The sequence below is a fragment of the Salarias fasciatus genome, chromosome 16 (assembly GCF_902148845.1).
Source record: "Salarias fasciatus chromosome 16, fSalaFa1.1, whole genome shotgun sequence".
Classification (NCBI taxonomy): domain Eukaryota; kingdom Metazoa; phylum Chordata; class Actinopteri; order Blenniiformes; family Blenniidae; genus Salarias; species Salarias fasciatus.
Genome location: NC_043760.1, coordinates 31,364,754 through 31,508,932, shown reverse-complemented (window position 1 = coordinate 31,508,932; position 144,179 = coordinate 31,364,754). Strand labels below are relative to the sequence as shown.

At 44.5% G+C, this 144,179-nt stretch overlaps 5 protein-coding genes across 7 annotated transcripts; 3 read left to right on the top strand and 2 right to left on the bottom strand.

The window, feature by feature from the left end:
* Positions 1-29,438: 29,438 nt before the first annotated feature.
* zic2a (zic family member 2 (odd-paired homolog, Drosophila), a) lies at positions 29,439-32,928 on the bottom strand. Its single transcript, XM_030111329.1, has 3 exons — positions 31,885-32,928; positions 30,577-30,740; positions 29,439-30,451 (listed from the first exon to the last, which is right to left on the bottom strand). Exons 1-3 carry the CDS (start codon positions 32,855-32,857, stop codon positions 30,257-30,259), a joined length of 1,332 nt encoding a protein of 443 aa, XP_029967189.1. The 5' UTR covers positions 32,858-32,928; the 3' UTR covers positions 29,439-30,256.
* A 4,548-nt stretch (positions 32,929-37,476) lies between these two features.
* zic5 (zic family member 5 (odd-paired homolog, Drosophila)) lies at positions 37,477-40,573 on the top strand. The gene is made up of 2 exons (XM_030112645.1): positions 37,477-38,651; positions 39,983-40,573. The coding sequence occupies exons 1-2, from the start codon at positions 37,610-37,612 to the stop codon at positions 40,420-40,422; spliced, it is 1,482 nt and encodes a 493-aa protein (XP_029968505.1). The 5' UTR covers positions 37,477-37,609; the 3' UTR covers positions 40,423-40,573.
* A 12,713-nt stretch (positions 40,574-53,286) lies between these two features.
* Positions 53,287-111,471, bottom strand: clybl (citrate lyase beta like). 3 transcript variants are annotated; one of them, XR_003933189.1, is made up of 9 exons: positions 111,429-111,471; positions 80,011-80,218; positions 67,338-67,526; positions 62,282-62,383; positions 60,814-60,907; positions 60,175-60,342; positions 56,410-56,534; positions 53,915-55,112; positions 53,287-53,364 (listed from the first exon to the last, which is right to left on the bottom strand). XR_003933189.1 is itself a non-coding variant. In XM_030112086.1 (8 exons), exons 1-8 carry the CDS (start codon positions 111,458-111,460, stop codon positions 55,017-55,019), a joined length of 1,014 nt encoding a protein of 337 aa, XP_029967946.1. In that variant the 5' UTR covers positions 111,461-111,471; the 3' UTR covers positions 53,565-55,016. The 3 variants fall into 3 exon arrangements, 2 of the variants coding, with proteins under 2 accessions (XP_029967946.1, XP_029967947.1); XM_030112086.1 differs by lacking the exon at positions 53,287-53,364 and having other exon boundaries at positions 53,565-55,112; XM_030112087.1 differs by lacking the exons at positions 53,287-53,364; positions 53,915-55,112; positions 56,410-56,534 and adding an exon at positions 59,194-59,323.
* Positions 111,472-125,399: 13,928 nt separating this feature from the next.
* On the top strand, positions 125,400-127,074 carry LOC115403527 (G-protein coupled receptor 183). Its single transcript, XM_030112455.1, has 3 exons — positions 125,400-125,750; positions 126,233-126,747; positions 126,829-127,074. Exons 1-3 carry the CDS (start codon positions 125,402-125,404, stop codon positions 126,991-126,993), a joined length of 1,029 nt encoding a protein of 342 aa, XP_029968315.1. The 5' UTR covers positions 125,400-125,401; the 3' UTR covers positions 126,994-127,074.
* A 1,512-nt stretch (positions 127,075-128,586) lies between these two features.
* LOC115403829 (uncharacterized) lies at positions 128,587-135,753 on the top strand. The gene has a single exon (XM_030112842.1). It carries the CDS (start codon positions 128,637-128,639, stop codon positions 134,490-134,492), a length of 5,856 nt encoding a protein of 1,951 aa, XP_029968702.1. The 5' UTR covers positions 128,587-128,636; the 3' UTR covers positions 134,493-135,753.
* The last annotated feature ends 8,426 nt before the right edge of the window (positions 135,754-144,179 follow it).

Sequence of the window (144,179 nt, the reverse complement as noted above, 5' to 3'; positions counted from 1 at the left end):
GGGTGAAATAAAACTTCTGGAGTCACATTAGACTGGTATAATAATGGCTTTATGATGTGGATGTAGGGGATTTTACCAGAGGTGGCCAAAATCATGGCCTGGGTAAAAAAACTAAAAACTAACTAAAACATCTGGGTCAGAAATAAAAGAGCATGAAGTTTTCAATAAATGATCCACCAAGAAAAGAAAAATCCACGGCATATGCTCCATTTCTGCTCCCGTTACTCCTACTAACCGACCATATCTGTCAACAGCAGAAGGTTTTCTAAATTCTCACGACGAGGCGCAAATCCAAACATGTCCATGAGTTCAAACCACCTCCGGAGTAAAATAAAAAGCTGTGGGCTTTCACTTCACCCAAAATGTGAATGCATTCTGTTATCCTGCACAAATTTCTCCCGGGACTGAGGATGTTTTCCTCTAAACAGCAGCGTTGTCTTAATCCGGGGCTGAGATGGTCCTGCAGGCAGCGGAGCTTCATATTCATATGGATGAGCGCCGCTAACAGGTGATGGATGTCAAAGCCGCTGGTGGCCTTTTGTCACCGGGGACAAGGACAATATGAGGGGGAGATGAAGAGGTCAGCCCCGAGATGGCTGCTGCTAAAGTTTAAGCTGACTTGTGTCATCTGTCATTACAGACATGAAACAGGGCAACAGCATCACTGCGACTTTATTCACATGTGTGTTAAAGGTGACTGAAGTCACACTGCCAACAATGAACACGGTGGGGATATTTTAAGAGGAATTTTGATTCTGAAAGTCAGATTAATGATTAGTTTTGTTTGGTGAATCTTTCCGACACAAAGACTGAGGGGCAGAGTGTGTCGCTGCACCGGGGAATCTAATAACAATGCCTGGTCCCAGGGAGCCACAGAGCTGCGAGAGCTGTCAGACCTTTTGTTTCAAGGGGCCACTCATTACATTACAATCCCAAAGATAAGGATCCTTCGGTGGGGGGGGGGGGGGGGGGGGGGGGGGGGGGGGCATGGAGGAGGACGTATTGTTCCTCACTCCATGTGCACCTCTGTGCTTTTGCAAACCTACAGGAAATGCAGTCTTCTGAGCTGAACGCAGTTATAAAAGGACGAATGCTTACAATAAGATGTGGGCAACGTATGCAGCTCACCTGGTGTGGGGAGGCATGGAGGAGGGGACTGGGGAGGAGAGAAGGGAGAGAAAAAAACTTACTTGGGTTTAAATTAACCTGCCATTTTCATAAAGGTAATCATTATGCTGCCAGTAGGAAACTGGTGGGATGGGAGCTGAAAGCAGAACACCGAGCTCTCATTTGATTTTGTTTGTTCTCCGCAGAATGGCTATCAGTTTGAGGGGTGTGTGAAATGCACGTGGCGGCGGTGGAGGTGGGTGTTTACGGCGGCTTTGGGAGGGGGTAGACGGGGGTGGGGGCCATGTTTGGTGTTCAGGTTTGACTGCATCTCACACATCAAATTGAAGGAAAAGTGTAACATGTGAATGTTGTGACAAATGAGACACACATGACAGAAAGCAGAAGTAGGTGAGAATTGGGAAGCGAAGGGAAGGCTTCCCAGGGGAGTGTGTGTGTGTGTGTGCGTGTGTGTGTGTGTGTGTGTGTGTTTATCTATATAACTTGCTTGTACAGACCCTGCATGTATGTGACTTGGGTAACAGCTGGTGAACAAAAAAAAAAGAAGAAATGATACTTCAAGAGAACTTTCAGTGTTGCTCCTCTCTTTTTCATTTTGATGAATACTTTAGCATAACTTGAGTTTTTAGTTATCAGTCATTCAATTTGGACATATGCATTACATGCAGTGCCTGCCATGCAGTAAGTACAGTTTTGCAAAGCATAGTGCATGAAAACCATCGTGGCCACTGTTACGCGGTGTTTTTTAATTCGGAATTAGTTAATTTGGTATTAAAAGGTCCTGCTTTGTGTTTACATGGGAAACATGTTTATTCACCTTCATTTATTCCGTTTTAACTCACTGGGTTGTGAGTGGTTCTGACTGGACAGCGGGAGAAAGGAACCGAAAGCAAACAACCTCCGGTTCCCGTGTTTCCTTTCTTTCTTTCTGTTTTGATTAACTTTGATGCTCCAGCTTTAAAACGGTCCACATTTTTTGCGTCTGTAGATCCTCTCGTTTTGTTACATCCACTTCTTCTGAGGCTCCGTTAAATAAGTCATCTCATCTCATGTGAGCCTCCTGAAACAGGCATGTGCAGAATGACTGGAATTCACTTACAGCGGAATAAAAGCTTTACATGAATTATCTTCTGCTTCAAAATTAGAATAAAGCAGTCACTTTATTGAGAATTAAGTTTAATTCATAACAAACATTTGATTCAGAATTAGGTGTTTACATGGTCAATTAAAGCATAATTAAATTTAATGTTAAGACGGCCATTTTTTAGGTAATTCTGATACTGCATCAACCTATTATTATTACTATTTTTTCAGATAACGGTTTCTCATGAAATACAGCAAAGTTATTATTTTGAATTTTTACTTCTGCATAAAAATGCATTCCTGGAACATATTTTATGCTGAAGAAGCTTTTTTCTTTTTTTCTGTACTTTTATTTAAGTAAAGAAAGTCAGTACTTTGGGCTGTTCACGGTTTTTTTTAAGTAAATTCTAATGTTAATGTAGAAGACAATTCTTTTGCTAATGCTTCTTGTTTAAGTAGGAAGCATGGTTGACCTTTAATTACAGGAAATATGCACATATGTGAAGATGATCCGACACGTCTTTACAAGGATTTAGCATGGGAGGAAACAGAATGAGCTTCAGCTGGTTCAAGTATTTGAACCTCAGTGAAGACGTCTGATTATTTTGTAAATTTTGTCCGGGAACACATTATCAGAGTTTAGTTCAAGTCGCTGGTTATTCCAATGTGTTGATTTGGTCTGGTGAATAAATTTATTAACTTTGATAAATAAGTAATTCCAGTCTTTTTTTTCCCTGTAATTACTCGTCTGTTCTGCTGAGTTTTTTGTCGGATCTGTTTGACCTGCCTGCAGAAAACAAACAGCACTGAACTCCCCAGATACCTGGACTGCCACACACAAAATTAGCCGTTACATGTTTCAGCAGATGTGTTACACCCTAAAACTATATTTACTTGTTCAACTTTTCCTAAAAACTTTGATAAATAAAATAATTTCACATCACATTAGTGAACGTGTCAGATGTATTTGTTCATTTGAGTGAAATCAAAACGCCATGAAAAATAAACCAAACTGACAACAGAGCAGTGTTTAAAACACGGCGGTCATTAAGGTCCAGAAGACCGGTTCATAATGAAAGAGTGTGAAGGCAATGGCGCAGAGATCCCCCTCGCTCTGAAAAACCTGGCTCCACTTTCATCACCTCGCGCTCTCTTTCTGTCTGTGCTCCTTTTATGTTCCACGAATGCCACCAAGACCATCTTTTAAGCAAAGATTAAAAGATGACCATGAATCTAAAAAAAAAAAAAAAAATGTTTGATACTTGCTCCATTTATTGTGAATCTGTTTAGAAGGCTCGGTGTTTGAGCTCTCTCCATCGCTCTGCTCTGCAATGAAAAATCTCATTAATACACTGTTTAAAAAACAAGCTATTTTATGGAATCTGGGCTAAATGTGTTTTTTCATGACTGACTGGTAGGTGTTTACTTGTTTCTTCAAGCAAGTTCAGTGGTGGATAAATCATTCTGTCCATTCACAGGTTCCCGTTGCCCCGTCAGAGTGCGGTGGGACTGAATCGTCCTCTCACTGTCTCCTTTTCCTTGATAAACGCCACTGGCATGAAGTGGAGATTCTGTCCGGCAGTTCGCTGCACGTCATAAAACCTACAGATGCTCAGCATTAAACAATATGACTGGCTCTTAATAAATTTGAGCACTGCCAACTAAACTGAGGTGTCTGTTTGATTTGAGCGCTAACTACTGACTCGGCAGAACTGAAAAGATCCTCGAGTCTGAAATACCTTGGCTGACTAGGTACAGGTTCGCTGAAGTTACTGGTTCAAGTTAATGTATGTCATGTAAACAAGGTATATCAGAGTGAGCTTAGACACATGCGAAAGGTAATGGACTTCACTTATATAGCACTATTTTACCCAAAGGACTCTGTTGTACATTTCTCTTCTCACTGTCTTCTTCTGGAACTACACAGAAACAAAACCCTTGTTTACAACGTTTTGAAAAGAGAACATTTTGGTGGTTTTTTTTGTTTTCTATTCACATGATGGTGGTCAGAGTCACAGAAAACACAAGTTTTTGAAAACAGCTTCCAAGGAAGAATTGGACAAGCAGCCACTTAGTACTATTTATTCCTATACTGCTATAGTGACAATTTATACTAATTCTAAGACTGATAGCTGCACAGCGATCACATTAAGTGTTGAACTTAAAAATGTTTCCTGGTGCACTTGTTGATAATCACATTTTACCGTCATACTTGAATAATTAATAGATATGATAGAGCACCAAAAAATGGACATCAAATTCAAAAATGTGGTAAAATGGTGCCGTGGTAGCAGCTAAATGAGCATCAGGACATTATTCCTGGAGCATGTGACACTGGGCATGTCAACATTACAGTGTTTGTGTGATTTGTCTCTGAGATTGAAACCACCCTGTCAGGAATCATCCACCGGGCTCAGATTTGTCTCTTCAGAAGGAGCTGGGCCAGCCAAACGCTGATCCACCGTGACTGTGGCAGTGGAGGGGACGGGGGGAAAAAGTTCCAGTTCTTGACACATGTGGGTTAAGGTTCCATCTTCACCCTCGAGGGGACTGGAAAGAAGAATGTTGATCCAAGCTCAGCCTCAAGGCACCCTCTCCTCTGACTGGGAGAGAAAGCCTCAGGGTGCCCACCTCAGGAAAGGGTTTTATTCCATGGTTTAAAATATCCATGAAAACAATGCTTCAAAAAAATATATATATATGCTTTTCCAATGTAGTGTCATGTCCATGTCCAAACTTTGCATCGATCTCTTGATTCAGGGATTCTTCACTGTCATTCCAGTACACAGAACATGTAATGGTGCAAAACGACATACTGGAGGCCTGGTCAAGGCCAAAACATAAATAAATAAAGAATGAAGTAGAATATGTCTGGTACTTAGTGATAAAAACAAATTGTCTTAATCTTTCAACATCAAAAATAATTCCTGTTCTCTGACAATAAAACGAGATCAGACTCAATACGTGAAATTGTTTTAACTCCGAAACAACTTGATACTTTAAATCCGACAAGGTCTTCTGTCCACAGGAATGTCCGTGTACTGTACATGCCACTGTTTCGTGTCTGGTTTCATTACAAAACAACCAACAGCACCCACTAGTGGCCTGGCATGCTAACGACGTTGTTTTAGGCCTTGGTACCGCTGCTGTGTAAATGGACATTGACTTCAAGAATGCAAAAATGATGTGTTTTTTTTCTTGAAATGTCGTGTTAACAAGTCCTCAGATATCCTGTCAGTACAACAAATATTTCTGATCATAAAATGTCGGCGGTTCAATCATGGCCACAGCTGTATTAATGGTACACAATTTCCCTACTCAAGTGCCTCAGGTCGTTCGTTTTGATCTAGTTTAAAACAAAGGAGAGAAGGTGAATGTCGCGCTCACAAAGTATACCAAGAAAGCAGGAAAATCCGCTCCTGCAGGAAAGTAGGAGTAGACGAACCGATTCGCTTCACTTCTAACACTTTTGCGATACTACTTGCTAATAGACACAGTAATATGACTCAATGGTAAATGTGCTTTGTGCCACTTTTCCAAATGCTTTCTCCGCTCTGCTTGAATGACCATTTAAGTTGTCTAATTATCCATACAGAAATAATTGGTCCTCCTCCATGTACCATGACCCTTGTGTTTTGCACAAAGGCGTAGACAAGCATGTGAATGCATGTATGTGTGCAAATCAAGTTTTCACCTTGACAATCACAGCTTTAATTAAATTAAAGCAAAGGTGTTAAAGCTGTTGATTGTCACTGCAAACTGGCGAGGAGTGCATAATACAATGAATATCAATGCAGCCATGAGTGACTGCAGTCCCCCAGGTGCCAGCCAAATGAGTGTGAATATTCAGCTTTTTCCCCTCCACTTAACTCTCATTTCACTCTGATGACATTTTATTAGGTTTCCCTTGGCAGTGCTGGCAGGTAGACTAGCCGTTCTGCAGAAAACAGCCCCCTTGTATTGTTCACTGTATCAATATACAAATAAGACAAAAGTCTTGCCTGTTGCTGAAACGGGCTCAGTTGGGTTTGCCATTTTGCTTTGAAAGTTGAAGGCAAATACAATTCATTTCAGATTGGCTTCGCTTTAATTTCCTTTCTAAACAATGAAAATAAAATCCACAGGGTGGTATTTGTTCCTAATTGAGAGTAATTTAGCTTTTAAGTCAGAACACACATGAATTCAGAAGATGCATTTGAATCTTATCCAGGTGTTTATTGGTATGTTCTTCATGCCAAGTCAGATTGGCTCACTTTCCTGACGGCCACTCCCCGCCCAGTCAATCTCTAGGTTTTTTTTTCTCCTCTGTGCTCCATATTGATTCGAATGAAAACAAGTTGCCAGTCCAAATAAACACCATGTCAAGGAGCCATCCAAGCAGACAGAAATATCTGCCCAGCATGATACCATGGGGCAGAAATCCACAGGGGCACTGGTGCTCTTGACCTCATGGGGGGCCCACAGAAGCGAATGAGGTGTATGTGTGTGTGGACACATGCATATACTCATATGTGCATGGGTGCACATATGAGTGGTTAATCATGTGTAAGCTTGTGACTCTATTCTAGACATTTATCTGGTCAATAAGTGCTATCACTGTGATTGCAGGTCCAGCACTGTACGCAGCGCTGAAAGGGCTCTAATATAGATTTGCTCATGTAGGAAGAACCTCCGATCAACTACTGCTGCCGACATAATGCGACCAGAATCCACTCCTGAATTATTCTGCCTGCTCACATTCGAACACACAGATGGAGTGACATTGTGGCTTGTTCGCCACAAAATTCATACAAGTTATTTTAGCTAACACAGGCGCATAAAATGACTCTAAAATGGACAACAATATTTTTTGGGAATGAGAAAATGTTTTTGTGGAATTCTTGCAAGAAACTAGTTTGAATATATGAGAAATGTTATAATATAGAGTCAATGTTATAACATAGAGTCTTTTTTTACTGAGTGAAAGTCCGAAAACATAATCGTAATTCAAATACAATGACAAGAATGCTCATTTATTCATGTTACTTCATGCATTAGGTTTTACTAATAGAAGTCCCAGATATATTCTTGTGCGCAAACTTTGTGGATCGTTGATCAAATTCACAGCGTTGTTGTTCAGTCCTTTCAGAAGAGGAGTGATGGTGATAATGCAAATAACCCAATACTCCTCCGTATCTACAAAAGCCTGCAGAGCATCACCGTTTGAAGGCGACCTATTTAAACAATGAAAAGACCATTTTCTTTTTTCTGTTTTAACAAAATTGGGAGTCATTTATGTAGGTAATGTAAGCCTAAAGTTACAGAAATTAAGAAAACACATTAAAGTCTTGTGTAGCTGTTTATAAGACAGATTGTCACTCTTTCCTGATGGCCACTCCAGCTGAGGCAATCTATTTTATTTTTTCTGGCCTCTCCCTATTGGTTCGAACGAAAACAAGTTGCCAATCCAAATAAACACCATATCAAGGAGGTGAGCACAGAGAACCAGCGGACCGCGATCATCCTCAGAGTCCGACAGGCCGCACAGTCTTAAAATGATCATAATTTCCTCCACTGTTTGACGTGTACTTCATAAACTTCGGTAGGATCCGTTCAACGGCACAATGAGTCCCGCAGCGAGTTGGGAGCTCTGCAGTGTACTTCATCATGTGGTAAAGACAACATTAACCCGTCCATCATACACAAATGCTGCTGCTGCACTCAGGTAATGACCGAGCTGAGAATCAAGCCGTAGCTCCGGTGAGTTTAAATCTCATAGATACTTCATACGTAAAGGATACGCAAAGGTTGTACGTTGCTGCGAACCACCTTATGGTGGAGAACTACTTTGTGGCACAAACATATTTGACGCAGAACTTCCAGGGTGAAGGTAGAGCACACAGCCTCTGCAACGTCCTATTCCTCCAGTAGATGTGCCTTTAGTTGCAGCAAGTGTTTGGTCTGGAAACTTACCATGTATTTGTGGTCCAACATCTCATCCTTTTTGTTAATCTGCAAACTATTGTTGAGCTGCAGCTCTGGTGTTGCTTTGAATCTCATGTCATTTGGTTTGTAGCAGCAGCCGCATCGTGTTTCACACTGAGACGTCAGTTACTTCCAGGCTCTGTCTGTCTGTCACTGAATGATCACGGCATTGGCTGTCTGTGAACCTGTCCCATTTCTCAACGGAAAACCACAGATTCTGAGCTACAAAGACCTCATCACAATTGCTTTTTGTACATAGGAGACAAAAAAAGCCACATATCACATCCCTGTCTTTAAACTATCTGGTTGCAACCGGAAGAACTCAATCAATAACCACAACCCGCTACTTTGAGCAAGTCTTGACAGAGCACTTTTGATATATTGATAGAGGCCTGCTCTCACCTACATCAGCTTCAAGAACATGTATCAGTCTGCTGATAGGGAAGCCCTGCGGAGAATCCTCAAGCTGAGCCGGGCCTTCTATAGATAATCCATCTTATCTGAAGAAAGAAAGGTACTGTGAGCTACAGTTCTACAATCTCAGACTTCATGCTATTTGGCACAGGGTTGTGTTACCTCTTTACACAATTGTGCAGATTATTTCATGGAAAGGTAATTGGAGGATCTTGCTGACTGCTGATGACTGACTGCTGTCTTCCATGCTCAAAACACAGAGAGGGAAATAAAACTGAGCTGTTGGGACATCATTCATGTGTTAAACCAAAAGATGGTTGACTGTATGTAGAGGTTCACTCGCATAATCCGTGAGGAACTGCTTCACGCTCATGATCACATGATGCATTTCTCCCTTGGTGATCTGGTCTGCCGGATCTTGAATGCCAAGAACCCCAAGGGTTTGAATCACTAATGTACCCAGCCATGTACGTATGTTTGCAGCAGCTGCAGAACGATTAGGACGGACGGACGGTCGATGGGCTCTATGCTCCCCCAGCCGTCTGCTATTTGGGAACTGCTGGGATGCAGTGGAAGGGTGGACCAACCCATACCTGACCCGACAGACGGCGTCCACTTCTTTACAAATATCCGCATATTACTATCAACTAGTGGAATAGCAGTAAATTCGGTAACACTTTACTTTAAGCACCTGGTATAACACATTATAAGTAGTTATAAACACTCATACATGTTCACAATGCTTTATAACTCACTATACAGCACTATACAGCATAGGATTAGGGTTAGGGTTAGGTCCTGGCATTGTGATCATCTATGAATTTTCTAACTATAGCAACACGTGTTATAATGGCATTATAATGCTTTACAAATGTACTTATAATGTGTTATGCAGGGGGGCTTCAAATAAAGTGTTACCATAAATTCATAAAAACGAACACAGTAATAAAGGTTCTGAAGTTGAAACTTTCATGTAAATATGTTTTCTTTGCTTCACGCTAAAGGTAATATCCAGCATCTGAGTATTAACACTCAATTCAATGAAGTCATTAAAAGGACACTGAAAACAGCTCTATGAAATCCTTTACTAACAGGAAATTAACTTCACAATGTCTTAGCAGGCCTCGCAGTTGAGATATCCTGGAGGGAAACCATTTAAATTCAATACCAGTCATTTCCTGCTCTCCTCATTTATGTAATGATGATTTGAGGTAAGGACACATGGAAGACCCCTCAAAGAACCTGAGACCTGTGACCTATACTTGTGTCCTGATGTGTTCCCCAGGGCCCGACGGTGCAGAGGAGCCACAATAATCAGTTGGACCCCACTGAGTATGAGCATAGCCACAGCACACCAGGGTCAAAAAGAAGGAGAGGCAGAGCCAGTGGTCTGCAGTGCAGAGGGGGGCTGGGTGGCGGGTGAGTGGCGAGGCCCTCGTGATGTTTTTAAGGTCATGCTGATTGCCATTGAAGTACAGCACGCTTCCAGTTAGCCATGCTTCTGTTGAGGAGAAGGTGGTGGCAAAAGATGGGGGTTGAGGAGGTGGTGTTGCAGGTGTGGACCTTTAATTAAATACCACTGCAAAGGTTAATGCATAGAACCAAGAACCACATTCACTGTGAAGTGGAGGACATTTAAATGCAGACAAGAATACGCCTCACACTGTGACTCTGAGTTTGTGTGTGTGCGTGCGCGTGTGCATGCGCATGTGGTGTGAGGAGAGAAGGGGTGGGAGGAAGAAGAGAATGAAGAGGTGAAAAATTCAATAAGGACTAAATTCATTTTCCTTGGGAGGTGCAGGATTCTGCGGCTCTGCTATCGCAATCTAATAGAACATGACAGAAGAAGTCCTGAACTCTATTAGGGGTCAGTCGTCGACGAATATATCCAATGCAGTTAATGCAATTTAGTCTTTAATTTGCATGCTCTCCACAGCGTCATCAAGTAATTTCATCCTCCGATAAGTGTGAACTCTTGCATCTGCAAGGTTTTCACAAAATGTAGTGGAAGCTATGCTAGAAAGTATTGACGCTCCATAAATAACCTTAAACACTGTGTGTGTGTGTATAGATGGAGGGTGCATGTGTGTGTGACCCTTGATAATTAGTACCATCTGCCATATGAGAACACCTCTGGAGAGACAGGTGATCTTCACAAATGAAGGATGGAAAATTTGACACAGATTTAACAAAGACAACAGTAACTCCGCTTTATGTGACGTGGAAAATTGATCAAAACAAATACGACTCCGTTTCAATGGGAAATGATTAATTCTATATCATAAATATACACTTAAGGCAGTATTTCATATACTCTCAAAGATCGTTTAAACTGGCTGAATGATTAAAAAGGCTTATTACACAGAAATGTAACAGCTGTACCTCAATGTTCCTCAGTAAAAGATGGAGTCTGACCCCAGTTAGAATGTTGGCATCAATTCCACAGCAAAGTTAAGAGCCCTCACTCCCACACAGACATAGCTGCACAGGTAACCTGTTCCACAGAGTCACCACCAGGGAAATCCAGGCTGTAAAAAGAGCTCAGGGACCATTACAGCACAACAAAGATTCCCACAAAGCTGAAGAATACACAGCCCAAATCCACCCATTCAAATATGTCCTCCAGAGCGGGAGACTCCCCGTTCACTCTTTCATCTCCCATCCCAAATTAGGCTGAACACACATTTCATTGTCGGAGCACAATACCAATATAGGAAAAAAAAAGCTTTTTTAAAACTTGCATCGGACTTGCTCACCATGATAACAAAACAGTGTTGACTCTCTGTGGTGCAAGTCCCACTACGCCTGATGAACTGCGAGATCCCCACGTCGAGTGGCCACACAATGGTCCAGCTTCCCCTAAACCTACACTGGCACTGCTTTTCGGCCTGCATACGACGCTTTAATTGGGTATTCATGTGGTGTTTTGTTTGTTTATCACCATGCTACCACTGCAAGTCTTGGTTCAACACATCTTATTTTCATCCTCAACATGAAAGCTGAAGACGGTGCAGTTTCTGCACTGTATTAATGCTGCGGAGCGTAATCTCAGTTAACACAAGCTGGTCCCGGTCCTCTTTTGCTCTGAATTACCACCCGCAGTGGTTTTGTTGTCCCCTCACCACCATCCCCCCAATGTTTTGTTAAATAATTCATTCTGCCTTCAAAATTCACCTCATAATGTATACCCCCCTTTTTTTTTTTTTTTTTCTGCAAGCAGAAAACTGAGGTGAAAGACAGAAAACTTGCTCATGGGTCTTATGTAATGAGTTGTGGTTGGTTTGAAGTTGGTGTGTGTCTTAAAAAAAATATCTTTTAGAATGGCTAACACAACGGCTAACCATACTGTCACCGCAAAATGTTTTAACACTCCTTATTCTCGTTTAACATTTCTTTTTTCTGGTGTGTAAAGACTTCTTCACGTACTGCACCACACACTACAAAACTGTAAATGTGCACCCTTGCTTAAAAAACTCCTATTTTTATCCTATAATTTCTTTAATGACAGAGTATCTCACGCTGCACATGCTTTTTCTCTGACTTCTATCACTGCCTCGTCCCCTTCCTCTCCCCACTGTTCCCTTTTCAACGCTGCCATGTTTCTTGACTGTTTCCAGGGTTTTAAGTTCGGGGTATGTCTAAGTCGCTGCCTGGCTGAGAGCTGAATCTGGCCTCTTTCAGGCTCACAGCTGGTGCTAGCCTCCATACTCCTCCTCCTCCTCCACCACCTCCACCAGCTCCTCCTTTGGCTACTCCGCCTCCTATACTCCTCCTCAGCTTCCATGTTGTGGCGGCCACAAGAGCCTGTTGGGAGCGAGCCAATCCCAGCAGCCATTGCCGCCATTTTCCCATCTACTGAATGGAATGTTCATCTAGTATTACCTTCTTTTTGAAACAAAACTTTAAAAATTTAGATTAATTTGGAATAATTTCAACTGCTAAAGTTCCTGCTGTCTGAGCTTCCAGACTGCATGGCCGCTACTTAAAAACTCTTGTCAATAAAACTGCTTGATTTGGCTGATATGATGTGTTTTTTACTGAAGGGATAAAACAATGATGAGCGAGTACTTAGCTGGGCTAAAAAGTAGAAGAAACATCCCTTGTTCTGTTCAAGTGAAGCACAGGACGCCTGTCTTTGCTCTCGCATCGCTGTCTTGTGTCGTTGTTGGGGTGACGGTGGAGCATCCTAGCAGATTCATGTTAGCATGCAGCCACAGTTTTAATAAAGGGAAAGTAGTTGTTGAACGTTTGACAGTGACGTGTTTCATGCGCAGCTGAATCAGCTTAAGTGTGTGTGTGCATGAAGATTTTTGAGCCCTTTTTAAATGCCTGTTTTTTTTAATACGATGAGGCATATGAATTCATGTTGTGGATTTAAATAAAAGCACAGAAGTCTCAGCGACCGTCTCTCGTATAACGGCTGGCTAACAAATAAATAAACAGATCAGTTCAGCAAATGCCTGAAAAGACGTTCACTGCCGTCATCGGCGGCAAGAACTTTGTTTCACCACCATCATTTCTCTTGGCAGAGAAAGAGCAGCTTTTAGGTGAAGAGCAAAAGATCCCCTGAACTCACTCATTTTCACTTACTTAGCCACATTGTTCACATTAAACATTTTCAGTTGTGGCAATCTGTCTGAAAATTAGTCGTGACGTATTACCGTCGGGCTTTTTCTCCTCTAGAATTTAATTTAGTGTAGGCGTGCGTGCGCACTTGTGAAATGAACTGAACAGCAGGACCACGCAGATGTGCGACACAGTCTGGGGAAGAGGAAGTAGACTCCATGATCTCACATATGTCACAAAAGATGCTAACACAAGAAGAAGAAAAAAAAAATCTTCTCCTTGATAAGTGTGAAACCAATGTGTTTTACTACACCTAAGAAGAAGTAGGGGAGCCTTTTAATGGTTACACAATCATCTCATCTCCACACTCATCTCAAGTGCCGTTTCCTTCCAATTAGCAGAGTGTGTGAGTCGTCTCCGTCAGTCCCTCCCCTGACAGATCAACTTAGTTCTCCAAGTAACTTGAATGCTTTTTCCGCCGAGTCTCATAAACAACCATGCAAGCATATCTAATGCAGCTGAACGTGTTCGCCGGTCATCTCGGCTCCTCCTGACTGCGACATTGCTTATACATGCAGATTGATGAAGCAACATTCAAATGCTGCTCTGCACTGGCACCCTGGGCAGAATGGCATAATTAAATGAATTGACTAAAAGGGATGCAATGAATATCCCAACACAGTGTCGGGTCAGGCTTGCTCACAAATTAAAGCCAGGGGCCAAAGAGGGTAAACACCGATTTATCTGAAGTGGGAGAGCAGAACAACACATTCAGAGGAGTTCTGTCGTTTTATCTTCTGTACTGAAGAAACCTTCCATATCCTCAAAAACACTGCGAATAACTTCAAACTTATAATAATATATTAACACATCTATAATTCATCTATGAAGCCATAGACAGTCTCTTCTTTGGAAATATCAAAGTATCACATTACAATTTGCAGAATTCAAGTATGAAATGCGTCTCCTCTCACATAAACGGGACGTGTGAGACAGGTTTTGAAATAACCTTTACGTATGAAATTTCCTTGTATTTCAGTGAGTGCTCTGCAAAAGGTTAAGCATTTACAAAAATAAAGATATCCCTTCAAATCACTGAACAAGACAGAAAAGAAGGCACACAAGAACAATTATATCTTACTCACAAAGGGCGGGCTCCTTTTCAGTCCGGAGGCAGCATAATGACAGGAGCGGGGAAGGAAAATTAATGAACCTCCTCCTAAAGGTCTGAGGAGAGCAAAAGGTTGCAGCATCTATAAGGTGACAATAAGAAAAGTAAATACAAGAATATACATGTACATCTATAATTACATGCATGTCCCTATACTTTTTCTTGATATTTTTTTATTCCTTTGTATGTTCCATGCTCTTTCGTGCTTTCTTGCAAAAAAACTAAATATTTCTTTAATGATACTCAAATGAGAACATGGATAAATGCAAATTTAAAATGTATCTAAAAAGACAGAAACAACATTTTGTCTCAGCCTAAGTTGCGCTGCAACCCATCTCGTTCCTCGTCATGTCTTTAAGTGTGTTCCGGTGCACTAATACGTTCCCTTCCATGGGGAGCGATGCATAAACAACCATAAACACGACAATTTTAATTTACAAAACACCTGCATGCTCCCCTCACAGCTGCATGTGCACGGAAACACAGGCAAATACACCTGAGGTGCATGTGGTGCTAAAACTGGAGGCTAATTAAGTGACAGCCAAAAGCATGCAGGGAGGCATATTCTGAGAAAGCATCAGCAGCTGCATCAAAACAGCAGCAGCAGCATACAGCGGGCTACTGAAGCTTTATGAGCCACTTGTTGTTAGTCAGCGTGTCCTTTCAAGATGCCAATGCATATGTAGTCGCTGCAGAAATAGACATGGAGGGAGGGAACACAATCAGGAGTTATGTGTTTTTGCCTGCAAGCTTTTTTTTTCATGTTTGTGAATATCTTTGAGTTTCTGGGAAGTAGGAGATTTTTCTCTCCGAGACTTAAAGCCTTCAACTGTGCAGGAGTTCTGTGTGGTTTCTCCGTAAATGCATTCACTGTTGTTGCAAACCTGTTGTGGCCGATCCATCAACAACGAATCACGCATCATCAACAACTATTGCATTATTGTTGGTGAGTTTTTACATTGATGCAGGTGAAGAGTAGAAAGCAGACAAGACTACTCACTGATCTCCGCTTCTATATGCAGCTTAGAGTCAACAATTAACCCCAAAGACATGCTTTGCCACTGTGCAATTAAACTGCAGTAGTCATGAAAAAAACCCCTGCACAGGGAGAACATGCAAACTCCAAACAGGAAGGCGCCCAAGCTGACCAAGGCCTTGTTTATATGGGAACATTTTGAAAACAGTGAGTGTAGTTCCATAGCTGTTTTTAAATTTGGAATTGGTTTATTCTGAACTAAGTCCTTAAATAATATAATCTTGGGTTTGGTGTTTACATGGCAAAAACGACGGATTAAATCCTCTCTCACGAAGGGGTCTGCAAAGCATTCTGATTGGACAGGTGGCGGCCGTGACGTACTTACGTCTCCCGGAAGTAAACAGTGTTTTTCTCTTCTTTGTTTCTCGATTAACTTTGACGCCACAGCTTTAAAAATGTCCGCGTTGTTAAGCGTCCGTCGACCCGCTCGTTTCATTGTATCCAATTCTTCTTAAACTGCCGTTAAATAAATCGTTTCCTTACGAGTGGAAAAGCGGGCCGCCATCTTGGAAAATTACGTCATCACGACGGAGCATGCGCAGAACGACCAGAATGAAGTCGCGCCTAATTTACATATGCTCTCAAAGGAGAATAAACTGTTTCGAACTGAATTCTTTACAAAAATTTCAGGCGTTTACATGGTTATTTTAAAACGGAATTGGGATTTATTTGGATTTATAGAGGAATAAAAAGTCCCATGTAAACGCATGCATGGAACGTCCATTTTCACAGAAACAGCAGTAAAGCATAAGCTGGTGCTGTTGGTTGTTTTTGCAATTACATTGTCAGTTAAAAGGATCCTTAAACTTATATGCCTTATTTGGCTCTCCTGTCACTTCCATGGAACTGTGTTTCCATTTGCATGGTTTCAGGTTTTTTTTTTTTTTTTTGTAATTGAGGCTTTAAAATGACATACTGTACACTTGCATGTGTTTCCAGCATAATTATCACATCATGAGAAATAAGCTCCTCATTGACGCTAAAAATGCCATCCTGGCCATTAATTGAGCGTAGAAAGTTGGGCTGTGGTGGAAGGGAGCGGCGACAGAAACAAGAAGCAGAGCAGAGTGTTGTACATCACGACCGGGCTGCCTGACTAATTCTCCTGCAAGTCTGAAGAGTTCCAAAATTCAATTCAGTCTAATTAATTCACTTCATTAAATCAAATATGGTCAAGTCAATACGAAGGAGTGTGCATGAAAAATGTGATTAGCTTGCAAATGACATCCCGATTCTTGACACCATGCCAACTGCACATTTCAGCCTGACTGTAGCTGTGGCCGGGTGCGCCGACCCAGCGCTGCACACCGTTAATGACCCCTTCTGCGGGTAAACAGCACATCCATCTGCAGCAAGGCAGCGCCATGTGCAGAAAGCACTGCTCTTCTAAACACCCTGGCCTAAATAAGCTTCTATTGTGGGCTCAGAGGTGCTCCAGTGGCACCAAGTTTAACCTAAATTCAACAAGTAAATGATTGTTTCTGTTGCATGTTTGTGATTCAGAAAATATCTTTTTTTTTTTTGACTTCAGGATCAAGGATCACTGCAATCTTATCTGGATCGCGGTCTATTGTAAAGTTTTGCATGCCCTCATACTCATCATAGCTCTATAGTTTGGAAGAGAGGTGTAGGATTAGGACTTGATATTGCACATTTCCATTCTCGACTTGTGAACCCCCATACTGTACGTGTCTTATTAACAGCTCCTCCAGGAGATTGGTGAGATTGACTCTGGAAGGGTTTCCTCCACGTGTCTAATGTATGGCACGATTGTCATCTTAGCTAGACGATCACAGGACAATAAAAACAACTGAGCAAACACTTATAATTAATAAGAAAGTGAAAAAAATATGAATGCAATCAAATTTCCCCATGGGGATGAATAAAGTGTCCATATATCGATCTGTCTAACAAGAAATTTATTCAGAAACGAGAAGAAAATTGTTTCAGCCGTGTACCGTTCAGACCAAAAGGTCCTTGTTTATAATGTTAAGCTGAAGAGGCTAGTAACAACTCTATTGTGTGCCGGGCATGCCTCTTATTGGTGAGCAGAACCCCTGCATGTCAAACAGAGGTGGGGCACTGTCCCTGGAGTCCACTATCACAGCAGGTTAACCTGACACTGCTTTTCTAAGGACTGATTGCCAGGCCCCATGCAGCTCGAGGTAAACCGACAATTTTCCATCAGCAGGGAACGTGGCTTTATTAGTAAAAGTAGAGGGGGGTGGTGGGAGACAAGAAAGAAAAGTGAAATCAAGTTCACATAGTAGCTGCAGTTGTTATGTCGGAGGGCAATAAAGTGCTTCAGCGAAGCCTACATCTGAAATTCATTGTTATATCAGTGTTTAATGGTTTGACGTTGTTTCCCAAAAACTCAGATTTACTGAAATTTAAAACAGGGGGGAAAGAAGGAAGCTGGCATGGCAAGTTGATTTCACTTTTCTTTCTTGTCTCCCACTTCCTGATTCTACTTTTACTGATCAAGCCTTAAAAACAGGTTTTAATGAGGCTTTTACAGGAAATTTGCTGAATTATTCACCTATAAGCTACAGGTAAAAGTAGAAGTTCATGGGCAATGGAAGTATTAACATTGGAGTTTATTTGTTTATTTACTGATTTATTTATTGATTCATTCATTCATTGATTGATTTGTCTATTTCAGCATTTTAAAGTAAAATGCTTTTTAACACCATTCATATATATCATAATTAGTGCAGCTTTAAAGTGTAAGAGTGACTGAACTCAACATGAATTCATAATTCCCTAAATAAAAACCTGTGCAGGTTCAGAGAGAACATCCAAATTCCTCACGGAAAGGAAAGCAACCAAACCTGGACCAGTAATGTTCTCTATTCTGCACCATTGTTTTTTCAGGAAAAAGAAATTAAAGCAGGAGTTTTATTGGCTGCAAACATGCAAATCACAAAGAGTGGACATTCGTAAAGCAGCATAAGAAGTCAAAAGTAGGGATTTACACTCAAGTATGAGCAAAATTAATCATGAATGAATGTGGAATTAGTGCGAAATGCTGCCAATTCACATGAGTATTTGAGATTAGTTACTTCCATCCTGACTACTGGAAAGTTTCAAGAAAGACTCTTTCTTCCTCTTTCAAAATAGTGGTGCTAACTGCAACAGAGAAGCTTATATCCAAAGTCAAACAAGGTTTCATCTTGCAGCGGCTTTCTGACAGGTGGGAGAACATCCACCTGAATAAAAACCGCCGGCCTTGTATCACATGAGACAGACTCTACCCAGCAAATCAATATCATCCCCAGGCTGCATGAGAATGAAGGGCCCAAATACAAACAAATTTACCTACAGACTGAGGACACCGGGCTGGGTGGGTGCAAAAAGCACAACTTAGAGGACAAACAAGCAGTGCCTTATGGTTTTCAAGGTCTCCATTTGTTTTTCCATGTTCCACTGTCAGGTGTGGAGAGGGGAGAGAGCAGTGCAGGGAACGGTGAGCCGGAGAGGGTTAAAAGGCCATGGCTGGGATTATAGAACGAGTAGGGACCCCATACTGCGGCCTGACATGCCTACCAGCTTACAGTGCATTTTCCTCTGACAATGTGGGGTCATATACTGTCAGAAAGCATGAAATGTTTTCACACACATGTTGAAAGACGAGTGAAAGCCTCAACATTTCCCCTCTCAAAGGTTATTTGCCAACATTATGTTTTTTTAATAGTAAAGTCGTCCTCCAAAGTCAAAATCAAATTGTGTAAGGGTTTTTTTTCTCTTTCTTTCTTGTTGTAATTCACCGCACGCTGGTGATAATTTGACCTTAAAGCACAGTTTCGCTTGTTCGTCGGCCTAGTGGTCAGTTTATAGGTCAGTAACAATAAATTCACAAACGACACACTCAATAGTTCTGAAATGAGCCGCTCAGAAAGCCCATTTGTATTCTGTCTTTTCTGCCGCTGCGAGGCTGCAGAGTGAACGGGCATCGCCGGGGTTTGGTGGTAGTTACTTAATCAGCATGGGAGACGGCTAATCCTGCCACCAATGAACTCATCTGTGTGTCCACTCCACCCTCAGACATGTACTAACATGTCATAATAGTCATAATTCTACTCTTGCCCTGGGCCCCGACTCCTCAGCCACACCTGATTAAGGCCCAGGTCCCAGAGGTGTCAGAGCTAAAGCTGCAGTAATCCCGCCCTCAGCCTCACGCCAGCCTGTCTACAGCGTTTCCATTAAATGCGGCATCTCTCAGGCATGTGGCGGCGGAGCTGGAGTGTAATTGAGGAGCTTTCTGCGCATCTGACAAAACAGGAACGCTTCTCAGTGTGCCATCCTCATCGCTCCCTGAAGCAGCATAAGATTGTCTTTCATCAAAAGCCAGCGATGACACTTTCCAAATATCCAGTGCATGGGGGAATTTCTCATTCAATCTGAGTGTGTTTAAGCTGAAAAGTGTTTTCCTTTCAAGAAAAACAAAACAAAACAGCCCCTCCTCAAAATCTCATTTTTTCTTCTCCAGCCATGAAGATATCGTGTCGTGAATACCGGTCTTTTCATGTCGCTCCCTGTCCTCCTGCTTCACTGCGAGCGGCTGTCAGCTCCGTGTCTGATTCATGTTTCAACCGTTGGTGGGACGGGGGCTCCGGAGGAGGGGGGCCAGGTGTGAAGGGCGGGGGTCCAGAGGGGGCACGCAGAGCCCCGCTCACCCCGGCTCGGGAGACTCTTGGTGGGACGTGAAGTTGGCCACGGCGCCCGAAGCTCTCATCAACGCCTCCTTTGCAGGTGGGAGACGGGAGGGACTGTCAGTCTGCAGCCTGCCAGCCGCGTTTTGGAGTCATGTTTATATTCATGTTTGGCAAAAACAAATATGGATCTTTCAAAACTATATGCATCAACCTGACACCGAGGAGCGTGAAAGAGCCCCGGAAATCATGTGCCACCCTGACACTTTGTTTCACTGCTCTACAAACATCCAGGCAACGGCGGGGCTATCCATCAGCGAGGTGCCACTCACAGGCAGTCACTGCTGCGCTTCCGCAAGAAAGACGATGACCCAGCAGTTCAAACTTTCACAGAATGAATCACTCATTCTGCTGCCAAGGAACGGGAAAATTTCCAGATAAAGCCAAGGATTTTTGTTTTTTAAGAAACCACTTGGGGCTGCTGGGAAAGCAGGTTATCTTCCAGTCCCGAGGCTGGTGGTCCGACTCTACATCTCTATCTGTGAACAACCCAAAGTGTCGTTGGGAAAGACAGAGAACCCAGACTGGCTCCGGGTGGAGCCTGAGCACCGTGCACGGCAGCTGTCACCTCTAAATGTGTGTGAAGTGTTTACTGCTAAGGCAGTCAAAATGCAAAGTCCATCCACCAATAAAACAGCAGAACAGAAAAAGTCAGACCCTTGCTCTGCAAACTCCAGACAACTAAAAAAAAAAAGCATGCAGTGTGTCAAACTTAAGGCCCGTGGGCCAAAAAGCGTCCCACACCAGAGGCTGCAGTCCGGCCTGCGAAACCACCGAGTACTAAACATTTCAGAGAAATCTCAGATTTTTTAAAAAACAAATTTCTTAAGAGTAGTGGACACAACACAACAGTGAGACTCAAGCTGAGATATTGGCGCTGACGCCAGCTACCTCACTGCGAGCAGAGTAGCACAAGTCTCAAAGCCATGCTGTCAGAGTGAGTTTGTAAAAACACGCATAATGTAACAGCCACAGGAGAAGTTTTTTGGACACTTCATTGTACTTTGCAACAGACGTTTTCATTAAAATTGGCTTTATGTTGAGACTGCAGTCATTCTGGCTTGTAGCTGTTTGGTTTTGTTGAAACATTTTACATTTAAAGGTTGTTATACTGGTTGTTTTACTGGTCCGGCCCACTTAAGATGAAACTGATCCATGTTTGTCCATATATGAAGTAAACTGTGTTTGACACGCCTTAACTAGAGAAACAAGAGGCCATAGAAATATGGGTCATTCCTCTCAAACTGCCAACTATAGAAACCTGATTTCCAAGAATGCAAAGAGCTTGACCCTAAAGCACTGCTCGATCTGTTGATGGGGAACATGCAGAAACACTCAGGCTCTCATCGGACATTGACATGTCAAGTGCTAACTGACTGCTTGTCAATACACTCACTGACCAGAAAAGTCTCTGGCCGTCGGGGGACTCCGAGGTACGGCGGAGCGCAGAGTCAATCAAATTAGCTCCTTCCGGCTCGCTAACCTCCGGGAGTCCAGGTGAGCGGGCGCAGCCTCGTTGGAGGGAACCGACAGCGTCTACGGGGGGCAATCAGGGCGGCACCCTGCTGTGAACAGGTAGCACTGATGAACCTGGAGGAACCACGTCCTCAAACTCCTCCCCCCACCAGAAAGACATTTTAAAAACACCCATCTTGGCATATATCAACAAATAGAATCAATACAGTAACGGAATGGTTGAGTTTTTTCTTTTTTTCTTTAATTGAAATGCTAAGAAAAAAAGATGTGGAGGACAGCTGATTTGCATGTGACAAAGCTGCACCGGTGTGTTATTTGTTTGTCTCCTCTGGTGAATGGAACCCTCTGGAGAGACGCAGACAGTGAAAACGCTGTTAAGATCAGAGTGATAATGACTTACTGAATCAGAGTCTGCATCGCGGGGACCGCTACTGGTTTGATCCCTGTCCTCTTTCATTTCTGTCTCATTAGATAAACCTGTGGAAGTCAGACAGCCTTTTACCACCGATGTGTTTTAAGACATTAAGCATTCAACACAGTCATGTCACAACACATCACGAATTAAATAATCTCAAAGTGAAGGGAAATTTGCCGGAGAGGATAAAAAAAAAGTCTCCTCGCAGCTCTCCTTTAGATTAGGCTCATGTCAAGGGCTGTCTTCTAAGATTTGAGGAGGGGGAAAAATCAATAAACAAAATGTGAAAAGATGAGAAAACATACCAGGCGACAGAGGGTTGGGAGGCCAGTGTGTGTGTGTGTGTGTGTGAGTGTGTGTGAGGAGTAGTAGGGGGCATATTCAATTCATTCCTCGTGTCATGTCATATAAATCTATTTGAATATGAGCAGTGACTTTTGTTTTCTGATCGCTCTTGAATTGGAAGTGAGTGACAGCAGAGGGGGGGTCTGAACACCGAGCCCGGGCCTCGCATTGTTTGAAAAAAAGAAAAGGAAAAAAAAACCCTGAAACTTTTCTAATGTGTCACAGAGAATGTTCAAATGGAGAGATCAACCAGGAGAGCTGATTTGCAGATTAGGTTTTCCACTAAAGACCTTCGGGTTCCCGGCTGTCACTGTCAGAGGAGGGGAATCAAATGTCGGCGTTCGCTACGAGCAACTTGAGAAACCAAACTTGTGATTCGACCCATTTAAGAGCGATCAGCGCTGTCTGTTTAAATAAAGCCTCCAGGTAACAGTTCATTAATGATCAAGTCTTGTCTGATGTGGCGGTGAAGCGTTCCCTCTCCCTCTGTCTTCTTCTTCTACTCTGTATTGTTTTAAGAGACGTGAGTCTGGCGTCCGTGGAGCTGCAACCGTGGCTAAATGAGCAAAGTCAAGTTCAGCCATCAGTTCGGGGGCCACACACAGCCCGGACCATCAAATTAGAGTGCAATAATGATAAGCAAACAACTTTGAATGTTTTCCTTTGTGTTAGTGTGAAGACGTGCGAGGGAGCGGGGCACATGGCGGCCGAGTCGTTAGCGGTTCGAGTCCAGTCGGAGGCCTGGATGATCTCCCAGTGTGTGTGTGGGTTTCTCCCACAGTCCAAAAAATGCTTTTGAGGTTAACTGGTCTCTTTAAATTGCTGCCGGTGTTTGAAATGTGGCTTCAGCCACAGCTCACTGGGATCGCCTCCAGCTCAGAGTGAGATAACACCGGAGATGGATGGATGAGTATAGATTATCAAAACGTTCCGCAAGTTCAACAGAAGTGCTGTTTTCAGTCTTCTCACTTCCATTTGCAGTTCTGACTTTCTCTTTGTGTTTTGTTGAAATCCTCTCTGTTTCCCTTTGCGTTATTAAGGAAAAGTCTTTCTGGAAGCTTTCTTAAACTCAGCCTCACACTCAGGTCGTAGTTGGAGAGATGCCTCAGCTCTGGTCTCATGTTGGACACCCATGTATTTCACCTGGTATGGCTTTCAAATCTTTCTCTTTAGATTTCAAAAACTTAATATAGGCAGCAGGATTTACAGTTTTATGCCTCTCCTAGATGTAAGATAGTGGAAAACAGCACAAATTATACTACTTTAGTGATTCATAACCTCAAAATGTCTCAAAAAGCTTCGACTTTTACTGGATGTCTTCTGGGTTATAAAATTCTGTGCTGGAAGTAGTTCAGAAGTTAATATAATGTGCAATAAATACCAAAGTAAATAGAACATTCTACACAAAACATGATCAGACATGGTGCCACCATGTTAAAGTTTCCTTATATGATCACTTCCCTGACAAAGGGTCAAACCTGAGCTGTTCGTAATCTGGCTTTCACCTGAGGTGGTCTGGAATTGACACAATTCTCATGTCAGTCTTTTCCAGAACATTATATCAAATGCAAAGTGGCCATGAGGTCAGGCGTGCTGCGATCCGGCATCGCTCCTCCACCCAGAATGCCACAGCCCAGCCAGTCACCTGTCTGTCTGCAGAGCCCCCCTCAGGCTGCAGGGCTGCTGTGTTTGAAGATCAAAGCAGCTGAGCTAAAACACCATGTTTACAGGTGTGGGGAAATTGAAAATTTCCGTGGCTGAGAGTGGTTTCAATAGAGGAGGAAGTCTAATTTTTATGTGTGTTGGGGTGGGGGGGTGGGGGGTGGGGGGGGGGACATGCAGATTTTTTTAAATCACTCACCCTCAATGTGCAGTGCGTGTGTGTTTTCTGCGTTGCTTGCAGATAATGAGTCTTTGATGGTACACCTGTTCCTGTCCCGAAGAGCTCTGGCTGCAACAGAAAGGCGTTCCCAAAAAATAATGAAAAGCCCTCATATTACAGCACATTACCTATGGAGCTGAGCAGAGAGCTGGCAAGGTGCGGTATAGAAGACATATCGAGCGCCTCGGTGCAAAAGCAGCAGCAGGGGAGGATGCCGAGTTTGTGGGGGATTAGTGGGATTCTAACACTTTTTTTGGGGGGGAGGAAGAAGACAATAATAAGCACACCTCATGAAGCTGGAGCATGTCATTTACTCTGCACCTCTCCACTTTGTGCATGAGAGGACGGCCATGCCAAGCTTCCCTCATGAAAGGGAGAGTGTTTAGCTTTTTGAGGCTATTTGTGCTTCTGACTCTGTAGTGTTTGTGTCCGATGGGAGGCGCCTGCGCCAGCTTCCTTAAAGGAGCAGAGGGGGGGGGGGGGGGGGGGGGGGGGGGGGGGGGGGGTCGGGGGTTTGTTTGTTTCTCCGCCGTGCCAGGAGAAGTGACAGCCATTCCGGCTCTTTTCACAGAAACACATTCATCTGTGTGAGAAAAGGCGGCCGCTGAACTCACATGAAAGGCCGCGGGAGGAAGGCAGACTGTACGTCCACTGCAGGACAAACACAACACGAGCCAGGACACAGACAGACAGGGAGACGGGACCGAGGTCCAGAGGGAGGACAAGAGACGGGACAGAGGTCCAGAGGGAGGACAAGAGACGGGTCAGAGGTCCAGAGGGAGGACAAGAGACAGACCAGCAGTCCAAAACCAGAGGACGGAGGGATAATCTCTCCATTGTCTTGAATATTTTTTAAGAATCTCAAATATATGATGATATTCCACTGTAGTGTTGGGAGCTGATATGAATAAAGCCCTCAGTGTGAAGTGAAACTACCAAAAAAAAAAACAAAAAAAAAACCAACAACTTGAATGCAGGTCATTATTTCTTTACTTCTGAGGTCAGTGGTGTCAAACATATGACCCGTGGACTAAAACCGGCCCACCAGAGTGTCCATCACAAAGTACACAAATTCACAAGGAGACATTAAAATGAACATTTTCCATCAAGTGAATGTTGTGTCTGATTTACTTCCTTGAGATCGCTGCTGAGACAATCTGAACAGCTGCTGCTATGAGTCACATTAACACTATAAATACACATGCATGAAAAAAGCTGAAAAATTCTGCAAAAGTTGTTAAATGACCCATAATGTTGATGTAGCGCTTATATTTCTGCTTTAAAAATGTTTAAAAAAGGTTGCATTTGATAATGTGTTTGTCCATCTTTGCACTGAATCAAAGGGAAAACGTTTGGATTTGCTCAGAATAGTTGTATTAAAGGTCGATCTGCTCACTCAAGGTCAAACTGGCTGTATGTGACCTCTGGAAGGAGCCCTGCTTTAATGGCCCCGCCGTTCATTTGCATGCAGCAATTTAAAAAAGTATTTTTTTTTTAATTACATGAATAAATGAAGATGCATCAGAGCATTTAGTCTTTTCTTGCTTCCCTCTTATTTCAGACAGTGTGTTTTATTGAGAGGCTATAGGAGGCTGACTTTCCGTGTTGGAAGTGTGTGAGCAGGAACGCCCACAGTCTGAAGTGGCTCTATAAATAACAGCGTTTCATTAGAGGCGCTCCAAATTCTATCAAAGGATATGGCATTTGTGTAAAAAGTTTTCTTTCAAAACACACTCACCGACGAGCTGCTAGAGTCTGCGTTTGGTTTCTTTTAAGGAGAAGGCCCATTCCGGGAGAATCACAGCGAAATGAATTTCTTTTAAAGAGAATGATTCAAAGAGAGCAACATGCGCGAGTATATTTTTTTATTTTTTATTTTTTAAACATTAAAATCTTGGATTTTTATGTCTCAGCAGGATTTGAGGAGGGGAAGGGCCTGTGACGAGAAAGACGCACTTCCATTCATTCTATGTAACTTTTAAATCAGTTGCAATTTAACTTGTTTTGTTATTGCAACACAATTACACCAGAAAATATGAAAAAATTAATGTACAACGTTTATTTTCTGATTGTCATTTTTTTTTGTTTGTTTGCTGGTGACTTCAGCCCTTAATAAAAATGTACGTTTTCTTTAAAAAAAAATAATAATGAGGTTATTACAATAATTTTAGTGCCTCCGTGTTGTACTCAAGGTCGTTTAATATTTATTTATTCATTTGTTTATTTATTTATTGTAATTTCCAGGTGAATTGTATAATTACACCCACACAACACTTTTACTGAACACCGGTTCTTTTCATTAGGAAGGTGTTCGCTGCTTTAAAAGGCCACAGAAGCAGCCTGCTGCTGCTGTTCGCCACTCATCGTCATGTCGCATTGTGATGTTTCACATCCCAAAGTGAAACCAGGTCAATTTTTATTTCGCTCCACACGCATGTCTAATGAGGGAACAGTCAAACAGGCGGAGCTCCATCTGCAGGCTTCATTAAAACATTAAAAACCCACCAAAACTTTGACACCGATGCTATTAACAAACGTATTAAAAATACAAAACAAATAAACAAACGCTGTTGCGGATTATGGAGAGCAACACGCGGTGCGCTGCGCACCAAGAGGCCCACTGCTGCTCCACTGCGTTGCTGCCACTGCTCACCGCTAGGATTCAGGAGAAAAAAATATATACTTTTTACTAAAAAAGGTATAATTCTATATTTTCTTGGCATATTAAAAAAAATGTGAATGTAAATGTACATATATTTAGGGGATATTGTTTGTGTGTACGCGTGAGTATATGGGAGGGAGAGGGGGAGGGAGGGGGGCGCAAAGTGCAGAAAAGTTCACCTGAAATGGGAAATGACAGTCTCCTCTAATATGCTGCTGCAGTCACGAACCGAACAGGATGGGTTGGAAAAGACGCGGACGCGCAGAGACTCTCCGCGGAGCGTGACTTGTGCGCACTGGCTCCATTCCTCTCCCAGGAGGCCCGCGGTGCAGTCCGCGCAGCCTCCAGCCTCCAGCCTCTCGCTGCAAGTTCAGCCTTCCTCCAATTAACACGCCAAACGACGGAGCATCGCCGTGAGCACAAACTGCACAAACTGCACAAACTGCACTGAAGCTCTTCTCAGACGAGAACGTCCCAAATATCAAACGAGTGGCTCTTATCAACATGTTATTAAAATCCCTCGGGCTCCGATTTCGCTCACAAACAGGATGAAAAAAAAAAGCCACAATCACTGTTGTGGGAAGAAAAGAAATGTTGCGCAATGAAAAACTATGAGTTAAACGTTCTACACTCCACCCAAATCCAACGAATGGAAGGAAACTGCTCAAGAAGTTGAGCGCGCTCCGTGCGTCCATGTGAAAACCTGTTGTTTCCTTATTGAGCAGCTCCTATTGAATCAAGCGGCCTTACAGGCAGTCAGAAGGTAAAGAAAGGAAACCATCTGGCTTCTCAGGTGCTTCTTGTGCTTCAGTATTACAATAATAATAAATGCGCAATTTTAAATCGTGTAGATCAACAACAAAACCACCCGGAAAACCGGTTTTAAGGGTAAATACGATCTTAATTCAAGTTATATAAATGTGAAAGTTGGAAGCTGTGGTTCCTTGTATCTTAAATGCAGGATAGAGAAGAGTGACTTCTTGGGGGAAAGAAAAAAGAAAAGAAAAAAAACTTCAAAGAAGTTAACTTTAACCCGGGTCCAAATGAAAGCAAAGCCTACAGGCTGCGGTGGAGTGGTGCAGGCTGGGTTCTTACAGTATATTATCCTTACAGTGCACACACACACAAACACACACACACACACACACACCGATGTACAAAGAGCAGTGAGGAGAAAGAAATCCTCCTTCTTCTCTGCGGATCAATATCAGCGCAGCAGGAGCCGAACAGGAACCGACATCGACGCACTGTGTGCGGCTGACCTTTCCCACTCCCCACAGGTCACCCCTTCCTCTGCCGAGGAGGTCAGCGGGCCAGCCGCTAAAGAGGCCATTAGGAGGTGACTTCAAGTGCTAAATACTCTGCATAATAAATCTACATCTTGCCTCAGCCATGTCCGGGATGGGGAGTGTTTCCACCTCTTGTTGTCCAGCCAAAAACTCTTTATCCCCATTTGATTGTTTAAACGTGAGATCTGCTGTAAGAACGAAGAAAGCCTTCCAAACTGCATCTTACATGTTGAGAGAAAGGCTTTTTTATTAGGTTCTAATAGATTTGACTTGAAATCATTACCTAGCTGTAATCAACTTGATCCCACCAGCCTCTCTGTTTACAGCATGCTCTGCCAGCCAAGCGGCTTGTATGATAGGAGGCGATGTTTGCCTGCAGCCTCTGGTGTTGTCCAGGAGGGCCACAAAGGCTGCGACAAATCGGCCTGTGATTGACAACAAGTTCCACAACACATCAACAACATCCTCCTGAAGCAATATCGACAGCGAAGCATGCAGTTCCACCAGAGCTGAGCACCAGCAGCACCAGCACACTGCCGTGGTGCACGCCGCCTGCTCCTGCTGGGGAATTCAGCCTCACATAAACGACGTGCCACACAGCTTTCCTGCCACGATCTATAATCACTACACCACAGATCCCAGCATTCTGAAAGTCATCTGATTCCACAGAAACAGCTCAGGTCACAGCGGAGCGGGAAGCTGCCCTCCTGCAGACAAGTGGACCGAGTCAAGTTCAAGTTCACGGCTGCTTCTGCACCAGACTCCTGAGCTCTGGAGGGTCCAGCATAAAGGGGGGGGGGGGGGTTGTGAGTTCTGGATCCAGACACACTCAGTAACCGACAGGAGGGAAATAAAAAGAGACAAAAGTAGCATGCCTAAAATGAACTGAGGGTGAATCACTGTTTTAGTTGTAATGCATTGTAAAACACCTACAAAGTGACTGCACTCAGTTGATTTATTTCTTATTATTTGTTTTCTTCGCTTCGTCTCATTTGGATTCTCAACCTCCGGATCATTCCAGCATCACCACAGCCACACTGTCTGAGGCCTTTCAGCATGTTGCTGCAAAGCCAGAGTCAAAACGCCAGCATGTTATTTAGTTAAGGGTTGAAACCAAAAAGCGTGGAGCTTTTTTTTGAGCGAGGAGCTGCAGACGAGGTTAAACATCTGAGACGTGATGAACTTCCCAGAGAATCTTTGATTAACGCCAAAAGATTAGATGCCAGGCAAGATGCAACACGCTAAACTGCACCAGCACACAACAGGATGAAGAAGGAGGAAAAAGCAAAAAGATATTTAGCACTTGCAACACCTTTTATTATATTTGTATGCAGTAAAATTTTTTATCACAATAAGGAAGAAAACACCTCTTAAAACTTCGAACAAAAGCACATAACGAAACAACTGCCCCATGTTTAGCTCGTAAATTGTACATATTTATAGTAAAGAAACATTCTTTATAAATACTGTTTCATCTGTAGCAAGTAAATACCATAATTTAATTACAAATGGATAAATATGGCAGTTGATATTTACAAAAGGAAGGGCGTAGTTACAGAAAATCGAACGGCACAACGTTTATTTTCCTCACAATCTTCCAGATAGTATTTCACAATTCAAACTTGCAAAGCACAAAACATCACAAGTTAAGCCCAGCAAACTAAAATATACATTCACAAGCATAATATTGTGGTCTGTTTGAGTTAAATGTTAACTTTGGCACTCTTTCCAGTTTATAGATGTTTTAGTATAGTACAATCAATTTGCCTTAGGATCACAATATTCAACATTATTGTACAATTTTATTGTAATATGTGCACTAAAAGTCCAGTTAGAGAAATAGCTACCATTGAAGGAACACCTATACACCAAAGACTGACAAACTATCACAACCAATGGGAAAGTGGGCTTTTTAGTCGTTATTTACAATATGAAATACACCTCGAATATTGTACATATTTTCCTCTGTTGGTAATCACCGTCTTCCCTGGTGCATCAAAAATAATAAAATAAACAAGTGTTTGTGTGCCTCTTGTGTGCACGTGTCCCATTCTGCTGCAGGAATGGCCCAGTGCTGTGAGATGAGTGTGTGTGGCTTCACTTCAGCTCAGTCCTACACATACCATTCACTGAAATTGGAGGACAGGCCACTGTGGCTGGTGGTGTTGTGCACTGCTGAGGCTGGGGACAGGGTTGTGTTGCTTTGGGTCTCGGTGGTGGGAGACACCAGGCCCGGAGGTGTGGAGGATTCATAACCGGAACTGGCTGCTGGTGACGAGTCTGATGCTGGTGGGGAGGATTCGTGGACCTGGAATAAATTTTAATAAAAAGAGGAAAGAGTGTTTATAATCTGCATGAGTCCCAATTGAAGATGCAAAAAAATAAATAAATAAAATAAAAAAAATTTCAAACACACACACATTTTCTATTTACCTTCATGTGTTTTCGTAGGGAGCTGGGGTGTGTGTAGGACTTGTCACACATTTTACACAGATAGGGCTTGTCGGACGTGTGGACGTGCATGTGTTTCTTTCGGTCGCTGCTGTTTGCAAACCTTCTGTCGCAGCCCTCAAACTCACACTGGAATGGTTTCTCCCCTGCAGGAAATAAAACAGAATAAACAGGAACAAAATGGTTAGACATCTCTTTATTTTTCCACTGGGAACACAGCGGGCTGCGTGAGGAACGAGGAGCTGTGCGGATAGTTTGAGCGCAAAACGAGCAATTCAAATGCAAAAGTTGAGTGCAGAGCAATGCGATTGTGTTGCTTGAAAATCACAGCCAGGCCGACATGCGTATTCAAAGTTTAAAGTTAAAATGAGTGGGGGGATGCTTTAGCCTGAATAATGCAAATAGCGGCGTGGAGAGGGGGGGCGGCTGGGAGAAGGCGACAAGGCCGTCCTCAGTGGGCCTACAGAAGGCATACCATTTGCCGGGAGACAATAAAAATCTAATTAGCACCTGAGCAATTTCATGGCACGGCACCATAATGCATTTCCCAAGAAAATAAGTCCAAATGTGTGCGGCTGGTAATGGCCCTGTCTGGCACCTCGGTGCAAATCAAAAGGGGCGCATGAGAAAACAAAAGGCACTGCTCGCAGTGCGGCTGAGGACCGGCTCGCATTTCCCCCAAAAAACACTGAAACGGGATAGAAGATCCCATTTATCCACAAGTTAATTCAATAATAAAAGCGTCCAAACTGTGGTGAAAATCGATGGGGACAGAGCGCGTAAAGCAGGAGCGGAGCGCTGGAAAAGCGCAGCATCGTTTATGATTTACTACGAGCTGCTCCACGACACGCAGCGCGCTCCCACGTCCCCTTTGACCCATTTTTAAAGTTTACTCCCAACAATAAAACACGAACAGCGTCAGGAAAATTCTCCTCCGAACGCTGGAATAATCATTTGCACCACTTGAATTGTTTAAATGTGTAAAGCGCCGCAATGTAACGTAGAAATTAATTATCCCTGATTCTAAGCGCGTCCCCGCCTCGCTCTCTCTCCTCTCTCTCTCTCCTGGATGTGATCCTAAATCGACTTGAACTGCTTCTACAAATACTATCTACTTTAGCAGCCTAAAATACCCGCGACTAATTAGATCGTAATGTGTGTTTGTCTTGGCAAGAAACACATGTTTACAGCGACGAAATAGGCCTAAAAGCTCATGTGCGCTTTGGTGGCGACAATTACGCGAAACTCAATATTTAAGCGAGGAGGAAAGGACCGTGTTCGTGGAATTACCTGTGTGCGTTCTCTTGTGTATCTTCAAGTTTTCCGACCGCGCGAAGACTTTCCCGCAGCCGGGGAACGGGCAGGGGAAGGGCTTCTCCCCCGTGTGCACGCGGATGTGGTTGACCAGTTTGTATTTCGCCTTGAACGGCTTGCTCTCCCGGGCGCAGTCCTCCCAGAAGCAGATGTGGTTGGTCTGCTCCGGCCCGCCGACGTGCTCCACGGAGACGTGCGTGACCAGCTCGTGCATGGTGCTAAAAGTTTTGTTGCAGCACTTCTTGGGGTTGCTGAGCTGCTCGGGGTCGATCCACTTGCAGATGAGCTCCTGCTTGATGCACTGCTGCCTCATGTAGCGGAAAAAGGCACCGGGGTGGTGGTGGGCTGCCATGTTCATCCCCATGTTCATATTCATGGAGCCGTACTGGTTGTGGAGCTGCGCGGCCGAGTACGGGTCCGTCCTCGGACTGGAGACCTGGTGGTACTGGTCTGAGCGTCCGAAAACTTCCCCCGGTAGTCCGAGTCTCATCTGGCCGTTCAGGACGTTCGGGGACCCGTGGGAGCCGTGCTGGTCGTGGATGCCGGGGAACAGAATGTGGCCTTGAGTGTCTGTGTGGGAGTGATGCAGGGATCCCGCCGTGGGGCCAAAAATAGTGTGCTGGCCGCTGGCCGGAGAGGATTCTCCGAAGCCGCGGCTGCGAAAGAGAAAGTCCCTGGTGGAGTTGAAAGGGGAGCTCGCGTACGACGTGACATGGGCGGCGTGCGCCCCCAAAGCCGCCGCGGGGTAGCCCGGCGCCTGGGTGGTGAAGGCAGAGCTCTGTCCCGGGGAGAGGTCGTGGTTCAGCTTGAACGCGCCCATGTGCGCCGAGTCGACGAAGCTATTCTGAGCCAAACTCAAGTCTCTGTCCTGCATGTCGCTCGCGGAGTGATGCCTGGCGAACGAGCCCACTCCCAGCCCGGGGAACTGGTGGCCAGCATCCAGTAACATTATCTCAGGCGGAGGCTATTTATCTCAACCGGCGCAGGGCTCACGGCGAAGGAATAACTTTTAAAAAAGAGAGGAGAAAAAAAAAGGATCAAATGTTGATGCTGACACGCACAGATTCAACTTCCAGCCGGGGAAACACCATCAGGCGTGAGTGAAAGCGCCGCTCCGTTCATGAATTAAAAAAGAAAAAGAAAAAAGAAAGAAGAGAAAAGAAAAGAAAAAAAAACTCAGCTTCTCGAAACAGAATCTACTTCTAATTTACTTGCAGCTAATGAAAAAAAATCCAAATGCAACGAAGTGAAGAGTTTCCTCGTGTCCTTTTTCCTCCTGACTAGGAACAGTTGGAGGCGTTAAAATGCACGCAAAGAATTAAATAATTGTCTTACTGGGTGTCTTCTGCGCGCACCGGCCGCGAGTGGGAGCATCTCAAAACGCGCCGCTCCAAATGGGCATGCATTTATTTCTGCGGCTCGCCTGTGTTTATCGCGGAGGGTCCCTGTTTCTCCGTGGACTGGCTCTACCTCCTCTTCCGCCCCCTTTAACTGGAGCCCGTTCATTCGCTCCTCGCGGCCTGATTGGCTCGCGCGCCTCATCAATCCCAGGTGTCTGTCCAATGGCAGGTAGCGCTGCGAAGACTTAATAGCGCAACGCCATTTTCCACTCATAATTACCGCCTACTTTTAGGAGAAGATTTGGAGGCGTGAGCAGGAGAAAAGATCACGACAAGAGAAAGACGAGCCAGGCTTTCTGTTGTTTATATTCCGTACGCGCTTTGTTAGAATATTAGAAAAAAAATACAAGAGAATAGCTTTAAATTATATAGTAATAACTATGGAGAACATGTATATTATGTAACAGCCTTCCTGGTTTTTTCATTTACAAATCAATAAATAATTAATATTGATTGACAGTATAGCCTTAGAAATGTGGTGATCGTTACTGAGGATTTCACACACACACACACACACACACACACACACACACACACACACATATATATATATATATATATATATATATATATATATATATATATATATATATATATATATATATATATATATATATATATATATATATATATATATATATACTTAATTTCAGTACTGATGCAAAACAAAACAAAAAAAATAAGGAGATGATTTGTTTTGTTAATTCACCACAGCTGAAAAAGCATGTGCGCCTCCCTCCCTCCATATGGAGTCCAGTGGTTTTTCATTGCTCCTACAACCACAACCGGGCCTGTAGTGGTGCTCCAGTTCTCACACTGCAAACCGCCGGTGGTTCTTTAATGGTTCTGTACGTCGCAGGCTCCGTTTCCTCGGCGGTTCTCACATTCACCACACCAATTAAGTTACATGCTATGGTGGTGAAGTGTGCTAAGATCCAAGTTAACCCTTAGTGACCTGCCGGGTCGAAGCTGCAACTGGTTTTCACTTCAGCTGGGAGCGCTGCTCTGCGCAGCGCCTGCGAGAGCGATACATGTTCGTCAGTAAGGATAGAACCCTTGATTCTGCCTCTAACGGCACTGCTGTGTGGGTTTCCCATGCTGGCATTAACATAAAGCTGGACATATGGGTGTGTTTTTTTTATATATAAAATGATTTATAACATGATTTCATTTCATCAGTATTTCATTGTGCGTCAATGTTCCTCCACAAACATGCTCTGAAAGTCCTCAATCAGTCAACACAGCACAAATAACTTATTCACGTACAAGTCAAAAGAAGCTTACTTACATTATTTCACCAAATCACCATCCCACAACCTGACTCCGTCCGTTACACTACTTATTTCTCAGTCTGCCTAACTCTCCGGTGCTCTCCAGCCGACAAACGGTGCTGACGACTGAGGAAACGTTTTAAAAAACTTTTTTTTTTTTTTTTTTTTTGAAATTGTGTGTGTCTCCCAGCTCAGAGTGGGACAGGCTGCGCGTTGTGTGCCATTCTTCCAAGTCTATTTCAACCCGCGCCACAGGAAACGCAGGAGCTGATCCAAGTTCAAAGTCACGTCTGCCGACCCCTATAAGAAGTTCTTTATTTCTCTGGAAAACCACAAAACCTTCCCCAAGATAGGGAAAGAAGCAATGGAAAATTAAAAAGAAGAGGAAGGAAGAAAAAAAATCAATCGTGGAAAGGCGCAGGGCTGTGGCTCTCCCTGCTGCCTGGGAGAGAAAGGGGGTCGAGCTCATTGAAAAACCCCACAAAGACCCGCGTTTCAACAGGTTTTCGGAGCAGCAGAGCGCTCTGAAATATGGCTCACACATGCAACAAATAAGTCACTTCATGCCTCAAAAAAATAAGATTCGAAGCAATAAGTGAAAAAAGTGGGACTTTTTTTCTGACACGTAGAAATGTTTGAATAAATCCAGCGTTCCTGACCGGAGCACAGCTCTGCCTTATAGATTCTAATTTATGCCAAAGGCATATTTCTCCTCTCTGTTATCTGACAGTATCAATATGTTGACACACTGGAAGGTTACTTGTGTGGCTTGCTTGACCTTGTGTTTCATGGATGTTTGACCTCTGACCCGTTAAGACCACATATGTTGCCCTCTTGACTCCTTTTGGTAAAATAACCCTGTTTATGACAAAGCGTCTTTGTTTTAGACAGAGAGGGAGAGAGAGGGCGAGGAAGGGGTGAAGACGCCCCCCTCTTCCAGTCTGAGGCATCGACAGCTTTCCGTAATTTGGAAGCAATAAGTCAATAAAAACGCACTTCTTATATGTTTTGATATTTTAAATTGATTTGAATGTGGTGCTTAAACTCTATGATCAGCACGTGCACGTCAATGATATTTATGATTTGACATGTCAATAACAAATTGACAATAACAGGAGAGGACCTAAACGAGCCTTTATGTTGATTTGCTTCAGCAGGATCAGATCAGTTTGTTATTGCGGTGCTTTAAATAAAGACAGGCCCTCAAACAAATCCTAAACGATGCACCTACTGGCTTCCTCTGCTTTATGGGCTTCAAGGAGCCTTCTGGAGATCATTTCATTATTCAGCAGCATGCACGTGGCTATTGGTCATTTCTAAAGAGAATTTAAGCTTCTATTAGAAAATCAATTAAAACGGATTCACTGTGCAAGTAAATTCATTCGGTTTCAGATGATGAATGTTATTACCAATTAATAACGCAGCATTTTGCGTGTAATGCTACATCACGCTGTATGTCCAGTAAAAGAAATATATGAGTGAGGTGTTCTTTGAAATCGCAGATCGTCAAGTTCATAAATCAGTTTCAGCTGGAGAACAAGTGCAACAGGCCCATCATGTGTGGAGTCTCCTCTCTAACGACGAGAATCCATCATTAAACTTGCAGCTTTATGTGCAGAGGAGTGCTGTGCTGCAGGTCCAGTATTTCAAATTTAATATAATTTACAGGGATGTGTGTGGGGTTTTTTAAGGCTACAAAAACCTTGCATGACTCGCTGACATGCTGATCTGCAGCTCGAGACCAGTGGTAATAATTCGACTGGGAAGGGGAATGAAGACATGTCATCCATAGATAAACGCACTGCTGTCAACACAGGCGATGCTGTCAGGTCCTAATCTGTCATCTGAAATTAATCTGAATGTAGTCCACCCGTCTGCCAGCCGCAGACACAAATATCACGCAAATATCAATTACATTTTACAATTAATTACTTAAAAAAACATAAAGATGAAATGAAAAAGATGCACTAAAATAAAAGTAATAAATCAAGTTTCACTACTGTTGTCCAAGTTAACTGCTGAGCGTTTAAAACTCACGCACAAATATACAATAATTAAACTACAACACTATTTGTTTAATCAAACATTGTTTAAAGCTTGGAGACTAAAAAAAGAAGTCAAAGGAAAATATTATAAGGAATGTATTTTCTTTTCAACTTTATGTTAAAGGCTCAGTTCATGAAAAGCAAAAGTCGGTTAAAAGCTTATTTAAGTCTAAGTGCAGCAATTTATGTTAATCAATGCACAGAAAAAATCATTAAAGTTCAAGAAACACATATTGTAAAAGTACCTCGGTCATCTGCTTTGTTTTTTTTAATTTAATTTAAAATGAAGATTTTTTTTCCTCATAAAAATATTTAAAAAAAATATTGAAAAATATTTTACTTGAAAATACCAATCAATAAAATCAACCGATCCTCACACAGCTGTTTTCTATTTCACACATGCAGTGATTAATTAATTGCACTATTTCGAATCAGCGTTCCTGCCTTTTCTCCATCTATTTTCCCTCTCTCTCCCTCTCTCCGCGTCTCGTGGCGATTATCCACAGAGAAACATGTGGACAAAGCGAAGCAGGCATAAACTGGGCTACACTTGTCGCATAAACTGATATTTCGGTCATCCACATGCACCGGCACCAGTAAACACAGAGCCGCGCAAACAGATCTGCTGGTAACTTTGTGAGTACAACTTTTTGGAGTCAACAGCGATAAAGAGAGTGAGGGGGCGGAACCCTGCTGAGCCCCTGCGCTGAACGACAGCCAATCGCTTCGTTCTCCTAACTGCCAGTCACCGAAATCCGTCCAATACCCGCAGTGCCATTTCTAAACTGTATTCCCCACTGTGTCCTCCAACTGTTGTATGTTCTGCCAATCGCTTGAGGACAGAGTGGGAAAAGGAGCAAGCAGAGTTAGAAGCCGGACAAAAGAACTTATAGAGCCCTTATATACATATTTTCCTAATGTTTTAGAGCGCGCGGTGCGGTGAAAAGCAGTTGCGGTGCGCGCGGATGGACTTGTCAGTGTAGTTATGGAACCCCCTTTAAGCAAGAGGAACCCGGCGATAAGATTAGCGGATTTGGCAGCGACTCAACCCCTTCCTCATCAGAATATGACAGGCTTCCCGGGGCTAGGGGGGCATCACCCTCTCTCCCACCATGCCCACCTCCACCCTGGGGAGCTGGGCAACGACCCCGGAGTGGCACTCACTCCATTTGGACCAGAGCACATGGCACAGACAAATGCTCTCAAACTTAGCCCATCTCAGCACATTCAGAGCCATCCCGAAGCCCAGACCGCGGCGTCCTTCACTTCTGCTCAGACCACAGTTGGTTTCCCCGTGGCTCACCCCCACTCAGGCTACTCAAGCAGCAGGGACTTCATCCTCAGGAGAGAACTCTCAGCCTCTGCTATGCATGCACTTGGCGACCAGCATAGTTCCGCCTCCTCCCCTCATCACCATGGCATGTTCATCTCCCCAACAGGTGCTTATGGGCACGCGGAAAGTGGGGCCCATTCACTTTTCACTGGACTTCACGACCAGGCGTCCCCAGGTGCCCACCACCATGCCCTCAACGGGCAGATGCGCCTGGGTATACCGGGGGACATCTACGGCAGGCCGGAGCACTTCGGGCACAGGCCGGAGCACTATGGACCGTCTTCCCTCCACAGCTACAACTCCATGAACCTCAATGTGAACATCGCTTCTGCTCCTCACGGAGCCGCGGGGGCGTTTTTGAGATACATGCGGCAGCCCATCAAGCAGGAGCTCATCTGCAAGTGGATCGACCAGGAGCAGAGTCAGAAGAAGCCCTGCTCGAAGACGTACAGCACCATGCACGAGCTGGTCAACCACGTCACGGTGGAGCACGTCGGGGGACCGGAGCAGAGCACCCACGTCTGCTTCTGGGAGGAATGTCCGCGGGAAGGAAAGGCTTTCAAGGCGAAGTACAAACTGATCAATCACATCCGAGTTCACACGGGGGAGAAGCCCTTTCCGTGCCCCTTTCCCGGCTGCGGAAAAGTGTTCGCGCGATCGGAAAATCTCAAGATTCACAAGAGAACTCACACAGGTCAGTAACTCACACCGTCGGAAACTTGCACGGCGCAGCCTGCTCCAGAATCGCCAGATCGCTGATCACGATCAGGCTCTCGAGGCGATCTTGTTTTATTATTCGCGTCCTAACGGCAAAGCCACTGTGCGTAATTACGCGCAGAAGCGAGGAAAAGCAGTTTTATTCACGAAGCGTCCGCACAGCCAGTAGAAGCGCTTCATTTCCGTTCTTAAACGTTAACTTCTTCTTCTTTCCTTTTTCTTTTTTTTTTTTTTTACTTATTCGCCGAGACGCCTGCAGTTGGCGTCAAAGGATTAAGGCTTATGATTTGTAAAACGTGCTTACGTACGTACAGAACACGCGTAAAAGTAATTGTCTTCATGCGTGGGACGTTCGCGCAAAAGCAGTTTATATGACGGTGAATCCAAGCGAAGGGTGGCTGTTATTTCAGCATAAAGAGGCTGAATCTTCTGGTTCAGACGCTGAAATTCCTGCCAGTTATTTTAACGGGCTGTTTACCTTAACTTCTGCGTAACCGTAGAGCTTAATCTGCCATAATTTCACTAAGTCGACCAGAGCAACTGCATTATGACGTGAGTTCAAAAAGTTCAAAACAAGTCACACTTTTCAGGGCGCAAAATATCACAACTCTTTCTTGAATGGCTATTTGATCTCATAATTTGACTCAGAAAAAGTTTTGGTTTTGGCTTATCGCCATCTTTATAGACAGGCCTCTCCTCTCTAATCAGTCCTATAAAATCTGCACGTGATTAAGTTACGAATACGGACAAAGTTCACGTGACACTCTCGTTTTTTTAAATCACAGTATCATTTTGCAGCCCATATTTCTTTCATATCTCAGTAGGACACTTTGGGGTGGGAGTGTGTTTTCACGTGAACGTGTGGACGTGTGTGAGTGCGAACAACTGCAACCAGACACAAGCATGGCACATAAATGGCTCGTGGTGGTCTCCAGAGCGGCCCCCTCTCCAGCCACATGTAAAGCAGAAGGCCTGCAGGCATGTCACACGGGTTCACGCTGGAAGACGCTCTGGGCGAGTGGGAGTGGAGCTGCGGCCCAGTGCTGAGCGGAGGAGTGCAGGCTGTGTTCAGGCTCAGCAGCTCAGATGAGTGTGTGTGTGTGTGTGTGTGTGTGTGTGTGTGTGTGTGTGTGTGTGTGTGTGTGTGTGTGTGTTATTCTAAAAAGCTGCTGTTTCACTGCTTTCTGGAGTGATGAGCATCCATCTCCTGCTTTCTCTCCTCATTTGAAAATGCATGTTTCTATTAAGGTGCATGTGCACGTGCACGATCACGACACTGACTGCTTTCTGTTTCTCGTTGAACTGAAGGGGAGAAACCTTTCAAGTGCGAGTTTGACGGCTGCGATCGAAAATTCGCCAACAGCAGCGACCGGAAGAAGCACTCTCACGTCCACACCAGCGACAAGCCTTACTACTGCAAAGTGCGCGGCTGCGACAAGTCCTACACGCACCCGAGCTCTCTGCGGAAACACATGAAAGTGCACTGCAAGTCCCCGCCGCCCCCTTCCACCAACGTCAACTACATCTCTTCCAGCAACCCCCTCGGGGACCCCCTGTCCCCCGGCTCCGACGCGCACAGGAGCCGCTCGGCGAACCTCTCCCCTCAGGTCACCAACCTCAACGAGTGGTACGTGTGCCAGGGGAGCGGGGGGCCCAACCACCTCCACACCCCCTCCAGCGACGTGCCAACGTCGGACTCAGACGACGAGGACTCTTTCAGAAGCTCAGACCCGAGGACAATGCTCTGATGCCCCTGTTTACGACCACGTGACTGTCAAAGTTGTCATGGAGTTGACCCATTAAAGGGCGCAGAGCCATGCGTGGGACAGCTCGTTTCTTTTACTGTAGTCATACTAAAACGACTGTGCTAAAAATAAAAAAACAGACATGCATTGATGCAGTGTAAAGGTAACATCGAGATTAAAATCCCTTAAAATGACCCTTAACTTTGATCTGAATTATAAATAGAAACTGGCAGATTTTAAGATTTGAAAAGACAGTGAAAAACATTTTTCTTCATAATTGAAACAATCAAAAATCCAGATTTGGTCCAGATTGAAGCAGGACTTTACAAAATGAATGTATTTGCAATAACATGCAGATTTGATGAGCTGCACTGGTTGATCCTCAACTGGTGTGTTGAAATGAAACCTTTCAGATGACCTCCCATCATCCTCCAGCAGACTGCAATCAATCACTGTCATATTACAAACATTCTGTGGGAAAGGGTTACAGCCTGTAGCCCTAGCAGTGGCAACACACAGTTAAAGGAAAAACACAGACGAGGCTTTTTTTTTTAATTATTTCACAACATTTCTACAAGATATGGTACACACTTTGAAATACCAATAATGAAAAACAAAGAAGCAAATATCTGAGTGTCCTGAGGGTTCTCATTTACTTTTCAGATTTATACAATACATGTGTTTGGATGGAATTTTGTAATATTTAAGATTTATTTAAGACTATATTTTATGCAAAAAAATACGCAAGTGTATTACTTGTTTAAAAGTCCAGTAAGTCCCATGAGACCCTAAATGTCTACACTGACAGGCTTTGACCCTGTACGATTTGTATATATGTAACTGTACTGATGCTTGTGAATGTTGTGTAGTTTTAATTACAAAAAAATGTTGTTTTGTACATTGTAATTTATTTGTTGGTATCAATGTTGTACTGGAATTACAGAAACACCAAAGAATAATAATATCAGTTTTGGTGATGCGTAGTACCCTGCTGATGTTTATTTTTCTCATTTCTTTATTATTATTATTATTATTATTTTTTTTTTTACAATTTACATTTTAACATATTTTTGGTTCATTTTTTAAAAGACATTGTGCTCTGTAAAGGAAGAAAACATTTACTTGAATAGGCTGTGTAATGTGAAAAGTCCCTTTCTCGCATGCCTTTTTGTAGTGACCTGTCTTTCATATTGAGGTGCATGGTGCCATTGGACATAAAAGATGAAAAAAAAGAGAGATGAATCAGCCATGACTGTGCAGATCTTTGATGTTCAAGATTTAATTTACAATATAAAACTCACCCTAAAATGAATTAAAAAAAAATTCAAGACTCAAACATTAAATAACCCTCATATGTCATTTTTATGATTTATGAGTGAAAAAGAATTAATAAGATTATTGGACATGCTGTAAGGGATAAATCGACTGTTTGGCGGGACTCTGGGGATTGTGGGATATTCCCTTTTTATCCCAGTCTTTCAGAAAGACGCACACATTATCCTGATAATAATATTTCTGAGGTGAATTGTGAATAAGAGTCAACAGAACAGTGTCAGCCTCACCTTGACTGCAGCAGCTCTTCACTCGCTGACATTTCTATAAACCATCCGCTGCTCTCAGAAACGGGCCCATCGGGCCAAGGAGGCTGGTATAAACTAATCACCGAGCTAATGGGAAAACTTATAGCCCCCTGATGGCGCTACCTCTGAAAGGCGCGACAGCACAAAGCGCCCGGCGCATGAATCATTCATGGGAAAAATAAAAGATAAAAAGATATTTGACAATGCGCAAAGCCTTGTATAGAGTGTATAAAACAAGTTCCCCCTCTTATTTCCTCCATTAAAACGCACAATCTCACTTTCAAAGAGTTGCCTGTCCAGTCTATAGAATTAAAATTGACCAACGCCGGTCGTGCACCACTTCAAAGCCTCGCAGCTTCTGAGAGGAAGGCTGGCTGCTTTGACAGTCTTCATGGTGCGTTAGGATTTCTATGGCAATTGGGGAGTGAGACGCTCACATTTGAATATGTCCGGTGGAGAAAAGAGGAAAGAAAAAAGGAAAAAAAAAAACACTAACTTGCGCAAAAATAGGTGAAATCAAAGCAGGGGATCCACCCGCTCCAAAAAAACAAAAAACAAAAAACAAAAAAGAAACAAAAGTGCCTCATTGGCAGGTAAGATGACGCACGCGCTCCAGGCACATGCATGTGTAACTTTACAGACGGGACCAGGGTCAAAACAAACACAAACTTCCAGCCAGCTGACAAGTTGCATTAAAAAAGGACAAAGTTGGGAACAATTGCGCGCCGCCACGCCGCATCGACTCACGCACAACACACTTGACTTAAGGTCGAGCTGCAGGATTTCTGTGAAAACACCTGAAACATGAAGCCATGAAGCGCGTTCTCTTCACGTTCTCTTCAGTCCAGAAGGAGAACTACTGCAGCAGCACCTGCAGGTCAGGCCGCTCGTTCTCATTTTTCACAGTTTCTCCCCAAAACACAAAACACTTCATCCTCTGCTTCATTCAAACACTGGTGGGCCTCCTCTTGTTTTTTTTTTTTCCTGATCGTGGACTTTTATGGCGCGAGGGCCAAAAGGAGAACACTCCTCTTGTATGTCCCGTTTGGATACAAACGCTCAGTGAATGTTGCAAAATAAACACGATGAAAAATAACCAGAGACAGTCCTTTCGGGGCATAAAAAGGAGGGAGACTTAATAAAAGGAGTGAAGCAGTCACCCTTCAGTGAGAAGCGCTTTGAAGTAGAACTTATTATCTGAGAAATACTTTTTGGTTGTCCTAACGACGCCGCTGAATGGGAAAGGCGCTCCTTTGTCAGCGATTTGTTCTCCTTTAGTGGGATGTCCGTGGAAATCACTTACATGGGCCACCTTAACATACTGCCTGCAAATCAGTAACCGGCGGAGTCAGACATGCAGACGCCACTTCGGGGAGGACAAAGCCAGGAGTCGCAGTGAGAACGCCGCTGCTTCTCAATTGCGCCGTTTAAAGGGGTTGAACGATAATTTCTCAGACGAGCGTAGGACCAAAACAAACGCTGTCGTGTCAGACTTTACAAGCATTATCCATCTCCTGAATGCTGCGGGCACAATGCGCAGGAAAATTGCTTGTGAAGTGATCATTTTGGGCACAAAAGTTAAGAGTCTCTCTGTTAAGAAACGCGGGTCATTCGATCCGAGCACCTGCGCCACAAGTGCCGGGATTCTTGGCTCACCTTGAACGCAACACAACGTCCCCCAACACCCCCCCCCTTTCTTTTTTTTTTTTCTTTTTTTTTACATTGTCACAGAGAATAAAAGCTGAAATGAAAAACAAGAAGAAAGCGAATGCACCCCTCCAAGTTAACTTTGCTTTTAATTTTGGGGTGAAAAAGAAAGCAGGTGTGGAGGCAAGCTGAGCCTCACACACACACACACACACACACACACACACACACACACACACACACACACACACACACACACACACACACACACACACACACACACACACACACACACACACTCCCCTTTCACCTCCACCCAGAAATCTCCTATAGCAGAACAGCAGCACCTTGTGACAGCTTTCCTCCCAAACCTTTTATTTTTTTTATTTTGCCCAAAAGAAAAAGAAAGAAACCACACTTCTCTGCTTCACAGACGTGACGAGAGAAAACTAAAAACCGGGTGATAAACGGAAGCGGAGACCCCTGCAAACAAGAGCCAGGGTGTGTTGATAAATCGATTTTACAGGTATAATTATTTCATTTATGAGAACACATTTTTGCCCGTTTAAAAAAAAGTTGACTCAATTTGGTATTCGACTCAGATGAGGGCCTCAGTCTGCAGGGATTTTAATTAATAGTATAATTGAAAAAGAAATTAATTAACAGCTTCATTTACTACAGAGATTATTTTTTTATTTTCAGTGGAAGTCACCAGATATGAGTGACTGAGTGAATCGATCTTTTTACGCACAAGTCTAAAAACGCACTAAAATACACCTGTTTGTCAAACTCCATAAAAGCACTGACTCTGTGTCAGAAATACAATTTTACTACAAAAAAACATTCCGTCTTGAAGCTTTGCAGTCCTTTCAGGACGCCAACTGTTCACTCTTCGTCTCATTTTTGAGGCAGAACCAAAAGAAAGTTTTGGTTCTCGTTTCGTCTCCGGAGGTTTTTGATGCGCTCCAAACCTGAGCGTGTTAAGAGGAAGGAGAGCCTCCACCCTCCCTCTGATCCACGGAGGGGAGGGAGCAGAGCAGAGCTCTCTGTCCGGTCGCGCACCGGCCCTCTCCGGACGTCTGCAGGGGGAAACGCGGCTCCTCTGCTGCGGTTCCACCTATTGGCCCCCATCCCACTCCCCCAGGAGAGCTGCAGTTAAACATCTGACAGGGCTCCCTCCGGGGGGGCCGTTCCACTGACCTGTACGTGGTTTTAGTTTAACAGGAACTTCATTAAATCAATTACCCAGTGAGCACATCATCATTTTTAGATTTATTCCTCTTTTAATAGTAATAATGATAATATAAACGCTGTTTGCCTTTGAGTGTTACTGAGCTTCCTAAAAAGGCATGATGGCATCTTGCAGGTTTGAAAGCTTTACTATTAAATATAATCAGCAGCTGAATGCTACTCTGTGTGCTGAGAGGAAAACTGTTTTATTCCAGTTCTGACATTTAGACCGTGTCCTTTCCGACGCTCTCAATAAGTGGCGAAGATTTCCTGCTGCAGCTCATCACTGCTCCTCATTCAAACTGTCACATTCTTCCTCATCCAAGCGCATTAAGTCAAAGTCAAAGACGAAATATTTTCTACAAAAAAAATGCCCAAACACTGATAATTTCTTCGATTATGTTTGAGTGTCAAACAGGAAAAAAATGATAGTTTAAAATAAAAACAGGAAGGGCCTCATTGATCATAATAAACTGGCATATGTTCAAAATGGTTGTATAAAATATTACATTAAAGTTTATAATATATAAATTTCTGTATTTCTTAGCTATCTGAATAAATGTAAAACATTAAAAAGTATATTTTAATGTAAATATCTTGATCTTTAATGTTAAAATAACTATAAAAATAAGATCAATTTATGCCTTTTGATGTATTACACTGGTTTTCAGTGTTGCTGTATTTTTTTTACATCTCTCACCAGCAGAGGAAGAATCTATTGTTATTATTTTTACCTAAACATTCCAGATATGCAGTAACTTGACAGATTTTCCGTGTTGTCACATGCATCACGGCTGCTTTGGGTGTTTTTCCGAAGAGCGTGATGCATCACTCAGAAGCTGACATAATATCTAGTGGCTCGGTAACATCTGTGGGGGTAGAGACTTGGTGCCGGTCCAAAGCCCCATCCCAGGACTGGGAGCCACTCCAAGGCAGTAGGTGAGGAGAGCAAGGTCGTCCACGGACAACCGCATGAGCCGGGCCCCGCTACCTGGCCCTCGCATCGCCCACCGGCCAGAAAGTAGCAGCTAAAGTGCAGATAAGCGTGAGCATGCTGCCCCAGTAGTCTCTTATTGAATGACAGGGCTTTCCTAAAAGCCTCTAAATGCAGGATGTAGGCTTCAGCGTACTTGGAGCGTGGAGGGGAAGAGTGAACTCTAAACTCAATCAGAGAGAGAGGCAGATGGACTTCTGAGTGGAAGACACTTTGATTTGTGCCCGGGGACGACAAACGGTCTCATCTCTGGCACACGGACAGTGTCATGTATGACTTTCATTTGTTATATTTAATGACTTACAAGTGCATTTCATTGTTTACATATGGTTATATAAAAGGAAAGGAAAATTAGATCAATATTGGCACCAACCCCCCCCCCCCCCCCCCCCCCCCAGCAGATTCTCAACTCTGAACAGCTGAACTCACATGTGGCTGCTCTCTGTGTCCCTATAAACCCACCAGGAGGCAAATATACATCCAGGCTTCTTTATAAGGATTTATTTTATGGCCACAATCTCTGCTAATCTAATTTAAATCTGGATTCTCCTCCCTTTCTGACTTAGCACATATTAACAGTTATCTATGATTGATCGCGATGGTTCCACCAGCCTGCTGCCAGTCCAGCACTTTATTTAACCCCATTTGTTGTCTTCCTCTTCCTCACCATCACCCTCTCCGTTGTTGGCAAAGATTGGTATCAGAACCAGATTTGTGCAGAACTATCATGCCCGCAACATCAGAGGTCTTGTCCTGAAGGTGTCTGGTTTTACTGCAGAAAAGGTCAGCATTTCGAGAGGGGGGGGGGGGACGACTCTGTCGCAGCTGGGGAGGGGGGAGAAGGGGCGTCTTCGGAGCCAAGTGTGGAGAAAAGGGAATGGGTTATGTCCAGATAAGAGGAAGGGGGGACACGAGGAAAGTGGACTCGAGAAACCGTCCCGCTAATAAAAGAAAAGACAAGGGGGTTTTGGTGACAGCGGCAGATAAGGGCGCGACTCCTCCTGTCCCCACAAACACACCACTGCCTCCAGTCGCTGCTCACAACGAGCAAACTGGTGAAGCTGGTTACCAATCTTCCAGCGTCCAGGCTCGCCGCCGGAGCTGTGATCCATCGTGATAAGCCAGTGCCGCGGCAATAAAGCGTCCAGTGCGGACGCACCACTGCCCGGACCTCCCTCTGGCTTCATGGAGACGTCTGCATGAAGCCCACACATCACAAGCTTCACACTCCTTCTCTTCAGCAGACCCGGGCTTGGCGGGGACAGATAGGCTCTGAATGGGCAGGAGAAAATGTGGCGTCTTGATGTTTTCCAACTGACCAGGGATAAGCCAGAAAGGAAATATGGCTGGATAGGCAATGAGATTGAGATATGGGGGTCTCCATCTGACCCGGGGCTTCAAAGAGACGTGGTTTCGGTCTGCTGAGGCCCCACATGAGGCTTAAGACATAAAAGATAGAATACCAAGATGACCTATCGCATTAATGGTGTCCAGGAAACAGACTCGGCGGCTCCTCGTCTTCTCCACCAAGTCCCGGCTCTGCTTTGTACTCAAGAGGAGATGCTCAGTTCAGGAAACACAATAAAGAGACCGAGAGCCAGAGCCTGGTCCGAGGACACAAACAGCTCTCGCCTCGCTCGCTGTGAAGATGCTGATGACAGCCATAATGTGTCTGGTCGTCCCACAGGACACTTAGCTCTGGACTGTCCCAATCACAAGACTAATTGTATAATTAGGCCGGCTCCACTGGGGACTGGGACCTCTTGGCCCCTCACAGACACCAGCCATGGTAAATGACAGTATATCTCACAAACCATCACAGCTTATCCATCTTAGTGACACAAACCTTGAGAGATGGCGATATTCTCATAACATGACTGATCGCTCTCCAACATCTCTAAAAACATCACCTGCAATTTGCAAAGGTGGAGTATCCATCACACACACAAGTCCTACTTCTGAACACACTCACATACATGTGGCAGATGCAGTGGACTGACCAGCATTAAGATTACGCACGCGCCTCATGCTCCAGCGGGAGTGTGCAGAGTGATGCTTGGCGCTGAGGAGGAATGCAGAACCCGCTCATCTCCGAGCAGAGCTGATCTCCCTACAGCAGCCCCTCCTCCTGATTTTCGGCATGGCCGTGCACATCATTATCGTTGTCAAAAAGTTGCACGAGCAACGTGAACTCTGGGCGATGCGGGCCGCGGCTGGCACAGCCCGGGGGGAGGCGCAGGGGGAGGAGGGGGGGAATTCTGACCGGCCACTGCGAGGTTAGGACACTTCTCCATCCAGGAGGGCCCCATAGGTGCCCTCATTAAGCGGGGCCCCCGTAGCACGGAGCCGCGCGCTCGTGCAGGCGGAGAGGCGCGCCTCACCTGGCCCCTGTCTGTCTGTCACAGCTCCTATTGAGCAATCCCTCCGTATGAATCATAATAAGCATAATAACGACCCCGCGGCTGAGGGGAGACCGGGAGGGTATTGTAACGGGGCGTTATTGGACTCAGTTAGGCGCGCGTCAATCCGACTGCACCTCCGAGATGTCACATTAACAGGCGCAATAAACTGAGTCATCACTTAGAAAGTAATCTCACTGTTTCTCCTTCCTGTAAATACAACAGCACCCCCCCCCCCCCCCCCCCCCCATTAAGCATTCATAGAGGGAAAAAAAGTGATTTTCCTTGCATGCGCTGCAGCGCAATCATTCAGCGATCACCTCATTATATGTGCTGACGCATGGCGGGAAAGTGTGTTAAACGGATGGAGTTTCTTCAAACTTCCCGGCTGCACACTGTGACCGAGATTCAAAGGGCAAGTGGTGCTTCATTAACCGTATCCACATTTACTTTAGATCCCCCCTGAGTCTCAGAGAGAGCGGATTAATGTCAATTACCTGTCATTTCCCAACACCTACAATATGTTACTCCTGCGCGGGCTTATTAAAACCATGTCACGGGTTTCTCTCTCTCTCTCTCCTCTGAAATGCTGAACAAGCAACAACGTTGGAAAAAATAAAAATTTGTGTTTTAACGATCCGTATTACTCCGTTTAAACAATATCCCAAAACTTGTGACGCACGTGCGTAAAAACATTATCTGACAACAAGCGCGGGCCTAATCAGAGAAAACTTGGCACACATTCAATTTGTTTAAATGTTTCCAGGCATTTTGATGACAGCGAGTTTTAACCCCGCATCTGAATGTAAAGTACAAACTAATAAGTGCCACCGGCTCGAGTCGCAGAGCTTTTCCCTCTAAAGACCCAGACTGAGGAGCCGCTATGCATGATGACCGCACCGAACAAAAAGCAACAATGCTGCACAAAGAGAACGCCATCCAGCTCGAGGACCAATGAGGGCTTTCTTTCACTTTTCAATCACTTCTAGTCGTGCCCGGGATTAAGAGAGGGCTCTTGACTCTCTCTTTCACACAAAACCAAGAGTGCTTGTCAGCAACTCGAAGGAGAAAAGGAAGAGAATAATACGTGAGTCCAGGGTTATCGTGTTTAATTGGATTAAATGGTGTCATGTTGGAGTCGGGAGCATGACAAACAAGAGATACTCGGCAACAGGACCGGGATAAATACAGCACTGCACAATTTATTTGACTGGCGAGAGAAAAAACACCAGCAATAAATTGAACTTTAAAATCCTTTATTTTAATTTGGATAAAAAGTGCGTAAAGAAAGAGATCATCTCGTTCCTTTTTTTTCTTTTCTTCTCTAAAGTGCATGTTTTAGTGTCTCTCCATAATGTGGAGTGAAACATGCTGAGGTCTAAGCACCGGAGAGGCTCGTGCTGTCGGGATTGTGTTGTCGGCTGCGCTCTGCGCTCATCTGTGCGTCAAGCAGCGGCGGCAATAACAAGGTGCGCGCAGCTGTGCGTGCAGGTGCGCGGCCTCCACCTGCTCGACTGAGCAGGGAGGGAGGGAGAGGGGAAGGAGGGGGGAGGCCGCTGCACATCAGAAAACCTTGATTTCTGTTTGCATAGAATGAAAAGTGGGAAATTTGCCCCATGTAATCGCGGAACTTTAATTGCGTTAACCGAATTAAAAATCTAAATGGAATCAGTCAAAAGGTAAAAAGTTCAGTTTTCAAACATTAATGTAGTTTTTACATTTTAAAAATAAAAACAACTTCAAGGTCTTTATTCATAAGTGTCCCTCCTGACATTTTGGTGCTCCAACAATGATCTGGTATTTTGCGCTAAATCAATAATAATCATTATTTAAAGGCGTATAACTCATAAGCTGATATGATCTAGGTAGAATTAACAGGACACATTTACATCTGAGATATTAATCGGAAAAGTTTTAAATTATTCAGAAAAAATACTTTCGTTTCAGGTTTTTTCCCCTTAAATATGCTTAAAACAATTTAACCAAGTTAAGAAGCAGTTTTTGCGTCGTTTATTTTCGGATGAAGAGCCTAATTGTCAGCCAGCGGCAGGTGTGAGACCTGATCCGTGTTCTCGGTGCGCAGTGACCACCAGCCTCGGCAGACCTGCTCCTTTTATGAGGTGCTGTTGCCTTTTTCCTCCCTGAAACTGTCTGCGTCGGCCGCGTAAACTTTCTATTGGTCTGCTGCGTTCAGGGACAACAAAGAAAAACAAACAACGATCAGGACGTTCTCAGCCTGGGCACTTTCAGTTCCACTCTTTACGAGGGTCTCCCCAGATCTTGTCGACATTATTGCACGTGTCTGAGGTTGTCCACTGCCAAAATGTGCCACTATAATAAAATGTGCAAGTCAAGTTTTTATTCAGTCACTCAAAAAATGCAAAAAGTTAATGGCCACAGATTTAAAATCAGGGTGGAATTTAAAATTCACAATACATTTCACGAAGTTAATGGCAACGCATCCAAAGAAAACTTCAAACAGTCAGATGTGATGGCAGATGGACAGTGGAGGTGGCGACAGAGAAGAAGGAAGAAAGCCCAGGAAAAAGTTGCAGAGAGTTTTTGTGCCTCTGTAACGAGTCTCATTACCATGCCACCCTTCCTCCTCCTCCTCCTCCTCCTCCTCCTCCCACGACACCCTTCCTCACTCCTGGCAACAGCAGACAAAGCGGGCGGGTTTTAGTGGTCTCAGTTCAGCCTTTGATGTGGGCCTGTTAGGAAGAAGTGAGTCTGAGGGGGGAGTCAGGCTGTGCGACAAGGTAAAGTCACCTACAAATTATTTTACGCGCTATTAAAAACACCAAGAAGAAGGAAAAAAAGAAGAAGACGAAGTCCATATGGAATTTAAATACCACGCATTTTGGGTTGAAGTTAATTTAAAACTTAACAACCGTGAGTGCAATTTATCCCCAACAACATCCTCTAATATCACTGTCAATAAACTATATTATTCTCTGCTGAGCAGATCATAGCAGGACGGGTTAAAACAAATCAAGCCCACAGCGGAGGACCAGGACCTGCAGGACCACGCCGGGCCCTCAGAGGCCTGCAAAACCCTCAACCAAATAAATATCGACACGCATCCCCCCCCCACCCTGCTCCCCACCTCCAGGAGAGGTCTGGACAAAAGCAGGTGCACTGCAGATTCTGCACCTTAACCCACCAGTGTGTTGACAATGAATTACCTGAAAATGAACAGAAAAACCAAAAATAAACAAAAATAATCAGAATTAAAATGTAATATAAAATGTGATATTTTTAATGTTCGTGCAGCAGCGTTGATACAGGTTCAGATCTGGCTTCCGGTGTGTGTGACACATCAGGACATTTCCATTAAATGAAAATGAGGGGAAAGTTGGGATTCCGTCCTCTCCGACTCTCATTTGCTGACAGGGACGCTCAGACAAAAGGTTTTCTGGGGCCTCAAATGAAGTTAGTGATGGTCCACATGTGCCAGATGACTCAGGCGGGCCGGTGGGGTTTGACGCAAACACGCAGGAAAAAGGAGGATGAAATTAAAGAATCAGAAAAAAAACCCGACTCCTATAAACTCAGATTTATGCGCAGAATAAAGAGGCTGGCCGTTTCAGAAATGCAATATTTTTACAGACTCGTCACATTTTTAAAAGTATCCTTAACAAAATAATAATAATAATAATAATAATTAAAAGTCAGATAAACAGATCATCCTCCATCAGCATTGTGATCTGTTTATTTAAGAAATTACATTTTACTCTCAAATTAAAAATTAAGAAAATTAAATTTCATAAAGCTGATTTTTTTTTTAAATTTCCAAATTGTAAAATGCGTAAAAAGGTAAAATATTAAGAAAAGGAAACGGCTTATTTCGTTGGAATTGACACATCTTTAATGTGTCATTTATTTAATGACAGTTATTGATAAAAAAATTAAAAAATAAAAACAATATTTAGCTGTTCCCTGAGGGCTTTAAATGCTGGAAATGAAGGATTATTCTAATAGTTGTGTTGTATCCGGAGAAGCTGGCCTGTTAAAGTCACTCTGAACACGCTGTAATTTATTTGAACATTATTCCTAAATATTGAAACAGAGTTAATTATCTTCAACTAAACGTGTTCTGCTGATCAGCTGTGTATGTTGTATTTTAAGCCTGTTATTTTGCGAGATAATGGCTTTACACTTCTCTAACTGTGCAGCAGCCACAATAACGAGGTGTTTTATTGCTTTAGAATAATCTTTTGCCGCAATTAGTTTGTCATATATTGTCATTAGAAGTCTATTAAAACATCAAGTCATTATTTGGGCATCCCCGGGCGGGGAATTAGAATAAAACTATCTTTGCCACACGGGTCCCATTTAGATTAATGGAAAAATATGTAAAACATTTCGTTTTAATTTTCCTCTGACAGTGTTTTGCATACATGCATTTTCCGCGCCTGCGCTGTCCCTCATTATTTATGAAAGCAATCTCGACCAACACATTACCGGGCTATGAAATAGTGCTCGCAGCCTAATTGATTCCCGTCACAATTTTGTGAGGTTATAATCGTGTTAATTGTAATTTAATCTCTCAGGGAATACCGGCGAGATGTATTTAAATAAAAGTGCCGTGCAGAAGTGAGAGGATTTTATCAGTTCCACGCATAATAGAAATGTCATGTAGAATTACACAGCCGCGGCAGACAGGGATGCATTCCTCTAATCTACAGAGATGTCACCCACACGTTTTCTACCCTCCAGTTGCAAATGTTAGAGAGTTGTTAAGCCGTGGAGGTGCAAAGAAAGCTGGGAAAAAGAAAAAAAAAAGGAGCTCCGTGCAGGATCAGACATAGTTTCCTTCACCTTTCATCAAAAGAAAGAGGGAGGGGGGTGAAAACGTGTGGCAGTAGGTGGAAATACCTCATAAGAACAGGATTACTGGGTGGAATGAAAACATATGTATAAATATAAGTGGTGCAGAGACCTTGGCAGGATGTTTGGCTTTGCTATAACACAAACCGTCCAAATAAAATCCCAGTCCTGCTCACAAGAGCTGCTTTTTCTGGCCGCCTCTCGGCAGGGTGCGGAGTGCCGCTTCCTCTGCTCTGAGATCCTCCTTCCTGTGTGTGTGGGACACCTGTTGGCGCAGAGAAGAGCCAAGGCGTCCCGTCAGACTCATCTCGCCGTCGCCTGCCTCCTCCCCTCTCCGGGCGGCTGCACACAGTGGCTTTATTCATGGAAAATCTTCACAAGTAAAGCAAAGAAATATCAGTTCATTCATATATAAGTGTGATGCAGCTCGGACAGCTTCAAAGGAAAATGGGGCAACCATTTAAATTGTGTTCAAAGAAGATTCAGAGTTTTATTCCTGAAGGTTAGAAGCTAAAAAGTCACAATTCAATAAGACACACAAGTTTAACATGACATATTTAAATTGCGATCACATTTTATATTCTAACACACAGCAATGTGGATCTGCAATTATTTAGAAAATACACCTCTACCCGGACGATGTTCAGAATTTATTTAATGGATGTCAGACATAATAGCAGTTTTGTCCGCCGACCTCGGCGTATAATAGCAGATCGGGTGAAAACAAACAAACAAGCTGAATGTGTATTCAGGACAGAAAGAAGCGAACCAGGGGTGGGAGAAATATGTGGCCGAATGCCAGAGAGACGGCTTACTGTTGGTCTGCGGCTGGACGCAGGAGTGGCTTCGATCTTTTTGTCTGGCCTGGCCCTGGCACAGACACCAGCCCTGCCCCAGACACAATAGATCATACAGTAAGAGAGAGAGAGGGAGAGAGAGAGGGAGAGATGAGTGGATGAGGTGGGGTAGAGGAGGTATGGCGCCTTTCATTACCATGGTCACCAATGGCACTATTAACCATTCAACACCCCCCCAATTATCCTCCCATCCACAGTCACAGAGACAAAGCCCCGGTCCTGGTCTGCTGGAGCAACATGGCCACTAATCTGTCTCATTCCAGCATCACACCCACTTCACTGTCTCTGCGAGTCAGACGTGGACAAGTGCTCCACAAAGCCCCTTTGTGCCGCCGTTTGTGACGAGACAACAAACTTCTTTACTGGACTCATTAAGGAGTTCATTTTTAAAGTTTTATCGCCGGGCAGATTAATTAGTTTGAGATGAGGTTGATGTAAAAGCGGCGTTTCCTGTTTTTTCACGCAGGTCGTGGCGTTGGCGACGCCACGTGCCTGCTCCATCGCCGCGCCGTCGGCCGCAGGTCAAACACGGCCGCATGCCTTTACTAAATTGTGAGTTTACGCATTTCCATCTGTAAGGTTTTCCTTTTTTTTTCCCCCTTCTTTATGAGCGAGCAGGACTTTGATGTGAAGGAGTCAGGACCCGGGCAGGGGGCTGAGGCCTGCTGAATGGATCCTCAACAGTGGCTTGTTGTGTTTGTTTACCCTTTCGCTCAGTTGCCCCGGACCGTGGAGACGGGGGAGCATTCATCACGACCCCGGAGAGACTGGAGGCATGGGCACGGACCGCGGGGCTCGCCAAGAAAGGCCCACGGGGGAACAGCGAGCACAAGAGGCAAACGTGCTGCCTGGATCCAGAGCTTACAATCAACTCAAATTCATCAAATCATCCCAAAATAAACCCGGCGTGTGAATCGTATCTGTACATCAGGCAGAGTGACACTGACTGAGAAGTTTTCTATTTTCGTCACGGGACCTGCGAACATTTGCAGTGCTTCCTTTGGCCTGTGCTGTCAGGGCGCGGTGGCGGGGTTCCCGCCCCGTCTTCAGAGCAGCTGTGTCACTTCCCCGGCACGGCGGCGGCGAGCGTCACGATGTTCTGAGCCTGCTTCAGCGAGGGCATGTCAATCATGCTGCCGCGGAAGGTGAACGCGCCCTGAGCAGGGGGAGAGGCATGAGACGGAGACAAACAACGTTAGAGACAAGAAGAGGAAGAAGGAAAAAAAAGTCGGGTTCACGTCACACAGTGTGAATTTCATCCTTCTGGTAAACCGGTCTGCTCTAGTGTCAACAGCTTGTGTTAAAAAAAAAAAAAAAAGGGAAATTCTGCCAATAATTTGAGGCAAGAATTATGAAAAACAAGCACCTGGCACACTGGAAGACAAAGGGACTAACCCTGCTCTCACACACACACACACACACACACACACACACACACAGATGCAGGGAGATGGGCAGAGTCTGAATCCCTCGGGCGGCGCCGAGCGGAGCGGCCTGGCAGCGGAGAGGTGTGGGCAGATTGTGTGTTACCTCAGCAGATAGCCCATCGAGCCGCACACACAGGATCCAACCATGCACTAAATTAGGAACAATAATATTGTACACTTAATTGGCCCCGCTCCCCCTCCACACACACACACACACACACACACACACACACACACACACACACACACACACACACACACACACACACACACACACACACACACACACACACACTCCCATGTTGCCTCTGAGAGTCACCCAGGGGTGTACAGTATGTATTCTCTGGAACCACGGAGGTGTGTGACGAGACACACACAAAGGATCGGTCAGAGCTGAGAGGGACCCCCGTCACCTCCACACACACACACTCTGACACACTGGACCCCCGTCACCTCCACACACACACACACACTCTGACACACTGGACCCCCGTCACCTCCACACACACACACTCTGACACACTGGACCCCCGTCACCTCCACACACACACACACACTCTGACACACTGGACCCCCGTCACCTCCACACACACACACTCTGACACACTGGACCCCCGTCACCTCCACACACACACACACACTCTGACACACTGGACCCCCGTCACCTCCACACACACACACTCTGACACACTGGAGACAAGTTTGGCTTCAAAACAATCCTTGAAAGGACTGATTGGTTTGTACACACACTCCTGAAGCTGGATTGCAGAAACATTTATTTGGGAATTTTTTTTTTTCCAGAATATTGAAATTGAATGTGAAGATGCAGACGGAAGCTTTGTGAACATGTTTTTAATTAATTGTACGTTTCTGGTGGGTGAAATAATATTTATTTAAATGTAGGAATGAGACCACGGCGAGCGGTTTCAGACTGAACCGCCCACATTACCCAGTAATTTAGATCGTGTTCAAAGCTTTGGAGAAAAAAAAAAAAAAAAAAAAAAGACAGAGAAGCGGTGCTTTTACCTTTCCCTCTTTTTGATGTTGTTCAAAGGCGGCGATGAGCTCTGTGGCCCACTGGACCCGCTCCGGGCTGGGGGAGAACTCCTCCTGCACAGCCTGGATCTGGCCTGGGTGGATGACCTGCTTACCTGTCACACACACACATACGCACACACACACACGCGCACACGCGCACACACACACACACACACACACACACACACACACACACACACAATTCACAGTGTGAATCCATAAAGCGGAGGCTGCAAATTAAAAAAACTCAAATAAATCTTTCTTAAAAAAAAAACAAAAAAAAACCACGGAACGGCGCTGCACGGCGGCGGTCTGCAGCGGGGCGGAAACACGGGGGAGAGAGGAGAGAGAGAGAGAGAGACTGGCAGGGCTGCAGCTGGCACCGAGGGGGCAAGGAGGAGGACATTCAGACAACTGGACGGATCGGCGTGTCCCCGGGCTTCCCGGTGGGTCAGGAGGTCAGCGGAGGACCAGGCGATGCTGCGAATCATGACAGAAATGAAGAGCCTGACCTAATATGTCGCAAAGAACCATTTATGAGCCTCAGCAGACCAACAGCGAGGGAAACTGTTTCAAATGGACAATTTAACCCGGTGTAATAAGACACCAGGGCAGGATGGTGTGTATTTATTATTCATATTAAAGCAGAGAAACGTAAATATTTCCAGGCCTCTTGACTGAACTGTATTCTGAGGAGTTGAGACGCCGTCTGCCACACTCCCAGATCAACCTTCCTCCCAGTCCGATGTGGCTGAATGCCACAGACGTAATCCCGTGTACATTTGCAGATCAAACTTGTAGCGATAAGTTAAGGTTATGAATCGTCTGGTAAGAACGGGCGGCTCAGCAGCAGCCAGCAGGACCTCGACACTTTAGGGCTTAGCTCTGTCGCCAACAACAAATCCTTCAAGGTGGCCGAGCAGGCGGGCTGCACCAGCAGGAAGAGGAGAGAGAGAGAGAGAGAGAGAGGAAGAAAAAAAGAAGTAGCCCAGGAGAGGAGGAGAGGAGACGGCAAGGAGGCAAAGGGAGGAGAGGCTGAGGGCGAGAGAGGAAAAGGGGAGGAGAGAGAGCAGAGGCCGGCTCACCCTGGTTAACCTCCGAAAAGACCGGCGCACACACACACACACACACACACACACGCACGAGCAACTTATAACACAAACTATTCACACACCTCCAGGGACATGCACACACTCCAAGAATAAATGCACGAGACGGTGCACGGGTGTGTGTTTGCATGTGGCTGACCGAGTATCTACAAGGCTATTTGTTTGCCCGAACTGTCCAAAATATAAACGTGGGCTTAAATACCGAGTGAATGTGAATGAAGCGAGTAAGTCCAGGCGTGTCGCCCTCCATTAGCAGTACAGTTATCTGCTTATCGTCTGCACGGAACACAGCAGCACGTTTCACCCTGAAACTGACAGGATTTCATACTGTGTGAGGGTGTGTGTGTGTGCAGTTGTTTAGGACGACAGAAGAATGACAGGGAAGAAACGGACTGGGTGACTCAGGTGCCCTCAGCTCCAACCCATTGGTCCTCCGAAAACACATCATTCAGGCCCTGCAGCCAATCGCGGCCTGCCATGTGGTGCCGGCGTTTCATTGGACGATTGCTATTTAGCAAAGTGCTCTCAGGCGAATGATGGGCAGGGTCCTGGGGATGGAAGTGGAACGTGCTCCCCTAAAAGGGGGGATTTTCGTGGCGCCGTTTTCCACCTCTGGGAGTCATACTTCTATCTCTGTGTTTTAACAGCGACGTCCAATTTACAGAACACGGATTCAGGAGCCAGTGGAGTTAAAACATCAAATCGGTTCTCTGCCATCGTATTTCATATTTGTCAGAGTGTGGGTTTCATTTCCTCAAACTGTTGCGTTTCCCGGTGAAGAGCCCAGGCTGTCTGCCTCCGTGCTAATGGGTGCTGTACGGCTTAGGCAGTGCCAAGGTCAATTACTGCACAGGTAGAGGCTTTTGGCTGCACCCTATTATTGCTTAAGCACACTCGGGCCAGTAATAGCTACTAACCAAGATTATACAGAGTGCCCGTGGCTCGTGAGCCACTAATCCACTGCTTTGAATTGTTCTGTTCCATATCAAATCAAACCCTTTCTTTCATCAACCAGCTGTTTCTGTTCATTAACTTTTACCCCTCTTGCTGCATGTAAATCACAGTTTGAGCCACCTTGATGGATTTCTATTTTCAAAGAGAGATAAGTTGCAAATCGGCCCGATTCAAACAACTACCAACAATTAAAAAGGGGATATTAAGTCGGTAATATTTGCATAAATCCGAGGAACCCTTGTGCGAGACATAGTGTTCAGTCTGGGGGTGACGGGGAGCGATGGGGATGCGAGCACAAAGGCAGCGGGCTCACACAAACATCAGCACGCAGCAGAGGCGGCAAATGAGGTCAGCCGGAAGGGTTTGTGCACGACGCAGACGGAAACCCGGCCTGCAAATTGAATTGAAGACGTGAAGTGAAGGTAACATGTGAGGCCGATGCAGCAGGATGAAGGTGATGAAGGTGGCGTCAGGCTCGCTGCACGGCCAAAACAGATGACGAGCAACAACAAAGACACCCTGGTTACCTCCATCTCCTAAATATGTACAAGCACACAGAAAAAAATATGTTTCTGTATTTCATATGACAATATCTGAAAGTATTTGCAGCACTGTGGAAAGCAGAGCCGGTGTCTCGGGTTGGATCCGCTCTGCAGAAACATGAGCACCAAAAGAAACCAGAAAGTGTCCAGACACGCCAAGAGAAGCAGCGTTTTCTCAAATCCGCCGCTGGACACTCGTGCGCAGCGCGGCTCGTTCGCTTCGTCCAGAACTCCAGAAAAGACCGTCGATCAATTACCAGGCGAGATCTTCAATAGCGAGAGGAGCGTGAACACCAGCTGCAAACCAGGAGGATTCCTGTCATCTCACACAGCATTTCCACAAACATGTTTCAGTATTTATCAGCGAATTCATTCTCCATTCAGCTCTGAAATGACTCTGAAGCAAAAAGATGATAAAATAAAGAGAAGTGAAACCCTCTACTGATGATAATTGGTAACAGTTCCCCTTAAAACTACTGGACACTTGGAATAGCTGTGCTAAATGCTGAAATCCTTATGCTTGAAGTATCTCTTATATTCATGTAAACACCACACTTGCTTTTATTTTAAAAATGTGAAAAACACGAGGCTGTGCACAGAAACCACCTGTGAAGGACAGGATGTGTTTTGAACACGCTCCCAGAATCACACAGAAGTCCTGCAGCAGAGTATGAAATAAAAATCCCTTCAGTCAGCTTTGACAGGATCTGCTTATAGTAACTGATTGAGTGTAATGAAGTCTTCAGGTTAGAAAATACCTTTTGATGACAACATGAGATTAAAAACTTCCCTTCTTTATATTTTAGTGCATGCCCTCTGTAAACTGTTCAAGCCAAACAAGTCAGAACAACACTGCAAAAATAACTTTAGTTCCTGATCATTGTGTCTCATAAAAAAAAAAAAAACTTTACAAAATAAAATAAAATGTTTGTAATATGTGTTAAAAAAGCATGTCAATAGTTCAAGGGAGCCTCAAAATATAAAAAAGTTAATATTTCTCAGTTTATAGATGAGATGAGATCTGTTACAAGAAAAAATGCAAAAAAACAAAAAAAAACTTGATTGGGACTTCAGTTAAAGTAGAGAAAGCAGAGGTTCTTCGTGAAGACAACAATGGGAAGTTTGAGCAGCAGGAGCGTGAAGCTCACCTGTGAAGCCCATGAGCGCGCCCTCTCTGGCCTGCCGCCGCAGCCCCTCCACGTCTTTGTAGTCGATGTAGACCAGGTCGATCGCCTGCAGCCCGAAGGCTTTGGTGGTCACCACGACCTTCTGCCTGGCGTAAAGCAGCTCCCTGGCATCCTTGGTCCTGGTGGCACCTAGAAAAGGAATACGGGAACACACACACTCAGTGTGTACAGCAGGCCAGATGTCAGTCAAGACCTCAAAGAGAGGCGAGCTGATGAACCAGGAAGACAAAAAAAAACAGAGGTTTCGATAAGGAGCAGTGAACTGCAGGTCAATTCTTTCATTTCTTTGTTGGTCGAATGTTCAGAACTCAATAACTGCAACATAATGTGACATTTACATAAAAGTGGACGCATCAAACCACAGTTTAACCTCTGTTTAATGTTCTGGTGCACAGAAACCACTTGTAGCATCCATTCTGATGCATGAAATCTGAAGCTCTGAAGCTTCATCTTCCATTCGCCATATAAATATTCAACAGATTAGACTATATTTGCATGTGTGTCGTCTAAACTTTGGAATATTTTCATACTAACACTCACAAGCCTGTAAGGTAAAGACAGAAAAGAGCTGATTTCTGGGAGGACTAAGCAGAAAGTTACCGATGCTGGCGCAGAAGTCATCAGAGCCAAACACGACGCCGTCATGCTGCAGACCTGCCTTCGGCGCAAGACGGTGAATTTCCTCACACACGGCCTGCAAAACAATATACAGAATGAAGAGAATCAGGTACCAGGAAGAAATGTGGAACACAGAACACGAACTGCCGTTTTAACAAAACCACCATGAGGAAACTCTGATAAAAAGAAAAAAACACGCCTGTGAGGACAGATCAGCTTTTTTGGAGAGGAACACTAACTTTCAGACATGCAGGGAGTTTTAAGATGAACTTTATTGTTCATTACTTTCACATGACTGGAGACTTGGCTTTGATTTCTGGCTCAGACAAATAACATTAAACTCATCTAAAAGTACATAAAAACCTAAAAACAGTGTCAAAAACAAGCCAGCATCTTAAACACACAACAGCATATGCACATAAAAGCCTTGCTAAAAGGTCACGGAAACTGGATGTGGAAACAGAGCAGGTTCCTATTTATGATTTGACGAGTTTCCTTCATCCAGATGTTCATTTATCAGTCCGTCTAGTTCGGTTTTTAATACGTCCAGGTCGATTTTTGAGAAAATTCCACAGAGATTAATGACGCTTGGTGAATTCTGTTAATTCTGTCAAATTCGGGAAAAAAAGGGATTTGAAGGCAAACGAGTTGATGTGTCTGAAACGCCGGCGCTGGAGTGTAAACATGGAAAAGCACTCCTCCTGCCAAAAAGTGTCAAAGAAGACGACTGGTGGCAATTATAACAAAGGCCAGCAGAACAGCAGAAAAGAAAGAATGTGGCGAAGAGCGTAAAAACAATAAGACTGTGTTTGGCGCTTTTGTTGGCCTCCAAATTAATTTCACCACTAGCTGCGCCGCAGCCAGTTTTTTTTTCATGCTTGTAACCTGGGGTTCAGTCTGGGCAAAAAAAAATACAGGGTGTTCTCAAGAAAGCAGACAGAAGCGCCCCCCGCCATCGCCACACACAGGCACACACTCACCGCCGCTCGCAGAGCTACGAGTGAGCAGCTAAAAGATGAATCAAAAGGAGGAGTGACAGCTGGTTTCTCCCCAAACGCCCCAACCCGTGGCCTTTTCCCCACGCAGCCGAAGGTCGCGCTGTAAAATCACTCGACGCGCTTTGATGCTCGCCAAAATATCATTAGGAACTTCTCCACTGTGATGATATTGAAACACTTCTAATTAAAAAATGTCAGCGTGTCTGAAGAGGGATGGAGGAAGAGGCGTGCAGACAGAGAGAAAAGAAACAAAAAGAGAGGAAAAAATTAAAAAAATAAATAAAAGGCTCATTTTGAGAGACAGTCCGAGAGCTTTGAGTCCCTTTTATTCTGGACGTGTGGCGTTCTCTGCTCGTCGACGCAGCCTTTAATCTAAAGTGAACAATGGACCAACAGCAAAACGTCTTACGCGTGCAGTTTTTCGTGTGTGTGTGCGTTTGTTTGTAATTTACCTTAAAATTGAGCAGGCCCACAGCGGTTTCCACAAAGGTGACCAGGCGGACGGGTTCTGTCAGTGGCCGTCCTTTCAAGTTGTGCTGAAACCTGTCAACAAACTAAGCACACAGGGACGGTCTCATTAACAAAACCCACCGCTTCTGGAAAGAGGCAGGAAAAAAAGAAGAAGAAGAACACAGCTAAAGAGCTTCACTTTGTAAATCCTTGTCACACAATCACACTAATCAGACGTCGGCGCTGTAGCTGGACCACCTGAATTCATCCAGCAGTCGTTGTTTAAGTGATAAAGTCTGTGACAAAGACCTCCAGGAAGACGCCATGTTCTGCTTTAACTGGATTTCTGCTCCACTTCCTGTTCTCCTGTAAAATGTGTTGCAAATTGCTGCTTTCACCCTGATCGAACTCATCAATTATGACTCGAACCGACGTTCAAAAAGGCGCACAATCTCAACAATGAGATGCTGAGTTACTGTGTCGGATTGAATTTAAAACTAAATATATATTCGGCACTAACAGTTGTAAATGACTTGACACGTCCTTCAGAAGCCACTGTGGGGTGGGACAGACCGAGAGCCGAAAAATAGGAAAACCTAATGTGTAAAAAAAACTCAGTCTTGATACAAGTCTTGACACCTTTATTACCTGCGCCGTTCCCATTTCAGCTCTTGTTCAGAGACACATCTGTGAGGGTTCAAATAGCGCGGAGAGGCGGCGCGGGAGAGCGGCAACAAAAGCCCCAGAAATGAAATATTTTACATTATCTCCAGGGTTCCCCCTCCGTCTGAAGTTCTTCTGCTCTACCTTCTTTCAGAGGCTCGGCGCCACTACAGCGAGTGCTCCCACGAGACGGTGTGCACGCACACACACACACACACACGCACACACACACACACACACAGCGAGAGGAAGAAGAAACAAAATACCCGAAAAAAAAGAAGAAGAAGAAAAAAAAGGGGGGGAGAGAAGAAACAAGATTTTGGATGTCTTTGAGTGTGTTTTACTGCTACATTATTCTGTTTTGCGTGCCTCCTCCGTGGCGGGGAACTGGGAGACCGGAGCAACAATCAGAGAGTGATGTGACACTTTGCTGAGGCCTTTATTCTGCACGACTCCTGCTAATATGCAAGCTCACCTAAGTAGGGCTTTAAAACCAAGTTTAATTCTTTGAAGACCAAAGCATTCCAATTTTTTCCAACAGACCAGTTCACAGCTAGCCCTGGACTGCCAGTGGGGTAGCCCAAATTCCTAAATCTATCATCTGGAAACACACAAAAGCCCCCTCCGTCAGATATTTCCTTTCAAAGCTAGACAAAAAAAAAAGAGAAGAGAGGGAAAGGGTGCAGGAGCTCAGAGTAGAAATGTCTACCTCCATGTCCCCCCTTCCTCTCCTCTTTCCTCCTCCTTTGACACAACAAGGAGAAAAAAGAAGAAGATGGTTATAAATAACCTCAGGTACGGCGCGACTATTCCTCTGAACGAAGAGCAGAATAACCCCCGCGCTCGCACTCACCACGCTTGTTCTCCAAACTGAAAGAGTGGGCCTCCATTGAAGGATTTCAAAAAATAGGGGCAATTTTAATCATCTCTCCATTCAATCTCAGTTGGATAAATCATATCTGAGAGATTTGCATAAATACAAACCATCAAAGACTTTTCATCTTCAAAGAGGTTTTCAAGACCCAATAGGCTTTGTACTGTAATCATCTGAGGTCACAACCCTGTGGGAGCAAGGCTGCTATGGCAACATAAAAACTAACGCTGGGGGCTTAGCATAATATCCCCCCCTCCTTCGCAAACACAGGAAGGGGCGGGGGGGGGCGGGGGGGCGAAGGGGTCCGAGGGGGAGTGTGAAAAGAGGGTGTAGATAAACCTATTTCTCTGACAGAGGCGACCAGATAGATGCGGCCCGTGGTGGGGGAACCTGGCTGATGTTACACACTGAGATTACCACCGGAACCCGGCGGGCTGTTTGGATCCCCCCCCCCACCCCCAAAAAGAAAACAAATGACAGCTCCAGAGAGCCTCCGAACCGCTCTGATTACATGTTTCTGTGTTTCCGTGCCGTACTCTCCTCTTCGGCTATTATACACTCTGAGGGTCTGATTTGCGGCGTAAGAGGCGCTGCAGCGCTCGCTCATTGTCCCGCCGACGCACGCAGCCGCCATTAGCTGTCAATGGCCCTCAAAACCGGGACCCTTTAGGATGTTATTCACCACCGAATTGTAAAAAAAAAAAAAAAAAAGAAAAGAAAAGAAAAGAAAAGAAATGTATAAAGGAGAAATAACACCTCTTATTGCCATTCAGAGCCACGCTGCAAACAAGCCCTCTGACAATTTCACCACCCAATCATGAAAAGAGAAGGAGGGAGAGACGGAGCCGCAGAAAGGAGGCTATAGTGGGACAAGTTTCAATTAATTTTCTTCAAAAGGGGGCCAGATTAAATGTTTCCGGCCTGCTGAAGTGTTCATTTCACAGAGGGGAAGCGGAGAGAGGGATGAGGGGAGGGGACAGGAGGAGGAGTGTAGGAGGAGGAGCGGGACAGGGCGCGATTCTTTGGCTCCCAGCGCACCGCCAAATAGTGCGGTGGGCAAAGAATGCACACGGCTCCGAATCTGTGTGAGAATTGTCCTCAGACAAAGGAGGGAGTTACGCCTGTTACAGCCCAATAAGGCCTGTCAGTCACACAAGGGCTGGAGGAGAGCGGAGAGACACAGCAAAAGGTTTCCACACAAAGGGAAACAAGCAAGTCCATCTTTTAGCGACAAATCAGTCTGGAGGTTCCTGTGTTAATATCAATAAAAAAAAAAAAAAAAAAAAAAAAGGGGGAGGAAAATAAACAAGTGAGGGATTTACTGCGCTGCTTTACAAGGCCGGGGGGAAAATCAAACACACGCTCACAACACAGACGGATGAATACACACAAACACACACACACACACACCCACACACACACACAAACACAGGAGAGCACCGGGCAAATAGGAAACGCTTAAAAAGTTCGGATGAGGTGGAGGAAAATACAAACAGGGGTCTCAGACAGAGCCCCCAACTCCACCTGGTCCCAGGAGCACACCTGCACCTGCTGATGCAACACACACACACACACACACACGGGACAAATAAATCCAGTGTGAAAACAGCTTTACGCCGCACTTACAGGCATTTCCCCTGGAACTGACGGTACCGGTGCGAGAGCCGACGTAAATAGACGACAAGTGCTTTTTACTACGACGCGCTGGCATTACAAAACGAAAAAACAGGAGGCGATAACCTGCATTTTAAAGCTTTCAACGTGATTTTCAGCCTAATAGGAATAATAACAGTGGATGGTTAAAAAAGAAAATGCGGAACAAAAATGACTTCTCTCTTTTTTTTTTTTTTTCCTTTTAAAGTGAGGAAAAGGAGTAGCAGGGGAGAAAAGAGCTGAGAAAAAGAATTAGTGAACACCTGTCAGCAATTACGCTTGGAAGAAAGAAAAGGGCAGCAGGAAATAGACGTGTTCTAATTAAAACCACTAGTTAAAAACTTCCTGCTCCTGCCCCGAGACCACATATGACTATACATGTATAAGTGTGTGTGTGTGTGAGAGTGTGTGTATTAAAACCTGACGTTTAAAGCCAGACTGGACACTTTTCACTACATCTTTCACTCGGTCTCCTCTCCCATTCAGTGTTCTGCCTGTGCCTCAGCTCATAACCCAAACTGATCTGAGTATTTACGTACATTTACAGTTTTCCAAAATCAAACCTTTTTTTAAAGCATAGGTGGAACGACTCAACTTTAAAGGAAAGTAAACTCATAGATGGAGTTGTGAGAACTTTTTCAATGCAATAACTAACCTTTGAAAAGTTAGACAGACACACAGTAGTCTGGTTTTCTGAGCGGTGACCCATATGGAGGTGATCAGAACGGCCAGTATTCATGGCTTTACTGTCTTCTGACCTGTAGGGACTTGGCAGGACCCCTTCATGGAAACACAGACGGATCTCCCACAAATTATCCCCCTCGCTTCAGTTATGGGAAATAATTTTATATCAACCACAGAAACACGATTGCAAAGGCTTAAAAACCTTTATTTCACTGAGTGTTGGTCTCTGTAAATGAGTTGGTGCTGCTATAAAGTTTTGTCCCTTTACTGTTGGTAAACAAGTCTGTTTCAATCACATTATGGGATTGAACTGGTCCCTTTAAAAGTATTCTGATTAGTGCTAAATCATATCTTCCATCAAATTCAGATGTTTTATGAGCAGAAAGTGTCAAAGAATTTCATTCAAGAGTGTACATGTATTATATAACTCTTCAATACTAGTGTCCATTTATTTCAATAAACTTTATTTGTTCCCGAGGGGCTATTAAAAGTCACACAGGGCAGATGGAGCAGCTGGAGGACAAAGAAAAGAAAAAGGAAAAAGAAGAAACTGGCAATGAGGCAGGTAGATGAATGTTTACTGAAATGTAACACTGGCTTCAGTCGGTAAAACTGTTTTAGAGCAACTTAAACCAGAAGATAAGCATGAAGCAGAGCGTCTGAGGCGTATTAATAGTGGAGAAGTAGGATGAAGTCAGAGTTGAGCCACAGCCTGGCTCCATTCAGTGGGTCTCCAGCGAGCTGAGCAGTGGCAGAAGGCACCATTGTGTCGCTCCAGAGAGCGATCGGGCTTCTGAGGCTAATCCGAAGAAATGTCATCCGCTTCTTGAGCAGCGGCCAAGAGCAACACTCGGTCTGTCCGTGGCAGTCTTGACACAGGGATCGATTCCCTTTTTTTCTCCCTCTCTCTCCCTCTTTTTTCTAACTGGGAATTGAAAAACTTTGCTGGGACTGCTTTGAAGTTTCCAGAGGTTTCTTCTTACTTCATGAGTTTACGTGAGAGCACTACTGTGTTGTTTCAAGAGAGACTCAGAGGTCAAAGACGGTCATTCCAAGGGTCGTTTCTCTTGAGCTTTTTGTTTGTTTGCTTTTATTTCTACTTTGGACTCTGAATCCCACAAGAAGCTCGTTGAGATTTTTTAAGAAAACAGTGATTCTGCGACGGTTCGTGCTTTATCACTCACCCACTGGACCTCCTGAACATCCTCGACTTTTGGTAACATGACGGCGGGAGGAAGAACCTTCGCCTGCAGAATGACCTGCAGGTCAGCGTCGGCCAAACCGCTGGACACCGAGTTCACCCTCACGCATTTCTCAGTGCGGCCCAGGTCCAGCTCCTCCAGCATCCTGGGAATCGTCTCTCTGGCTTCTGTCTGCAACATGGAGACAGTCTGGTTACAGTTTGGCACAACTTAGAATTGTTTAGAGGTTAATACGAAAACAAACTATATGGTGAATCATGCAAAACAGATCCTGTCAGATCAGGCTACTAATACAGTCTGCAATAAACTTCAAGTAATGTGAACAGTTGGAAACTTTGGATGAATTGCACCAGATTCAATCAACAAGGACAAAGAAAGTGCAAGAATGTAAATAACTTGAAAGACAATCTAATGAATGTGCAATTTCCTTTGAGGCAATTTTTTTCATAAAACTGATATCAGCCATTATGTACGAACTTAAAAATAAACATTGCATTACATGAGCTCCAACTGAAAAACGGACAAACAACATTTCAACCAAGAATAAATAAAGAAACACAAACATGTTGGGGGGGAAAAAACCTCCTGTTGTGCATGTAAAGACAAACGGAGGCCGAACGCTCAGCTCCGCTGTCTCGACGTGGGCAAAGAGAGACGAGGAGGACGGGAAAACTCAGAGTGGCCGACGCGTCCAGCTTCGATCAGTAGCACAGTAGCGCACGCCGCTATATTCAAACCAGATGCTGGGCTGCAGGAATGGAGCGAAACGAGGGCAGAGTGGGGAAAGAAGTCAGGGAGAGGAGAGGAGAGGAGAGGAGAGGAGAGGAGAGGAGAGGAGAGGAGAGGCTCGGTGGGAGAAATGTGGTCTGAGTTAAGCAGCTTGAGGAAACGGAGGCTTACGAATTGTCAGCTCACATCAGAGGCTGGCGTCTTTGAGTGTTTGTCTCGTAGACTGGAGATGCTCACGCGCCTCATTTTGCTGTTCAGATTTGAAATTTCAGCAAACTACAAAGTGATCCGAAGATAAATATTCTTGAGGTGAAGCAGATATTTTCATACCAGCTCGAACACAGTACAGGTCGATGGCGAGTTGAAATGAGTTGTACTTGCTGTTCTACTCAATGCGCTGTGTGTGTGCATGAAAGAGAAGACGAAGATACAACATGAAGAGCCCATACATCACCGTCTCTTGTAAAAACTTAAGCAGTCCAGAGTCAACGTGGGTTCAGTTGTACGAGGGCTCAGGGGGGCCTCAGGGGTCACAGGACTAAACAGCCCTGACTCTGATCTCCTGGAATGCAGAACTGTATCTGATATTGTGAAGACCCTTCCAGTATCAATAAAATGCGGTATCAAAGTACATATCAAAGATTTGCTCAAATTTAATAGGGGTCATGAGCAGGCTGGACTGCTGTGTGTCATCTCCGTCTCCCTCTTGCCTCCCTGGACGAGACAGGAGGGATTGTCACACCGTTTGATGAGTGCACTGTGATCTTTGACTCTTACTCAAGTTTTGCTGTGCCTCTGCCTCTCTCACGGGCCGAGGCAGACCTGTAACTGTATCGCGGTAACTAAAAACGGATGGGGCGATTTACGCAGCCATAACTCACTCTTCATAAACCTGCTACTTGGTGGATAAAATTCTGTCTGTCCCTCCGATGATCGGGGCGACTGGAGGGAAATTGATCTGTGAGAACTTGACGGTTGTTTCGTGTGGCTGGAGTCACATTGATCCCCGACCAACCTAAACAAACACAGATCCAGAAATGATCAAAAAGCATGGTTTAGAACGTTTACAAACCAAACAGACAGGAAAAGTCCAACCTTTCACTGCTGATATACGGCCCAGCGGCCGAATAAAATCATTGAATGTAACCCGAGCTGAGGCATTGCAAGGACTGTTTCCTGCACTTTTCTCCTTTTGCAACAGGATTTCTGAATCCACGATGCCGAGAATGGTTAAGGAGATAGCCGGGTCACGATGCACCACGCGTTCTTTTATCTCTCGTTCTGCCTAAAGTGAGCGAGAGATTATTCTGTCAGACACCTTGACCCCTATGGGCTCCGCTACTCCGAGCTTGAATAAAGCCCTTTGAAAAGGAGATATTTTACATTAATGGACAGCCATCCAACAAGTTGCTTCAAAGCTCCCTCCCCAATCACCTGGTGTCCCACGGAGCGCCCGCCTCGACGTCAGCTCAATCCCTTCTTTGATTCCCTCCATCATCCTCATCATTAGAGGCTGACACACGGGCGAGCAGTGGGCCGGGCAGGCAGGGCCGTCCAACGCACAGATGCACACGAGAAGCTTTTCAAGTGCAGAGAGGCTGACCTTCCAGGAGAGCGAGGGCAGCTTCTTAACACACAGCCTGAGCCTTGACGCTCAGGATCCTACAGAGTGGTGTGTGTGTGTGTGTGTGTGTGTGTGTGTGACACAGCATGGCTGCTGCCTTGTAGACACCACATCAGACCGGAGCATCCAAACTGATGTGTATACGGTCCACAGCGGGACCGACTTCCTCTCCGGCGTCGGATCACGCATGTCCAGCGCTCGGAGCAGACAACATGAAACACGGCCTCTGGACACGCTGTGGTGAAGACGGGCCCTGTCCCTGCACTCAGAATACTGTCTGCACTGACAAAATGAATCAGAGAAAGAGAAGGGCTGAGCACATATACATGCACAGCGAAGCCATCGTCGATGCTAATGCTAAGCTAAGCTAGCAAGTGAATTTAAACCGCGAAAAAGGGGCTGTGGCGATTTATTTGGTGCTTTCAGGAGAACTGGTATCGCTGTTGAATGAGCCTCGTTTAAGTCTTAAATGACTTAAATAGTGCCGCTGTTTACTCTGACATTTCAAACGAAGAAGATAGTCTTCCGGTTTTGCAGTAATGCGGGTTTACACCTTGAAATCAGACAAAGGCTCGTTTTCTATTTTTCAGGTTCCAACTTCCAAACAAGAATTGGGAGACAAGCTGTCTGTCCTTCTTGTCTCCTGACATCGAATCTAAAAACGGAAATCGACTCGTTTCCCATATTTGGATTTGCCACATGGGGCAGAAAAGGCCGGGAGGTTCGTAATTGGACCGATGCTTCAGATTAACTGGTTTCCCTATTAATCAGAGACCCACTTCCTGCAGCCACGTCGTTGCCGTTAGTGACAGCAGATGTTAAACCAAAGCTCACAAAAGGTATGGCATTTATACTTTACTGTAAATGCGGCTGAATGGCGTTTTCCAGGACCGCTACGGATCTCTGCCGGGTTTGTTGCCAGTCTGTCACCAGCTAACAGTAGAACCACTTAATCCGAAACACCTAGCGCTTAACGCTCCAGACAGGTCTGTGCTCGCTGCAACATGCTTTACGTTCAGATGGTATCGCAGGGTTGAAATGCTTCGGCCTTTTTTTTTTTTTTTTTTTTTTGCACAATTTGCACAAAACCTGTCTTCTATCGTGACTTCCTTCAGCTAGTTTTTTTTTTTTAATTAAAATTACTTTTCCACCAGTTCTAGGTGTTAGCCAAACTCTGACATGTGCATCAGTATAATCGGTGTTCCAGGAAATCCTGCACTGACAAAAGTTCCACCTTGTTCGGAACGCGAACTCCGATTAAATACACAATTTTTTTGGTTTTGTAATTAATTTATCGTCAATAATGTGTTAAAGTCCCTCCCTTTATATATCAGGAATGTGCAAAAAAGCAACAAAGGCCATAAACTGGATCAATTACTACATTAACAGCCGCCAACAGTTGTGTCTGTGCATCTCAGATCATCTTGTATGTACATTGTACTGACATGGTGCATTCAAACAGCAGAGAGCTGTACCTTTACTCTGAGTGTGTGTGTGTGTATGTAGGGCTCCATGTAAAAAGAGCAGGAGATCATGAGTCACAATGAATGTGGTTGTTTTTCCTTTTTCTTCTTCTTCAGTTTTTCTTTCTTTTTTTTTTTTTACCTTTTAAGAGCTGGCGTTTTGCTCCCCGCTGTGCAGCTCGCAATGCCATTTAAAATGAGCAGCAGCCTCGTGCAGGTGAAGGCTGCCTTCCCCGAGTGTGAGCGCACACGCACTTGTTTGTCTGTCGTTGTCAGCGAGCGTGTTTGCGCATGTGTGTATATGCGTATGTGTGTGTGTGTGCGTGTGTGTGTGTTAGGCTTCAAGTCATTGTGGATGAGTTTTGACAAGTGACACGCCGCACTCTACAAAGCTGGAGTGAGATGACTGACTAATTCAGGCTAGGCTGATAACTGAGACGTAGCAGAAGGAGATGCGGGCCTTCACTCTGTCAGATGGAGGCACACTGTGTTATCTGTTATCCTGTCAGGGCAGACAACAAGACGTAACTCCCAGGCTGGAGAAGGAGAAATTTGTAAATCGCGAAACCTGCTTGTCATAGTTGGTCAGAACTGACAGCCTGAGGTGGAAAACAGCTAGTTATTACACACTTTTTGTTCACTTTAATTAGCCATGAAAAGATCTCATTATGGCTCTTTGGTTACAGTTCATTAAAAGCTGCATTTGTTTTGGGGAGATGAGGAGCTTCGCATCCAGAGCGGCTGAAGCTTTTGCATTATGTAAATTACCCATATTCTATCCTTTGTGTAAATACAATTGACATTTTGTTTATCAAAGATGCTTTCTTCTCGATGGTTTTACATCTCATTTGCAGCTTCTTATACATCTGTCCGCCGATCAAGTCTGAGCAATTTGCTGATTGCCGAAAATGCTGCGGAAAGTTGACACGCTCACAATGATGATGAACTAAAGCCTGCTTATCTTGACATTTATGGACTGACCTCCTGTTAATTAACCCAAAGCCTTCATCCGGTCTTTCACTGCATGATGGCTTTCATTCATCCATCTTTCCAGTCAGTTTTATCCAAGTAAGCTTGATGAGGGGCTGCAGGAAATTCTCCCTGGACAAAGTGAGGAAATCAACCTTCTAGAACTTTTAGAACCTATACTCCTTTCTGCTTTGAGGCTTAACATCACTAACAGACACATCTTCAACATGAATTTACGCATTTTCCTTATAATGTAAAATCTTATTTAGGCTTTTCAATAGTTGGATTTTTTTTATTTTTTTGCCTGAATGCGACCTGCAATTTTAAAACATAAACCTGAAAGTTGTCTGAATTTCTCCCAGACCAAGAGCCGGGCACAGTCCTGCTTATCCCGATCTCACATCTGTTCCATTCTTCCCCTGCTCCCATGCTTTGATGTTTTCCTCTCCATCATCACTCCTCCTACTGGGGTTACTCGCAGAGCGTCGGGTGCGTTGCGCGGCCCACGTAGCGCCGAGCGGTGCAGGCTGCTGCCGCTGCCAGAGAAAACACGAGGGTGTAACAGGATAATGAGAGAGAGAGAGAGAGAGAGAGAGAGGACCTCTCTGTTCTCTGCCTCAGCATTTTTCTGAGGCCTCCATCATCATCCTCAAGCTGCGCCATCTGCAGTCACGACACATGCGCGGGGATGGCTCTGCCGACGATCAATACGCGGGAGAAACCTCAAAGATCACACCCGAGATGTAAGATTCAATTTGACATTCACACACTGTTGACAGCTCACTCGAGTCTCCTCACCTTCCAGAGGAGCGGATGCACTGTCATCACCCTGCTCTGCACCCTGACCCCTTCCCCTCCCGCGCTGCCCTCCCACCGGACTCCAATCAATACAGTACCCGACACACGACACTGAAAACACACGTGCGCCGTGACAGACGGTACGGCCTTTCTGATGTGGCCGGGACCGGCTCTATTTTCTGGCTGAGCGGCTCACGCCCCGCTTGTGGGTCTTGGCAGCCCGACTGAGTTTCTCTGGAGTCTCCGGGGTCCCCCGAGGTGTTGAGCACACAAGCACATGTAGATACAGCCATGTAAATACACGCACATGCACACTAAACGTTCAACATTCATAATTCAGCCGGTTATCTCCCAGGTGCGCTTTGCTGTCAAGAGTTTATTCATTTGAATCCACTTAAAAAAGAGAGCGGATCTTTGGGTGTCCTCTGGAATAACACAGCGAGCACTGAACTGAGGTCATGTATCAGTTGACAGTTGGCTGCATAATTTATGTTAAGTTGAAAATCTCTGGTGTCTGACACAGTTCATGCATAGACCAGAGCTCATATATAATGAGTGACGGAGACAGGAGAAGGTAATAGACTGTAATAATGTCATCCACTCCACAATGTGTCATTTTCCCCCCGAAAGCACAAAAAGCTCTGTGTCCAGACCACTGGCTCCCAGCGCCGCCGCTGCTGCTGAGGTGGAAGGAAATAAGGAAATGAACCCTATTTTTAACTGGGCACATTCAAATAACATGCAGGGATCAGCCATAATATTATGACCACCTGCTTCATACCCGGTAGGTCTAAGAACTGCTGTCAAAACGGTCCAGACCTGTTGAGGCAAAGACTCCAGGAGACCAGGCCTGTGCCGACTGCTACTAAACCTGGGCCCTCAAGGGATCAAGGGAGTCACTGAGTCTTGGCTATTGGTTTTCTATTGACTAAACTGGCAACACGGTCCACCCCACACAACCTACACTGGTCCGACGCAGCTCTCAGCTGTCAAGCATCATGATTTGCTCATTTTTGTGTTTCTAACACGTCAACCTCGAGGACAAAGTGTTCGCTTTCTGCCTCTTCTAAGAGCAACGGTGGCCTAGAGGTTAGAAAAGCTGACTTCAGATCGCACCACTGAAGGGCCCTCAGATTCACTATAAATAAGGTGAGTTAAATGAAGACAAGCAATTTCCCCAAGAGGGATCAATAAAGGACACTAAACTCAAACATCCCGCCCTGTAATGTACCATGACAAACATATGATCAGTGGCACTGGCTTCACCTGTTAGCACCCATCATGCTATGGCTGATCAGCGCATGTTCACACACATCAGGTCAGCGTAATCAGAGCGCCGCTGTATGAAATTGTGGAAGGACTGTTACCACAAGCATTTCCCTCCCAGCAGCCGGGTTCACCTGCTTGGTCCACATCAGATTCCAGATGAGCTTTCCCATTTCCACAACCGAAGGGAGCGACTTTTCATGAAGCAGTGAAATCTCTTAATTTCAACAGCTGACATGTCTCTGTTGTGAAGATGTACAGATGAGAGAGGAAATCATAGAATCCTGTGAAAGTTTTATGTAATTGTCCACTCTTTTTTTTTTTAATTACTTCCGCCAAGGGGGTTTTGGAATCATGTCGGTTTGTTGGTTTGTTGGTTGGTTGGTTTGTTAGCAACATTACGGAAAAGGTTATGGACGGGTTGCAATGAAACTTTGTAGAAAGGTGGGTCTTGGACTAACTTAGAATCCATTAAGTTTTGGTGATGATCTGGATCACTGTCTGGATCCAGGAGTTTTTTAAAGGATTCTTTATCATTGAGGGCAGTGTTTCACATAGTTGGGCATAACTCAACAATAAATGACAAGGGGGCTTAGAGAACATGACAGTGTCAGTTCTTCAATGACTCTAAGAGATATCAGCTGCTGATTCAGATCAGGAAGTATTCCGGATACCAGGATCCAGAACAGACAGAAACAGGGGGATTCCAGAGTGTCAGTCACTGTGAGGAAACACTGAGATATGAACAAGCAGCAAGCAGCTTTCTCCCAGACATTGTTTGTGTTGGGGAGAAATAAAATGTTTTTTAGTATATACGGTGTTCTTATTGTTGTTGGTGACTGATTTGAGCTGTGGCGGAGGTCTGCGCTCTCTGAGCGCCACATTCTAGTTTCTTACTAAAAACATTGCTTTAAATGCTTCTGCGGCTTCTGATAACCCGTCGACTCACACGACAGAAGCTTCCTCCGTCGACCGGTTGAAGATGTGTTTTTAAGCCTTTTCTTTAAATCAGACTTGTGGATTTAGTGTTTCTCTTGTGTTTTACTTCTGTTCAAGCATTAGAAAATAAAACATTTCATACTCATTTATTTCTGTTTTCCAGGTCTTTCATTGTGTCAAAAATGTTTAATCTATCTAGTTTTCTGTAAATGTAATTTGAGTTGTGAAGATAGAGAGGATGGAGAGGAAGACTATATTTAAAAAAAAGATTACTAGTTTCTATTCTAAATGACATAACCTTTCACACGAAGAGTTGGACTTTCTGAGTTACTGAATCTGAGGTATTATAACATAATATTACCACCCAGAAGCTTCCACATCTGAAGCTGAAACTTTGACTATGTTTGATTCATCTTCTTGGACATGAAAGAAAAGGAACATATTTGCTGTCAGATGTCCCACTTCAATAAACTATGGTGGAAAATCAATCCTGTGTGTTATTCTCCATTACAGTGCTGCCACCCTGCTTTTATTCAGCTCAGCTTTACGGTGTGAATGTGACAGGCGGCACAGCTGGCTGTGTTGTGCTTTGCAGGATATTTTATGTAATAATGTCATGTACCGTACCACACCATCTTTATTTAACTGTTTCCACACAACCATGGTTGAAACAAAACGATACACAAGATGATAAATTGTGTTTCTGCGCCCATTTCTGTACATGATCAAACTGCTGCATTTTGAAAGTCAGGCAACAAGTAAAAGATTTAAAACTGCAATAAATCAGCATTCAAAAGCACAGTAAACAAGTTGCATAATTTAAAGTAAAAATAAAACAACATAAAACCCAAACTTTTCAGGTTGTAATCACATTCGTGTCCCCAGTGGATCTTTAAAAGCCGGATTGACTGTTTCCTGGCGTCCGCAGGGGCCCAGTAAAATCCGCCGGGGGCCGGGAGGCCGGGAGGCCGGGGGGGGGGGGCTGATGACTTTTAACAGGCGCTACGCTAAGTGGTAGAAATTTACTTTTAGATGAACAAACTGAATTTCCTCACGTTGAGCTCCAGCCTCAGCTGCTGCCTCTGGAAACGCTGGACACCGGTCCTCTGGCTTGATCTGACAGACATACAGCGGGGCTGCCGACTGTAACAGTCTGTGTGTGTGTGTGTGTGCGTGTGTGTCTGCTCGCCCTCTCGTGTGTGTGTTTGTGTGCACATGTCAGTTTGTGTGGACACACGGCTGTGTGCATGTTTGCGGTGCGCGTGCTGGTGTGCGAGCGGCGCTCCCCGCGGCGTGGGCCGCGCCACGATGCCATCTGGAGAGGAAATCGAGTGTGAAGTACAGTATAGTTTGGGACCAAGCTCCGTGGCAGCGGCTCAGCAGTTAGTTCATTAGTTCCAAACTTCCAGGGATTAGGAGAGAATCTCTGCGGCGGGGAGGCAGGGGGGAGTCACGGAGGATGGAGGGACCCATGTGGGGAGGAGAGAGCAGCACCGGGAGGAGGACTGGACCAAAGGGCACCGGGAGACGGAGACGGAGACGGAGGGATAAACAACGTTAACCCTGAGGACCCCGGAGAGAGGAGAGAGAGGAGAGGGGGACGGCCAGAGAACAAGGCGGCGAGGAGGAGAGAGGACAGGTGTAGCCGTCAGTTCCGCTCCGGGGTTTCAGCTCGCCCCCCCCTCTTCCTCCACCCCACTGATCATACAGATATGATGATATGTGTAAGAGTGTTAGAGCAGTCAGCCTTGTCTCCCCTCCCCTCCGGGTCCGGGGCGACAGTTAGCCAGCTCTGGGTGGCTCCGACCCTTTACTCCCTTCCTTATCTCCTCGCTGCCGAGACGGAGCGCCGACGTTTCCGGAGTCGCAGTGACAGGCAATTAAAGCGCACACTCCCGGATTTCAATTTTCACGTGGAGAGGGCGAAGTGACCTTCATCACGTACCTTTTTGTCGTGAACATCCCTCACTGTTTTTTTAGGTGAAGGTGAGGGATAATGAAAGGAATACATTAACTAACATGTAGTAGGTGGGCAGCGGCCTCGTGCGCACGCCCCGTGCACACACCCCGTCCCTACCCTCGCTTCTCCCTGCCTTCGCACAAGCCGCGGCTCGGCGTGGCATTTAGCGAGCCCATTCTTTGCTTCGCTCCCATTAAACATGCATTACAACACTCGGAGACATTGTCGAGGCCCGCCGTGTCTTGGCAAACCCACCGCGCCGACTGTGCGGTTGTCATGGTGAACGTAATCGCAGCTCGGGTGTACACTGTCGAAATAATCAGCACAAGCACTCTCACGATGTAATAGCTACGTCTCTTATCCATTTATAGATCGCTCGGTCCCGGAGCAGCTCTTAACCCAGCTTAATAAAAAGTCAAGTTCGGGGTAATAATCTCGATAAGACGCCGGGGTGTGTTTACAAAGCTTCATGCAAATTACTGTCAGGGGGACAAAATTTTAGTCTGCACTTTTATTTTTACCTGGAAATTAACAAATAAGTGAAGATGAAAGTGTGTGTTTGGCAACATCTGCTTCTTAAAACGCAGCAATCCAACATCTTTACATCCACTCGTTTGGCCGGTTCTCTGAACGAAGAGGCTCACCACAGAAAAATGCACTGAAAGTCAAAAGCATCACTGCCCACGTAGATCTACAATTGATTCTCTATTTAAAGTGAGAAAAAGACAACATATATGCTGTGAGCGTTTTCCCTGAGAAGGAAAACTGCCTATAAGGAGCCGAACGAGGAAAGAGTGAAGAATTAAGCCCTACGGAGCTCCTGTGAAGTGATCCAATATTCTCTACCGGGGCTTCCATTTTCTGAGCTGCCACTAAAAAGGGAATGCAGTTGGCTCAACTCTCTTTCATCGCTCCGACCAAACAATAACACCTCTCCCTCTGTGCTCAATAACACTCGTGTGTTCACATCTTATACAATGCCTACATAGGTGGCTGTAGTGAAAGCTGTACATTATCAGTGTTTGAGCAGCAGCTTCAAGCCTCCGCCGGTGTAACAGGCTGCCGCCAGGCGCAGCGCTCTGTAGCTCTGCCAGGAGCACAGCAACAAATCACAGCACTCGCATATGCAAAGGAGCCTGCGATCCCTCTCCAAATAGAAAGTAAATGTAAATTATGAAACATAATCCTTGTCGGCAGCTGTCCCAGTATTAAGCAAAGTATTTATTTTGACAGAATAACATCAACTCTACAAGCATGTTTGATTGCCTGAAAAATTCCAACACTTCATTGGTTTAAAAATATTGCAAACTCACACACATGTAGTATGTAATGTGCAATTTGAAGGTGCTCAGACAGAGACTGGGGATCATTACTCTAATAAAAACTCCCATCTGTGGAGTAAATGAGGAGAAAGCTTCGAAAAGGAAATTAAAGCGGAGAAAAATTAAACCAATTATGACTTTAAATTGGCTTCAAAACAAAACCTCACGACTGAAACAAACATCTTCCAGGTATTTTCAGAAACATACAAACACACACATACACACCAGCCGCGCTGTTTATCCATCAGAAAAAAATACTGTCTTAAGGGAAGGTACAAATACATCAACCCCCATGGATTTCCAATTGCCAGAGTGGAGAAAGACACCGAGAGTGTGGGAAGTGAAGAAAGGCTACCAGTGGGGAAGGTGCATTTTGTTATTGAGTAAATAACTAATTTCTATATTACACAGCACGACCTAGCCAACACATAATAGGGTACAAGATTTCAGCGCTCAGTGCTGGAAGCTAACATGTCAAAAAGTGGTGGAAATGTGCTTCGGGACTTCTTTTGTGCGGTTCAGTGCCGACGCAGCCGAAGCAGAAATGTTAAAAGCAATACGAACCGTACAGGTATAATTCTATACCCCGGAATTCTTTGTTGGTATTTTTACTGTGCATTTCTGAGTGTGTCAGTAGAGGAAGACAAAGTGGTAAGCCTGCTGAGGGGTATTATTCTGCGTGTTACAGGAGTGGAACTACCCTGCAGCTAATATAATTTTTCTGTCCAATTTTAACAGCATATACTTTCAGGTGGTGGGCACTGGATAATTGCAAAGACAGGAAAGACATTTTAAAAGGTTAAAAAAAACCAGAATCGTTTTTGTCCTATTTAAAATTCAGTATTGTTTCTGGCAAAATTACTAACCAGTGATGAGAATGATATCGAATATTTTCTGCAATACAAGAACATAGCTGATCTGAAGCTGAATCTGTTGGTTAAATAAATGTGGTATTAAAAGTATGGAGCCGTAACACTGGACTGAAGTCTGAATGGCTTCCTCGGTGCTGCATTCCTCTCCACATTTCTCCTTTAACCCGTAATGAAGACAGAAGCTCCGACATCCACCAACAACATGGCGGGGTCGCCGCCAGCCTGTCAGTCACACCGGCCATCGTCTTATTGTCTCCGTCTCCTACAGGAACAGCCTCCAGCCATATCAATCATCTTTATTATCATGACTTAAAAACCTTTGTTGGTTAACTTTTTGCCGGGGCCCCTTCTTTATTCCGCTCCCCAATCACAATTTCATGGGCAGTTGAGGAGGACCAATGGGGAGGATGTGTGGGCAGGAGGAGAATGCTTTTAACCTGCTGCATCTGGCGCTTTCCCACTGCTCGCCCAGTGGGACGTGGTCACCTTGTTTTAAATGACTCTGATGGGGGGGCAACACTGTCTTTATACCACCATAATGGGGTGAAATGTGCTTGTTTTAAACATCTCACTTAGGTAGCTTTCCTTTCAGTGATTAAGACCCAACACCTGTCCGGAGGAGGGAGAAGGGATTAAAAAAAAAAAACCTTCCGGGGTTACACCGACAGGCATTTGTTCACACGGTGCCATATTTAACGCGTGCTTGTGCGTACCTTCTTGCTGAGGGCGACGCCGTCCTCGCAGTCCAACACCGCGCAGTCCACGTCCAGCGAGGCCAGCTTCCTCAGCTTTCGCTCGTCGTTGCCGGGGCAGTAGAGGACCGCCCTGCGGGGGACGTAGCGCGGCGGAGGGCCCGCGGAGCGGTGGTGACGCCGCCGCGCCTCTCCACGCCAGCCTGCGGCCAGCAGCCAACTGCTCTCCCTGTCAACACCGATGTATACATGCATAAGCACACACTGCAAGGAGGACGCAAACATAAACAACCTTCGCACACGGAGCATATGCACACACGACTGCATACATTACCGATGAGCACCCACAGTATCAATACAGGGCTAAGGGCGATGAATATCTGGAGGTTGTTGCTGCATTCATAATATCATAAGTGTGAATATTAAGCTCCTCCAGCCCGGAGTGGAAGTCGGGAAACGTTTGATTTTGGGAGCTGGGTTTGCCCTTCAGCTGTTCATCCCAGTGAATGTGAGATGTTGACCTGCGCTCCGGCGCTCTTTGTTGGGAACAAACTCACCCAAACACTGAGCCACTCAAATGCTAATGCCGCCACGCGGCCGAGTTTCCAGGCAGGGCCGAAAGTGAATGTGTCTGGGCAAACGGCACCTTTACTCTGCCACCTTTAAATGTGCTGCTTTGTCTTCGACGCAAACAAACTTAGGAAGATTTGGCCGCATAAATAACACAATCCACATGAAAATACCTGATTTAAATAAAAATCAAGTTGAGCATGAGCTGGATGAGCAGTTAGATAAGACATAAAGAGTGTAAACTCTCCTTGCAGCAGGGATGGATGCGAGGAATTTGTTCTGCGGGAAGCAGGAGGGCAAGAGTTTAAGTGTCAAAGTGATAAAAATGAAGGTCGCCACTGATTTCTCCCTTGGTATGTCGACTGCTCAGTGGAGATAAATCTTTGAAATGTTCATTAAGTCTCGGTGCACACACACATAAAGAACCGCATCGGCCCACACAGAACCCCAGATGAAGCTGAAAACACGGTGGTTTATACACCAGGCCTCCAGCGGGGCTGTAATGCAGCCACAGGAAGACAGACGAGCAGAGTCAACCAGGAAGAAGACATGAAGCACGCCTTGAAAAAACACACACAACGGCAAAATCAGAACCGATGATCAAGCTGATGGTGTGAATCGACGTTAAAGACAGAAGAACAGCGTAAAACAATCAGACAAAGACCACAGAGCAATATGGAGTGGATCCTGTATGACCACCATGAATTCCGCATGTCCACTCAGTGGGTCGCAAACACACACACACTCAGTAACACTGTCTTGTGTGTGCTGCCTCCGACACAACCACACAACTGCTGGATCACTTCTTTAATCGAACATCTGAAGCGATCGCTCCTCATGAAATACTTTTTGTTTAAGATCAGATTTAACTAATTACAGCTGCAAAAAGCTCCTCCTAAAGCTCTTTGGGAATCAAAGGTGCTTTGAGGAAACTTGTTGGTAGATAGTGTCCTTATTTACTTGTGGAAAGCGAGGAAGGAGATATGCCTTTTGTTAAAAGAGAGGGCTGAATGTTTCTCTTTTCTTGTCCTTTGCTCTATAAAAGGACCTAAACTGACTTCAATAGCCTCTTAATCTTGTCAACTATGCTTCTACGTGCCCTGCAGTCCCACTGGGGCCTAATCTACACTGAGATGTTACAGTTGTTGTGGGCAGTTTAAGCTGATTCAGAATGCCCCCAGCGTTTTTCTTTTTTAACCCCGACAGGAACAAAGTTCATGTAGTGGGGGAGGAAATTCCACAAGCTTAGAAAGAAAGGCAGGGATTTTGATAATAGAGTGAAGCTAACTGGTCTGCTGTGGAAAACAAGTTGAATTAAACTAAGAAACACGGTGAGCCGATCAATGTGAGCGATGGTAACTGTACCTGCCCGTAGGTAAACAAGCCGCTTGGACCTGATGTGGTAAATAAAGCAGCTGAAGAAGCTCACACGGACAAAACAATTCCTGGTCAGGTTTAATGAGGACACATCTTCCTATACCAGAAGTCAAGTTCTGGAAGAGATTTAGATCTGAGGAAAATCCACAGTGCAGCTTGATGGAGCTGCAGCCATGATCTCCTGCTCACCGGAGGATTTAGTGGAAGGTTTAAAGGGATATTATTGGGACTGACTGTTTTCTCCATCTTTGTGAGATTAAATGGGAGTGGAGCATGAAGCGGCGCTGCTCCGGCCCGTCCTCATGTCTGCTGGGCATGGCGTGGCGGAGAGTTGCTGGTTGAGCTGCAGGTGGAACTTAAAGCGTTTGACTAATGAGAGGTCCAATGGCGCAAAAGCTGCTGGTGAGCCATGAGCGGCGTGCAAGGCCGGCGTAAACGGCTGTTACACTTCAACATCTGAATGGACGGCGCTCGTGAACGTAAGGCCGAAATAAATATCTGCCCTGGAGTACAGACAAATAAAGATCTCCTGCAGCAGCGTGGAGACGCCACCGCTCAGAAACATCGAGACGCCAAGACAAGTGTCGCTGTTTACACTCTTTACTGGTCAGTTTAGTAAATTTACACGAAAATGAACACAAAGGCAGAGCAGTTGAGAAGGAGCTTTGTGTGGTTTTTTTTTCTTCAATCCCTGCAAAGATATCACTCCTGTAAACGGGCCCAGGCCTCACACTGAGTGAGGAGAATTAAAGCCAGACACAATAGCATCATTATTTTAACTGTACGAGGCAACAGAGTGCCAGTAGGGAATATCAGGCATGCCACAAGAGTTTGAAATGAAACAAAAGTGCAAAAATGTTGAAAAACAAAAAGTATAGACCCAAAGTATGAATGTTAAAAAAAAAAAAAGAAAATCATTTAGGAGCCAAAAACTTGAAGGACAAAAAAGAAGAAATTGAAGGGGATGTCAAAGAAAATCTAGCCATGATAATAACACGGAAAATAGTGGTTGTGAGGACAAAAGTCAGAGTGTGAAGTGTTGAGGTACCGCTGCCACCGGAATGAAATCAGTCTATTCTGCTCTTACCGCTTCGGGGAGCAAATTCTGAAAAGCCACACTAAGTGCCCACTTAAAAGGCAAATATAGTATAATGATTTAAGTACAAAAAGATGATTGTAATTTAAAGGAGCTATCATTATGAAGCGGAAAAAAGATACAAAGGTAAGGAAGGAAAGGAGCCTTGATGTTGGCAAGAAACAGAGGCAAAGGTCAGTCACCAAAACTGAAATCAGCATTTCTCCTTTACCGTCCTCCTCCTTTCAACCTGCTAATCGTCCCTGCAAGCTCTTCATTTTCAGTAAACTATTAACAAATACTGCTTTTTTCCTCATCCTGGCATTAATGGAAAATGAGTATGAGGAAATGAAGAGATAAAAAAAAATCTTCTGCTTTCCTATAAGAATAAATACAGATAATAAATTGGTCATCTAAAACCCATTTATTTCCTCTTCTCTCTTTTCGTATCCTTGTGTTTTTTACATGGAGGGTTATGATAACACAGCTCTGAGCGGGCGGCGTACAGCAGCTGTAAAGTGGTCGGACGTGGCCGCAGTGACGTTTACTGGTCTGAGATCAGAGGTAAGCGCGTGTTAGTGGGGTTATACGGCGCTAGCCGCGGCTGGTTCCTATTAGCGGGGAGGCCGCAGCAGACGCAATGTGGCGGGAAGGTGGCGAGCTGCTCCCTGTCCGACGACACACGGCGCCGCCTGAGGAACGATTCTGAGGAGCAGAAAACATTCATCTCAACAAGTTTGGGGTTGATTTTGCTTTACGAGGCACTTCTCCAGACCGGGTCAGCCGTGCTTTACATGCAGATTTGAGTCTGTCTTCCTCCGACGCCAGACGGCGTCTTGGACAAAGCAGTTCACAGGTACAGAGCCAACAACTGATCTTCAATCCAGCGGAATAGCCTGTGATGATCTGAAACTCACCGCCGGCGTCTCCGTGCCGTCTAACTACAATAAATCCACCTTGAACCGCACATCCTTGAAATACGCATCTTATCTCCGCCGCTGTGTAGCTAATGTTCACGGCTGATCGTATTCATCTTATCTATAAAAATCCTCTTATTTAATCCAGACAGGTGCATCGCGACGCCTCACAGGGTAACAGGCAAGATCATGTCACCGAGAAATGTCAGACGACGCACCTCTGTGCACAGCGACGCGTGTTTGTTGGATTATAAGCCGAACAGTCGGTCAGTCAGTGAACGAGTGGGAGTTGAAAAAAAAAAGAATCAGTCACACACTTATTTCCTTTTTCATAAATTGATAACCTTTCTTATTATCAAGCATGATGTCAGACGGGAATCTCCAGAGGCCTGACATAAAGGGGAAAACACCTTCCTCTGGAGGCCGTCGCCTGCTCTTAGCTTTGAGTCAAACGTTCCACTGGTGCAAGATTGTAGATCCCAACAAATAATAAATCCAAGATGAGATGTGCAATATTTAATGCAGTTTCAAAGAAAGGGTGATTGCAGTCTAGCGGTCAATATTGAATTATGGATAGCCCGTAGTAATTGCTTCATTGTCATGGCACGATCATCGCTATTTCTTGTAACTCTACTGGCCTCCACATGGCAAGATAATAGCCTAATTCAGGTGGTAATATTCATCCTACCGCATGAATTACAGCAGATAACAAGAGGCCCACTCCAAAACAGATCCTGATGACAGCCACCCTCTCAATATGTAGATTTTTACAATCATCTCCTGCATGGTGGTGCAGGCAGACGCTGTGTCTAAAATGCACAAAATTAAAGATCTGTGTTCCTACCCCGCAATAATCAGCGACTTCTTAATATGCAAACTACATTCTGTGGTCTGTGGTGCTTAAGATTCCAGATTAAATTTGGTGAAAATAAAGATGAATAAAGAGTAGGGAGGAAATCGATAGCGCTGAAGCGTCAACAAACCAGCCGTCTGTCGAAAGCTGTCGGCGGGTGGGAAATAAAATGGTCAAAAAGTCATCAATATTTACCTCGCTCCTTGTCCACCTGCCTGTCTGACACTTTTTTTTTGTTTTTCAGAATGAAAAACAGAGGTGAAGCATTCCCCGCACACGGTCCTCCTCCCAGCGTGACGCTGTATGTGTTTTTTTTCACACAGCCTCAGGACTGAGGACACAACTGGATGGCAGAGAGATGCTGAAAAATTAACCAGAGACGCCCAAGACAGGGAGAGGAAAGAATCAAACACTTTTCTTCTACTTTTCTGCCCCCTGCTTTCTTTGCCTGCCCTCCAGCAAGTTGGAGCTCAGGATGAGCAATCCGTTCCCCACCAGATTAAATCAGCTGGGCGCTGCAGAGTTTACTGGGTTCTAGCCTCGCTTTTACCAGTAGGAACAGGATAGACAATCACACGCTGAATGTACCGGCGCTTGTTTGGTAATGTCTGTACTGACTGAGGGAAAAAAGAAAGAAAATAAAAAAAACTATAATAAAGAACTCAAGCCCAACATTTCATTTGCTCATTTGAGAAGCTGAACCCCCTCAGTAGCAACGCAAGATGTTTTTGTGTTGAACTGAAATCATAAAATATGAAAAACCCTTCAGCTTCATGCAGAAGAGACCAAAACACTTTGGACGGAACTCAAGTTAGTTGTTTATATTAGCGAGATAAAAGGAAAATTCTCATTATCTCACACTGGACGGTCTCTTTTTGTCTCGCTTTAGAAAGCTGATTGGGATGGCCAAGTCCCTGACCATCACCAGAACCCCTGACTCATCCTCCCAGCCATGCCTGCACCCCTTTCCTTTCTCATTAGTTTGGGTTTTATGCCTTAATCTACACAATGAGGATGAAGTCATGGCGGTTCTCCTCAGCAGCCAATGTCTGCCTACCTGTAATCCTCCTCAAAGTCCCAAGCTTTCTCCCAGCTCACAAATCGGCACACAATGCCTTCATGCACGGCCTCGGCCGTACAGCTCCGAGACGACAGCAACCGCCCCCCCTTTCTCTTTTTACATCCCTCATCCCTCCGTATAAAACTACTTGAATTCCGCCTTCTTAAGGGAACGGAGACATCTTAATCTAGGTTTTGGCACAAGGAAAAGTCAGATTTCAGAGGACATATGTGCTGTCATTGAGGGTTTGGATTATTGGAGCCCATGACTCCAGCTCTCTCTCTCCTTTTCAGCGCGACGGCGTGATGAATCAGGTCACTTAGCTCATGCTGTATGTACAGTATAGGCTGGATCGATGTGAGTCACGTAAATGAAGGATAAAATGAAAGTTCAACTGACGGCTGAAAAGAGAAAATCAATGAATTTATCATTAAAAGTTAATTGAGAGGGAAGCTTAAAAAGGTCATGCAAGTCACTCCATTTGAGGAGGGCATAAGGGGGTTAGCTTTTAACTTAGCATTTTTATTGACTCTACCAAAACAAAATGAGCGGGCTCTGTAGGATTGTGCATTCTGCATTGGCCATTCAGGCCTTCAGAGCCCCATTGTAGCACTTTGAAGAGAATGAAAGGAAACCCCACTGGTGGAAATGCAGTGGAACAGGCCCACAACAGGCCACAACTGTTCCCTTATGCATGAAAGGCAGGGATATAAAAGACAAGATGGACTTCTGAGGTAGGGCCAAAAACAAAGGCAACAAAAGTGCTGATCACGAGGGGATGACACGACTCGTCTCGGCAGAAGGAGCAGGGAGAAAAGGGGCAGGGGACAATGGCACTCCCAGCCAAATGACATGTTGAAGAATTGAAAAATCCACACATGAAGTGTCTTCTCAATTCACAAAACCCACAAGAGCTGGGTGACTGTCGGCTGGACTCTGGTCAGGCTGAGGAGAGGGAGGGTGGACTCAAACTGCCCACAGCTTTTTCTCTTTTTTTTCCTTTTTTCCGTCCAACTTTCTTCCAAATCTTCCCCTGTTTTGGCAAACAACTTGGCAAGGGCAGAGACAGACTGGGGTGATGGCTTTAGTCTGCGCACACCAAAACCAAACCAAACCAAACCTAATCAAAGCATGGCGGGTTCCGCTCCCGCAGCTTCCGTTTTGATCTGCTGGCTGTCTGTGTGTCTGATCTGTTTCTGTTTGTGCCTTAAACACAATTATGCTTCTGCCGAACCTCCATGGAAACAGTCAGACGAACAAAAACATGTTTGCTCTCATTCAAGCGGCATCCTTGTTTTCAGTGACATAGTGAATTGGCTGCTGGTGCCGGAGCCAACGTTTCACAAGTCATATTAAATAATGCTTCGTTAATACAAACGCTTCCTGACCGTTTTCTCCCCCCGAGGGCTTCGGAAACAACCGAGGATTTTTTTTTTTTTTTTTTGCCTTTCTCAGTGTATGAAAAAGAAAAAAGAACACGTGACGAAGCCCACCCGGGCTACGTTTTGATGTTTCACTACATATGACACGGTAAATTAATAATCACGCTCATTATAAAATACAGCAATTAGTAGAAAACAATGGATGACTGATATTTCTGTGAATATACATTCAATCATCACGGACTGCATGAAGAAAAAAGTATGTTTGAATTGTGGATTTTCTAATGCTCCACTATAGGTTGGGACTGCTCATCAAGCCAAACTCTACAGGTGAAGGCCCTCCTCCACGATAGCCTGAGGCCTCTCCCACAATTCTTCACACATACCCATGGGCCCTTTCACTGGCCATCAGCCCGTCTGATTAATGGATCGATGTGGTAATTGATTAGTGAAGAGTTGTTGGGAATAGTAACATAGGTCAAACGTCAATAATGTCCCCCTGACAAAAGGTGGAAGACGTAAAATGTACCAGTGATAGCCTGCAGCCAGACCTCTACCCATCAAAGCCCTGGCAGGGCCAACATAAAGGCCCCGGCACATTCTCCAGCCTGCTCTGCCCTCCCTCCTCACGGCTCCTTTTCTCTTGGTAATGCTGTCTGTTAAAGTGGCAGGAACCATTCTGGGAGCTGCTTGTCAGCTCACCTTCATAAAACAAGCCGTAAAGCAGCAAATAACAGGCTTATATGGCTTCATTATGCCGGCTATGCAGGATCACAGCCCTGGGCTGAGGGGTGAGGGGTCTGTGCTGTGGGGAGTGTTGGCAGGACGGCGCGGTTCTCGTGGAGATTTGTTGTCCCGTCGGCTGTCACCGTGTCCCTGTTTGCTCGGGACGGAGGATCACTTGACCCCTTTCAACCCTGCATGGCCCAAAATCCCAGGCAGACGAGGAGGCATGACTCAATTTGGAAACACCGTGACAGCTCAATGCAGCGGGATTCAGTTTCCTCTTCATACTTCAACCTAACGTTAACAAAAACAAAAACTAACTGAAACCTCGCCATGTTGCCGACCAGTATCTGAACGGTTAAAGACTGGAGACGAGGAGAAGAGGGCCAGATGGAGCCTGCATCTGTGACAGTAAACCTTTGGCCGCAGCAGGCCTGGACATGGGAGATGTTCTCATTTATTTAATGCAAATATGTCTGGGCTCTCACAGCCTGACAGTGGGGGCTGCAACATGGTCAGCATCTCAGGTTTTGTCTCCAAAACAATTCCACTCTTTTTCCAGAGTCACCGATGGGTGCCTGGCTAAGAAGTGCAAATCCGTGGCGGCAGCAGCAGAAGATGCGAGCGTGCTCTGGTGGGCTTACCCGTTTGTAGACATAAATAAGACCAGCGCTTATTCCTCCAACACACCTCCTACTATTTCCCCACTGACTTGCTTTAAATAAAAATTCTTTTTTTTTTTTCTTCTCCCAGGGTTAAAAGCTTAAATCTTATTTTCAAAGAGCAATATTTAACACGGAGAATCATCTTATGTATATACGGTGCCCTCTCCGATGTCTCATCATTATCGCACATATAAAATGATGAGGGCTCTATTAAGGTTCAAAGCTTCAAAGAATTATAAATAGTCCGCTGATTAGCAAGTCAAATATGCAGCATGGAAGGCTTGCAGAACATCTGGTAGGCAAGCTTACACAATATTCACCAAAGCAGCCATCCCTTTATGTGCTTATCTGTCATCTGCCCAGTCCCAGCCGTGTTGAGATCAGTTACTTATCTCTTTAGCGCGGCTGCAAGGCAGCCGAACAAGCCGCTTCACTGTGATCATTGTATGGTTAATTGTCACCTCCGTGAACATTAGCACTCTCGAACATGCTAACCAGAGGGGGAGGAGAGGGGGAGTCGACGGCACACTCTATTCTGAGACTGACACTTGTTCTCCGAGGGGCGGTTTTTGGTGTCAGGATTACAGTGCACGAGAGAATAGAGGCGTAGGAGAGGTGGGGAGCTTTCTTCACAACTCATGTCACTGGGCCTGTGTGTCACGGCAGCAGAGGGAGGGAAAAAAAAAAAAAGTGACAGTCAGGGAGCCAAGACGGATTGACGGGCATTTACTCTGAAGCAGCTTCGCAACTGACGGCGAACCGAAACGACGAGCGCGCAGGTTTTCCCCCCGTGGGTCAATAAACACCTTCCCTCTCCGGGTCTGGCTCCATGACACAAACGGCAACCATATGACCATGCACCGATCGCAGGGATGGAAGTACACACACACAGTCACTCACACACACACACACACACACCATGTATTCCACATATTTGGATAAAGGCCAGAAGGATTCAAATGTGTCACCACTGAACCATATGGACCCACATATCTGAGCCTAATCTAACAAACATAGCGGCACACACACATTTGAGCCTGCACACAGACACACACACACACACATCCGGACTGCTAAACAGCATTGCCATCTTGAGCCCCCCGGATCACCGGGGCCATCTGACACCGTGGAGGCTGAATGCATTGCGACTGGCAAGGTGGCTGCTCTTCCCGTCCCAGCTCGCTCTGTTACATAACCCTCCATGATACCAGTGCATTAACAGCATTAGTTCTGCAGGTGAGAACACTTCTCGCCGCACACCGACGGCACAGATTCAGATTTACATAATAGATACCGTTGCTGCAAGATGTCAAAGCAGCTTGCATCAAGTTGATTAAGTTATAGCGACTGCTGGTTCAGTCTCGGAGGGGGGAAATCAAACGAGCATGGAACAAGTTAAATTAACTTCAACAGCGTAACCCGAAGCATGACTTCTAAAGTTTGGAGTTAAACAGAATATGGTTAACTCCACAGGTGTCAACAGTAATTATGGGAAGAAATAAAAAAAAATGAGCAGTTAAAAGATAAAACATTTCTTAAACCTGAATGGAAAAAACAAAAAGGGGGAAAAAAAAAAAACAGATGACCGAAAGGGGGAAAAAAAACAGACATTTAGTTGGACGAGCCTAAAAAATGTGGCTTATAAGATGTAGTACATGACAGTCTGGGATGAGATGTGCCTGGCTGAGCCCTGGATATTGATATGACTGGGACGGCAGATCAGAAGGCAGATCAGACTGTAAGGATATTTGGCCTGCGATGTGATATGTGATATGTCCTGCTTCTGGTCCCATGCCCCCACCCCTTCACCCGCCCGGGCCCAGACACACACACACACACACACACACACACACACACACACACACACACACCCCTCTTTGGACTTCAGTCTGACAGATGGATGTACTGGAAAGATCCACTCAGGAGACCGAAACACACTAAGGCGTTGTCTGTCTGACGTTCGGATTTGGAGGGAAACTCTAACCGGAGATAAACAGGGCGAAGAAGAAACGGGACATCTGTGGCATTTGTCTTATTTTCTCTCTGGTGAGGCATGATGTGTTATGTGTGAGCACAGAGTCTTTTGGATCATATTCCATTTAATTAATGAACCCTCCCTTCATGCTCTGTCTCTCTCTCTCTCTCTCTCTCTCTCTCTCTCTCTCTCTCTCACACACACACCCCTCTCACAACATTCACACCCAAACTCCTCACTCCCTCTTCCTCCCTGTAAGTTGCCTGTGCCCCCAAGTGGTTAAATATGATAACTGCATATGCTTTATAACCGCATCTGTTTTTTTAAACCTGCCAGATAAACTGCCTCGGAGCTCAGGACTGCTGAAAACCCACTCGATCGGTGTAACATTTACTTTGAGATTAAGCCTCTTACGCTCCTGTTCTATTTAAAAAGCACTCAGGAAGCGGCTGCGAACGGGGAAGGGGTTTGAGACGGCGCTCCACTGAAGCACTTTCCTCACACACTGAAACATCTTTACATAATTCCAGAATAAAAAACCACGGTGAGCAGAGCTGAGAGGCGAACACTGCTCTTCTCTCATGGTCCGATGCTCCGGATCAACCCGGCCTCTTCACGATGCATGTATGAATGTAAATACCCTTCAGTGCATAAAAATCAAACTGTCAATTTGCGAGTGACAAGACGGCAGAGAAATATCTGACCGTGCTATTATCGTACCATTTCCACTACAACCTTTTGTACTCGAAGACTGGCACTGGTTTTCTTTTTTTTTTCCCTCTCTCTCTTTCTTTTCTTGTGGAGAAGGCTATAGATAAATCATCACGTGTCGGCCTGAACGCTCAGTCTTTTTAAGGAGGAATTTTAAGTAATAAAGCTGATGCTCCCCATAGTGTTGTAATGACAGACGCTTCATTCTTTTAACCAACAGGGATGCCTTTTGCCCTAAACTTCTGCCCAGCCCCAAGCCTTTAATTAAGACTGGCTTAGGCTTGATTGATCCTGACACACCAGGAAGTTTCTTGAAAATCTGACTGCCAAAACCATGGAAGTATTATATAGGCCACCGCCCCCCGGAGCAGCCTGCAGCCCCTCCCTACAGCCCACATAAAAAAAGGATTGTAAGCTGAAAGCCCCTCTAGTTTGCAGTAAGGTAAGCCTATACAGTTGGTGTTAAACCCTGGCCACTACATCTGGATTCTCTCCTGTTAACGCTGAAAACTACATCTTTTAGCAACGACTATAAAAGTCACCACAAGACCTTTAGGTGTCGCAAATACGCTTTTCACTGGGTTTCTCTTTCATTTGTTGACACATGCCATGAAACCGCAGAATGAAGCATTTCGATCGCACAGAGCACGCAGTATTATCGGAGGATTCCATTTTGCTTTTCAGCAAAGGTGAACTCCAACAGTTTCACGGCAACAACGGTTGCACGCGCCACCGCATCATTAAATCAACAACACATTTCCTGTAACAAAAGCTGTGATGCAAATAGGAAACTGGGACTGTGCGACTGTGGGAGCGCCGTGTTCTGCGGGTGTCGCGAACCACATGGAGAGAATTCTTGTACCCGATTTCACCGCAACGCAGCCGCCGATGAGTCACTGAGCCCCAAGAAAGTGCAGGAGCTCCACAAGCGCTGCCAATCCCTCATGGTGCTCCTGAATTACCCTCAAGACCAGAGCTGTTTGATGGCATAAATGCTACAAATACAGCTAATTACGAGCAAACAGGGAACCTCGCCTGTGTGACAAGTCTCATTATTTTAACAGCAAACAAAAGGCCAATAAAAGTCGGAACAATGAGGGCTACTTTAGTCAGCAAAATCAACCACATCTGATGTTTGTTTTTTTTTTAAGTGCCGCAAGCTAATGCATGTATTTCTGGTTTGATTAAAAGCTAACACCGAGCATGCGGTGCCTTCAGGAACCAACCATATGTTCACACTCTAAAGTCTGACATGACAAAAGCTCTGGCCTCCTCCTGCTGACTCTGCTTTTAGATTTCACAAAAGTAACTTCCAGCTGTATGTATACACGCAGGCATGTATACATTCCATATGCTCCTCTCCTGGCCTTGATTACACCTCAAAACAAACCCCTTTTCATCACGCTTTCACATCAATACATTTTCTTTACCAAGGAGTTTACCAATACCTGGTTGTGACTGGGATGTGCCTCCATACCTCAGCACCAGCACTCCGAAATGTACAAAAAGGAAAAAGGCTTCGGCCATGACTGCAGTGCTCATCTGTAGCAGCAGCTGACCTGCTCGCCTCAACACGGCCCTCAAATGCAAATGCTACGGCTGGCTGTCACACGCCATATGCCAGGAGGGAAGATTCCAGTCCAAACTGGAAACAGGCTAAGAGTTAATGGAAAAGTTAATTAACCCGGAAGTCGATGCATTTGAATAATGTGCTGAGATAAATGCCACTACCATGCTAAACGGTGCTTTGCTTGAATAAAGCTGAAAACTTGTGCCGACTTGTAAAGATAAGGATCCAGACGCCTCATGAGGAGGAGACACTTCAGATGCACGATATGTGAACATTCCATATGCTATGTTTTATTGTGATCACAGTATGATTAGCGATAAATAAAACTTTAAACATAAGAGGTTTATGTCTTTGTTATTGGAGATTTGATTCATGGTGCCTTATCTTTTCCCCTAATTCCCACAATGTGTAAATCAGCGTGTTTGTTTGTTTGTTTGATGTTCTCCATCACGCGTGTCTGCAGTTTCCACCAGCATTCTGGTCATTTTTCTGCTTCTGACATCGACCCTGTGGCCACCAGGTAAGAAATAATTAGGGCCGTCAGTCAGTGTTAATTAGCATTATTAGTGCTTTTCTTTCAGAGCCAATTTGCATCAGCGAAACATGAATGCACCATGCATGGCGACGCAATCGCAGTTCTCTCAGTCATTTGCAGTTAGCATCGTTGTGCATGATGGGCTTGTGGTATTGATAAGTTTGCGATAAATCATCCTGATTTCAAACACAATAACAAGTCTCTGGAGGAAAGCATCCATTTCATCGCCAACACAACTTTTGTCGATGCCACTGCTTTGTAGATTTCTCGGTGTGGTTATATGCACACAGCAGGAGCTTTACTGTTGAATGGAACGACATGCATATAGCTCAAGACGTGCTCCTTTAGCATGAGGCATGTCTGCCTGCTAAATGATTATTGACACGCCACGGCTCCAATGTAGAAATGCTTTGGCATAAAGGTACTTATTTCATTCACGAATGAGCTTCTGAACTTAGAGGGAAAAAAAATCCACATGAACAAGTTAAGAGGATTTGATTTTCAATGGAGGAGGCTTTCAACTAACGTAATTGACTCGAGTGAGAAAATGTACCCTGCTTTATACGGTGCAGGTGAAGACTGACACGTCCATCTTTTACTTCTGTGCCATAGCTGAGCAAACTGTTCGGTGCTTCGCAGACCAGTAACCGACCGAAGTACTGGACCGCCGTGATGCTGACACCAGCTGTCCTCATCACTTTCTGCACATCCCAGACTGCTGCTTATAAATCAAGGAACACCAAACCGACTGCTCGGGAGCTTTGGAGCTCATTAAAGAAATGCATGTATCAGACTGTAGACTCAGTGCTTTTCAGCCTGTGAACATTAGGTCTGATTCCTGCTGACAGCACAACTTTCAGAGTCTGTTAGAGTTAATAATTGTTTCTTCACTCTGTCCAAGTGGCTCCCTGTCGCCATCCCAATCCTATTTTTTACTGATACCCGTATATGATCTTCCATGATGTCCTATATGGTCTGCCAGATCCACTGTTTCAGCCAATGAAGAAAATCTACTGGCCGCAAGTTAAAACATGAATCATTCCGAATCATAAAAACAGAAGCGGTCATGGTGTGGAAAGTGCAAGACCAGGGCACGGCCTATTTCTCCACTGAGGGTGCGGTGTGGGTGAGAGCGTCATTAACCAGTGCCCCTTCCTTCCCTTACTGGGAGGATCGTGGAAACTAAACTCAAACTCACTTTTTCTTTTTTTTTAAATCTGTTTGGCACCAACGTACCTCAGAACAAGACGGAAAACGTGTATCTTAGCACCCAATATATTTAAACCGTGCTGGCAGTCTAAACATTTCAGTGTTAAAAAGAGGTGTTAACTAAGTTTTTGAGATTATTACAGCTGATAATGAGAGTGCTATGTAGGCTGTTGTTGGTTTAATTTAATTGTCTCTGGAAATAATTATTTTAATTAAGACAAAAAAGACTGAAACTGACTGCTAGGAGAAGGAAGCATTGTTAATGCAAGTATTTTGTTGGGTCTACCTCTGTATTTTATTTGAAGGTACGGTGCTATGAGGAGGCTGTATCGTCATTAGCACTTTATAAATTCAATATCTCACAATGGCACGATAAAGCCATAACTTACTCTTTCACCTCGTCAGTACAGGCCTAGGTGGTAAATATGGTCTTTTTGACTTTGTTGAAAAAGAATATATCAACATGTGTTGGAAAATGTGTCTGAACAGCTGTGATGTAAAAAGCTGCAACAAAACGACAGAAAAAAGTCAAATGTGATAAAACAGAACAGTGAACCAACGATAAAGAAAACAGGTTGTTGGAAATTGTTCCACCCTTCTTGAAAAAACTATCAAATGAAATCAGATTTTGAACCATTTCACAAATACCACAAACTTTCCAAATGAAAGTATCATCTAAAAACCAACCCCATCAAAGCTTTAACAAAAGCTAACAGGACACAGACCAACCAGAAACCAGTTCCTTTCAATAATCCCAAAACACATGAAAATCCTCCCCAAAGACTACAAAGACAATCTACTCAGATTAATGCTGTGGATCTCTCAACACAAAGCTACGATATCACACTTTTATGAATGAATCAAGATGTTTCGTCATTATTCGTCAGGTCTGGAGACTGGAGGCTTCGTCGGATAGAGAGTATCATGAAATTCAAACTGAGCTGGAGCTGACCTGAGCGCCGTCAAGGACGCTAACAGCAGCGATTCCTAAAAACAACAGAACTCTAACGTGTGAAGGTCAAATAGTCTGGAGCTCAGACAAACTGATGCGTTAGCCGGGATCCAAACAGCGAAAGCAGGCATCAGGTACAGGAAGTCATTAAAAAATTTCCATTTGGAGCTAGCAAAAGATTTCCTGAACCGCACAGAATGGGTGTTGGCATATGTTTACTGGAAATGTCTGCTGATTGACACAGGGCATGACGACTGACAGGCTGCAGGCTGTTTTGACTGGAGCTCAGCCTAATGATCAAAGTGCTGCCGAAAAGTCACGATGGAGAAGTTTCCTATGAACACGCATCCACGTATGATCATTTCATTAGCTTGGGTTAAAGGCCTGGAAATGCTATTGTGCTTTTAGAGAGGAAAAATTGGGGCAGAACAACCAAACCTCGCATTAAATGCAGATATAGAATAAACCCTTAGTAAACTGTTAATATAATATAAGGGTGGCTAGCTTTATTTTCCCTAAGCATTAAAGAGATCCTGATGCCTCAGATCTTAAACTTCATCGCTTCTTCAACACTTAAGAGAAGCTTCACATTTCAGATCTAGAAATACCCAATAGCACGTCCCAACTCGACACCACGGCTCAGTAATGTGCAGAGAGACGGCTGCCTTCTCTCTCTGGCCGTGCAGCTCACTCCTGTCCCTCTCTTCAGGTGCTGGACTAAAGCTGAACTTCAAACGAGCCCGATCACTGTCACATTCTGTCCGAGAGGCGAGCGCTGTAATGGAGACCTGCTGCATGGGCTCACACCACAAGAGAGAAGAAACGCTTTGAATCACGCCTTGTAAACGGAAGAGCTCCTGTACAGGCCTCCCGACCTTCCCACGCCGCTTCCTTCCTTCCTGACTACTAAAGGAATGCTGTGTCAGGTTTTATGAATTGGTCGCAATGTGGATTTTTAACTTTCTTTCAGCCTTTTATCTCACTAAAGAGAAATTTTGAATTAACGAAATTGTCCAATCAAGTGGAACAAATCACGAAAGGTTTGGTTGTTGCTTAAAAAAAAATGTTGCTGTAAAAGCTGGCGCAAACACCTCGGAGACTGCAGCAGTGTAAAAAGTGGTAAAAGATACCGACATAATGCAATCGCTTTGAGACACACAGCAAGACGGCTAGCCTTCAAACAAGCTTTCAAGAGGAGAAGAGAAAAGCTTTGCTGTTTTACAAATTCTCAAACACCCCGTCACATAGCAAGAGATTAGATGAAAGACAGACTCTTTTTTTTTTAACCTGTGGGTATATCTGTCTGTTTCTGTCAATACCAGTGATAATTAGATTCATTTTGTAGCATTTACCAAAATCAGCACTGTTACAAGGCAGACATAAAGGTGGAGAAACCAACACTGCTTATACATTCCCACAAATAAATCATTCAAGCAGCTAAAAATAAATCAATAAATAAAGATTACAAGAGGGCATTACGATAAAAGTGAATTTTCAGGAGCAACTTAAAAGAAGAAATGTACTCAGATTCTCCGGCAGGTTGTTCCATGAAAGTGGAGCCTCAAGAGAAATCGCTCTGTGATCAATGATATGAGTTTTGTACTACGCTCGGCAGTAAACAGCGGAGGACTTTATCTCATACAAATGTCTCCCATAGCGTCTATCTAATAGCAAAAAAAAAACTTTAAATGATTTATCAAAAAGCACATTTTATCTTTCTTGAACGCAGCGCAAACAAATCCGGCTTCACTCTGGATTTTGGTTTAAAGACGTCACCTTAGCCAGACATTGCAGCTCACGCACTCCGCTTGGCTGGTTTTTATATATGAATTTAAAATCAGGTGATCCTGATGAAGGGTTAAGATTTAACTTCTAACACACAATATGTGGGACACTGAGTAAAGCACAATGTTCTCATCACGGAAAACACACAACAGCAAATAGTCTTTATAACCATTAAAAATTGTTTTCTGGAATGGACAAAAGAAAAAAAACCCTAAATATAATCAGAAGTGGCAACACTAGTGTCTGTATCAAGTTGAAGTTAAACCCATCAACGTTGTGGAAATAAATAAATTATAGTCTGAAGCACTGCCATTCTAAAAACATTTTTTTTTCACATCTCACATTTGACTTGATTCCCAGTCTTTTTAGATGATAACACCGATGGACACAGATCTGATTTGTAGTGACTTATTTTGCACAGTGCTATCAGTCTGAAGAGATGTGTGAAAAATGAGAGAACACTGAGGCTCGCCAATGAAATCTAACATTTTTGACATTTGTCTTTCAAAGCCACTCTCACCGATGGTATCAGTGGTTTCCAAACTCACTTCCTTGGAGGCCATGCAACCCAGATTACTTTGAAGAACAGTTGCGGACCCCCTACCTCAACCTCTGGTTTGTCCAAAGGTTACAGAGAAGCCAAACACTGGTGAGACCATCCACTCCAAAGTGGAGGGACATTCCATCAGAACTTGCTGCTCTAGATCCTGATCTGGTTTGTTAGAGACTTCTGAGTGTCACTGCCAATCAAGATACGTACAGAAACTTGGCATATTGACCTGTAATTCGGTTTCATTATATGCAGACGACACAACCTTGTTCTTTGTTTATTCTATAGTTGTACTGAGGAATAAACATTAAACCAGAATCAATGAAAAAGCGCTAAAATCCACAGCAATGCCGATCCAATCTGAAGATCCCAAAACAGGAACTTAAAAAAAGAAATCAAAGCAATGGACACTTTTCCAAGTCAACATGCTAATGTGTTTTTTTCTCTTTGACATGTGGAAATCTAATTTTGACAGCCTCAGACTCGCCGAAGGCCCGAGGCTCCCCTGTCATGTCTGGCGCCCACCCTGGAGACGGTTCTCGACCCCTGGTTGGGAAGCACTGCTCCCAGACATATTGACATCCACTCAAACAGCAGCTGAGAATTCAAATCCACAGATTTCAACAAAGCTAAGGAAAATATTCCAACGGCACATAAAGAGGAAAATTGAGAGAAGCTGTCCAGAAGCTTTTTGTTTTGGTTCCAGAATCTGAATAAGTAGCATTTCAGTGAGGTTTTTCTACTTCAACATTCCTCATTGGTATATTTATTTTTTCACATTATGTAATGAAGGTATTTCAAGGAATTACCGCAACTATATTTGATATTTCAGGGGGAAAAAATGTCCCTGCTGGATATTCTTGGAAAATCTGTTTGGATTTTCTGGCATCCACCGTCTTTACATATCACAGTGTATTATAGAATCGTGTGCTATATTCTCCCTTCTTGTTCACCATGGCTAACTCAGTCGAACACAAGGTCCCCACTTTGACTGTGGCTCCATCCTGTATTTTCCAATTATCACCTTTTAAAGGCCAGCTGGGTGCATTCCACCCCATCAGGGGGCAATTCCATTTGCATTGCTCTGAGACAAAGTCATGCCCAAGTACTTTCATGCTTAAGTTCATAACAAACAGCCTAAAATATCATTAAAGCTGTTAAAAAAGCATCGTGGCGGAATACCTTTAGTCCAATATGACACATCTGACAAAAAGAGGTGTGTTTTTTTTTCTTTTGAAATACTTTTAACGTAAAGGTTCAGAAAAGCACAGTGTTGAAAATTTGTTAGTGTGGAGGTAAATTGGACAACAGTGTTAAAACTTCTGAAACACAGCAAGAATCTGCTCTAAACTTTCTGATTTCAGGCTGATCAATGCAGCTCTCTTGTGAGCGAGGCTCTGTTTACTATTTCAGATCATTATGCTGATTTTATTCTTTTCCATTAACTTGATTTTTTTATGCAGCTCAAAAAGTATTTTACATCTGTTTTACTGAGGTCCGTTTCTGTTTTTACACCAGTTTAAATTGCCAGTAATCAGATGGATTTTCCCTTTCCCGAAATGACCATTGCATGCATGTCTTTGTATGTACACATGTGGGTGGGTGTGTTGTTTGCTGGTGGGGGGAGTAACTGTTTCATTTGCTTTGCACATTAATGAACAGTACTTTCTGTGCTTGCCTTAAGGCTCTCTTTCTTAATGCTGAAGCTTTTCACTAGTGTAAACCTGTGTTTGATTTCCCCTCTTCCCTCCCCTCTCAGGCTGCATATAGTAGCATTTAGCTGTGAATTAATTTTCATGTTTGGATATATCCTGCTGAGGTGTGATGCCAGTGGTGCATAATCAAAATCTGCAACACTACATATGGGTAGGTGGGCCTTGTGGGTATTTTCACAGTGCAGATCTGTGCCTGGGAGGGGGAAACGAAAAGGATGGAGAGGGGTCAGTGGCCAGCAGACACAACAGAAGTCAGCGATAGGACAATGGGCTTTTAATGCAATGGAGAAAATCTGTTGTTTTGCAGGAGGGCAGGGAGCAGGAGATAACTTCAGCGGTGTGGTGGGCAGCTGTGCGTGCATCTGTGTGATAATGCACATGTCTCCGGCCATGAGACAAGACAGGCACCCAAAGCCGGCGCTCAAACACCAGCAGCCCTTAACACGGTGTGTCTAATGCTCCTATTTAGTGTTTGGGGTGCAGTGGCGCGTGGCCTGAGGTTTTTGGGAGGGGAGCACGGATAGCACCTAGCCTGACAGCTGTGCCCCAAACTGGAGACAAAAGCCTGAGGAAGTACCGCATCAGCGAAGATAGGACTAAAAGGCATGGCAATTTGCTCATGGTCTGTCCGATCCCGCCATCTGAGTCAGACCATCGTTCACTATTCACGCTAAACATGGCCTTCCTGGAGACGGACACACAATAAAAACCCCGCTACACCTAATGCCAACAATTTACATCGTTTGGGGATTAAAATAAAAAGCAAAAAAGAATAAATAACTACAGATATCTAGCTTTCTTTCAAACAAACACAGAGACAAAAGACATTCGCCACCATTTTGAGCGCCAGTCGCTTCACTGAAGTTTATTTGTAATCCTTTGATGGGAGGGAGTCTCTTTGTCAATCGGTGTACATGAAAGATGAGCTGACCTACCATGCTGCTTGTGTTTGTGTGTCTATGGGAGCAGGTCTGCAGACGAGTATTTAACATCACACACGGCGAGGCATGTTTTTAATCTGTTGGTTTAATAGGTTTGGCTCGCAGGTTGCTGTCTAAATAAATGAGCCAGCCGTGAGCATATAGGCAAAATATCTTAGGTACTACACTGTGGTTTGTGTTTGATAAACGCCTCACGGAACACATATTACTCCTCTGTGCAGCAAAGCAACGACATTTAATGAAGCTGCATGAACATAAATACTAAATATGTTTTGATGCAGGAAAATCTGTATGAACACACACAAGAAAATCAGACCCAAACTTCTCAGATGGGAAATAAAATGAAAGTGTTTGAGACATTTAGCACCGCGGGGATTGATTTACATAAACACAAACCTTTTATTGAAATGCACAGAGGCACCTTCACTTGTGGGCTGGGCTTACAGTGAAGAAGAGACAATAATTACTTGTTTGTTGTCACATCAGCTATTAGGTGATAATTAAAACCAAGTGAGAATTTCAGCTCTGTTAAATGGTTTGTTTGATTTGAACATGAGTTCCCAGATGGAAGTCGGAGGATCCTGCATTAATTAATTATTACTGCAAATGAAAAGATAATCAAATTTCGGGCATAACTCCATCAGAATTCAGTTCTCACTCAAGAAATGTAACAAATATGACACTTAGATTAAATATCTTACTGTATCATCCATCCTGAGGTGGAGAATGATTTAATCTAAACTGAAGATCAAAAGGTTAGTTAAAAAAATGGGTGGAGGAACCATTTCAGGTTTCCATATCAATGACCGCTTTTAAAATGAAATGGAAAACGAAATATTTAGAATTACATCCGAACATCAAAACAGGAAAGCTATCCCTCACATAAAGGAACTACTTTTATTATGCCCTTGTGTCCACACACACACACACACACACACACACACACACTCACAGCTCAAAAATATCCACTGTTTTAAATTAGACCATCAAACAGCCCGCTCCTGATCCGTTTCCTGTGTGTGTGTGTGTGTGTGTGTGTGTGTGTGTGTGTGTGTGTGTGTGTGTGTGTGTGTGTGTGTGCCTGCAGTGGCAGGACGGTGATCTGAAACTGAGGACAAAGCAGCTTTCTGATGCTCCAAAGGTTGAGAAAGCGAGTTCAGCGGCGCTGTTTCTCCAGGACGTTAAACCTCACACACCAAGTGACTCTGCTGTTTAGAAAAATCTGGAATTCGTCCAAAACGTTCGGCAGTGTGTGAGCTTAGAGCTAATCACTCCAGTTTCAATCAGAAGTGATTTTTCAACGTATATATTCGATACGTCTTCAATAGAAAAACAGTCATGAAAGAGAAGGTGTGATGGGTTGAATTTCTTCGCACGGCTCTGAACTGTTTGGTGACAATGCATGACGCTGGAGTTCAGAATGTTTCAACAACTTCTCGTTGCGTGCGAAACACCCTAAACACAACCTCCGGCACGCTGCCTGTGTGTTGACTGGGATTAACGGCACTTGGCTGAGATTACAGAGTGACCGCTCACTGACTTACAAAGTAGAGAAAACACCATTACCCCTTAGATAACAATTTAATAGGTACAATGGCAAATCCAACTTCCTGCAACCCGTCTTTAAAAAGTCCTCGGTCCTTCTGTTCACGCTGTCGGACTTCAATGTGACCAATTTGTTTTGGGATATTCAGAGACGGCTTGATGTAAAAATAAAGGCAGCATCCAGAAGAATCTCTACAATGGAAACAGTTCAGCTGTTTGGCTTCTATTTTATTTCTGCAAGCAAAAGTAATAAAGTATAATGCTGCTAAACCCACCTACATCTTTTAGGGTTAAATGTTAACTTCCTGTTAAATCTATGTAAGCTTGTTAGAACTCGAAGCCAGTCTGCATTTCTTCCACAACTTCTCCATGAGTAAGTTCTTGCTGCAGTCTGGCGTGGTGGAGGCGAGCAGACCCTCCGATATGAGAGTGGCTGTGTCCTTAGAGGGCATTAGTACAGGCATTATCTTGTTGTGCCAGACAGTTGGGTAGTAAACACCCTGGCAAAGGGCCTCGTAGTAAACTCTGGTGGAGCTGCGCAGTGGAGTCGCAGAGTAGTAGCCGTCCTGGCACGAGGATATGGGTCATGCTAGGCTGTCCTCTCCCTCACCCCGGCGCCACAGCCCAAACCCTGATGAGATTAGCCGGCCGGCCAGGCGCTCAGTGGTGGTAAAACACAAACACCACTGATTACGTGAACATTAAAGTCAGATCCCCTCACACTTCGGCTCGGATCCCCTTGTGCAGGGTCACATGAGGGTTAGCGTAATGACGGTGCCACCATTTTAAACGTGAAAGGCGGCTCCACCTCTAAACCGACACAGGCCTTATAAATAGCAGAACAAACGCACCATTATCCCGTCATGTCATGTGAGGTGAGAGCTGTCACTTTCTCTGGCGGTCCTCTGAACGTTGGCTTCTCCTGATGTTTCTGACGTGTTTACATGTTAATACCGCGCAGACGTACAACGTGGTTTGACACTTCCCTTTCGCCGGCGGGCCTTCGTGAGGTGCACCAGTGAATGCGGCGCTTTGGCCACTGCAACTCCCTTATAAATCAGTGTTAGAAATGGGATTAGGCAGGTTGGAATGCCAGGATAATCACTCATTCAGCAGCAGCCAGGAGAAAAGGCCTCCTTAAGGAGAAGGGGTGGGTTTTATATAGCCGAGAGCTTTGATTACTGCCCCGTCTTAAAACCGCATCCGATGAGTAAAGACGTGCACTGGTCCTCCCCCACGTTTACTGGGCGGCTTGCCCTCCCGGCTTCCTGTAAATAAGTGATGTCAGAGCGCCTAATGATGCCCAGGCCAGACTCAGGCAGGTCCTGAAGGAAACCGAACAACGCTCCCGGTGCCATCACTACTGCGAGCACGCCGCCTTCCCGTCACGTCGACAGAAGCACCGCTGCACACTGCGTCCCAGCTCTCTGCTCAAGTGTGGACGGGTCGAACACGATCAAGTGTTTCCTCTCTAATTCCGCCACGCCGATAAAGTTCACCCCGAGGGGAGAGAGAAGCCTCGTCCTCGTCGGATGATCGACGGCTCAGCCAGTGATGGAGACGCTGACGTCTCTCTCCTGCTCCGCCCGACGCAGACTGCTAGTGACAGTTGTTTCCAGTTGCTACATATAAAAGGGCCCATCATAAAGCCTGGCTGGAGGAAACAGGATAAGCGCTTGAGCCAGGGCTGTAAAAAGCTCTCTGGGAACTTGAAAGCCACACAAATGAAGTCTGCGTCTGCCATCTGGAAACAATAAACAAACAAAACCCAGCAGCCAAACAAACACCGCGAACGACTGAGGGGGGAGGCAAAGACACAGGGACGGAGGAGGCACGGAATCAGACTTTAGGAGCTGGTGAGCGCGAGCGAGCGCGCGAGGGAGAGGAGGGTGTCAGTGTTAAAAATGAGTGCGGCATGCATCATTAGCAGACGGACACAGAGACAACGCTTTGTGTGAAATGTGCTTTGATGCGAGGGAGATGGCCCCGCTGTTTGAATGTGTGTGGTACAAGTGAAACCTGGTTCTAATGAAGTGTGGAGCTAACAGGAGGCTCCCTGTCTGCAGCCGGCGCTGGCCCCGGCCACGGGATGACAAGTGCTGCATCACATCCAAATTTAGAAAGACAAAACAAACAAACAAGAGCAATCAGCCAGCACCTTGCTGGAAAAAAAAAAAGAAGAATTCCACTAAGTAAGGTTGTTTTTTTGTGTTCTTCATTGTCACTGCAGGGTTCTGTGTTTGCAATCACGCAGACAAGTTTTCCAACTGTACAAAACCTCAAATAACCTCAACATCTGGAATGTCAATTGTGTGAATTAGAGAACAGAAACTTAGAAATATAGGTTCTATTAACTCCTGCACGTCCAGCTTGTTTGTTGTTTGAGGCGGTGGTGGTTTGGAGGTGAGGCGAGGAGGCTTTCCTCCAGCAGGCGGGTCACAGCTGTGAGCCCCCGAGCAAGCAGACCCTTCACATCCAACTGCCCATCCAACTCACCGTGGCTCTGCTGTCTTCACCGCCACTCGATCTGAGAGACACCTGGCTAAATAAAGGCTCAACAAACCAAAATGTCCATGCACACAAGCACAGGTTTCAAAACAAGTGGGAGGAAAATACTTAGTGACTTCTCCACAGAGCTGAGACGCACTTTTAAATACCAAAAAAACTGCTGTGTGTAAACCTGACCCAGGAATGTCACAGCAAATCTCTTCTCTCCGTCTTTCAGAAACCCAGCACACACACTCACACAGGTCATCGGTGTTCTGCAGCTGTTGTATTACGCCTGAACCATTAAGAGCTGCGGCTGCAATTCATCAAGTGTGGAAAATGTCAGAAGTGACAGAAGCCCATCAGAGAAGCCCACGCCCGAGCAGAGTCTGGCAATTAATCTGCTGCCAAGTGGAGACAGAAAGTAGATTAAAATAAAACACATCATGTCACCTAATCACAATGACTTTTAATTGTCAAAGATAAAATAAAGTATTTCTTAAACTGTCACCAAATTCACATGAATGTAATACTCAAACATTCGATTCAATTTTAAGTGTCGGTTTATAATAAATAACAGTATAATTGTTGTACAAGCTTTAAATCTTCATTACTCTGTAGTAACTTATTGTTAAACATTACCTCTGGCTGTATTTAATATCACATGACCATGAGGTACAGTCGGTGATATTGTCTGGACACACACTCAGTGACAGTGTAGGAGTGTTTAATGAGGGAACTTTATGAGATAAAAGACACACTTGATACAAAAAAAAACCCTGTTTCTGTCTGAGACTGGATCACAAGGCAGACTGTCTGCACTGACACCGAGGGGTTAAAGGCAGAACTGCAGCCGCCGCGCCACAGCGTGGAGCCCTGTACCGCTACAGATCGTCTCAACTATCAGTGCACACACACACACACACACACACACATATACACACACTTAAGCATGTTAAGGCAGAGTGGCACAAGGAAAAACACGCACACACACTCACACACAACACACACATCCTGCTGTGCCTGGTTAACAAACACTCTGCTATAAAAGCAGGCCTCTTACTCATTAGGGTGCTGTGTATCAGACAGGAAATGCTGGGTAAATTACACCTCATCGCCCTGGAACTAGCCGACCATCACCATGGCAATGAGCCAACCTCTCAGTGCTGTGAGAAGACCAAAAAACACCACCTTGGCCGAGGGAGAGGGGACAGGACAAGACGGGTTTTCTCCAAACTGCTGCAGAATCACCATTTCCAGTCACACAAACAGGCACCTCCGAGCTGAGAACGGAATCCAAACCGGTGTGTATTTATTAGCCAAAAGCACCTCGACGGTCTTGTGACAGAGGAGCTGACTCGCAAACCTGGAAGCAATATCCTGCCCACACACAACTTTGCTACCCAATTAATGTTGCATGGGCTAAACTGCACCAGCCAAACACACACTTTATTAGTAATTCTTAGTCATGCCTCCAGTAAAGCCTTTAGTACAGTTCAATCAGCAGTGGGGAGGTGGCAAACAGCAACAGCAGTGAGCTGAAACATCATTATTTATACTATAAGGCTTTTAGGATAAAACAAAGAATTTTTAATGTCGATATTTTTTTCAGAGATGATTGTGGAAAAAAAAAAATCGGACTTGTGGGACTGCTACAGTTTTAAAATGATAAATGCATCAGTGAACATCTGTAAAAAGCCCAAAACACAAGTCTCCCCACTCGTGTTGTCATTAAAAACAGAGCCTATTTCCTCAGCTTTTCATTCAATCTGACCGCCGCGCTCAGAGCCTTAACCACACAAACCAGCCGTTCGCCAAGTCCACCCCGTGTTTCTGGGACACAATTCTTTTGTTGCATTGTTCACACATTCCTCCCCGGACATGTTTATACAGATGCAATTCCATGTGCGCTCTGGGGTCTGAAGAGGTCCGACGCTGAAGCCTGAGATGTGCTGCTGATCAAAGGCTCGGCTGCCGGAGTGGAGCCACTTGTTTTGGTTGGGTTTTTTTTCCACTCCTCGGATGCAGGTTAGCATATCCATCTGCTGGCCGTATGGATTCACCTTGGTCGGCGCGAGGACAAGTGTAGGCCTCTTTCCTCTGCCACCCTGCCTCCCTGAACCCTGTTTACTCAGCTGGTCCCCACGCCGGCCGCCAGAGCTTTGTTTTCACACAGCAACATGTGTTAACTTAATGCTCTGTAGCAGATTTCAAAGGCGAGCTTAGCTGGGTCAACAACAGGTAATAGAGCGATTTATTGATTCCTTGGCTGATTCCTCGGCGACATTGGCCAGCACCAGTGAATACGGCACTGTGGTGCAGATTTAGCAGTCACGTTCCACTGTGAGTTTTCTTATTGACATTTAATTCAACTTTGAGATAAAATGTGAAAAAAAAAATAAGGAAACAAGATATTAAACACGGTTTAGTTGTACCATCCAAGAAAAAGTTTCACATTTTTTGACAGTGTGATGCAATGGCCAAGAATGTGCCTCGTAACGGATTAGATAAACCATTAAATAGCCGGAGAAAAGCCGGGGGTCTGGGGTGCCTCGGCCAACCTGCCGGCCCTCCCAAAGCGGGAGAATTTGGTTACACAGTCCCTGTGGTTGTTTTCTTGCTTGATTGGATTATGGCCACACACCTCAAGCTCGGCTTCCACCACCAATCAATGAGGAAATGAGGTGTCAACACGCTGGTGTTTATTCAACACTCATTTATTTTTCTACCGGAAGCCAAAGAAAGCTCGGCTGCAGAGGACACCAGATGAGCAAACGGATTCTTCACTTCTCCGCCCTCTAAAAGCATTACAAACAAAGGTTTAAGACATTTTATCTAATTGTAAATTAATCTGATAATGTATATTTCAGAATTAAATTACTACAAAACAATGCCTGCATTGCCACACACTGTAGTAATACGTACTTTAATAAGACACATGGATATTAAAAATCATGCATTGTTTCTCATCTCTTTTATGACTTGGAAGACGGGGCTTTTACACTCCTGGCTGTGTCCTTATGAGCAAGCTAAAGGAACTGGTAATGGGAAGACACCAGGAAGTCTGTAATGCTTCCAGTCAGCATGAAGTGCCATCAAAATAAAATTCTGCACAGTAGCTGCTGCTTAAAGCAACTGGGGCAATTGAAAATTCCCCTGCCAATTTATGCCAAATGCCACTTTATAAACATTCTAGCATGACTGCCAAGTGTCTGCACTGCTTTATGCCCCCTCGTCTTAATTGAAAACGTTATAGGGGTGCATTACACTTAGGGTTTTTATAAGCTGTGCTATAAAGCCCTAGCAGGCCCTGTGAGGGGAAACTGCCCATTAACTTATAAGGTCCAGGCCTTGGCTCTCCTAATTGACAACCTCTAGGCTACTTTCATCACTTGTCGACTTCATAGCAGCAGTCAATGCTTCCTCCAGGATGCTGTTGCATCTTTGACACGAGGGTGTTTGTGACAAAGAGCAGTCTGCCGCCAATGCCAGGGCGAGGGCTCTAGGCTGTCCATAAAACGAGCACACACATTCCTCTCCTGGTTCCAGCCATCTGAGTGAGCTGCGTTTAACCATTAACGCACCGCTTCCCTCTAGCAGCAGTCAAAATTAAGATGAATCCCAGAAGGAGGATCTACTGTTTTTAATGCCCATGTGCAAATTACACTAATCCAGGAAAATAGATTTTACTTATTTTTTGACAGAGATTGCATGGAAATTCTGTTCTGGGCATGCCCAGGAGTACAAAGCACATGCTCTAACACACACACATACACACACACACCAGTGTGGCGTGACAGTCACTTCACACTCTAATTTGGCAGGATCATCAGCTTTGTGCCTCTGGAAATTCATGTGCCTCGAATTAGAGCCACATGTCACCATGTTGTTGACCAGACCAGACCAGACACATCACTGGAATATCAAACCCACTCAGGTTTAACTGGAAGTAACATTCAAACTGTTTAAAGTTTTTTTTTTTTTTCTCCACATCCAATGAGACTTCTGTGAGAGGTTACAAAACGGTAGAAAAGCAGATCATGAGGAAAACGTTGACGGCCAGCCATCTGCCCCTGACTGATCTCATCTCAGAGAAACGCACCGACAAGCATGTTTGGAGAGCTTTAGTAATTTAATGTTGCAAGTCTATAAAGTGCAGGTACTTTTGGGAAAGAAATTAAGAAAAGCAACTGAGAGACTGCAAGACTGTAGAAAAATGTCCCTCGTTAAAGACTACGTCATACCTGTGAAAGTATCCCGTATTGTGAAATATGTGTAGTATAATACAGTAATACTGTATATTCATGACTTTATTTAGTTATTTGGCTGGTCATCCAATTAATATTCCATAGCTACCCATAAATACCATCTGTGACCACTAGATGTCCCTGTATGACAACAGAATGTTGCTACAGTACCAAAAAAAAAAAAAAAACATCCATTACTACTGCATTTGCATAACAGCAAAAAACAAAGTGTTACAAAAGAAGCACAGCAGGATTTATGGGATACAACATGAAGCTCAGGCACTGATGAAGACCAAAGAAGAAATATGTGGCCCAGTTGAAAATGTGGTTTTCGAATAACTTACAAGCCAGCCAGAAAGCCGCCCCCTCTGAACCTGGTTCTGGAAAGATTTCTTCCTTTTAAAGGGTTTTTTTTCCCTTCCACATTTGCCTGTGTTGTACCTGCCGCTATATACATCGAGCTGAATTGAACTGGTGCAGTTCATTCAGTTAGTTTTTCAGGAGGTGCATTTTGAGCAAGAAAAAACAAAGACAACAGCGTCAGCCACAGGAAGCCCATAAAAACCAAAGACAGAGCTCATTTCAAGGAAGTGTTAGTGGCAAGAACACCTCAAATGATCAGCTTCTGTAACAGTATGACTGGGTCAAAATGATTTGGCCCACTTTCAAAAGTGCAGTGTAAAAGTGAAACAAACCAAATGAACCTACATATTTTTTTTGGTTTCACCACCGCAATATCTCCGTCAGCATGACGCAAATACCAGCCCTCTGCCTGAATGTGTTCACTTTCTGAAGGATCTGTCAAGAAATGGCATGAAACTCATTGGTAGAGGGTTTAGTTTATGGTACAATGTGATGTGTCATGGTATACAGTAACGGAAGCATTGGTGAGTTCATTTAAATGTAATTCACTATAAATACGTAAGCATCAAACTGTTTCATTAAAAAAAACAAAACAGGGCTTTATTTCTTGAATGAGCCAATCACAGCCCTGGTAAAAGGGTTCAGTGGCCCCGTTTACATGGGTGTTTTTCTCAACCTGACTGAAAGAAGTCATATTAGAATGATCTGTAAACAAATCGATCCAGGTTCAATCCACACATACATGAACCCAGCTGAAAACGATTACACAGCCTCTTTGACAGAGAGGAAGAGGTGCACTTCAGCCTACCACTTCTAGCTTCCTGTTTGCTGCTAGAATTACTTGAAGAATACTTCTGGAGTTGTTGTTGCATTTATTGGTGGCTCGAGGGTCTCAGCAGTTATTCATCCTGAAAACATGCCTGACCAGAAGAAAGAGGTTTGGCTTGGTTTTGATTCATGAGCTTCTTGTTTTTTGTGCACGTTATGATGTGACTCTACATACGAGGGAACGCATGAGCAGAATGAAGAATCCATTTGCACAGCACGCTCCACTGTCTTCAGTCATTCATATGTGGCAACAGCTCACTTACAATTCCATATAAAATTGCTTTTCTTCAGATAATCTAAAAATTGTAAACTAGAAGTGGAAAACCTGATTCAGCTGAATAACAACTACACAATCATAGGAAATAGCGTTACATTTTTTGATGCAGAACTTTCAAAGGATCAGTACTGAAGCATTACCAGCATTTCTGGAGCGTTGGTATAATATCAGCTTCATACTTTGTTCTAATGACCCTCCAGGTGACGACGAATGACTGTGTGGCTGAAAACTGTTACACAATCCTGATACCATTGGTAAAAATACTTCTTGAATTGCATAATGATTTTGAGAGTTAATGTGATTGGCAATGTCATAAAAGGCTACTTTTTCCTCATTTTACCTGTATGACCACTTCCTTAGTAGGGAATTCGAATTTTCCCTCTGTCTTGTGTTTCTGGTGTATACAGCCATCTTTATTTTTCAAACTGACAGGCTATTGAAGTGCACCACAGCAGGCTAGACCTTTTTGCAAAGCGATTTCAAGTTTTAAAAATGCAAACAACACAACTGCACAAATAAAAATCATCTTGGCTCTCTCCACAAAAATGCAAAATGTAACAATATCAGAAGCCTTTATAGAGTGACATTATATAAAGGGTAATTCTCAGAATGCATCGCAGGTGCATGGCATTAGTAAAGGATGAGCAAATTGCAAAAGCAGATTTTCTAAAATATTCAATTATAATGTCACATAAAATTGCATTTTGCTTTATTTCTGTCCCTAAAACTCTTTCTAAAGAAGTCACCTTCCACCTAGGTTATTTTTTTTTATTTAAGGTATGGCACTGAAGTGCAGCATATATTATAGATCTTCTGTACCAGAGATTCTACAAGGTTTTTAAAAAGATTTAACAGAAAGTGCAAGAATTCGTAAGATATTTGCTGCAACACTGTGTTTGATATTTTGATAAACCTTGAAGAGGTGACAGGGGACTGCACACCTGAAGGCACTGCTGTAAAGTGTTGTACTTTGACACGGCTGAACAAACAAGTGTCACGAGGTGAAACGGAAACGTGAAAACAAGCCCCTCGCTCACATTCAGTAGGTTTACTGTCGGTGTTTTCCACGGGAGAGGGAGAGAGCCGATCGTTATGAAAGATAAAGGAAACGCCAGCTGACTTACTGCGGGACAAGACGCTTCACAGCTCGGATCATGCGCGCCGCCATGTTTTCCAGTGACGTCAGCAAGCAGCCGGTCGCGATTGGACAAACCCGGAGGTCCCGCGTGCAGCCTGAATGACGTGATTGGAGAATAAATGAAAAGGGGCGGGCCCTGGTCTACTATGAGCACATGTGAAGGTAAACTGTTCAGGCACACTGAGCGTTGTTTATGCCACAATATTATCATTATTATGATTATTCTGCAGTATTATTAAAATAAAAAGAAAACGATTTTTTTTAACAGTCTCTGTAATCCTTCTGTTCAGGTGTGATGTCCAAGGAGACAGTTAGAAGCTTGTAAAAAGGAATTGCAGGAGACGTGAAAGGAAAGAGATTTGAGCACAGGCCACCCCAGGAGTTGTCTCTCACAGCAGTGGTGGTGAATTACCAGCACTACCACCAGCCACGTCCAAGTGTGCTGCATAAATGACAAGCAGTGTTTTCCATGATTAAGTCAGCCGGGGATTTGCTCCAAATGTCAGCATTCAGAGGGCAGCTTTTGGGCTGTGCTCGTATTTAAATGGGAATGTGCTGCTGGCCTCAGGATGCTTTATGAAGGCTGTAGAGACTGAAGTATTTAGTGGTAAACCAGGCGAGATTTACAGGAAAGGTTTTATGTCCACAGGTTCTTTTTCCACTATTGTCTCAGTGAGGATAAAAAAAATCTCTGCTTCTTACAGATCATTCCAAACTTAAAAAAAAAAAAAAAAGCATTCTACTATCAAGAGCAGATGTTTTCTGGGATACACAGTTTTTAGGGTAAACACTGGTGACTTCACTCGATAAAGATTGGCCTTTGACAATTTTTTAACTTCTTTTTATATGTAATCTATCCTGTCTTGTCACTTCTTCCAATTCTTTTAAAGGCTTTTCATTAATACTCATTCACATTCACAAACAGTGCTTTCATACACCTGTAATATCATCTGATATAATCAACAGACTTGAGATAAACAGAGGAAGTTTGGCCTTTCAGAGGTTGTAGTTATCTGTGTCATTGGATAATATTGACAGTGTCTTTTTTAATATTCCACCTGCCTAACGTGTGTTTATGTGGAAGCCAAAACATTAAAGAGATGGTACAGCTATAATAAACTGACTGAATTTATTTTGATATTATGGATGTAAAATGATCACAGATGTGCAATAAATGAGTTTTTTTTTTTTTTTTTTATAGTGGACAATTCTTTTCTTCACAATGACTTCACCTGTAAAAGCTGAAGTGGGACACACTGGTGAGTCTTGTCTGTGATTGGAGCATCTTGCTGAAGAAGTCCTGGGAGCCACTTTAATGACTAATACATGCATGCAAACCTCTGTTTCTCCGCTGGTTGGTAGTTTTCAAATGTCCGAGATTTTATGGCCCTTCTAGAAGTTACGATTATGAGAAACACACATGCCAAATCATGCAAGCATTCGGTGTCAGATTAGGAATGAAAGGTTAATGCTGCTGAAAACTGTAGGTTAAACACTGAGATCTTGCTGCTCTTATGTTCGGCCTCTTTACCTTCGTTAAAGCTTGACTTCCTCAGAGTCAGTGCACCCGATCTTGAAAAAAACGAAATAAAAATTTGAGCTATATCAGAAATTAATCAAGTGTCCCTTTTTATGCAGTAGCTTAAGGAATCCACATTTAGAGTAATTTTACATGATAATGCATTGCTGTAGTAGTAAATCATGTGTCACCAGTCTCATACATTGGGCCAATATGGTGAATTGTGAGTCATTTGGTGAGAGTAATGCTTTTTTAACAAACCTAATTTATATAAATGGTACATGAAGGTGTTGATTCACACTTTCACGTCCCAGAATATCCTTCAAACACACTCTGGGATTACAAATTTCAATTTACAAATACTCTGATGAGCATCTTTGAAGGAGTTGAGGGCTGAAAACCAGACAGAAAGACAAATATTAACAAACTGCTGGATTTAGATGATTTTTCTCTTTCCCAAAGGGTTACAAACATATTTTGCGAAGATACTGAATTTTACCTCCTGCAATCACATCATGGATCGTCAGACTTTTTGCTTGGTTTCAGTCGTATGTGTTTGTAAAAAAAAAAACAAAAGTGAATCTTAAATAAATCTCAATTTTGAAAAGGCTTTGTAAACAAAGGCAGGTTATGTGAACATCCAATCTTAAAAGAGATGAAAAATGCAGTGGAGTTAGAAAAATTCCATTCACGGGTTACTTGGAAACTACTTCTTTTCCACCCCCCTCCTGTTCATCGAACACAATTGTTGTCTACTAATCCAGTTTTGATAGCATTTGGCACACTTTCTTTGGATCACAGCAAGATGCTCAACTTCCATTCTGGTCTCCCCTAGGAACCTCTGAGCTGAAGAAAGCCGCCGACACCGGGTCGCGCCAGAGCAGGGGGGTTCTCTGTCCTCATAGAGCACAGAAAATTATTTTTTGATTTAAGTCACCCCTTGCCACATGCACGTGCACACATGCACGCACGCACACACAGACACAGATATGTGCAGGAGCTCATCAGTCCGGTATTAATACCAGATATATGCTGAATATGCGTTTCTTCTTGTCAGTCTGTTATTTTGTTGATTGTTGCAATCACCTAATGACCCCCTGTAAGGCAACAGAATATAAAATATTATGTCAAAGGAGTAAGCATTTTGCCTTTGTCCCCCCTCTGTTCTCCCCTATCCAAATGGACAATGCATCACTAGGCCTTGATGCCTCAGAAGTCTGGGTTCATTAAAATCTTGAACGAGTGCCAAAGCTGTAGTCATAGATAAAAGGAATATGAAAGGATAACAAAATTTATGGATGGCAAGTCACCACCTCACCCTGGCATTTATAATAAACAAATGGTTTCTGTTTCCAATTTAAATTTCTCATTATACTGTGACTTTTGGAAAATGTGTTTTGATTTACCAACATTTTATCTGAAAAACTGTATAATTGATTAGATTTACATGGCTCTGATTTTAATGCTGATCGCCTGCCTTCCCCGGCAGCCCCTACCCCCAGCCCAACACTCACCCAAAAAGAATGATCTGAACAGCTCCTGAGGCACATTAACATCATATAAAACAAACCTACATATCAAACACCTTTTTTTCTGATAAAATAATTGGTTTAAACCAGCACAGAATCCAATTCATTGCTTTGAAAGAAAGCTCTGTGAGGGCACAGGAGAGAAAATAGTGAGATAGACTTCACAGCCAAAGTGAGATGGACATCAATGCCGTGTGCCAGCAATGGCTATATTAACCCATGGCTAAATCCCATCACACAAATGTCAGTGTATCCGTTATGAAACCATGACATTTAGATCCAAGGTCTCCATTGTGGTTTTAGAGGGAGCTGATGTTTGTCCATTCTTTGCATCCATCAAACCGGCACACTGCCTCACAGCCAACTGTACTCCAAACACAGAAAGGTTACGGATCACAGGAGTTTATGTGTTTAATTTTATTGCATAATGCAGAGTTGTCTTTTTTTTTATTTCTGTTTTTTTTTTTTTTTTTTTTTTTTACAACATCATAATGATATTTATTATTGGGAGAAAACAAACATTCAGACAAAACATAACATTCTGGTGATCTTTTTCATTAATTATTGAATTTTTAAAACAATACATTAACTTTAAGATTTCAGTTTGTGGCGTGGATATAATGTAATTTACCCAACATTGTTATGTGAAAAATATGTGATAAAGAACATTTTTGAGGGGAAAGCAGTTTTATTGTGATTTGGAATACTATTTTGTAGTAAAATCAACAGAATATCGTGTTCAGATGCCCTCAGTAGCTTTTAGATTTGTCAGACCTGACACAGTTTGACTAACTCTGACTAATTTACTCCACTGAAACTCTTCAAGCGTCAGCACGATGGCTGAAACCCACCCGGACAGAGCCAGTCTGACACATTACCACCACTCAGAATCCATGGGCGGCGAGGAGTCGAAGACACGCTGAAGAAGTGGACAGTGTGTCACGAAGCGCTCATGTTAGGACTGCAACACCTATGAGCCACTTGGCCACAGATCACGGGATGTTTAATTATTGCCTCTTTACATTAAGTGAGATTTGGGCCCCCGGGGCATGGGTTTGGGGCTGGGAGTGTGGGGTGGTGAGGCAGAACAGAGACCCAGACCGCTGGAGATGGCCAAGGCGAATAAAACCCTTTCATTACCGGCTCTGTCACCCTCGCTCTTCCTCTCTCTCTCTCTCCAACGGCAGTCCAGATCAGGAATTACAAATGATATCATGACAATTTTTCATGCTCCTCAAACCAGTGATGTTTTACCGACTCATTTACTGTGATACGTTGTTACGGATCCAGCTGTGAATCAGGGATGTGTCATGGGGCTGGAAGCCCGGCTCCCGCTGCGCCTGGCCAATGACCTGGAAGGCAATAGGGGATGCCAGTGCCTGCAGCATGTGCTGCACTGACAGAGCAGCAGGGCACCGTCAAAAACCCTCTCATACAAACTTTGCAGATCACTCCGTTTTTAACAGATGAGTAAGCACTGGTGTTGACTTTTTTTTTTTTTTTTACCTCTGCCCGAACACACGGTTTATGGATTTCCCATTCGCGAGTGAGTGTCGCGGCTCGGGTTGACGCATGGCAAAATCCGTGCCCACAAGGGGAATCGTGTAGCGGCGGATCTTGGGTAGAAGGGTGCAGATAGCATGTGGCAGGGTCACTGCGCAGGTTAAGCAACAATTCAGCTGAGTGCCCGTAAAGGAAGCGGAGTGTGGTTTGGAAAAGACCAGCGCACCAGCCGCACTGGACACACACTTCACATTCAGCCCTGGCCTGTGGAGCGGGAATCGCACCAACTCCTAAATTCATTCACAAGTTTCTGTACATGGAGTTTAACTCTTTGAGCGCTTTCAAACTACTTCCTGCAGACCGCCGCCGATCCCCGCGGCCCGGTGTAATTCAGTGAGACACAGTATCAACTTTACCCATTCATTAGCTTTTATTTTCATCAACAGGAATTCGGCGAGGTTGAGGTTGTTTGGGTTTCCAGATGAGAGCCCTCACGCAATCCAAGGCCCCGATGACTTCTGCATTACTAAAATGATGCTGCCAGGGCTGATGGAGCTGAGAGTGTCAGGAGGAATTAGCCTTCACGGCCCGGAGCTGGTGAGCAGACCCAGACTGCGCCCCCTGACCCAGTCCACCTTACTGACCCAGTAATCATGAGCAAAACAGGGCGAGAGCGCCAAGGGAAACCAGCGCTTTACTGGAACGAAGAATGTTTGGCAAATCCAAGACCACGACTGTTTGATAAATATGAGATCCTGCAGTAAATAAAGAGCGACGGACACAAATCAAGACTGGGATTTTACCCTCACGCCATCCAAATCCCAGGAAATGGCTTTCAGGGCTTTTTTCCTGTTCGGTTCACTCTGATTCTGCCTCTCTCACTTCATTTAACTAAATTAATGAGCAGGTCCAGCCAGACCTCAGAATATTAACTTGCTGGGCAATTTGACCAGTAATTAAGTTTCTGTGTTTCACTGGTTATGTAGATAAAATTGCTTCTGAATGAAACAAATGTTAAAAAAAAAAAAGGTTATTTATAAGGTAAATCAGGGGAAAAGATGAACGTCTCAGCATTGCTAAATCTATGAATAATTTCATCCTTACGGGGGTATTACTGCCGTCCGCATGGAAAAGTAGGGGATTTCAGCACGAAGCACCTGCACCAGAGCCAACCTGAGGCCGCGTGCTGGCGGTTCACCTGAGGACGGGCCTGCTCACGGCACACCGTCCACACTCCACCGCCGCTGCGACGGCTTCAGAGCGCAGCGTCTCCACAACACGAAGGAGTGGCACGGTTTTATTCAACAGCAAAACCCAGAGGAAAGAATATGCACGCTTATTTCCATATGTTGAACGTCCCATCCCATTTATGAAATGAGTTCATTCATTATTCATATTGGTTGCGGAGTTATTACCATTTGCCCATCAGACTTGCCACAGACACCGTGTTATTATGAAATCACAGTTCGCCCAAGGCGTTGTGGCTGCTGTGAAAAGTGGTCACATTTGACTAGTTAGCATAAGCACGCACGGAGCCGGAGACAAGCACTAAATGCCATACAAGTGACCCGTGAATTTTTAATACTAGCAAAGTGGCGACAATAAGACAAGTGACAAGAAAGAAATATGACTGCGGCGCTGAATATCAGTGAGGCGTGAGCTGCTTAAAACTCTCCTCTGAGTCCTGTTGAGCCTCGACTCTCCGCTGTGCTTCGGGGATCGACTCGGTCTCAGTGCCGGAGTCTCAACAGGACCAGGAGGTTCTGTTTGTGGATGTTCATCACGCAGAATTCCTTCAAAATGAAGAGGAATCTCAAACCAAAGGAAGATCATTTGCCACAGGATCATCATGGCATGTTCATCACTCCATGGGCCACAGGACAACCCCCCCTTTCCCCCTCTTTTCTCCCCCCAGCCATGGTCAGCCTGTAAAACCAGGATGTGTTGGCACCTTTATGATATAAATACTCACACACCCAGGGCATAAGAAAGCTGTCAACAGAACATTTGTTTTCCATTTTTCACCACCCAAAGCACTCAATCCGAGTCGGAAAAAAGGAGACAAGGCGTCAAAAATGTACCGCAACGCTAACTATTTTGCCCTTTGGTGAAGTTTGGTGCTTGAACAGATGGGGCTTGAATTGGTTCCCTTTTTATTTAGTGCGGCAGGATTGTGTGAATTTCCATCCAGCGGGCTCTCACCTCCACACATGCCCGGCTGCGGTTGGCACATGTAGATTAAAGGCGTCAGCACACATGCAGAACATTTGCACATGGGTGATTATGTGTACTGAGACACACACACACACACACACACACACACACACACACACACACACACACACGCACGGGGCAGCTGCCATCGCTGTTCTCTTTTAATGCCCATTCATCACTAAACTTTCTGCTGATTGAAAAACACAAGTGCACGTCGAGTGAGGTGAAGGAGCAGAGACGTCAGAGCTTCAGGATTTGACCCGTGCACGGACGCGAGCCGTCCTGACCCCTCCCCGCCGCCGGCTCCGCTCCCCCGGCCCCGTCCATCCCACCATAAATAGATCAAAGCACATCTGTTTCTGTGTCCAGCAGCCACACATCTATAATTGCAAGCGGCCTTTAATGGCTTAGAGCGACCCGTCAGACGCTAAGCGGTTTGGACACAGGAGATGCTGGAGCGTAGCAGCGTAGAAGCGCCGGACAGGGAGCTCTCTGGAGCCGCGGCGGCGGCGGCGGCGGCCGTCTGGTCTGCGGCGGACTGAAATAGATATCACAACTCCAGGCCGGGGTTGGAGGTTCCTGGGGGGCTGAAACTGACCACACATCTGGGACGGTCAGGCACGGGGGACATCACAGGGACCGGGGTTTGAAGCAGATCGGGTTATCGATCCGGCTTTCTTTGGCGTTGCTGCAGACACCAAACCGAACCTTCGGGGTGCCGTCCCCGGCACGAAAGAAGAAAGAAAAAGCCAAAACGGTTAATGGTTTCAAATTAGGTGTGGGAGAGTCCGAGCCGGTCTTGGCTGAATGGAATAAGTACTAAGTGACGAGAGAAGCCTCAAGTTGGCCGGTTGTCACAGTGTGACACTGATTCAGCCTAATGAGCGCAGCGCTGTCACCACACATCTGCCTCTCATTCACTTGTAGAATCTGGCAGACTCAGAACCTGCTGGAGTCGCCGCTAGACGCTGGAACCTCCACACAGCGCCACATCACTAGTTGCCAGATTACAAGGAAACCTCAGAAAACTAACTTGTACTTTAACCACAGAATCAAAGTTTGCGGACTCAGAAGCGCCGAGGCGCGCCTTAACTTCCACCGGCTGGAGCTTCAGCTGGGCTCAACTGAGCCCGAATCAACTCGGCTAACAAGCACCGAAAAGTTTTAAAGTCCAAACAACTCAACAGAAAAGTTTAACAAGAATGAAATACATTTTTTTTAAATCTCTTAACTTGTTCTGTTCAGTTCTTTCACATTAAAAGCACATTTCCTTGCATGTATAAATCATTATATTGAGCATATTCATCAAAGATTAGCTCACTTGATGAACGTAAGCTGGATATCAGTTATTTTCTGTTAATGGGGCGGACAATGAGGCAGACTGTATATCTTTAAGGTGATAATGATGATTAGGTCGTGGTGTCTCTGATCCGCAGCCCTCCCATCTGTCCTGACCGAACGCATCTCTTCAGCTACTCAGGAATTCCTCGTGGGCACCCTCCTGGAAAATAACACAAAGGTTTACTAAACATCATTGTGGCGGTGGCACCAATTATTGTTAATATACATCAAATAGCCTCAGCCGAAGTCCGAGAAACGGACTGATCACTTCAATGATGGCAACTGTCAGTCTGCTCCCCGGCGGAGAGGGCCGCTGGAATAATTAGTCCAGACTCTGTGAATTAAACAATAACGCAACAGCCAAAACGACGTCCGAAATATGCACGTCGCCTCAGATGACCTGAAAAACCTGCCGCTGCACCGGCCGCGGGGCGAGGTCACGTCTTTAAACGCCGAGCACGGGCCTGAATGCAGGCTTTGTTAGAACGTCCGCAGCGTCAGTGAGGAGGGAAGAGCCGCCGCCACCGCCGTCGCCGCCGCCGCCGCGCCGCCGAGGCAACGGGTTCTGCTGGATCTCACTGCCACAGGTTCCACCGGAACCATCACGTGGTTTTTATTCATTTAAACTCCTCTTTTTTATTTTCATCCTTCTTCTAAACTGTTTCATTTACTCTAAAAGACTTTAAAATGTGCTGTGTGTGTATTTCAGAAACACAAAACTTAACAGCAGACTCCACACATTTCAACTAAAACATTCTCAAAACTGACATTACATGATTTCTTTTTTTTTTTTTAATGAAGCAGAAATCAAGTGAACCGAGCATGAGTAGAGGTCAAAGTTCAGAGTTTTGTTACTTCAGTAGGAGTCCTGAAGATGGTGCTGCTCAGCTCTCCGTCTCTCCTCAGGATTTCAATTAAAGATTTGTTTAACTCGACGCTTCAAACGTCTAGATATTCAAAGAAAGGCAGCGTTCTGCTAAAAAAGAGTCTGAACAGGTCTGTTAATACCAGCACTCTAATGTACTCATTCACTAATCAATTAAATGTCTTATTTGACCTAAGATTCAGGGTTTTTCTGTAACGTTTTCTATTTTTTCAATGAAAAATGCAATAACCTATGAAATGAAAAAAAAAATCAAACCATGAGGAGAACACATTTCTGATGTTTGAATACAGATTTTGCTTTTTCAGCTGACAGACAGATGTTTCGGAATATTAATGTTCAGAAGAAATCTGTTTGAAAACAGTCACTTTACACATTTTCTGTTGAGTAAACTAGTAAATAAAAATAAATACAGGATTTATGTATTACCTTGACTGTAAACTTAACCCTTTATCAGGAAAGGGACAAAATGGTCTTTTATTCATGTAATTTTATTTCTTTACTGTTTAAACTATAACTAGCAGCACATTTCGGAAAATGGCACATTTTCCAAGAGTCAAGTATAGTATAGAGTATATATAGAACAAAAACGTGTGAATTTTTATCCCATTTGGAAATTAAAAAACCCAATTTAAATATATTTTTTCAATCTTAATCTATATAAAATATATATTTTCGTTGTATACTTCAAAATTTTACAAAATTTGAAAAAAACTAGAAGTGAGTCTCATCCTATAAAATGCTTCATTCGTTAATGAGGCTTAAAATCTTGACATGTAGCCTTTTCTGTAGTGTTCCTAACAAACAGCTGATTGTGAACATTTAGTTTTAACACTGCAGAACAGCCGGGTTCCTGCAGAGTGTTTCTGCCGTGCGCGTTCGAGTCCGGCCTCATGAGCTCATCTGCTGTCAGACACCAGTGAATATCGGGGTGAAGTGATCTTCGCAGCAGCTTGTGGGTGCGAGGTCAGGGCCGGTTTAGAGACACGATGAGTCGATGTGTGGTTTTTAACCACCGGCTGTACTGTCAACGCCGTGACACGAAGGATTAGGGACCGCTGCAGATCAAACGCTGGAGCCGGCCTGCAACACACCTGCAGCCGCAGCCTCGCTTTTTACCGCTGCATCTGACTTCATCTTGTTTGACCCCTTCACACCAGCAGAGGCATGTGGGATGCTGGTCTCTGTGAGGGGGAGGTGGGGGGGGGGGGGGGGGGGGGGGGGGGCTGAATGTGGCTCCTGGAAACAACAAACAGCCTCATCAGTGGTAAAGGTGACAAACAGGAAGCAAAGTGTGAACGGAGAGTCTTCACGCGAGCAACGGTGAAGTCAGGGACAGCATAGGCCCGGGCAGGGCGAGGAGGGGGGGGGGGGGGGGGGGGGTGGGGGGGGGTGGCGGCGATGATGAGAACAGACACAAGCCACATGAGGCCCCACCGACACACACAGGAGTCCCCTGCGGTATGTCCAGCAGTCTGCTTATGCACGCACACCCATTCACACACACACACACACACACACACACACACACACACACACACACACACACACCCTTTTAAGAAATATGAACATGCAATGCCTTATATTCACTTATAAATGCTAAAACATGTAAATGAATGAAACTCTTCCTAAAAACGTGTTTGGCTCTTTATCATGAGCTCACAGTGACGCTCTGGTTCTGATTTGTGGTGATTGAGCTCCCTCTAGCGGTGACTGTGTATATAGCAACACCCCAAAAATACACTAACAGTCTTTAGGGTGAATTTTTGGCGCTTTAAAAACCAAAAAAAACCCCAAAAATGAAACTACAGTTTTGGCCATTAGAATTCTGCATGAATCAACAGCAGCACGATGACAGTCTGGACCCACGAACCAGGCCTAAAAACTCAACGTGCGTCTGCAGGAAGTTTCATACTCAATTCATTTTGGCAGCAAAGAACCAGTCCAGATTTGGTGAGGCACTGTTTGTGGAACCACGCTGGCTGTTCCGCACATGCCGTAGACAAAAGAAGTCATTCCCAGTTTGCCTCACCAACACGCCAGCGGCTCCCCTCCACCGTGAGGGTGCCTTTAAAACGATATGCCTTCTGGGGTGTTCCTTTATGGGCTGCAGTTGCACCAGTGCACCATTGACTATTGTATAATTCTCTTCAAATCAGTTGGTTCCCCCCTCCTGCCCCCCCGCCTCTGTAGCCCACCCCTGACTTAACAACCAGAAAAAGGTCACATTTCTGAGAAGTGACTTCCATGCGTGTTCCATGCTGGGTCGTCACTTTCAATTTCCCAAGACCTTTCATGTCACACACCCGTCAGCCCAGAACGCGGCGCACACGCTCGTGCATGCTGCCGTGCGCAGCTGTTCACGGCGCTTGTGCAACGCAGGCTCACGTTTGCAGAGATAACGCTCGGTCTTCGCTTGAGGAATTCATTTGAAATGTTGAAGTTGGTGTTTGGCACGACTGCATGACCCTGAGACGTCCAGGACGTCAGAATATCAGAAACACCTCTGAAGCCCAGCAGATCACCCCAGCGCCACCGCTAAATACGTACAATGTAAAAAAGTGAAGCAATCTTAAGCAAAACTGAATTTTATTGTTTCTGCTGAGTTGGACTGAATCACAAAACAAAACCAAAACTCCATAAATTATTGTTTTAATCTTATCCACCTCCAATAAATACACCTTTTACCCTTTACACAGTCAGTGCTGCTTCCCCTTCAGGTTAACCATCTTCACAGCGACTCACTGTTGAAGCAGATTAGGTGCAGGCGGTGTGTGAGCGGAGACGACCATCTCCTTCTTTGGCCGTCTCCTCCAGCTCCTGCAGTATTTAACACTGGGGACGCCCGGCGAGCGCTCAGCAAACCGCCGTCTCTTCCTCTCCCGGCGCCTCGTTCAGATGCTATGAGATGTTTAACACTGCCTGCAGAATTAATGGAGCGTGAAACGCAGGCCTGAAGTGCAGCAGGCTCCTAACCTGCAGGTGACACGGTCTCCATGAAGCTTCTACTGGGACCTAAGTGAGCTGTACTATAACCGCATTTGACTGGTGACAATTAGTGACCTTTTGCCGATCCAGTAGCCATCCGTTTCAATTACACCAAACCAGAAAGCTGTATGTGGACCGTCAGGATGAGATAACACACTCTCACTGGACTCGTATGTGGTTAATGGAATTAGAAAAGATTAGGAAGAACTGTTCACTACATCAGGCTGTACCTGTGAAATATTAAGCTAAATGTTGGTTTAATTGAAATGAATCATTTTCTTTTAGCGTTAAGCTCAATATTCAGTGAGAAAATGCACAAACACATTAAACGCACTGACGGAATCCTCATTTTTCTTCTGCATGTGGTGAAAAAAGGGGATTAAAAAGTCTCTAAACCCTTTTTAGAGCTTGATTTTAATGGAGGATCATAATGAGAAATGATCTGTACAACAGGTTCAACAAATCCACATAAACCCACTGAACATGCATAAAACACACATCTGTATAACCTCTACGTGTGCCGTTCAGTCCCTGAGCCTGACTAGAGCGGCTAATGTTGGTATAAAAGCCGCTGCTGGATATTAAATCAACTTTTGCACCTTCACATAAACACATCTGCGCACAAGATTTTCTTTAAACTACTTTAAATATTCTCAGAATTTAACACCACAACTTTTCAGTTTGGTGGAGCTGATTTGTGAAATGCTCACTTCGTAAGATTGCGACTGCGGCTTTTCTTTGTCTTTTTTGTTTTTAACAGGAGCCAGCAGCGCTGCAGCTTCTCTCTGAATTTTCCATCAGAGCCGCTTCGGGCCTGCTTGCCTTCATCTCAGGGCACAAATTTGAGAAACCTCAGTGGCAGGAACATGGCAGAAAGCCTCACTCTCTATATCACTCCATCTAACCTTTATCAAGACGCGCTGCGGCGTTCAGATACATATCCTGTTGAATTAAACTCTACTCAGACCCGACTGCTGCTCTGTTGTTTGAAGCAGGATGTATTCATGCGAAGAGGGAGCCGTTAACAGCAAAAATGACTAATCCTCACGTATATCTGGAAGCGGTTTCATATCTAGACAGCAGAGCCTCAAGATTACATAAAGAAAGAGAGTTCTAACTCAGGCGTCACAACACACTTTCTGAAAGAATACTTTTTAAATGCCTTTTAAAACAAGTTTGCACCTAGAAGATCTCTGCACATTATTCAGTCTTTGACCTCAGCTGAAGCCCGAGTTAGGGTCAGAGTCTGGGTTCTGCCTGCAGGTTGGTTTTCTCCAGGTTAAACCATCCAAAGAGCTCCTAACTGAAAAGTGTTTGTGGTTAATTGATCTTTTGAAGCTGCTCACAGGAGTGAGTGTGTGTTCATGTTTGTTTCCCTGCGGCGGCCTTGTGACCCTTCGCTCACACAGAACCCGTCGGGATCCCCCCCCAACTCTGAATTAGACAAGAAGTTAACTTCAAATGTACGTTTCTGGACAGTGGGAGGAAAAAAAATCCACACGCACTGAAAAACATGCAAACCAGCCACAGAAAGGCTCGACTGTAACCAAAGATGTTCTCACTATGAGACAAACTGGTGACTTGCCCTCAATTTAAACTTAAAGTTCCAATCTAAATGAGTCAAAAGTTTGGCATTTGCATTTACCATAATTGTTTAACTGATATAAACCAATCAAAGTTGATGGAAGTATGAGATAAAACAAACTTATTCTAAAATCCTAGGCAGAAAATCAACTTTCTTGTGTCTGTAACTATTTTCAAGTGTGACAAGAATGATGTCAGACAGAGTAGGTGGGATTTCTGAGCTCCAGGCACGTTTCTGAAGGGCGATTAAAGCATCAATGCTCAAATCCAAGCAGCAGCACTGACGGCACCTCACTTCTCCAGTGCTCACTGTGAGTAGCTCCTCCTCACCATCATCCCCATCAGGAACTCCTGCTTCTTCCCTCTGCAGCTTTTCTCGCCGCACACAGGGAGACAATATGGCCGTGGAGAACTTCACCCGGGAGTCGGGAGGAAACTCTCCCAACCAGAGCAGCTGTGATGTGTTTGTTTACCAAAGGGCCGCGGTGGTCCTCTTCCCGGTCTTCTACTCCGTGGTCTTCGCCATCAGTGCGTGCGGCAACAGCTTGGTGCTGTACGTTATCTGCCAGAGGAAGCAGAAGTTCAACTCCACCTCCGTCTATCTGGTCAACCTGGCGCTGTCCGACACCCTGTTCACCCTGGCGCTGCCCGGCAGAATCACCTACTACATCCGGCACTTCGACTGGCCTTTCGGTGACCTTCTCTGCAAAGTGACCACACTTCTCTTTTTCGCCAATACATACGCAGGTATTTCCGTTTATGACGTATGCTTCTGGTCCCTGTTTTCAGCTGTGTGTTTGTGTTTACACGGTCAAATCAGGCTGAGAAAACCTCATGTTGAAAACTCTGTGGAAACTATTAGTATGCCAGTTTTATATAATACGAAAAGCTTTATTTACTATTCCATAAAAGATTTGACAATAAGAAAAAAAAAATTGGATTGGAAAAATTGACAACAGATGGAAGAGGTTGTTTGATAGCATTCCTCAGATATAAGCTGTGAAAATGAATGAATAGATCAGCGAAAAATGTAAAACAGTGACATTTTGGGGCATTTTTTCTAATTATGTCCAATAATCTTGCTTCTAAAGTCACTTTAAACTCCGAGAGGGGCATGCTGGGAGGTTGGACGGACATGACTTATACAGAAAGACACACACCCACACTGACACACACCGTGAAATGATGTATTCGTACCACCTCTCTAATCCGGGTTGCGTGTCCGGCAGGTATCGGCTTCATGACGTGCATCAGCCTGGACCGGTACCTGGCGATGGTGCACCCGCACCGGCTGCAGGGCCTGCGCAGCGTGAAGGTGGTGCGCCGGGTCTGCTGCCTGGTCTGGGCCCTGGTGTCCCTGCAGATCGCTCCCCTGCTGTTCCACAGCATGCTGCACGAGCACCAGGGGAGGAGGACCTGCATGGAGTACTTCAACTTTGAGGGCTCCCGCTTCACGCCGTACCTGCTGCTGCTGGCCTGCGCCGTCTCCTTCTGCTGCCCGCTGGCCGTCATCCTGGGCTGCTACGCCAAGATCAACCTGAAGCTCAGAGCCGCCGCCAAGCAGAACTCTGCCACTCACCGATCGAGGAGGAGCCACAGGGCCAACACCATCATCCTCCTCATCCTCCTGACCTTCATCCTGTGCTTCAGTCCTTACCACATCAACATTATGCAGTACATGTCCAGAAAGATTCACCACCAGCCGACCTGCGACGAGCAGAAGGCCTTCAAAGTGTCCTTGCAGGTAAAACTGCCGACTTCAGCTTTTCCAGCCGTCACTGTCAGGTTTCATTTTTTTTCACCTTTCCTCATTTGTTCCCTGCAGATTACAGTCTCGCTGATGAACGTCAACTGCTGCTTGGACCCAGTCATCTACTTCTTTGCCATTAAGACGTACAAGAAGCGAGTGATGAGCCTGTTTAAAGACTACCTCTACACTTCCGCCGCCTCCTCCAAGATGACAGCTGAGAACAGCAGCAGCAACACCTGAGAGCGACCACAGCCGAGCTTCTGGGTCACACATCCACGGAAAGTTCACCACAGCAGGCCTGCTTTTCCACGCTGAACTCAAAACAGCCTCTTTTTTTTTTAAACATCCTGCTCTGATGCTGTTTATGGAAATGATTAGTAAGCACAACACTTATGCAAAGTGCTGCTTGCATCCATTACATGATGTTTATTTGATGGAATGAAAAGCTCAGAATTGATGTTTCATTGCATAATTATGTTAGTGTTGCAATTATCTTCTTACGTGAGGCTTGATATTCTTTCTATGTGTAACCCTGATGAAATGTTGAAGTACATTTCATATAAATAGTTCATGGTTGATTTAAAAAAACAAAATGTTAAGAAGATGTAAAAAGTCATTTGTTTTGATTGTGTTTTAAAAAATTGTTAAATTCATTTTAAATTGTGTTTGAAAAAGAGAATGTTTCATGTCATGATGTAAGCACAAAAAAGAGAGAGCATTATTTTATTTTAATGTAAGATTGATTTTGTTAAAACCGAGATGTTTTGGTCATGTGACCTGACGGCGGAGGGATACAGAAAGTGCTGCGGCACGCGGGAGGAGAGGAGACACGCATGCTCGAGGAAAGAGAGGAAAACAGTTCATTTCTGTGAGTTTTTTTGAGTGCTTGTGCGCTGGATTGTCGGCCTGACAGTCTGGGAAGCGACAGGTAGAAGTGGGAGCGGCAGTTAATTTCGGCCTGAAGTTTGTTACTGTCCGTTTTCAGTCAGAAGCTGCCTCACTGGCTAAGTGCAGGCTAAAGCTAGCCGACACGTTTTGGGACTGTTTGCATGCAGCTGTTAGCTAACGCAGCTAGCCACGTAGCTGTGAGTCCGTTCCCGGTCTGGAAACAAGAGGACAACCAGATAGCGCTCTGAGCTGCCTGGGATGCTCAGAGTTCCTCTGGCAGCGTTGGAGAACCATCACAAACCGTGAGGACATGGAGGAGGATCCCTGTGTGTGTGCTTCAATTCTCATCCGCACTGAGGTGAACTGACTGGAACATTGCTCTGGAAAAAGGTACTTTTCTTCTTTATTTTATTTCATCGGTGGAAGGCTCGGACCCTTAAGTTTGGGTTCCAACGTTCTCAAGCCACGACTCAGGCCTGCAACGTTTGTTATTTTAAGGGGGTGCCGGCTTTATTTTGATAAAAGGTTTGAGACTGAAACTGAGACACTGCTGAGGTATAATATTTTATTTGCTGGAGAAAAACCTTGGTTATTGAAGTGTGTTGCATTTGTGTTGACTTTATACAAGGGTGCTCATATCTGTTTTATTATACTGGTTTTGTTTACAATTATTTTCTTTTATTAAATTCAGAATCTGCTTTTTCCATACTACGGTTTCTGTTGTGATTTGAAGGTGCCATTTACTCATTTGCTAAATCCAAAAATATCACACAAATATACAAGAGTATTACTGAACCGAACCTAGGGCCCATCCTCTTAAAGAGTAGGATTGGAAGGGCTACATAATGGAGGCACTGCTGGGATGTGTGTGATTTTTTTTTTTGTGATTAGAAAGGGTGTCTACACTACAGAGTGAAATGGCAGACAGAGCACAGCTCATCTCTGAGCTAAAGAGATGGTGCAAAGGTGAAGGGCTGGATGAGGCTCATGGGCTGATGGTTATTGTGCCACAAGATGTTGAAATCGCCCAAATTGAAGAAGTTGTTCAAACTATTAAGTGTTTGGGGCGTGTACGTGTCAGAGGCAGGATGTTTGATTCCACATTGAGCAGCCTGATGGTTCTCTGTGAAACTAAAGAGAACCTCACCAGTCTAAACATTCCCCCTGAAGTGAAGCATCCTGAGAGTGAAGAGGCTTGGCCTCTGATCACCATGGATGGCACCCCAGCTTCTGAAGAATTTGGCAGCAAACTGAAATTACTGTTAGAAGCTGAGGGAAAGACCATGGATGATCTCAAAGCCCTGCTTCCTCAGCCAAGCCCTCAACCATCCACCAACTCTACTGAGTCCATCTTAAAGGCTGTTGGAGATCTGTTGGAAAAAACCAGTAAACCTCCTGCTGAAGTTGGGTACCGTCGCCTGCGCATTTTCTCAGGACTTCTGCCGGTTCCACCCGGGGAAGAACAGTTTGATCACTGGCTGGAGCAGGCGTGGCTCATGGTGGAGGAGAGTGAATGTTTGGAGAGGGAGAAAAGGCGGAGGTTGATGGAATGTTTAAGAGGCCCAGCACTAGAAATAGTTAAGGCTGTGAGAGACTCGCATTCTGATTCAAGTCCATCTGACTACCTGGAAGCATTGGAGAGTGTTTTTGGAACTGCAGAATCAGGAGATGATCTGTATTTTGCTTTTCGTCAGATGTACCAGCAACCAGGGGAGAAGCTGTCTGATTTTCTTAGACGCCTAGAACGGTCTCTGTCTAAAGTTGTCCAGAGAGGAGGTATCTCACCCAGCAACAAAGATAAAGCCCGTTTGACCCAACTATTGAAAGGTGCGGTCTCCTCTGATCTGATGCTCATCCAGTTGAGATTAAGAGAAAGGAAGGATAACCCCCCAACTTTTCTAAAACTTTTGTGTGAGATCCGTAATGAAGAGGAGTACGAAACCTCACGGATGAAACTCAACACTTCAGTACATGCTGTGCAGACCAAACAGGTTGCAGATGCGAAACAGGCAGAGATTCAAAGCTTAAAAGCTGAGGTAAAAGAGCTCAAGTCAATGGTAGCAGCTCTGGCCCCTAAGACTGCTGAAACTAGAGCTGAATGCTCCACTTCCTCACCTGTGACTCCTGCACACACAAGTGAACCAAGTCAAGACCCCGAGCTAGTGTCTTTAAAACAGCAAGTTAAAAGACTGCAACAAAAACTGAGTAAGAACGAGACCACCTGTGATTCATCTGTCAGAAACCCTTCAGTTGTGGCAGTTGAAGCTGGTTCCAGAATCCCCACCAGACCTCCAAAACCCTCTGAGGAGCAGTTTTGTTACCGGTGTGGAGAGAATGGCCACTTTGTAGCAAAGTGCCATAACCAAGAAAACCAAACCAAAGTGATAAGAAAACTGATACGGGCCCTAAAAACTGTGAAAGAAAACCAGCCTGTTGCAGACACCACACATTCTGAAACTCGCTGTGATGTCAAAAGAAGTGTCGTAAACACACCGGCTGCATCAGGAATCCCTGAAGGTCTGATCGGGCCCCCCAGTTTGGTAAAGCTAAAAGTGAATGGACACCCCTGTAATGCTCTTATGGATAGTGGTTCTCAAGTCACTATTATTTTTGAGTCATGGTACAAAGAACACCTCTCTGATCTTCCAGTGCATCCTGTTTCTGGTCTCGCCATCTGGGGTTTAAGTGAATCCAACAGCAGCTATCCTTACCGTGGTTACAGTTTGGTAGATCTTGAATACCCTGCAGATGTTACTGGAATCAGTGAGACGGTGACAGTTCTTGCTCTCATTTGCCCCAGTCCCAGGTCTGAAGAGCAGACACCTGTCATTATAGGGACAAATACCTGTCATGTCAGAAATCTGGTCAAGCGCTGCAGTGAAAAGGGTCTTGATATCACCAAAACTCTTGGCATCCAAGTTCATTGTGAAAATGCTCCTGAACTCACAAGTCTGGCTTCACCTACCCCCGACCTTGATGATGTTGGTTGTGTTACATGGCAAGGTCCAGGTCCCCTTACAGTTCCCCCTGGGCAGGACCTGCAGGTCACCTGCAAAGTTGAACTCATGCAAGAAGTTGAGAAAGAGATCCTGATGGTTGACATGTCCCCTTCAGAACCACTTCCAGCTAGTGTGCTGTTGCAGCCTATGGTTGTGTCTGGCAATGCAGTGAATGTTAGCAATTTCCGGGTTCTGGTCCAGAATCAGTCACTTAGGGAGACCGTCATACCAGAGGGCACCGTCATTGGGCGCATGTATCTCACAGAGAGTGTCACTACAGTTCCTCTCCAAAAGATGACTGCTACTACCGACTTTGACAAAACACTGATTAACTTTGGAGACTCCCCTGTAACAGAGGAGTGGAAAGAAAGACTCCGTGAGAAGCTGTCCCAACGATCTCATGTCTTCTCTCTGAATGAGTGGGATGTTGGAGAAGCTAAAGGGGTAGAACACACCATTCGTCTCTCAGACTCCAGACCATTCAGACAGCGGTCCAGACGTTTGACTCCTGCTGACATTGACGACGTAAGGAAACACCTTCAAGAGCTTACACGTGCAGGCATCATCAAAGAGTCACGTAGCCCTTATGCGTCACCAATTGTCATTGTCAGAAAGAAGAACGGTACCATTCGAATGTGTATTGACTACAGGTTACTGAACAGCCGTACAATACCAGATCAGTACACTACCCCTTGTATCGACGATGCACTGGACTCCTTATCTGGCAGCAAATGGTTCTCAGTGTTGGACTTAAGAAGCGGCTATTATCAGATACCTATGGCTGAGGAAGATAAGGAGAAGACGGCATTCATTTGCCCACTGGGGTTCTTCCAATTTGAGAGAATGCCCCAGGGAATAACTGGAGCCCCGGCCACTTTTCAAAGATTGATGGAAAAAACTGTCGGTGACATGAACCTTCTGCAGGTTCTTGTTTATTTGGATGACATAATCGTCTTCGGGAAGTCCTTGGAAGAACACGAGGAGAGGCTGCTTAAGGTGCTTGACAGACTGGGAGAGACTGGTCTGAAGCTTTCGCTGGACAAATGTCAATTCTGCCAGCCAAAGGTAAAGTACCTTGGACACATTGTTTCAGCAGAAGGTGTCTCACCTGATCCTGCAAAGATTGAATCCATTACCAGCTGGCCCCAGCCCACTGATCTGAAGACTCTGAGATCTTTTTTGGGATTTTGCGGGTATTACAGGCGATTCATAGCGAACTATGCTTCCATAGTAAGACCCTTAACAGAGCTGACCAAAGGCTATGCTCCCACTCAAAAGAGTAGCAAGCTAAACAAAGATCCCTCCAAGAGCTATTTGAAAGAGTCTGAGCCATTTGGAAAAAGATGGGATAAATCATGCACAGATGCTTTCCATCAGATCATCTACTGTCTCACACATGCTCCAGTGCTAGCATTTGCAGATCCAAAAAAACCATACATTCTCCATGTGGATGCTAGTTTAAAGGGAGTTGGCTCAGTTCTCTATCAGCAGCATTCAGAGGGTTTGAGACCAGTGGCTTTTGCAAGCAGAAAGTTGAGCCAGTCAGAGAAACGGTATCCAATCCACCAGTTGGAGTTTTTGTCACTCAAATGGGCTGTCGTGGACCGGTTTCACGATTACCTGTACGGAGCCCGGTTCACAGTGCGAACAGACAATAACCCCTTGACTTACGTGCTCTCAACTGCTAAGCTGAATGCAGTGGGACACAGATGGCTTGCTGCCTTATCTACTTACGATTTTGATGTGCAGTACAGACCAGGAAAGCACAACATAGATGCTGACCTTCTTTCGAGAAACTTTCCAGATGATGACGCTCACCTGGACTGGGAGACCATATCACAGGATGGAGTAAAGTCCATCTGTCAAAGAGTCAGCATGCCAACATCCGCAGATGGTTCAGTCCGTTATGTGGATCAGCTTGGAGCTCCTCCAGAATGTATTCCCAACATCTACTCCTTCCCAATGCACATGGAACTTGAGGCTTTGAGACATGTGTCAAATGAGGAGCTAGCACAGGCACAAAAAGAGGATCCAGTCATTGGACCTGCCTTCCAGGCTGTTCAGCAGCATAAATGGCCTGAACATACTGACAATAATCCAGAGTTTTCCCAGCTGAAAAGAGAGAAGGAGAAACTGATTCTGAAAGCTGGCCTTCTCTATCGCCAGTCCACATTGCCTTCAGAGGAGAAAGTAAATCAACTCCTCTTACCAGCTGAGTACCGGGACACTGTTCTAAGGGCATTACACGATGATTCAGGACACCTTGGTATTGAAAGGGTAGCTGATCTCCTCAGACAGAGATTCTTCTGGCCAAAAATGACCAAACATGTCGAACAATACATAAAGAACTGTGGAGAATGCATAACACGCAAGTCCCCTAATCAAAGAACAGCTCCCTTACACCAGATCACCAGCAGGGGACCTATGGATCTTGTGTGCATTGACTTTCTCTCAATAGAAGCAGACTCAAAAGGTATGAACAGTGTATTAGTGGTGACTGATCACTTTACACGTTATGCACAAGCTTTCCCCACAAAGAACCAGAAAGCTCAAACAGTAGCTAAGATCTTAGTTGACAAGTTCTTTGTGCATTATGGACTACCAACTAGGATTCATTCTGATCAGGGGCGGGATTTTGAGAGTCGGCTGATTCAAGATCTGTTAAAGATGATGGGGGTTCGGAAGTCACGTACTTCTCCTTATCACCCACAGGGAGATCCGCAGCCTGAAAGGTTCAACCGGACCTTGCTCTCCATGTTGGGAACATTGACTCCTGAAAAGAAGCGTCAGTGGAGCCAACATGTACCCTACTTAGTCCACGCCTACAACAGCACAAAATGTGATTCAACAGGGTATTCACCCTATTACTTGATGTTTGGCCGGGAAGCCAAGCTTCCAGTGGACTTATGTTTTGGAACCTCTACTGACAGGAAAGTGGACAGTCATTCCCGTTATGTGGTGAAGTTAAAAGAGGACCTGCAAAAAGCTTATCAGCTGGCATCTGAAACCGCAGACAAATCTCACCTAAAGAATAAGAAGTCTTACGACAAAAGAGTTGGCTTCCAGTCTTTAGAGATTGGTGACAGAGTGCTTCTCAGAAATTTAGGTCTGAAAGGAAAACACAAGCTTCAACCACGGTGGAGTTCTACCCCTTACCTTGTTGTGGGAAAGATGCCAAATCTTCCTGTTTACAAGCTCAGGCCTGAGAATGGGAAGGGGAGTGTTAAAACGCTTCACAGAGACCATATTCTGCCCATAGGACAGCTTGTGAGACTGCCACAGACAGATGTGACACCTGATTCATATGTCAGGGCCAGAACAAGAACTGATACTTCTAGAAAACAGACCTTGACCTTACCTGACACTCAGACAGTCAATCCAGAACCACTGAGCTCAGATTCTTCTTCTGACTCGGACTACTACCGACCTGCAAGGACTTTCTATAAGCTCAGAGAGACTCCTATGTACAGACCGACTGTACCAGTTTCAGAGGTCATGCAGGAGGAGGTGGATATCCCTCTGTCAGAAGAGAGTTCTGATGATGATGTGGAGGAGGGACCCAGTCTCAATGTTGCTCCTGAGTCAGATGGAGATCACGAAGAAGCTGAGCAAGAGAGTTCTGAGGAGTCAGAATCTGACACAAATGAGAATCAAGATGACAGTGTTGATAGGTCTGCAAAAGAAGTAGACGCTAATGAAGCACAAGAGCAGTTGGTTGATCACACTGAAACTCGCTCAAAGAGAACAGTCAAACCCGTAGTCAGGCTAACCTACGATGAGCCAGGGAAAGCCAGAGATCAGTCAATCACTATCATACACAGAGGTGTTGTCATTAAGATTGGAAAGGGTTAAACTGAGATCAGCTGTTATATCTACCTTTCTCCTGATGTTGGTGTTTTATTCCTGATGTCCAGTTTGTATAATTCATGTCTGTTGAGGACACCAGACTGTTAGAAGGGGGAGGGTGTAACCCTGATGAAATGTTGAAGTACATTTCATATAAATAGTTCATGGTTGATTTAAAAAAACAAAATGTTAAGAAGATGTAAAAAGTCATTTGTTTTGATTGTGTTTTAAAAAATTGTTAAATTCATTTTAAATTGTGTTTGAAAAAGAGAATGTTTCATGTCATGATGTAAGCACAAAAAAGAGAGAGCATTATTTTATTTTAATGTAAGATTGATTTTGTTAAAACCGAGATGTTTTGGTCATGTGACCTGACGGCGGAGGGATACAGAAAGTGCTGCGGCACGCGGGAGGAGAGGAGACACGCATGCTCGAGGAAAGAGAGGAAAACAGTTCATTTCTGTGAGTTTTTTTGAGTGCTTGTGCGCTGGATTGTCGGCCTGACAGTCTGGGAAGCGACAGGTAGAAGTGGGAGCGGCAGTTAATTTCGGCCTGAAGTTTGTTACTGTCCGTTTTCAGTCAGAAGCTGCCTCACTGGCTAAGTGCAGGCTAAAGCTAGCCGACACGTTTTGGGACTGTTTGCATGCAGCTGTTAGCTAACGCAGCTAGCCACGTAGCTGTGAGTCCGTTCCCGGTCTGGAAACAAGAGGACAACCAGATAGCGCTCTGAGCTGCCTGGGATGCTCAGAGTTCCTCTGGCAGCGTTGGAGAACCATCACAAACCGTGAGGACATGGAGGAGGATCCCTGTGTGTGTGCTTCAATTCTCATCCGCACTGAGGTGAACTGACTGGAACATTGCTCTGGAAAAAGGTACTTTTCTTCTTTATTTTATTTCATCGGTGGAAGGCTCGGACCCTTAAGTTTGGGTTCCAACGTTCTCAAGCCACGACTCAGGCCTGCAACGTTTGTTATTTTAAGGGGGTGCCGGCTTTATTTTGATAAAAGGTTTGAGACTGAAACTGAGACACTGCTGAGGTATAATATTTTATTTGCTGGAGAAAAACCTTGGTTATTGAAGTGTGTTGCATTTGTGTTGACTTTATACAAGGGTGCTCATATCTGTTTTATTATACTGGTTTTGTTTACAATTATTTTCTTTTATTAAATTCAGAATCTGCTTTTTCCATACTACGGTTTCTGTTGTGATTTGAAGGTGCCATTTACTCATTTGCTAAATCCAAAAATATCACACAAATATACAAGAGTATTACTGAACCGAACCTAGGGCCCATCCTCTTAAAGAGTAGGATTGGAAGGGCTACATATGTTAAGATGTATATAAACCCTGCAGTAAAGCTATGCCATAAGGTCTTCAACGCTGTGTTGAGAAGGACTGGTATGAACAGATATTTGTGCAGATAGAAGGAAATAACGCAGCCCATGCACAGTTTGTTCTCATTATTGTTAATATTATTATTTCTTTAAGTGGTCCTGAATGCAGTGCAAGAGCAACTTTCACTTCCTTTTTGAGGAGAAACATGCGTTCGGTAAGGACTTAGAAAAAAAAAAAAAAGGAGACGCTGTAATTTGCTGTGCATCTGATGAGTTTTTGAGCCAGGGTATAAAAATGTAACCTGTGGTCTTTCTTTCTCTGAAAATAGATATGTCTCTGCAGAATCACACATTTCACAACATGCATGATCTTTTGCCAAAATTGAGAACGCGCTGCATTTCTGCCTTCATACCCACATCTGACTTGAGAGTGGGAGTGTGTAGATAAAACTCACCACTTCCTCACCCACCTTTCCTGCTCCCCCTCGCAGGCCTCAATCCTGCTGACTTCCACATGTCGTGGAGCGGCTGCACAGGTTCTCACACGCGAGCAGGTGCACGTTGTCTGTTTATAGGGCAGCGCTGCAAATTTAAACTTAACCTTTCACATTTCCTGAAGTTTTGGCTGCACAATGATTTTTGCATTTAAAGCGAAGTGTAAAAATTGTGTCAGGAGGAAGGATTAAAGGGATTTGAACAAAATCAGATGTGATATCTCACGGAGAAGCAGCGTCTCAAGTTGGTTTGTCCCAAACTGCACCAATTCAATAGGATGTAAATAAATATAGAGACATCATCGATTGAGGTTGAAAATGTCTCACATCAACGCTTCACCATAATTCACTGTGTGAGTAAAGAAACATCCTAATGGCTCTTCTAGTGATTTTCTTTAAGGCAGGAGTCAAATTGTGGAATGCTGTCTTCATTCAAGCATATTCTAATAATCTTGATACCGAAGTCTTGTTTTATTGTGAATTCCACTGGAACACTCGGATTAAATACAACTAAACATTCAGTGAAAGCTCTCCGGGGATTTACAAGAACACAAATGTGTAGCCGGATGGTTTCACAGTCTCACACCCACCTCCAAAAAAACGTTCCGTTTAAGGATCATTAACATCGCAGTTACATTATGCACAAATTTAAACCGTCATCTGAGGCCTGGCAGCCCGCTGATACAGAGCTGGCACAAGACGTCTACAGTCTGTACAAGAGTAAACTAAATATAAATCTTTTCCATACTGCAGAAATGTAAGACCTATAAGTATGTCATGATTTCATTGACCTTGTTCAGTCGTAAGGCTGCTTAGTGTGCTGATGTCTAAGGTCAGTGGGAATAAGAAAATTAAAGTAATCTCAAATGCTTTTGGATAAAACAAAGAAAGAATTGTTAATGTCCAGAATAGGATCCCTCTCAGAATGAAATCCCTTCTGCCTACACACAGTCCGCCTGATACATTTGCTTAAGACAAATTAATTATAATAATAACAGTTATAACAACAGAATAATGATACTGATAACTGACTAAGAACAGAATTCTTCTGACCAGCATCAAAACATCTCTTCATTTGTAGATAATCTGTCATCTGTCGGCCGAATTATAACAAAATCCATCAGCAGGTTTTTGAGTAATCCTGTCAACAAACAAACCAACAGCAAAAAAAGAAAAAAACATAAGCCTTCTTCAACTGATCAGCAGATGAGATTAGTGTGAAGGAACTGGATGATCTTAAATAAAACCATGCTGCACACACAGACTTCACACAGCAAGTCCAGACTCAAACCAGGGACCTTCATGCTCTGCTAAACCACTGTGGCCCCGATTCAACAAGTAATGTTGTTGAAATGATTGAAATTATTGTAATATATATTCTTACATTTCAGGTCAGAAGGGTGTGATCTCAGCTTTCAGCTTCTTTGTCAAACTGCCAGTCGTTGCAGCACACTCACTTTCACATCGATGTAATAATAAAAAAACACATAAGTAATGTGAAGCAGTGAATACTGATGCATACCGGGGCTTTACTTACCAGTTTGCCTGACTGTCATAAAATATTCAGATTAATCAACTGCATTCTGAAATACGCTACATTAGAATCGTTTATGATTGTTTTGTGTGCGATGCTTTTGGTGAATGGTTACTGTGGTACATTGGCAACGTTTCTCCTTTAGTTTGTCACAGTTAGTTTCAGACAGGAAACAGGATCTTTGTGGTTTATTAATAAAATTTTGACATGATTCACCAGCCATGTTTCTAACCCAAAGAACGACGTCTGGCTTTACATGACACACACACAAAGGATTCACAATCACATTGAAAAATTCACAATAACACAAAAATTAAAAGCCGAAACAGTACCGGATTGATGTGGTGATAAAATTAACTCCACACTTGACAAAATTTAACCAAAGATGCCAAAAAATCTTATTTGATCTTATTGGATGATCTTTCTAATGTGATTGATCTTCTGTCCTTCATAAAGACTGAAACTATGCAGGAGTCATCTACCTCAACTGTCAGTGAATAATTATGAGAGAGGTTGATGCTGTTGTGGGCCCCAGTCAAACAACATGACCAGCGGTGGTGGTGTGCCAAGACAAGGCTGTCGCTGTTGTTCGGGGAACATTAATGAGTTCATCCTGTATTCTGTGGTTTCTTTCGCATGCTATGTTCATGAAACCTTTTGCATATTGCACAATTTTTGGTTTCAGAATTTCCTTATAGGGTGGTTGAAGATAAATAAGACAACTTAGGTCACAATTTGCAGAAATATGGAAGAAAACAACGCGGATAACTCTGACAAAGAACAAAGAAAGAAAATAACTTCGTTCAGGTAATGACTCATGTAGAAGAAAATAAGAACCTTTGTACCCTCGAGGAGCCAGACATCCAGGACGCACCCTGTCCGTCAAACACTCACACAGTAACTACTCAATCACACACACTCAACAAGGAGCATCAGGGCTTGTTTCAATCTGATGCCAGTTAAAGAGTTAAACTGGCAGTGCACCGTGAAGACATGCAGAAACACTTTCTGAAAGTGAGACTAAACTAATAAAATGAGATCGTCAAACGAGAAAATTTGTCTTCATCTTGAAAATTCTCACAAGACAATTACAATTCACAACACAGGAGTACGGAAAGACGAACTTTAAAATTACAATATTACACAGGTGTATTCACATGGTGATGTTCAAACCTATTTACAAATCACACCACAAGTTTACACTCTGAGACTCCTCAACCCACGCATGAAGGGAAAAACAAGCAGCGAAAATGAAAATGGAAATATCTATCTATCTCCCACAGCAGCTTAAGGAAACACAGGCAGCTGTGGCTGAACTGAACCTTATGCTCCACATCTGCCTAGGCAGGAAAGAAAAAGTTTTCAGCACTTGAGTGTGTCTTGATCACCCTCCCAGTAGGCCACAGAGCTCTGGGGAGTTGTGGATCGGTGATCATCACCCCACAGTCTTGGACGATGTTGGCAAGTGAAGCCAAACACTTTTGGCGAGCTTGAAGACTTGACACATAGAGCCAGATGAAACGGGTCCAAAAGTGATCAGCCAGGATCTGAGAGTGTTTCCATCGGCGCCGACTAATGAGCACTGATGATACACGACTTGAGGGTGTGAACCATCGCACCGCCCCATCAGACGAACATTCAGAGTCACCGGATCCGGGTCACTTGCATCCAAAGACACATAACCCAGGGGCTTGGTGTTGAGAATTCTTTCCACCTCAATGAGCACAGTGCACAGGACCCCTTCTGGGACAGGTTGAGCTCCTACCCTGATACATAGCGCACTCTTGACAGAATGGAGTTCCCTCTCCCAAACCCACTAAAGTGAGGAACTGCAGGGAGGTTGACGTGGAAGGCAAATCTCCTGAGGTGCGAGGACCTCTTGCAATTCAGGCGAGATCTTAGCAAAGGTGGAGTTCCATCTCTCCTCCTTTAAAATCTGTTCCTTGGTCAGAAAACCGCTCTGACAGTGTTCCTTGGCGGACATTGAACCGGCGGAGAGCTATTATGAAGGCAACAGTGTCAATGGCGGACAGGAGGGCAAGGTGCACTGCCCTTGTAGTGAGGCACTTAAAGATGATGCCCCATCTTTTCTCCCTTCACTGGCCCACCTTAACTTTGAGGTTAGGTATCATTCACCCAGCTAGGCGGTAGTCTTCTGCAGTAGGATGCCCATCTGGATTAGCTGCCCCATGTAACGCCTGTACTGTCACCTCCAGCAATTCTTTCAAGGAGCTGGACTGTTTCTGATCTGAAGTCTTTTTCAAAGCAATTGCAGAGACCCCACAGAAGACTGACTTACGGAGTTGTGATGAGTCTTGTGCTTGATTGACTGATGGGTCTGCTGGCCATGTGTCTGGACTTTGCAGGAGAAAGGGTGGGCCCTGACTTCATCTGTTTATCTCCAATAGCTCTCTCAGCTTTTTTTCCCCATGGATCAGGTCATCAGTGGGGGTTTTTGTCGAGTCAACATATCTCCAGATATGCCTGTCGGTCAGCTCTTGAATCTCTGCAACTCAGGTACCGACAAAGACCTTGAATCAGCAGAATTCAGACTTCAGCCATGTCAGTACAGTTGTTGAGTCAGATCACAGGATCAGTCAGTCAATGTGACTCCCTTCAGAACCTTTGCGAGCTGTTCCCCAGTAAGGGCAGCACAAAGTTCTAATCTGGGCATTGGAGGGGATCGCTTTGGTGCAACTCTGGAGCTAGTCAATTGGAAGGACTAAATGCACTCCACCAGACTTGTCATCCTTGTGCTGTACTAGCCATAACTACACACTAGCTGAGCGGCTCTCTTCTGGAAGGTGATTTACAACCTCTGGTTCAATGCTGACCCATTGACGCAGCTCAAACCCAGCAGATGCTAAGAGGGTTCAGAACTTGTCAACCAGACATCTGGCTTCAGTGATGGTGGGGCAGCTTTGGAGGCAATTGTCCAACTAGAAACACCTTTCCACTGACCACCTCACATCTTTGTCAGGCTATCTGTTGACATCGACATGATGCTGTAAGGCAAACGTGGCACAGCAGGGGCTTCACATCGTCTCAAATGGTAGTACCATAGACTGCCTGACGAATCTGAGGAGAGCATGATCTTGTGGAAGTAGGTGAACCTGGTGAAACATCCCCTTGATGCCTCCACTGATAGCCACTGATAGACTCTGTCACATAAGAGGACTCCCAAAAGCGAGGCTCCCAACTGTCGCAACGATGGGTAGAGCAATTTTTTGAAAATGTATTGCTGAGCATGACAACGCCACCCTGGGAATTTCACCCAGAGAATTATTTAATGCAGAAAGGCACACTGGTTCGTTGCTCAGAGGAAAGGCTTGAGACGTGGTTTGACAGCTAAAAATACAGATTTTATTAAACAAAATGGTTTAGTTGGGGGCAAAGGCAAGATTTACTTTGGCTGAGGCCTAGTGGATGGGCCTGAGCTAGTGCAGGGGAGGGACCTTCCTAAAGAAAAATAAATCAAATAAATCACCAAACCCATGGCAAACACACAAGGAAATACCCCCACCACTGTCAAACAAGACGGAGGGATGCCACCACCAGGTCATCAGCACCTCCATCACCGCCCTCCAGCCACTACACTGGAAAAGAAATAAAACACTGAGTGGGGCTGCATTCAAAACAAAACAAATTAAACAAAAAGATACACAACTAACACTTTCACACACTCATTCAATCATTCATACTTAAAGCCACCGGAGTCCCAGTTTAAGAACGCTCCCCGGCCTGTTGAGTCCAGCCATCACAAGGCAACCAGGGCTTGTGTTATGGATGCGGTGCAGTCGCTGGATCAGCGCAGCGGCACAGGCTGATAGCGTGATGCAAACTGAATTTGAGGAAAACAAATGCCTGACACAAACTCAACTGAGCATGCGTGAAGGCTGAGCAGCTCGGGGTAGCGTTGTCTCAATACAAAACGTAAAGAAATTGTGGTTTGAGAAAGAATTTTTCTGCTGGAATTATGGTCAGTTGAATATGGACGCTTATTGAAACTGGAGGGTCATTCGTGATATGCCTCCGAAGCAGACAAGCTCTAAAGCAAAGTTACGTGGAGTCGACCCTGCTGTGTGTGAGCATGACATGGCTGGACTCAACATGGAAGAGCTGTCTGCACTGATCCGCTCTATAATCAGGGAAGAAATTAACGCAGTGATGGGTAAACTTCAGCCACAACTTGATGCTATGAAAAAAGACATTTCTGATTGCTCTGACAAATTTGCTGCACTGGAAGAATCTACGAACTGTTTGGAGACCCGGGTGTCCGCGTTGGAGGAAGTAAATGAAACTCTGCGTAAGGAGAACAAGGAACTTCGAGAGAAAGCCGATCGTCTTGAGAATCATAGTTGGAAATATAATATCCGAATTCTCGGCTTGCCTCCAAACGTGGAGAAGGGAAACCCAACAAGCTATGTGGCTGCTTTGATGAATGAAATATTTCGTGACAAACTTCAGCAAATTCCTGAAGTGGAGAATGTGCATCGAGTGGGACCCGTGGCCAAGTCAGGGCAACGCAAAATGATTGTATGGCTGCACAGGCTGGCTTTGAGAGAAGAGATATTGCGCATTGCTAAAAAGGAGAAAGTTTTGGAGATCCGTGGCATGAAATCATGGATCTATGCCAACTTGACAACAGAGACGGTGAGGGCCAGGGCGAGTTTCCGCGAAGTGAGGAATCAACTGTGGAAAGCTGGCGTGAAACACAGGATTATTCACCCTGCAACTCTGATTTTGACCTACAAGGATGAAACCAAGAAGTTTACAGATCACTTGTCAGCGGAAGCATTCTACAAAAACTTCATTGAACTGGGAAATCAAGCTGCTGCACATTAAGGATAAAGGTATGAACCTTGCACTAAAGCTGAGGACTGTTTCCTAAGTTTCATGAATAGCGTACAGACTGAGTACTTTTAGCCTACAGTGCTGAAAACAACATGCCTAAATTTCAAATAGCAACCATGGTATAAATGTTCAGACAATTATTTACTATTATTATTATCAGGGCCGGGCTGGCCATCAGGAGGTTCAGTAGGTTTCCAATGATCAGTGAACAAGACAAAGAAAAAACAAACAGAACAGTAAACAGCCACGCTAAACCCAGAAATTAAACCGACTAGAACAATGTTTCCTTCGTTCTCTCCGCCGCTACGACGCTCAGATACTTCCTCTCAGAACTGAACTGTCCATCAATAACAACTTTTCCCATTCTGTCCGAGACGCTCAGCGTTTAAATCTTCTTTCCACCGTCTCAGAAGTTGAGATTCGTCCTGTCGACTGATTTTGGAGCGTGAAGTAATCGTTCAAAGCCAGCTAGTTCGTCGGTGGCTAACAGCTAAGCTAACAGCTGATTTAGACACGCAGCAGGAGCTGCGCAGAGCTTACGGATCGCACAAATCTTCTGCTATCATTTAAAATCTGGCACGGCGGCCTAATAAGACAGTGTGCTTACCATATTTAACAGTCCAAAACACTGCATCACGGCCATGTCAAGATTCTCCTCCTCCTCCCTGTTTCAACTCGGTGTCACTTGCTGGTGTTATTCGGACTCATTTTGAGTCATCATCGGGTTCCCCTTCCTTCTTTTTTAAAATGATAGTAAATTTAACTGTCTTTTAGACATGTTTCCTAAGCCTTTTGCTTACTCTCTTCATGAATAATCTCAGATGCAACAATTTTCTGTCAGAGGCAGGGTTTGATAACCTTGCCGGCAAGCTGAATTCTCGCGGTATTTGTTCTTACACACCACGAGAATCCATCTTGTACCGCTCGGAATTGTACTGCTTGGGATCAGACTTTTTTTGGCCAGACCAATCACGCTTGAATTTTTTTCGGTCAGACCAATCACGCGTTGTTTAGGGCGGGACATCAAGCTTTGACGGAAGCAGGAAGTGACGGACTGCTAATAATATTAGCATGGCTAGCGAAAACAATGGATATCCCGACAGCGATTAAATCTGTTTTTGATGAATCCTCTATGATCCTCTATAATCCTCTTTGAAAAACGATCAGCAAGAGGTTTTTTCTTTGCAGTGATTGGCTGAAACTAAACGTGGTTTGGCAGGTGCACTGTGTCCTTCCATCCAATGAACGCAAAGAGTTCTACAGCAAGTCCCTCCTTCCCCGAACGAATTTGCCGAGTGAAATCCCAGATTGACATGTGAAGCAATTCGTTGCTGCACATGTCAATATGGCTTTTGCCAGGTTAGGGTTGTTGGGGATCGCGGGTATCACCAGGAAGCTGTTCATTCACCATGACTGCTGTGTGTGTGCACGCATACAGCAGGGGGGAGACCTGTCCTCCCCCCACCAACCCTCATGG

Bases quoted from the DNA above. Each gene is read 5' to 3' on its own strand.
- zic2a (XM_030111329.1), bottom strand. From the start codon at position 32,857: ATGTTACTGGATGCTGGCCACCAGTTCCCCGGGCTGGGAGTGGGCTCG. The intron at 30,741-31,884 runs GTAATTCCACGA...TATTTCCTGCAG, and splicing joins ACACAAGAGAACGCACACAG to GGGAGAAACCATTCCAGTGT. The intron at 30,452-30,576 runs GTAAATAGAAAA...AATTTATTCCAG, and splicing joins CCCTACGAAAACACATGAAG to GTCCACGAATCCTCCCCACC.
- zic5 (XM_030112645.1), top strand. From the start codon at position 37,610: ATGGAACCCCCTTTAAGCAAGAGGAACCCGGCGATAAGATTAGCGGAT. The intron at 38,652-39,982 runs GTCAGTAACTCA...GTTGAACTGAAG, and splicing joins TCACAAGAGAACTCACACAG to GGGAGAAACCTTTCAAGTGC.
- clybl (XM_030112086.1), bottom strand. From the start codon at position 111,460: ATGATCCGAGCTGTGAAGCGTCTTGTCCCGCA. The intron at 80,219-111,428 runs GTAAGTCAGCTG...CGGTGTTGACAG, and splicing joins GTGAAGCGTCTTGTCCCGCA to GGAGAGCAGTTGGCTGCTGG. The intron at 62,384-67,337 runs GTGAGTGATAAA...CTGTGTGCTTAG, and splicing joins ATGTTCAGGAGGTCCAGTGG to TTTGTTGACAGGTTTCAGCA.
- LOC115403527 (XM_030112455.1), top strand. From the start codon at position 125,402: ATGGCCGTGGAGAACTTCACCCGGGAGTCGGGAGGAAACTCTCCCAAC. The intron at 125,751-126,232 runs GTATTTCCGTTT...CGTGTCCGGCAG, and splicing joins TTTCGCCAATACATACGCAG to GTATCGGCTTCATGACGTGC. The intron at 126,748-126,828 runs GTAAAACTGCCG...TGTTCCCTGCAG, and splicing joins CCTTCAAAGTGTCCTTGCAG to ATTACAGTCTCGCTGATGAA.
- LOC115403829 (XM_030112842.1), top strand. From the start codon at position 128,637: ATGGTTATTGTGCCACAAGATGTTGAAATCGCCCAAATTGAAGAAGTT.